The sequence below is a fragment of the Botrytis fragariae genome (genome assembly GCF_013461495.1).
Source record: "Botrytis fragariae strain BVB16 chromosome Unknown tig00000797, whole genome shotgun sequence".
Classification (NCBI taxonomy): Eukaryota; Fungi; Ascomycota; class Leotiomycetes; order Helotiales; family Sclerotiniaceae; genus Botrytis; species Botrytis fragariae.
Window position 1 is genome coordinate 1 of NW_023501013.1, and position 138,334 is coordinate 138,334.

Here is a 138,334-nt window from a genome sequence, read left to right on the forward strand (position 1 = left end):
TTCCCGAGAACTAGGAAAACTTTTTCGAATTGCGCGGTTTGCTTTGCAAGAAATGCTAGGTAGCCCTCATAATCAATAAGACGCCCAATATCTCCCGCCAAAATGAGATAGGGTGCCACAGGTGCGATCGAAAATGTGTAATATTGTGAGCACACTTCCAGATGTAGATCAGACAGAATCTGGAAATTTGGGGCAGACTGCTGTTTGGTAAAGAGAAATCGGATTTTATTGACGACGGAAGGTTGTACCATCATACTTCCACCGCTTGAACGGGCAAATCATCCACAGGAGCTTCTGCTTGAGCATTGAAGCAGTAAGCTTGGGGGCAGGATGGGTAATAAACGGCTAGATGGACAGGGAAGTTGTACGCATTGGCTTCTGGTGGTAATTGAGATTTCATGCTTACTAATCACAAAACATCATGAACCAGCGATTCAAACTTCTCATCATATCTTTTTTCTTACACAAGTAGTATATTTTGAAGTATCTGGCTTTCTATTTTCCTCCCCTTTGCTGTCCGAACTGAAATTTCCATTCAACCCCATCCGCCTCCCATCCCCTCCTCATCCTTGTCCACCGTCCCGAGTTAGCTGAGTCACTATCGGAGCATCGTATTTCATTTCTACATGCTCGAAATGTGAATATTAAGTGTGTCAAAAGCATTCGCTATGACCTGTTAGAACGAGTGAATTCAGCTGAAGATCATGTCGACATCTTCTGCTCCATTACTAACTTGTAGCAACACATCCTATCATGAAAAGAAGACACCAGAAGCATCGATATGGATGCAGAGAACAATGACTTGCATTCATTTAACATAGATCAGCCCATGAAGATTATATCACCAAGTATAAATAGCCTGTCCCAAATACTGGCCTAAACCTAATCCTCAAAGCATCTAAGCCATCATCGTTCGAAGCGATCTCTCTTTATTGCCCAAATACATAATGACGAATGCATATATATACATTGCTAGCAATACCCAATCAGGACTATATTGTACATGCATTTTCGACGCGAGCAATAAATGTAGCACAAGCAGCTACTGACCAAGCCAGCTCAGGAGATACATATCTATCCATAGGAGCTGTTCCCGCAAGGCTTATGGATCCTCAGGAAAACCTGCTGTTAACTCCTGTCTTCTTCATTATACTTTTCAACTTCGTTCTTTATCAATTATACGCAATCCTTCTTCATATAACCCCAGAATCCCTTTCTCCAGGATCATCATAGACTGTATGACTAAAAGCCTCGTAATCATCATTATCAACCAACCACTCTATATCCTCATCATCCGGGCCTAATTTGCTCATAAGCCCTGTTCCAGCTTTTGGATATGGTGGACTATTTGGGGTGGACTCTCTGCTTTCCTGAGACACTTCCTGTCCATTGCCCATCCCATTTGTATTTCCATTTGATTCCATGTTTGATGAGGCCTGTGGAGGAAGTGTTGGTGGAGCGGAAGAAGCATGAGTGAAAGCTGGAGCCGGAGGGAATGACGAGGTAAACATTGGCGAAGGAGTGATGTTAGAGGCTGTGGAATTGGGGGCTACTTTGCGAATAAAGTTCATTGGTGCGTTGGGGTTTGATTCTGCACGAGAGAAAAGACCCGCTGTGGAGGTGGCGGAGGGAGGAAATGGTTGTGTGATGTGATTGGTTGTGGAGCGAGATGAATTCTGTGATTGGCGGGGTTGAAGGGGCGGAGTATTGGCGGGGAATATAGGCATATCTGGGTGCAGAATAGAGGCTTTAATGAGAAGCTCTACTAGCTGGGGATGAGGCAGTAAGGCTAGGTATGTCCTTCTCTGCAAAGATTGTTAGCTAGTACACTTAGAGTATGAAAGCAATGTAAAATAAATACCTGGTCGAGTGTTTTGCCGGCCCAGCTAACACCGTCAGTCTTAGACGGTGCCGGTTTAATACCCCTCTTTCTTGCGCAATCATTACAATACCACGGTGCCTGTTCATCCTTCACTTCTTCTTCTGAAACTATAGGGTCATGGCACATTTGATGCCACCCTAAATTACACCCATCGCAAAAGACTATCATATTGTTCTGAGGACTATTGCCCCTACCGCATCTCTTGCATAATGCTTGTTCTTGATTTTGGGTTCGTTTATTTGTTGACGCAGACGATCGTTTCCGCGAGCTCGTCTCAGGCAAGGTAGGTACGAATTGAGTCGGCTTCACTATTTGTCTTCCGCTTTGTGTAATTTTTGGCATTTCCACCGCACTGCTCGAATCGTCCGAGTCTGAATCTCCGCCTAGACCACTCAAAGCTTCAGATTCGTCCGCACTCTCACTATCATCCTTGAGTCTTTTGCGCTTTTGTCCTGTCTTGAGTCCTTTTCGCTTCTTTTTGGTTCCTGCACTATTGGATGATACAGTCGGAGTCTCAATTTTGGGAGTTCTAGGTGTGACATTGGACTTGGGCGTCGACTTTTTGCTAGTTTGATATCTTGGTGGTGGTGTAGTTATTTCCATATTCTGCGTAGTTTTCATCCCCGACATGACGTTCCTACGCATTTCTTCATAGCCCGGTGGTGTCCCTGTAATGCCAATACTGGATAGCCCGCCAGATAATCCTGCTCTCATACGTTGAAGAATCATTTCGGTCGCGGCAGAGAATTGAGGGACATATTTAGGAGGCGACGATTCGCCCATGGTTGTATCATTTGATCCATTTGCAGAAGCTGGAGCATTATTTGGCGCGTCCATGTCTGTCGTGGTTGCTTGATATTCAGTAGAGGCAATGATATTTGCGCCGGCGAGAATCAACAAAGCTACCGTGCCGCAGCAAGCGTGATGAATATCTAGAATTAATGAGCTAGTTTGAAAGAGTATAGTATTGATTGACCGAAGTCAATTGACTAATTGAAGGCCGTGATATTATTAATGGTAAGGGCCAAAAACAATTGATGTACTGGACGTGTCAGCACGCGCATTGATAGATCCCAGCAAAATATAATTATGACGGAGCTTATGAACATACAGCTTCAGCCTGTCGAAGAGTGTAGGAGTTGATGCTCTAGGAAGTACTTGTAGATGTCGTTATGAGAGAGTACAAAAAGTGGTCTGGTGATGAATAAACTGGCAATCACATGTTTAATAATCATGTGATGAGATAAAATCACATTGGACTCCGTACAAATTAGCCTAATGCCTTGCGTGTTGAAGAGCAACAAGACCCAACGACATCTGTAGAGGCCAATTATAGCATTCGAATGTCCAAGATATCTATTTAATTCTATTTTACAGCTCCTTCGGCCTTCAATGCTTCAATATCAGATTCATCCATCCCTAAGATATCTCTAAGAATCTCATCTGTATGTTGTCCTAGCATAGGAGGTACTGTTCGTATACTTGGCTTGCTCTCACTGTATTTTACAGGAGTGTTGACCATCTTAATTGGACCACAATATTCGTGATCCATCTCTTTTACCATATCCCTTGCTAACACGTGCTCATGATTCAATGTTCCTTGGACATCATTGATAGCTGCATAAGGTAGCCCGGATCCCTCAAAAATATCCAGCCATTCTTTGGTAGTTTTGTCTTGAGTGATTTTCTCTATAGAGCTGTCTAAGTCTGCTCGATGAGCAACTCTTGCTGTGTTAACGACAAATCGTGGGTCCTCTTTCCACTCTGGGCGTCCAAGCCCATTGCATAGAAGTCCAAATAATCTATCATTTCCTCCACCGAACAAGATGTCACCATCTTTTGTTTTGTACGAACGATATGGTACGATAGATGCTAGCACTGTTATTAGGTAAAGTTCTCAACAAGAACTGGAGTCACTTACGATGAGCAGTCCCCCATCTCCCTTCATCCTTCTTCCCACTTATCAAGCACGAACTTGCCAGATTCGATAACGTGGCAACTTGACAATCTGATAGAGCAACATCAATGTGCTGTCCCCGTCCTGTTCTTCCTCTTGCCAGTAAAGCAGCCATAATACTGTTACTAGTATACAAGCCAGTCGTCAAATCCGTTACGGCAACCCCCACTTTCACGGGAGGTCCGTCCCTACTTCCAGTGATGTGCATCAATCCCATCTCAGCTTCAACCATAACATCATATCCGGCTCGGTTTCGATATGGACCAGTTTGACCATAGCCGGTGATAGAAGCGTATATCAATCGCGGATTTATTTCTCGCAGTGTTTCGTAGTCCATCCCATATTTCTTTAGTGAACCTGGTAGATAGTTCTCAACGAGAATATCACTCTCTGCAGCGAGTTTATGGAGGATTTTGACTGCCGATGGATGTTTAAACGACAATCCGAGGGACTTTTTGTTCCGGTTAACCTGGTAATTGGTGAGCAGTGAAACTTGCGGTGTATTGGAATATGAGGTCAAGCTACAGCAAAAAAGTATGCACTTTCTCCGGGCCCTTCCTTTCCTGATCCATCCAAGTATTTCGCATAAGGAGGTCCCCAGTGTCTAGTATCATCACCTTTCGTCGGATGCTCGACTTTTATTACTTCTGCACTAGATTCATGAGTTTAGATAATGACATAAGGGATAGCAAATCATACCCAAGATCTCCTAATATTTGTGTGCAGTATGGCTGTTAATGGTCAGGAAAGCCTTATGTAACTTTTAATTTTTGGACTTACACCTGCAAGCACTCGAGTCATATCCAATACTTTGTACCCTTTCAGAGGCAGTGTCATATCATTTGTCGAAGCATCTGCCAATCCTCTGCGCCTGGTGTGCCCAATCATTGGATTGAAGCCATTGGAACGCCATAACACACGGGAAGCTCTAAGGAGCGACCGTGAACAAAGCGAAGTGGTCATAATAACAATCAATGTACAATGGAGGATGATCAGAGCTTAATTCTGAGTGATGTTTACTGTTGTTTTGCCCCGCTACCCCAGATTTTTGGCGCATCTCGGCTCGGCGAACGCAATCACCGAGATGTACGCTCACGGAAACTTCACAATCTCGAGATATTGTAGGGCAAAGCAATATGCATGAACAATGGATGGCAAATACTTCAAAAGGCAGTCAAGAAATATAAAATACAGTGAATATTATATTAAGTATTGGACCTTTTATTTCCCCAGAATCACGTATATGTGCACCTCTAACCTTCTTCTCTATCCATTTCATCACGACCTCTTTTAGCACCATTCGCAGGTCTTCTTCCTTTCAATACTGCCCCCTTCTTACCTCTATCTTCGTGTAAATTCTTCATCTCATTCCTAGCATGTCTTTGAGCTTCTTCTACCCTAGGTTTGAAGACCATAACTTCATCCTTCACCGTCGGGTATTCGTCCTGCTTCTTTCCTAATGCTGCCTCGATACGCATCCAAATCTCCACATCGTATTGAGTCACAAAACTAATTGCGTGTCCGGATTTTCCTGCACGAGCAGTACGTCCAACTCTATGAATGTATGTTTTACTGTCCTGTGGCATGTCGTAGTTCAACACAACATCAACTGAGGGGATATCCAAACCACGAGCAGCGACATCTGTTGCGACAAGAATTTCTCTTGAACCTGCACGGAACTTATTTAAAGCACCCAAGCGAGAAGATTGTGAAAGTTGTCCATGTAGGGGAATGGCTCCGAACCCAAGGGTACGTAACAAGATTGCTATTCTCTGCGTCTCGTTGACTGTCCGTGTAAAAATGATGGCGGATTGACCTGCAAACTCGTTCAAAAGATAGATTAAGTACGTATCCTTGTGAACTAATGGTATGAAAATGTAATTTTGAATAAGAGTCGAGACAGTCTGATATTTGTTGCTGCTGATGCTTACTCGTAATGGGTCCTTCAAACTTGCTCGTTGAAGACTTTCGACTTTAGAACTGATAGTTGCGGAAAAGAGATATGTTCGTCGCTCTCGGGGTAAAACTTTCAGGATTTTATCGAGAATAGGTCCGAAATCTAGGTCGAGTAGTCGATCGGCTTCGTCCATAACCAAGTACTTGAGAGACCGTAATGAAAAGCCCTTTGTATTTTCTAGATGATCGAGAAGACGACCAGGAGTGGCAACTATAATGTGAGGTTTTTTACCCAAAGCGATGGATTGCGGTACCATGTCCATTCCTCCAACTATGACAGCACATTTTACTCTTATCACAGACCCAAGAGCCTCGAATTGTTGGGAAATTTGATATGCAAGTTCGCGAGTCGGTGCTAATACTAATCCAAAGAGGGGTTGTGGTTTATCGAGTAGAGCTTGAAGAATTGGTAAAGCAAATGCGGCAGTTTTTCCACTACCAGTTTCTGCCAGACCGATCAAATCTCTCCCTTGAAGTGCGAGTGGTATAGATTCCCTTTGAATGGGAGTTGGGGCCTTGTATCCTAAAGTGTCGCATGCTTCGCATAATGAGTCGACGATGCCCTGGAATTGTGAGTAAGAGATATAGCGATAGACAAGTAATTACGCACCAAATCTTTAAAAGACTTTGGGGCCTCATCCTCCTCAACTTCCTCATTCTCTTCGATAACTCTGTTATCTTCAGTATCCTCAATTGGCTCTGGGAAGGTGTGGGGGAGTCTTTTTTCGACTCTTTTGTCTTCTTCGATTTCACATCCTCCAAAGATGGATTTTTATCGGTCTTTCTCCGCTTCACGGAAGACATGATTGTTATCTCGTCCGACTGAATACTAATACGTAGAAGTGTATTGAACCAAGGCCTTCAATTAATAGGATTCTCAATGTTGGCGCAATCCTTTCGACGGTATTTATAGACTGAGTGTGAAGAGCTAGGGAAGATAAGAAGGCTAGAGAAAATAATTTTTAACGGCTTATCGGATCCGCTTATCTGATTGGCCGCGCAAAAAAGTTTCTACCTTTAAGAAAATGTTAGGAGAAAGTCCTAAAGAAATAACATCATACAATTCAGAACAACAAAAATGGCGAGAAGACGTACTAAGAAGCGCACCCATGTTGGTGCTAATAACCCAGCTGGAGCAAAGGGAACTCCTGCTTCTCAAGCTTCACGATCCCCAAAAAGCATGGTAATTCGAGCTGGTGCAGGAGAAGTCGGACCAAGTGTTAGTCAATTGGTGAGGGATGTTAGACGGATGATGGAACCAGATACGGCCTCAAGATTGAAGGAGAGAAGAGCAAACAAACTGAGAGATTATCTCACAATGGCAGGTCCTTTGGGTGTCAGTCATCTCATGTTGTTCTCGAGATCAGAGGCTGGGAATACAAACATGCGACTTGCTCTTACACCAAGAGGTCCAACATTACATTTCAATGTGGAGAAATACTCTCTATGTAAAGATGTGAGGAAGGCATTGAAGCATCCTAAAGGTGGTGGAAAAGAATATACAACACCTCCATTGGTACGTTTACAGTCTCTTGTATTGGTCAACTGGGTTGTAACTGACCAAATCAGCTTGTGATGAATAATTTCATATCTCCTGCGTCAGAATCGAGTTCCGAGAATAAGATACCCAAACACCTCGAATCGCTCACAACCACCATTTTCCAATCTCTTTTCCCACCGATCTCTCCTAATGTCACACCTTTAACATCCATTCGCAGAGTTATGCTTCTCAATCGAGAGCCGACTAAAGGTGAAGATGATGGCACATACACCATTAACCTTCGTCATTACGCAATCACAACCAAACGTATTGGTCTCTCGAAGCCATTGCGAAGATTGAACGCTGCCGAACAATATCTACATTCAAAAAATCCAAGAAAGGGAATACCAAACCTCGGAAAATTGGAAGATATTGCCGATTACATGATTGGAGAAGACGGGGCTGGATATATGACAGATAATACAAGTGGAAGTGAGGTTGACACCGACGCAGAGGTTGAAGTGGTTGAGACGCGCACTCGTAAGATTCTCAACAAGCGCCAAAAGGAAAAGACCCGTGATGGACAAGTCAAGGGTGCCAGGAGCGGTGCTGAAAAACGGGCTATCAAATTAGTGGAACTAGGACCAAGGATGAAGCTAAGAATGACAAAGGTCGAGGAAGGCGTATGTGACGGAAAAATTATGTGGCACGAATACATTCATAAATCTAAGGAAGAAGTCAAAGAAATGGACAAGGTCTGGGAGAAGAGAAGACAAGAAAAGGCAGTCCGTAAGAAGATTCAGAAGGAGAATGTCGAGAGAAAAAAGAAGGCCAAGGCTGGTAACAAGAAAGGTGGCGACGAGGACGAAGATGATGACGAAATGGACGTCGATGAGTGGGATAGTGAAGGTCTAGAAGGGGATGGAGAAATGGAGCTAAATGAGGAGATGGAAGAAAAGGGAGAATGGGAAGATGAAGAAGAGGAAATTGCTGCCGGTTGAGTATGGGTCGTACTCACACATTGTCAATACCTTGATGTATAAATTTTTCTGGCGCATTCAAAGGTTCCATGGTTATTCTGTCAATATGATATCTAATTTAAATCATGTCCTCCAATATCTTGACTGCCCTTTGACTAACAGGCCGTCCAATGGGCAAATAGCAGACGTCTCCGTTCTATAATTTTGATTGTTATACACAGAAACATGGCTCTTTCTTCTTCTTCTGCCCGACAAGTTATGTGTGTTAGAAAATCGAAGGCTCTTACGAGTCTCAAAACGTAATCTTGGCAAGTTGTCTGGGTCCGATATACACGGTTTCGGCGCTTGTTAACAGTGTCTCTTACATGACTATGAATTGTCTCGAGTCACATGCGGTCATAGTCACAAATATAAGATGAGTGCCATTTTAGCCAAGGAATACGATCTCATCCAATTGATATAAATTGTATGGTGAAAACATGGTTACCAACAGAAGCCCATCTAATCGACCAAATCCCTAATTGCCTACCGACACTACATACAACATTCTAAACAAATTGAGAGTTTCGATCCATAGAAGAACAACACTTTGACGTAAGACACAATGACAGCACTTCGTAACCTCATTTTATCTCTTTCCCTGAAGGATAGGGGCAACTCGGCTAATTAATAATCTACTCGTAGGAGCCAATGAGATACTATATCAACTTCATACTCAACTATCTACTACTTACTCTGCATGTCTATATTCTTCATATGTTATTTGGATTTTTTCTGAACCATATCGTCTAGTTCTGATTGCAGCCAGGATAGGATTTCTAATAAAACAAGTCCAACACTAAAGTAAAAGACATTCGTATGGTATTATCTCTGAAGACTACTGTTATGTATAGATGTCAGGCTACATTATTCGCTCTAACTCATGATGATAAGAATAAACTTCCTTTGTTATGCTATTTAAATGTTCAATAATTTCAAAGGTTTTCTTGAAAAATGTTGACTTTGAACCTGTTTGATAAAAAGTGCTTTAATTCCTTTGCCCTCTTCACCGTCTACATTCTCTCTACTTTCCAAAATCTAAGATTCTTTAGTCTCTATGTTCTTTTCACTTGTTGTGTTCTATTCGTTCTCTGTATACCTATTTTCTTTGTCTGCGTTCTTTCTGTCTTTTATGTTCTCTTTGCCCTTTGTACTACCCTCCATCAAAATATATAGAAACACTGTCCTCACCCCAAATTGAATACCAAAATACCATATCCTTCGTTCCACTTACGATCCCAGAGCAGTAAGCATGCTTCCCGCTACCAACACCAAAGCCCACACAGAACGCGATGTCATCGCCCAAGACATCGCAAGCGAGGCCGAAAAGGTCGGTTTTCACCGCTGGAAACCCGTAACCGCATATCCCGGTCCCTACACCCTTTACCGTTCTTCCTCTCCAAACTACGTTTCCCCACCAGGAGACCCTTCCCAATTTATCGACGCAAAGGGTATTGCATTCTTGCACAAACACAATATCGGCCACGTGATCTGTCTCAATGGCGACGAACCGAGTTGTCTCAAGATTGAAGCCGAATTGACCAATGCCAATCCGCGAATCATCTACACACATCTTCCTGTGGCAGATTACACTCCACCGTCTCTGGATCAGATGGAAATGGCCTATCAAGAGTATTTGAATGCAAAAGTACCTACACTCATTCATTGTGGATATGGGCATGGGAGAACAGGAACAATGATTACGGCATTGCAGTATAAGATTGAGAAGGCAAAAGGAAAGACGCCGGATTTTAAGGATATAGATTATGCTAAGAACCAAGTCGAGAAGACTTATTACGGGAGGTCCACGGGACAGTACGAAATGTTGAATTTGCTGCAAGGGAAGAAGTGAATTCGTTCAGGTGGAGAGCATGCTGGCGCTCAGGAAGTGGCAACGACGGGTTGGAATTGGGAGCACCTATCTTACTCGCAGGACGGAACAAATACTCTCGGCTAGTAATTTCAATATCATATCATTGACATTGTTACTTCTGGAATGTGCGGCTTCAATCCCTCAATTGTGATTGGATTTCAGCCTGAGTGGGTGCGTCTAAAAGCTGCGGAAATAAATCCCTTTCGGACTATATCTATTTAACTGGCCATCTAAATTTCAAATGGAAGTGCGTATGGTGATAATGTCAATCCACACATAAAAAATGCTTTCAGATCTAAAATCGAGGTTGAAACGATCTTGATGCCAATTCTATCAGTACAGCATAGTTTAGGAGTAAGTGTTGGCAAGAATACACCCAGACAGAAGTTTGCACCGATTGTACTCGCCAGTCTCTCCTGAATTTTAAATTTGGGCAAGTTGAAGTCCAGCAAGGGGTTTCAGTCAGTTACAAAGTTATTTCCACCGCCTCGGACTAATGAAATACTGGAAATCATTCATGCAACTATTGGCTTCTAAGCCCCATACTTTGGGCGATACAAGTGACTTTTCATTGCACTGGATCTTCTGATAGAGATTCGAGATTCTTTCTAAAGAGGTATGATGCGCATCCTAGAACTACCTAGGTATCTGAAATGCCGTGGTTCTAACATCACTCATCCTTCCGCCCACTTCACATGCATTTCACATTTCACATTTCACCTTTCACTTGAATCTTAGATCTGTGAAAATTGTAGCAGGAAATTTATATGCATTCCATTCCATTCGGTTGATCCAAAAGGCATCAGCCCACTGACTTGACCGAGTTCAAACACTGCGCCATACACCATCTGACTCTATCCAACCATGAGGATTCCAGGTCATGAATCCATCCTAACAATGCAACATGACATGTCTAATCCCTGGATCAAACTTTCCTTGAACGCCATCATGAATTTGTCCATCTTTTTGAACACTAAATATCCGTCAACTGATCCAAGCACGTTTTGCACGCTAAACTATACTGATGCATTGCTACAAAACTTCATCGTTGTCCCAGCTCCACCAGCTGCTTCCTCCTTTCCTTCCATCTTCTTTACCCGCGTGATCTTCCACAAGTTCGTCTACCACCTCATCATCTCCCAGCTCCACAACCTTAGGTATCGTCACTCCTTCCCTCTTCATCTTCTCCTTCCAAATCCTGATCTCCTCGTCATACCCCTCCCACCAATCCCACGCATCTCCTATCCCCTACTAACCACCTTCCCCGTCCATTGATCCATCTTGGTCGGAATAGCCCAGGGCCAAAACGGATCAGAAGGGTGCCAAACATCTTTATTTGAGTATTTGGGATGACAGTACGTTTCACACATAGCCCATTCAGCTACAAACCACGTTATGAAGATTGTAAATAGTAATCCGAACCAGGTAAGTTTTTTAGTTCCAGGGTAACGGAGGCGGGGAAGGGGTATCATGAGGTAGTGAACATTTGGGTTCAAGGCAGGGTTTAGAGGAGCATCTAGGAAAAAGGGATGAGATGATGTTTTGGGTGAGTGCGAATGTGGACCTGATGATGAGACTTGCTGTTCCAGTCTTTCAATGCCGTGTCTCGCATCTCGTATACTACTCGTAGTGTGTTTTAAACTCCGACTCATACGAAGGAACGCAAGTTCCTCCAACCTTTTTTCTTTCTCTTCGTGAGAAAGTGGTTGGCCATTTTCATCGAAATCGAGATTGATTTCTGCAGTTTCAGAATTTGGAGACGTAGGTTGATTCTTTAAAAACAGGGAGAAGTCTCGATCAATTGTAGTGGAATCATCAACTCGAGCTTCTTTTTCTATGCGTTGGAGGTCGGCAGCGGCGGAGATGGTAGGGGCACTGTTTATTGGAGTTGGACGGGATCGCGACTGTGACTGGGAAGGTTTGGAAGGCTCACTGTGGCTGCGAGGCGAGGAAGGTTCCTCTTTGATCTGAGGTTGTTCTTTGGGTGTTCTACCGTTGGTGCGCATTCGCGGTGGTGCAGGGGTCTCGATCCACCCGCCTGTGACTTTTGGGGTGGGCAACAGGAGGGGGTTGATAGGCGCTGATGGAGGTGGGGTGGGTGCGGAATCTGGAAGCCTCTCAGACACCTGTTCAAGCTCGTAGGGAGATCTTTCTGATAATACCGGAGTCTCAAAATCATCATCTAACCTATCGGAACTATTTCTCCCGCTTCCACTTGTACCCGTAATAGTTTTAGAAAGATTCCTTAAGATCTGAAGGGAATCTTCTTGTTTGGAAGTTGTTCCATTTGGACGTCTCTCATTTTCTGGGAATACTGTAATAGGCGCTCCACGTATCCTCTCTCCTTCTTCATCAGGTATTGTTTTTTCGTGCATCTTATCAGTTTTGTCGTTGGCTTTGAGTCGTTCCAAAGATCGTGGCTCAACATTTCCTAGTGCTCTACGACTATATTCGGCCCTTGCCCGTGGTTCAGCATTTTCTAGAACTCTATGGTTGGATTCATAATTCGCCTGTGGTTCGGTATTTTCTGGAACCTTCTGGTCGTAATCGGTCCTTGATCTGCTCTCACGGGCCCTCTGTATTGCTTTTAAGCCATCTTCCCCTTGGAACCTTCTTTCTAGTCGGGATAATGGTCTCTCTTCCTGCGGCATAACATTTTCTTTATCGTTACGCATGCTGCGTACATGATTGTCGACATGGAATGAATTGCTTTTCGAAAAGTCGCCGCTTTTTGATCTTCGTTCTCGGGGTAACCTATTCCGCAATGCTCCTTCCTGCCTTTCTTGTGGAATTTTATTATCTTCACTCTCGTACGTAGTAATTGGTCTCCGTTCCGCACGCCGTTTTTCCAATTCTCTCCGCACACGCTCTCTCCGTTCTTCCGATTTTGCGTGAATTGTCTTCTTTTTCGCATTCTCATCCTCTACTGGCCACGAAACTTTACGACTTTCAAGATTATCAACGGACTCTCCTCTCCTCGCCGGCCTCTCTTGAACCTTCACATAATTTGCCTCTCCATGTTCCTCTTCCTCCTCATCATCCTCAACAAAACTCCTCTCCTGCTCCATAATCTCCTCTATCCTGCTCGGTATACCATTCGTTTTCAGTCGTGGGCTACGATTAATATCCACGCTTCGAGCCGTAAACTCAAGCTCTGTGTCCCATCCTCTACCCGTCCCATTAGCTTCCTCCTCTCTCATCTTCCCAATATCTCTTGTAACACCTTCGATATCTACACTCGCATCTTCCCCATTGTTTTCATCGTCTTCCATTATTTTCTTTATCCAAGTATCTCCGGACCCTCCCCTCGCTCTGTTGCCCCATATATCAGTCCCATTATCATTATTATTCGCGCGGAAAGTTCCTCTCGTGCGCGGTGAAGGCGAGCTATCGTATCGAGGTTGTTTGCCAGGAGCCATCTGCGCGCATATTCATGAGATGTGTTGTGGCAATGCAATTGTGTTGTATCGATCGCGGTTGGGAGAATCTTGAAATTCGTGGAATGAAAACGCGAAGAGCGCGTTTTTCTATAGCTTGGAGGGGCGAGCGCGTGAACTCGGGTAATCTTTATAACTCGTAGCTGTATTAATATTGTATTTGTACGTTAATACGGGAAAATTCAAAACAGTAAAGAATTGATTCACGCGGAATGTATAAGCAATCGATTTTATTAAGCAAGTAGGTAATCTATTGCTTGGTTGTTCGAGAGTGGATTTGGTAGATCTGAGGGCGGTGAATCCAAAGATTTCGATGTTCGGTAACTACTCCATCTAGACGATTGATAACTACAAACTCTTTTTGGACGACTAATATGCTATTATCACAAGGGGTTTCAAAACAACTGATATTTCCCTGCGTTTGACTGGTTGTCATTTATGACATAGTCAAGTACTTTTGTAATGCAAATAATCGTATTACTCAGGATACATAGTATAATATCCCAGCGCTTGAAAGTATGTTTTCTCGCTGGGACTACCTAATGTTCATCCATTCAGTTCAGAACTGCTTCCGGTATCAAATACATATTCAATCAATATACAAAATATAACCCAAACCCCATGTTTTCATGCAACACACCCCTCCAAAATGCTTTTATGAATCTTCCTCTCCCCGCTCTAGCTCGTAAAACAACATATAAACCTCCTTTTGCATGCCCAAAACCTCACTAGTCTTGCTCTCTTTTATCTTTTCGTCACTAATTCTCCACCATCTTTCGACCGTCTTCTTTTTCCGCCTAGTACGAACTGTTTCTGTCAAAGATGTCCGGCTAATTTCTGGATTGGATGGAGATAGGTTCGGCGAAGATGAAGCCGGAGATGATCGACTGATTGTACTGGAAACTTTGGACAGAGTTTTTCGAGCCGAACGTCCTAAGGAGCGGATGCTACCAGTATCAGAATCTTGGGGAGCTGATGTGGGACCCGCTGTCTTGGACGACGAAGCAATGGAACTGGCTGATGTTGGATTAACGCCAGAGAGATGTTTATTATTAAGTGAAGAGTCCAACGAATGACGCCCATTTATATTTGAAAGAGACGTGGTAGAGGCTGTCTTTGAGGACAATAATTCTGGAGTCGATGAGAGGGTAGTGTTATCACCATCATCCCTTGGAGTAGCGGTTGTCTGAGGGGTTGAAGGTAATGAAGGGGTATGAGTTGAAGATCTGGCATACGCCACTGATGGCTGGAAAGTATTTGGGGTTGAAAATGGAGCAACAATATTTTGTCTTCGGAAAGATTCATAGTGTCCACTATGGTGACTCCCCTTGTGACAGACTAGACTAAGAAGCTTGTACTTCCGTCGGTCCAATAAACCTCCAAGTGGGAGCTGTTCAGGGAATGCCACCTTGGCAGAATTCTTCATTGTCGTTGATCTGGAGTCGAAGATTGACCTCGACAGATGAATCGCCATGACTTTTGGGAATTTGGTAATACGGACATGTTTGGCGATTTTTCGCTTGGGAGCAAATCTCGAATCTGGTAGTTCAACATCGAGAAGCTCCTCTTCTGGGTTTGTCTCTATAGCAGCCTTTAGTTTGTCGATTGATATTTGAGTCTTCTCCTTGAATTTTTGAGAATTCGATTGAGAATATTCTTGTTCGAAGGTTTCCAAGGCATGTAATAATCTACACTTCTCGCATTTGAAGTCCTCAATATATTCTGTTTTAAACATTCCATCAAAGCATGCATTTAATGTGGTAGATGTGGCCTGAGGGACAGTCAATGTAAGAGAACAGAACGTTGTCTGTGTAGGCCTTGGTTTAAAACCACAGGTTAAACATTCAATTTGCGACTCAGAACCACCTTCGAAAGGGAACCCATCTTCCTTATCAACTTCACTATTAAACTCTCCGCCTTGTTGGGGCAGCCTTGACAAAGTTGAGCTTGCCTTTTCTGAGCTATGGGAAGAATCTGATGGCGCTTTTGTCGCAGGAGAGCTGGTCTCCGGTGGGGCGCTCTCATTTAAACTAAGCTGGCCCAACTCTTCGTTCGCAGCTCCCTCTTTTGAAGTGTGCAATTCTGCAGTGGCAGCCTCCAAATCCCTTGCATGATTTCTCGCCCTGTGACCTGCATGATACTCATCGTTTAATCTCTCGGCCACTACTTGCAAAAACTCCTGTGCGTCCTGTTGTTGCCGGCTAATCCTCTGTTTGAAAGCAGCTTCCAGTGCAGTTACAAATGGCCCAGCAGATATCGTTTTCTTGTATAAAGGTCTTTCGTTCAATGCGTCCAGAATATCTTTCAATCCCGTGGTGACTAAGCCCTTTTGTAGACCTTCTATTTTCCATGCTGGTAAACCCTGCCGCGCCGGGTCATCCACAATTCGACTGTATACCTCTGAGTTATCCAAATCCCTTCTATGCGTTTCCCGAATCAGATATATGCGTAGATCGCCCAAACCAGCAAGGGCCTGGAGTACTGAATTTATAAAACAATCATTGGCAGTATTGACCAAGCCTACCACTCCTTTCTTCCTCGTATTGGATGTCGAGTTTTGTTCGTCCATTAGGAAGGTTGGCGCAAATACATAGACGAGTGTAATTGCAGCTAGAGAGGCGCCCGCGGCATATGTCAAAGTTGTGAATTGTTTATCTGGCATACTTTCGTCAAACTAAAGATCGTCGGGAATTTCGGGGGGAGGCCGGATAAGATGGTGGACGGGTTGAATCAAAGATGAGGTTGAGGAGAAGAGGTGATGAGGAAAGAGGTAATGTTGATATGCTAAGGAAGAAGTTTCAATGATCACTGTTCCATCACAAAACACACCTTCGAATTAAACCGTTTTGGCGACTTCTTTTTGTGTCCAAGAAAATAAGGAGTTGAAGCCTATGAGTTCTGTGTAGTAAGATCAAGTCCCCGCTGCCAAAGTTGTTCCAGATCTCAGTAAAAGCAATGGATTATGTATCAACTCCTTGAAATCCCTCCTCCGCAGACAGTACCAAATGCCCGACTATCATGAATGATCTGAGAAAAATACTTTTTGAAACGAAGGTATTCCGAAATCTCTTATCAATATCAACCGAACCAAATATTGGCAATGCAGACTTCATTTTGTCGTTACCCCAGTCTTTGTTCATGCCGATATTCCGACGCTAATGGAGGGGTGAATGAATTAAACTGAGGTGTCAAGTAAGCAAAACCAAATATTTTTGGCGATTCGAACTCACGACGATTGTTTGGAGGTCTCCTCAACTCATTGTCTTTCAATGGCTTCATTATTACAATCGCGGGTACCTTCATGCCTAGCATGCCTACGCCGGACAACCAGCAGTTTTGGCGATGGACTGCTATTCTCAGGCAGCCAGCAGATCCGAGGGAAGAAGAAGCTTGCGAAAGAAAAGGATCATAATGTCACAATTCAGTTACTGAAACCTGTCATAGGAATTGGCAGAAAGGGCAAGTTTGCATGTACCTGAAAGCCATGAAAAACTCCAGTGACTAATTTTGGTATAGGAAGAATTGTTCAAGTTCCTCCCGGATTGATGCGAAATAAACTGTATGGCAGAGGATTTGCTGTATATGTGACACCTACAGAATCTGAACAAGTTGGTTCGAGGAAAAATGTCTCTCTTCCTGATAGTACTTTTGGAAAGCGCAAAACCATCAGAATGGAGCCAGTGCAAGATCAGAAGAAGGCATTAAAATTCCTCAGCGGAGAACGTCGACTGAACATCAAGAAAGTGGTTGAGCTTGAATTGCTGAGCGTCCGTCTACCTTCAATTTTTCCACAAATTAAAAGACAAGAAATGCTGACTGATTGTGAATAGCCCGAACGCTCCACAGCTATCTTATCCGATTTGATACCACCTTATATAGACTTCTTCGAGACGGCCATTACTGTTGCTCCTCTACCGGTGAAGAAGGTCTCACCATCCCTAGCGTCATCTTCTTCAATATCCGCTGCAGCTTCGAAGAATAGTACAGGGAAATCAGAAAAGGTACCCATCTATGGATCGGTATCAACTGCGGATATAGCCGCAAAGATGAAGACCATCTTAGGTCAGGACTCGGAAGGAAAGCGGGTTGTATTTGGACCGGAAGATATCAAGTTTGTTCAAGAGACGGAAGAGAAAGACCGTGTCAAACATTTGGGTATTTATGAGATTGATATACAACTCAGGGGAGCTCCTGAGGCTGTTCGAAGGTCGATCAAAATCAATGCTCAAGATTAAAGTTTGAAGATGAATCAAAAGACGTTGATGAGGATTTGAGTGATACCTAGATGTAATAATATACACTTCTCAAAGGGGAAAGAGAATATACATGCATCATTGGATTCGATTGACTTGATGAGAAATTGTAAATATCAACAGAGTGCACCCATTTTTGTCATTCATTCATGAATTGAAGGGGAAAGGCCATCGGGAAGGCAGAATTGCTTCGCGTAAGCAGTCCAGCCGCAAACATTCGATGTGCAGTCGTAGAAAGAAGTTCATTGGTCGTAAAGCGTCGGTTCATTCATCAATTTATTCTACACATACAGCATCTACTCGTCTTACCCCTTTCTCCTGCTGAATCTGTGGCTTGCTTCTGAATATGCTCATTTACTCTGTAGACCTTCGAGCACAGCTACACCTTACGCTCTCCAGCGTTCTGCTATGACCGGAATAAAGTTTTCGCTTCCTCTGGCTGCATGCCCAGGATAGCGAATAATAAGCCCGAGGGAAAGATGTTCAAACAAAGACGAAGCATGATGAATCGGAGGATCTCGCCGTAGTTTCTTCGGTAATGCTACATTGATGATTATTGCCATGGCTATGAGGTCAATTTCGCCGGAACCCCACTTGCAAACACTTCATGAAGTGACCTACCGAGTACCTCCCCTCCACCTCTTCACGACCGACAGCCAGCTTGAATCGTAAACATTGGATCTACCTACTTCCTACTTCAGCTTATCTATACTTAACTTTGACCCATCGAAAAGTCAAAGATTCAGAATTCATTGGAAGGAAACAAGTGAAAAAGGTACGTCACATTGACTGAGGTTCAACTCGGGGTTCCATATCTTTTTGATTCAAGACCAATGAATGCCAACAAATTGATATGTTGAGGATTCCATTTGGAAACAGCCCCCCACCATTAGCGTCATTTACCAAGTGACGGTATCGGTCCTGAAAATCCAAAATACTCCACCCCTCTCTATGACCTTCTACTAAAGAAAACCTTTTCCATCTTGTTCACCCATTTTGATCATTTATTGATTCTTTTTTTCTCCAACTCTCAGATACCCCTTTTTGAAAGCTACAAACTACAAATTACAAACTACAAACCTCAAACTTCAACTACACATTCACAATCACAATCGAAAATATGGGTTGCACAGACGTTCTCAGCCGAAAGTCCGGAGTCATCGTTGGTGATGATGTCCTCAAGCTTTTCAACTATGCTCAAGAGCACAACTTTGCCATTCCAGCCATTGTATGTGACGACACCGTTGAAAGAATGTGTGTGCAAACATCAACTAACCGTGGCAGAACGTTACCTCTTCCTCAACTGTCGTAGCATCCCTCGAAGCTGCTCGCGATGCTAAGTCCCCAATTATCCTCCAAATGTCCCAAGGAGGTGCCGCTTACTTCGCCGGAAAGGTTAGAAAAGATCCTTACTCCATCAGAACTTACGATATCTAATCATCTTATAGGGTGTTTCCAACGGCAACCAAGAGGCCTCCATCGCTGGTGGTATCGCCGGTGCTCACTACATCCGTGCTCTCGCACCAGCATACGGTATCCCAGTTGTCCTCCACACTGATCACTGCGCCAAGAAGCTCTTGCCATGGTTGGATGGTCTTCTCGATGCCGATGAGAAATACTTCAAGGAGCACGGCGAGCCTTTGTTCTCCTCCCACATGATCGATTTGAGCGAGGAGGAAGTTGACTACAACATCAAGACCACTGCCGAATACTTGAAGAGAGCTGCACCAATGAAGCAATGGCTCGAGATGGTATGTCAAGCAATTTGGGAGGTTAGAGATGACATCTACTAATTCATTTTATAGGAGATCGGTATTACCGGTGGTGAAGAGGACGGTGTCGACAACGAGGATGTTGACAACAACTCCCTTTACACTCAACCAGAGGATATCCTTGCCATCTACCAAGCTCTTTCCCCAATCTCCCCATACTTCTCGATCGCCGCTGGTTTCGGTAACGTTCACGGTGTTTACAAGCCAGGTAACGTCAAGCTCCGTCCAGAGCTCCTCGGCAAGCACCAAGCCCATGTCAAGCAAGCTATTGGAGCTAAGGAAGACAAGCCAGTCTTCTTGGTCTTCCACGGTGGATCTGGATCTTCCAAGCAAGAGTTCTTGGATGCCATCTCATACGGTGTTGTCAAGGTCAACCTTGATACCGATATGCAATTCGCCTACCTCACTGGTATCCGTGACTACGTCCTTAAGAACAAGGACTATCTCATGACCCCAGTTGGTAACCCAGATGGGGCAGACAAGCCAAACAAGAAGAAGTTCGAGTAAGTATTCTTCAATCCCTAATTTCTTGACAATAAGGTATACTAATACTATGATAGTCCCCGTGTTTGGGTTCGTGAGGGAGAGAAAACCATGTCCCAACGTCTTGCCGAGGGTCTTAAGGATTTCAACACTGCAGGACAGCTATAAATTTATAATGACTAGCGAATATTCAGATTGCGTTTCAAAATTTACACGGTTTAGGACATTGTTATGAAATACATAACGAAGTGCGGAGAAATGGTGGTTGGGGTGGTGGAGTTTTGGTCAAACCTATAAATGCAACGAATTGCCATGAGAAAACTTTTTCCCATGATGGATAATTTCGATTGTTTATATTGCATGTGAAGTGTGGTGCTATTATGAATCTTTTCTCAAGATGACATCAACATGATTTTTTATAATAAGAGAACAACAAGAACAAATAGCCGGATCCTTCATCTAGATTAAGCGCTCTTATCAGGTTCAATAGTCAAATGTGCCAATCGATCCGTTTGGCCGTTAAACTCTCCCATTCAAGTTGGTTAAAGGGTAAGCCACGTACGAAACGCGGCCTGTTTTTTCTAAATACCTAGTAAAGTAATTAATACGAGATAACAGTTGTAGGAAGACGATATGAGTTTTGAAGGCGGTTGTGTGTGATCACCCAGTGAGTTTGAATTTCTAACATGACGAAAAAGGTTAAAGGAGATTCACAGATGGTTGGTTGGTTGAGCCAATCATAATATCTGGAGCAGGAGATGATTCGTGGCAGGAAGTAAAAGAAATGGAGACGTAAGTACTAAGAAGAACGATAGTTTGTGTCGTAGATTCATGGGTAATTTATGATTGATTTAGTTTGCTTGAGCTCTCCACTTCATATGTATGGGTGGCATGGATACTGAGATTTGAAGGACGTTGATGATATTGAAGACATCGATAGAATATAACATGTATTGTATTTGTAGTACTTTGTAAAGAGACGGTTGAAGAATGGATTTGTAGATGTACCTGTCTGTCCCTACCTGGCTCCTTGGGTAGCAACAGTTCGGATGGGCCGTTTCCTGGTTCTCATTCTCTTCCTTCTTTTCGAATCTGCAGGTACAATCAATCCAAATCAAAAGGGTTTGGTCAAGCAAAGTTCGTATGGTGAAATGGCTTGACCAGTAGAAATAATCTCTCCAATCTACGGAACTTCATCCCATCCCATCACGGAAGGAAAACGGGCAGTGCTGTTGTAGATGACGTTCTCCACAAGCGAACGGGACAAAATCTCAATTCGAGGGGCAAACGCCAAGCTTTTATAAAATACCCTGTCTATTAAAGTACTCCTTACCAAATACCCAATACCCTTAGAAAGATCCATCCATCCATACATCCATACATCCATACATACATACCAGGTATTCGTCTCCTCATCCATCACAAACCTCGTTGGTACTAATATCACAAGGACAATCCTTCCTTTTCCTTCTTCCTCTCAAATATTCTTGTTTCTTGTCATTCTTCTACAATTGTTATTCGTTGAATACCTTTTGTTTTCCATACATACTAATCGTCCATTTTAAGGCGCTGTTCTTCAAACAAATACTCATATCCCACAACTGAATCAGTGCCACTCAAATTCCTCCACAAAACTCCAGATTTCCATACCTCCAAATCAATAATCTCCTCCACAAACAACAAAACATACTATCAAAGATGTCCTCAAACGAAGCTGAAGGAGCTGGCGTATCTGCGCAAAATAAAGGATCTTGGAGTGCTTTTTTGAAATCCATCGCTTCATTCAATGGAGATTTATCATCGTTGACAGCTCCACCATTCATTCTGTCATCGACATCATTGACTGAGTTCTCTTCATATTGGGCAGAACATCCCAACATATTTGTCGCACCTGCTGCAGAGAAGGATCCTCAGAAACGAGCACTTTTGGTCTTGAAATGGTTCTTGAGCACATTGAAACAACAATATGCCAGTCGAAGTGACAAATATGGAAATGAGAAGAAACCATTGAACCCTTTCTTAGGGGAGTTGTTCCTTGGAAAGTGGGAAGATGCTTGTGGAACTACTGAGCTTATTTCTGAGCAAGTCAGGTAATGTGTTTCCAGATGTATCCAAAGTGCCTTCTCTAATGTTGCCTCCAGCCATCACCCACCTGTTACCGCTTACCAAATCTCCAACAAAAAACATGGCGTATACCTACAAGGATACAATGCTCAAAAGGCATCATTCTCTCGAACCATCAACGTTAAACAAATTGGGCATGCAGTCTTCAGTATCCCCGCTTACAACGAAACTTACCTCATTACTCTTCCAAATCTTCACATTGAAGGTTTGATCTTTGGCTCCCCATTCGTCGAACTCGAAGCCAAATCATACATCACAAGTAGCTCAGGATTTACGGCCAAGATTGACTATAGTGGCAAAGGATGGTTATCTGGCAAGAAGAACAGTTTCACCGCTACATTATACCCCACTGGTAAAGAAAAGGACACTTTATATACCGTAACTGGACAATGGACCAAACAATTTGAGATCAGAGAAGGTGGAAAGAAGAGTGGTCTGATAGATTCTTATGATGCGGATGCAGCACCTATCACTCCACTCATCGTTGCACCAATCGAGGAACAAGACCCATTAGAATCGCGGCGTGCGTGGTCCAAGGTCGCAGCTGGTATCGCAGTCGGCGACATGGATACAACTGGTAACGAGAAGACCAAAATCGAAGTTTCTCAACGAGAACTTAGATTAAAGGAAAAGAATGAGGGAAGAATTTGGGAGAGAAGATATTTCACCAAGATTGATAATTGTCCCATCCTACAAACATTGGCTCCTTGTATCCAACTAACAGCTGATGAGGATAAAACTGGTGGAATCTGGAGGTTTGACGAGGCCAAAGCGACCCAATATGTCAGATCGGAACAAACTCTACAGCCTCAACAAGTTAATGTACAAGCTCCAATTGTTTGATTACAGAATTTGATAGAGGGAGAACAATTGTGATGGGTTAAGCTATTGCGACACATTTCGAGATATTATGGGGTGGATAATGGCGTAATAGGGATTGGATTGATGGTAGAATGAATGACTCGAATTGAGAATTGGTATATGTGTTGCTGTGGATTTTTTGGATGATGCAATGGAGGGGGATGATTGCTGTGCTTGTGCTTCGTCATAGAATCAGGAAGGGAGGCGAGGCATACTTTTTATACTATCAAGACTAACGAATTGAGGACTTTTTACTAAGTTGATCATAGATGAGAAGATAGTTCATTAGGATTAGAAATGATAGCGGAATAAATGCATGAATGAAATATTGTCCTGTTGCAGGTGTTGGTTTTCGTGTTGGTGTGGGATGTTGAGGGTTATCAGGGGCAGAGTTGATGTGAGGGTGAGATATGTGAGTGATATCAATTCCGATGTCAATGTCAATGTCAATGGATGAATCGAGTTCACTCATGGTAATCATGTCTCAAGGTGAGAAGTTGGATCAACTCGCAATGGATTTACAATGTTTTCTCGACATTGGCTGAATTTGTTCTGGAGAGTATATATCGAAATGTCCTTTCGAAGTTTCGCTAAATTACTAGGCTGGCTACTGGTATTGGTGTCACCGGGTTTTCCTTTCTCTGGTAAGAAGTACTTGATCTTAGTATGTGGAAGGGAAACAAATACCTAGGTATTGGTGAATGGAGGATAGAGAGGGGTTGGGGGAGAAGTCAAAGAAGGGAAGATGGAAGTATAGATGGATGGAAAGAAAGATGTCTTTTTGTTCTTGGTTGTGTCTGAGAAGAGTGGTATTCTTGTTCGTCTGAATAGTAGGCATCTTTCGGGAAATGATTACTAGGTATGTATTTCAAGTTCCTGGATGGGATGTATAATATCGTTTTGGTGGGGTGGATAGAGGGTGGATGGATGGATGGATGGTTAGGTTCGGGTTTTGATGTCGATATATATCTTGCTTGTCCTTCATTATTCGGTAATGAATACCAAACTTTTCAGCAAGGAAGAGAAACCCAGGAAAGGCAAATGAGAATGAGAATTCCTTTCTGTAGGGACTTTCCAAACCTGCATGTAATATGTATATCTTGATTTGGAAGAATTGGAAGAAGTGGGAAATCGGTATGTAAGGTTGGAAGTGTAGATGTAGGAATTGGGAAGGGGTGTTGAAGATTTGGCTATGATTTGGTTTGTGTTTTTGGTTTTATAGTCTGCGTTTTGGTTTTTGGTTTTTGTTGCCTTGCTGTTGTGCAGTGGTTACGCGTGCTTTTGTTCTGTAATCTTCACTCCTGGTCCTATCTTTATGATTTTAGTGGTCGATCGTGCCTTTGCTCTGAAATCTTCACTTCTCCAATACCCACGTCCTTCTTTCAACTTTCTCCTCTTCATCTTCTCTCGGCCTTTTCAGTCCCAGAAATTGTAAAAATAGCAGGGGGAGTTGGTCTTAAATAGTAATAGTAAAGCTCTGGTATGTACAATTAGCGCTCTTTCTTTTGTATTTCCTTTCCTATTTTTTTGATCTGCCATGGTTTGGATGCCTTCAAGTCTGAGCCTCTTTCTTTCTATTATGCTCTGAGAAATCTATGCTATAAATACATAGACTACGTACATAGTAAGTAGTTTTCAAGAGACAACAGGAATATCTGGGTACGTGGATGTGGTGTTTTTGAGGGATGAGTTATGAATAACAGAGATTTTCACACAACACATCCTACGTAACTTCCACTATTACTACAGGGTATATTTAAGCAAAATGCGGAGACGGAAACGACATTTTGGCTGGCACCAATACAACGGAAGAGACTTGGCGCCGAGCTGTGCAAAGCACGGAACTGGGAACATGGTATGCATCAGCACAACATGTTATCTGCTTGGAACGTACAGAATCTACGTTCCATGCTGAGTTTTGATGGTTGAAGAGCCACACAGGTTCTGGAGCTTAATCATTGAAGATTCCTGGTTGGGTCTTGAAGCAGAGGCCAGAATGTATACAGTTATAGTATGCTCAATGCAAGTTAAAGAGTGTTTGTGAGGTAGATGGACTGTCAAGCTTTTATTTACACACCACCTTTAGTGGACCCAGTCCTTCAATCGATCATACACGTAGAAGTAACACTTGTGCTTCTACTATACCTCCGAATAGTGTAGTCTATCACAACTAAAGAACCTGTAAAATTGGAAAGTATACCGAAATATCAAGACAACAAAGATCCACAAATAACCGTTGATTGAAAACCAGCAGACTGATCACCTCGATTATTCTCATATCTGCAAACGTACATCCGTACGAGGGAGTAGTGGAATAATCCCAAGTCCCTCTCTTACCATTTTCTTTATCCAGCCAATCCTATTATCTAATCAAAGAGCTCTCTCAGGTATCATATCATCCAACTCGTATCTTCCCTACCAATACTCCTATCGTAATATCTAACATGTCAGGCCATCCTCCTGGCGTAGAACCACACGATATCCAACATTCGTCTCACGACGATCACAGAAATATCGACTTCAAGCCTTGGATGTAACATAAGCTGTTAAAAACGAATCATCAGCTGATCGTCCAGTTCGAAATATCTCTTCAGCAGATACCCAAAATTCTCTACGACGTACTTCGTTGCTATCTCCTGCAGCCTTGCTGGACGAAGGGGGAGCTGAGATGCCGCAGATCGACGAAAGTGAGATGGTGATATAATTAATTGGTGAGCAGAGCCGAAGCAGCAATACAGTGTTTGTGGCATGCCGATAGTCGTTGCAATTATGGATGGTAATCATGAGTAGATGGATATCTTCTCTTGATTTAGTTTGTCTGAGTAGGGATGGAGGGGTCTTTGATTGAGTGATAGAATGTGGGTTTCATAGCGAATGGCGCGGTGGTTACAACCACCACGCCCTGTGAGAGAAGTTTGTGAAAGAGGAATTTTTTATGGTGCGAAGGGTTGGAACGACGGACCTGGAATTTGTTGGCGATTGCGATTGCTTACAATTTGATTCCAAGGGGTGGAGATTCTTGCTATCTGGAGTATGGAGTTTGTAGGACTTAAAAAGCGATACGAATGTGCATCGTCATATTGTTGTCTCATATTGATAGTGCTATGTCGTATTACACATATACAGATGCATGAACACATGGGCTATGTGCAATGAATCCAGATCTTGCCCCTTTGAATTGACGATTCTTGAACATACTTTCCAAATTACATTGTCGGATGAGAACCCTGGAATGATATTGCCTTTGTCAAGTGGTGGGACTTATACGATTTCTTGAATTACGCTTGCGACTTAATCGTTGTTCGAAAAGCCGGTGGTGATGAGGTTGTTAGTTCTTTTGACAGCGAGGCTTTGCCAGATTCATTGTTCGAGTTCGCTCTAAATTTGTCTTTGCAGAAATGAGAGAGTAAGAAACGGGATTCTGATACCTACTCACAGGTTATGGAACTTGTTACAGAATTCATAGCGTCATCGTATGATTATTATACGGTAAGAGTAAAAGTTCAATAAGCTCCGTGTTAAACACTTTCCTTCCCTTTTCTCCGGATATCTGATGTGTAAAGATGTGCTTGGGCGCCAGTGATGTGTCACTTGGGTGATCTACTTTTGGTGGTCACTTTAGTCGATGGGCTTTAGAGTGTAGCCTTGCTATCTCGACCTAGCAATTTGACATTTCATTTCATACGGAGCTGAATAGTGTGATCAGAGTGTTTGACAGTTCGAGCTGCGTCATAATAATCTGAGGTTCTGATTTGAACTTGATTGGGCGACTGGAAGTTTTCGGAGTTTGAGAGGTTTTCAAGAATTAAGATGTTCTCAAGCGTGTAGATAAACGGTCTTACATTCCATTTTCTGGGCCAAATCATTGCATATCCGAGCATAGTAGTCGTTTTTTAAACCATTCTTTGAACAAGCTTCTACAGAGCCGGCGATTCATGGTCAGTATGTGTGGGCGGTGATAGGTCTTGAATGGTTGACTTAAGTAAGTGGATCGATGTAGAGATTGTTAGGACAAGGGCTGAGGCCCGAGTATATATAGTACAGATACATTATAAGAGAATCATGTTGTACTAGAAGCAGGTACTATCTATCTGGCTTCATTAGATATAGAAAGTCGAACTTTTCAGCGTACTGTGAAGCCTTTTGAGAATGACATATTTAAATCCCGGAAGGCCATGTGGTGGATAAGTAACGCGTTGCGAATGAATATAGAATGATGAAGTCGAAAGGTAGGATTAGATCCAATGAACACCCAAATGAAAACCAACCCAGCAATGTCAATCTTCTTTGTACGTCACCAAACTATCAGGTTGCACATACATGTAAGTCGGAAAATAAATCCGGACAGCACTGCCAACTTGATACCCGAGTATATCGGTGACTTTACAGATGCAAAACTAGGGTATAATGAATTCCCCGGACTCTTGTCCAGGAACCGGTAGACAATTCCTGATCGCATTTACTGTTGGAAAGAACCATCGGTCTATCATCGTCTATCTGTCTGTCAACCTGGGACTGACTGAACTTCCCGAAGACTTTGAGGCGTACCTAACATGTACAGCTGCAACTAGTCAGAGACGGTAGGATCCACTCTCGAGCGGACCGGATCTCACTGCGGGGCTGTGAAATCATCCACTGCATTCCACTTTACTGCAAATATAATGTAAAAAATTGAGTTCCAAACACAAATCATCCAAGGCCGGATGGTGTAGTTGGTTATCACATTCCCTTTACAATACGCCTCTCAGAGACGTATCTGAAATCGGGAAAGGTCCTGGGATCGTGCCCCAGTCTGGTCATTCAATCTTTTTGCTTGTGGTGGTATGCAAATGAAGGGGGAATCTTTTTTTTTCGCTTACGAACAAAGATTTTTTGTGTGTGATCCGTGCCCACTCACCAAGAACTGGGTACTTTGAATAGGACAACAATAATCAAAGTCCCCATGCCGTACACAAACCCAACAGTTGGTATAATCATCGCCTCATCGATGTTCTTCGAAATTCCTCACTGCTTTTTTTTCTCTCAGGTCAAGCCAGTCGGCAGTCACAAAACCCCCCGCATGCATTTCCAGTTCCCGTCGCGGATTTTCTCCTTCTGAGCTGCGTAATACCAGGGTCCCAAGTCATTATCGCGCGCCACAAGGAATTGGGTACACACGGGGCCTAGCGGAGAACAACATGTGCGCTGACGTGCATGAGCCCACTTATCGGTTAATAGACGCTCCGTCACATTCCATATCCGTTAGGTCTCAAATTTCTTGAACATTCATATATACAATTCGACGTGTATCCGGAAAGGTTAATAAAGTGCCGGGACTCCAAGTGGTCAGGCTAGCAAATATATGATGTGGCACATAATTTCTTTAGAGTTTGCAGGGCTGTCAAAAATATATTTTCGAACAGGAATAGCGATTGTAGACTAGCTTTTGTGATACAATATCAACATCATACTTGCATGTCTCGATTTGTATCAAATTAGAGCAACGAATGCTATTAGCCGGTAAGCTATTCCGATAATGAGTAGCATGCTACTGATTTTTAGTCTGAGTAAGGTGCAAAAATAAAACTTGAATGACCTACCTCACATCGAGCCGAAGTTGGTTAATCGCACATCCAGTCCATAAAGCAGCATAATTAATATCATAAAGATACTTCAACGGGGTGGTATGACAATAAAATTAGGTTTCTGAAAGCCATGTTTCGCTCAAAGTTAGTAAAAGCTTAAGCACATGAAGTATATATTACCCCAGAACAATCTTTATAACCATTCCAGGTGCCATAATTTTATCGTGGACAGTGGAGCACCATAACCCCCGACGACCCCAATAATCAAACTAGCAATCATTGCCATTGGAAGTCCATTTTCTTGACCTATAACTACAAAAACACATGAAGCAAGGCCGTAAATACCTACATCATTAGCCATTATATATGCTACACAATGCTCGGAAGTACGAATAGTAGGAATCAAGAGTATTTACGGCCAGCAAACTTCTGAATGGAATTCTCGGTATTGCAAAAACACTACAAAATGACATAAAGTGTAAAGCAGATAATGCTAGCCGAAATACGGTTGACAAAATCTTTCCAGTGAAGTATGCAGAAAGAATGTGTTCTGAGCTCGAATCACGCCGAGAGACAGATTCTTTCGTGAATCAGTAAAATGGCATACTCAAAGAATGGAATTCTCACTTTCTTCACCAAAAGTTTTGACTTCAAGTGCATTGCTACAAGTCCCTCGTCAGTTAGCCTTCAACAAGTCAAGAATAGCACAATTAAAATTCAACGCTCAAGGATGTTTGAAGTAACAAAAGAGGCTAAATTAGAGATACTGTAAGGTTCTAAAATTCATGGAATAGAGGAACATACCAATGGCGAGGAAGGGCAGTAAACCAGGTTGCGGGACCAAAATATAATCGGTAGCACTTGAGAGTAGTTGGAATAGAAGATGAAATATTCTCTGAAGAAATAACCCATCAATTCTATACACAGAAAATTATATTGAAAGCCCAGCAACAGCTAGTATTTCCTATCATCATCACTGCCTTTTTAGAACTTGCAAGTGTCAACTTTTCCCTCGTATGTTTGAGATGACTTTTTTGGACAGACGATTCAAGTATAAAGATCATAGTCAAAGAAACGTCAATGAAACCTATTGGGAATATTCCGAGGAATGGAAACGTCTGTGGACGTTTTGGGTGACATGAAGAGAGTACATCGCCTTGGATGAGCTTGAAAGATTTAAGAAAACAGTAATTACCCGGAGAGCATATAATCTGCTCTCGACCCCCATCAGGGCAGTAACATCCTGACTTACAGACCCTGACTTTGCTGGCAAGTATTCCACAAAGTTTCCAGATGTGTAATCTCGCTTTTTAGCGTTGGAGGACAGCACTAAAGCGGAATCTGATCCGTGTTATCTGGACCTGTGTAGTTAAAGAGAGAGAGTAGTTTTCAAGCACACTGAGACTTACAAAAGAAGCCAAGATTGCAAGAATTGTTATTGCTCAAAGCAACAGGTGTAACTCCGGTAAGACATGTGTACTGGATTGAAAATCATGGCTAGACTAATCTCAGGTCTGAGACTAAAGGCCAATACCATAGCTCGTAAACTGAGGAATGAACGAACGATGATGACGAGTGTGCCGGCATATAGAGTTGGAGCTAAAGCACGGAGGTACAGGAACGAATATGGTAATCATACTCGTAGGATTCGAAATTTCGGGCTGACAAGCACGGAATACCACCCTCTCCTTAACGTAAATTAATACAAACCCCCATGCTAATGGCGTTAAAAGTAGCATTGTGACAGGGCTTGTCGCCAGCGCTTACATGTACCAGGCACAAATATGAGGTTCTGAACAACGTCTTGCCCGAGTATTGCGGGACCAAATTATAAATGTACATAATGTCTTAATATTACCAAAGAAATCAAAACTTCTTCAGAAGCTGATCGAGAAAAATGGCCGCTCCCCAAGAAAAGCATATTCATGATATCAACGGATCTTGGTTACTTGTAAGTTGGCGACGATCTAATCACTCACATCAAAAGTTGCGTGTTTGTGCTGACTAAGTATTTCTTGGCCCTTTCTCAGAACAAACGCCTCTCAGACTCACTGAAACATGTTCTCCGACTCCAGAATGTAAATTGGTTTATACGGCGCGCGATATCTTTTGCAGATGTAACTATACATGCAACTCAATCAAAAGGTGAAAATGGGCTGGTCACAATCATGATGGATCATGTTGCGGGCGTGGGACTTGCGCTCACCACCGAGATGAGGCGATTAAATTGGGCTACGCGAGAACACAAAGATTTCATATGGGGCAACATACGGACACGAAGCAGATATATCCCCACTGCAAATATAGAAGAAGGGGAGAAGTTCCTGCAATCGGGATGGTTAGAGGAGACGGTTTCGGGTGATTGCATACAAGATAAAACTGAATCCTCGACTGGTTCTTGGACAAGTGTTACAGTAATTCTCCTCATTTCGCTGCTTAGTAAGGGGAATCATGACTGACTTGACCTACCACAGGTATGGGGGTTTGAACAGATCAAAGGCGAGCGAAGGTTGTCACGGCACATTCTTGTTCGAAAGGGATATGAGATTGCAACGGCTAGACTAGTCTATGACTATATAGGCCCTATAAACCACGTGCAGTAAATTCTAAGATGGATATGCCACTGATGAATTTACGGTACTGGAAGTCTCGGGTATTTCTTCACGGTGCTCACGGCGTATGGTCTCGGAAAGGATACGAGAAATAAGGTGCAGCCGGAACTGTCATCAAGTTCTCGATATCCGACATCAATACAATGACATTGTCCGTCATCGGAAGTAGAGTGTTGGGCTTCTTCGATGATCTAAAGGAATTCAATTCATGTAAAATAGCATAGCAGATTTTTAATGATTCACACTTTTATGACCATATCTAATATTGTCAGACGCCAATGCAATCTCAAATAATGTGACTGTCAAAACCACCAAAAAGTGACGTCTAATCTTACATATGCAGCTTATACATGTCAGAATCCCATTGCGACATGCATAATTCTACGCCGCTAAGCAGGGAATCAAAACCCTGTACTTCGCAAGACGCCAGGGGAGAGCTCGTTTTTTAAAAAAACATCTTGTGTAGCATTTTCTGCCCTACACTAGGAGCAATCTTCACTGGGTACTGGTTATACATACATGCTTCAACATACATGCCTCACTCACTCGGCCATGTCTTATCATAAATCCAAAATCAAATTCATTACTGCATCAATTGATTACTTTATGATTCTAGAATCATGACATAATGTAAGCAGAGAAGATATTAAAGATGACCATTGGATTATGGTAAACTTGGATAACCTATTATTGAATTGATGAATTACAGACTTACATAAACTTTGCACTCGCATGCGTATTGATATCTAAAGCCGCACATCGAAACTCTACAGAAGGCCCATCTCCCTCCGAAGAGGAAGCCTTTTAGATCCTTTCCACACGCCTTGTCCTTTAATACACCAAACACCCTATAGAAATAAACCGCCTAAAGACTGGCATTGCCACTCTCCAAATCCCCATCCTTCTTAGAAAACTCAACATGAGCCTTCGTCCCCTTTCTAGTAATATGCGTACTCTGCGCCTTCAAAATCTCCATGATCGCCACTCCGGGGTCTTCATCATCTACATTACTTGTCACACCGGTTGCGTTTCTGGCCTGGACCCTGAAATAAACCCTCTTGGCCCACTTCCAAGACTCTATTCCCACAAAGAACAAGAAAGACTCAACAAATACAATTCCCCATTCCCAGCTAATACCCTCGTGTTTGAATACCTTTCGGTTAATCACAGGGATATAAAGCGTGGGAAACACGGTTGCGAATCCAGCCACGACAGCCCAGAACAAGAGTTTGTTTGCCCAAATATCGTGGATCCATTGGGTGAAGTACTTTTTGCTTCCAGGTTGCATGCGGAAGAAGGATCTTCGCATATTGATCATTTCCCAAGCGAGGAAGAGAGAGAACCAGGTTAAACAGACGAATGTAGTTGCTCGAGCTCGGAAAACGGTATCGCATTGATCGGAATAACGATCATTGCATTCGAAACCGAGATCACCGTTACCCCAACCGAAGAGAACGAGGGAAAAAGCGGAGAGACAGAGAGCTGCCATCCAGAGGCCGTAGACTACCATGTCGATCATTATTTCTAAAGTGAATATACCGTTCTGAGGTGGTCGATTCATGATATCCGGTGCGGCGGCCTCGAAACCAAGACCCATGTCTGGCATACCTGAATTTTATTGTGTTAGTAAACGACTCTTGATATGTTCTTGGCGAGATCTTACCTGATGTGATCATAATGACCCATAGAATCTCTACGGGTGCCAGTGGAAACACTGAAGTTCTCATATTATCCTTGAAAGCGAGACCAATGAGAAGTGTGCAAGCTTGAGCGATATTCTGCGCCAGCAAATGTAATATGAATTTTTGAATATTGTCAGACATTCTTCTCCCTTCTTCAACAGCATTAAGGATCGAAGCAAAATTGTCGTCCGTAAGGATGATATCCGATGCATCCTTAGCTACATCCGACCCTGCTTGACCCATTGCAATACCAACATCTGCTCTCTTCAAGGAAGGAGAATCGTTGACACCATCACCTGTCATAGCAGCAAACTTCCCTTTTCTGTGAAGAGCTTCAATCATCCTAACTTTTGTCTGGGGTGAGCAACGTGCTATTACCAGAGGTAGCATTGGGAGGGCATCAATTTCTCCATCACTGAGCCTGTCGAAGTCGCTTGCTTTCATAACCATCGCATTCATGACAGCTTCTCCTATTGTAGAAGAACTTTGGGGCAAGATTCCTACCTGTCCTGCAATAGCACGAGCTGTTTCTGGATGGTCGCCAGTGAGCATGTGAACCTTGATACCAGCCTGGTGACATTTTTGCACCGACTCCAACGATTCCACTCGTGGAGGGTCATAAATTCCAATCAGTCCATGAAATATTAAATCTTTCTCTACATCTGCGCGATCATGCTTAGCATTGATTCCGGTATAATGGTCCCATGGTTTACCAGCCAAAGCTAAAACGCGGAGCCCGTCGGCGGCAATGGCTTCCATGTTGTTCAGAATGTCTTCGCGCATTCCTTCGTCCATTGCTACGACTTCTCCGTCTCGCGTTGTCATTTGTGAACATGATGATAGAATCCGCTCGACTGCGCCCTTTGTGAAAACCTGTGCGCTATCAGATTGTTCATGTTTGAAGATAACCGACATTTTTTTGACATCAGAATCGAAAGGAAATTCGGCGATTTGTTTCCATTGAGGCGCGTCTCCGGACGTCCATCGTTCCCTATTCCAGTTGAATCTAGAAGCAAAGACTTGAATTGCAATCTCCGTTGGGTCGCCTCTTGCTTTCCACTCGTTACCATTTTTATGAACATGCGCAAGATTTGCCATTGAAGCAATATTGAGGAAGGCTTGGAGATCGGGGTTGTTTTGTAGAAGATTTGAGAAGGAATCCGCTTTTTCTTCATCCTTTTCATTGCGCGCTTGATACGGAGGCTTTTTGCTGTAAAATATATCTCCATCTTCGGGGTCGAGTGCTTGACCGGAATCGCCAACCGAGTAAGTCCCCTTAGCGGGCAGCCATACCTTTTTCGCTATCATCTTGCCTTGGGTAAGAGTTCCAGTTTTATCCGAGCAAATGTCTGCAAAAGTCAACCATCGAGCATTGTTACGAGAAAAGAAAGGATCTTACCAGTAACGGCGCCTAGTGCTTCCAGGGCATTCATTTTGCGAACAACAACATGTTTTTCGTACATTACGTTAGCTCCTGCAGCCATAGTGATAGTCAAGACTACTATCAGCGAAGCCGGAATCATCGAAAGTCCTGTGGCTACAGCGTAAATGATGACTTCCTGGTTATTGGAAAATCCATTCGCAGCTAACACGATAATTGCACAGATAACGGCGACGACAAATAGCCCACAAGCGAGTTGGGCCAGCATCCTTTGCAATGGAGTACCGACATTCGTGCCAAGAAAATTGCCGATATAATCAAACACGGTAAGAAGCCCAGCCTGGGCATATCTGTGCGGCAAAGCTCTGCCATCCTCATTACGTTTGACCACGCGGACTTTACGCCTCTGCTGTCGAAGACTCACGGCAATTGATCCAACTTGTGATTTCATGCCCACTGCAAATATAATGCCGCGTGCTCGACCTTTAGTGACAGTAGTGGAGCTGAAAGCAACATTAAGACGATCACCCGCGCTGGCATTCTCAGGAAAAATTGCATCTGAATTCTTTTCAATGGGTAGCGATTCTCCTGTCAATATCATCTCATCGGTTTCAAAGTTCATACTTTCAACTAATCTGCATACGGTCTGTTAGCATATACTAAGGACGAAGGGGGTGTTACGGGCAAGTACCGCATATCTCCCGGAATTGTGTCACCGGTTTTGACCTCAACCATGTCACCAATAGTAATCGTAACGGTAGCTACTGATCGAATTCCCCCTTCTCTCACAGCATATGCCGTAGGCGAACTCAAGGAACGTAAAGAATCCATAGTCCTTTCCGCCTTGAACTCATTGTAAAAGCCAATCGCAATGTTGAGAAATATGACTGCCGAGATGACACCACCTTCAATGTATGAGCCGATACCGAAACTCACGGCCATGGCCAATATTAGGATCTAAAAACAAATCTGGGTGAGTAAAGGAAACGTGACTGTATGGATAGGAGTAAACAAACCAAGATCATTGCATTGCAAATTTGATGAATAAGAATCTGTACTGGTTGAACACCAGGTCCTTCATCAAGTTCATTTTTTCCATACAGTTCAAGACGTCTTGCTGCTTCAACCTCTGTGAGTCCATCCTCAAGATTTGCTTCCAATTCATGTGCAACCTGCACGTACTCTAAGGCATGAGCTGGCTTAGACAAAGGCTTGTTTGACTGTCCTGAAACTTCTTCGACGATATTAACTCTAGCCATGTCGTATTATATGATGGAGTAATGATAGGATGTGTCGAAATGAATATGAGATCATACAGGGCGAAATTGACCTGAAAGATATAGATAGAAACGTTGTTGGAAGGATATGGCAATATGTCTATTGAGAAAATAACTTTCACATTTGGGGAAATATGGTCTTCATATATAGTACAAATGTATCGTAATTGGCAAGGATTCCAACCCATACTTATCTATAGACTACAGTGACCAAGAGGTTAGATCTTGGTAGCACAAGGTTAATTCTAAAGGGCATGTATAAGGGTACCCCGCGACTGCGAATGAAAATATCATCATTGGATTCCGTATATTCTTATCTCTATAAAATGGCACCAAGCTAAGAAACAAATGGCTCCGCCACTAGAGCGTTGATGAAATGTTCTATTTCTTGGAGCCAAGCAAAAGTAGAAAGGCCAAGGTGGCAAGAGGGAAGAACAAGTCGCAGTCCATTGCCATTCACTTGATAGACAATAGAAATCAACCGAGAAAAAAATACTAAGACTCGGGGTTTGAACACAACTCTACAGACAATCGAGATTCGATGCGGCACTTCAGGTTGTTGATGGGTTGTAGTATTCGAGGTTGAAATAAAGTTCAACGATCTCGAAGGCGTCGCTTATTGCTGACTAATATCAGCAAGTCAAGCCTACTAAATACTGCCTAGAACATGTTAAGATAGCACCATATCTTGGAGTTACTTGGCCTACAAATTTAGTGGTCAATGTCTGGAAGAAGTTTCCAACCTATGACATATTAGTACTTAGGACCAATCGGGATTTTCAAAAACACCACATGGTCTGCAGGATACACAAAGCATGACTCTTGGCTCTCCTAACATCAACACTATAACGTGATCGGTCGCGTGACCTACTAAACTACATCGGCGTCATTGTTAATGAGCTCAATGCCTAGATAGGAACTAGATAACGAGAGGCAAAAATATTATCCGACAACCGGTCCTGTTCATACAATCGTTGAGTTCCTGTCGGACCCCTCCTCCTTTTTCGGAATTCCTCCCCATAACCTAGTACTGGTATCTCACACATTTTTCTCCATCTCCCCGCTCTCTTCTCCAGAATACTACTTCTTATTTTCCCTACCATGACCTCACCCAACTGTTTCAAGAGCCCGGACCCCAAGAGAGTAGAAGCTAAAGTTTACTATCACCATTAAGCTCCTCATACTACCTCAGTTCTGCTTAGACGATCTAGTGGCACAATTCTCACGATTTCCAAGACTCAAGGACGAAACTTCTCCAAGATTGGACCATGATTCTACCTACTGCCTACTCTTGCCCTTCGTATCTGCTTGGCATTGGTTGAAGCGATAGTTTGAGACTATTCACCTCCTCAAATTGCCCTTGACTTTTTGTTCCTGCTTTCCCAGTTTCCTACACACCCCGAGTGATCCATCTCTTCTACATCCCCGACACATTCCTCAAACCCCCAGACCGATGATTCGAGTCACGATGATGGAAACCAATTTATCATTAGGTATATAATCTCATCCTACTCAATTAATAAGTATATCAACATCAACATCAACATCATACCTCACCTATCCCTAACCACTGCACAATTCCTGCAATTCATATCCAAATTTAAGGACATCTAACCATCCAGATGCTGCCCTCTCCTTTCTCCTTTCTTCCAACATCCACGCGATTGTCCTTGGAACGAGGACCTTCATGTTTTACCTAGTATTACAATCATCATCTTCTCGAGCTGCATGTACATACATCTTTAATACATTCCATCGACCCAAAAATGGATGGGGCCGTGAGATCCTAGTGACGTAAATCTATGCTAGAATCTACCATAGCAAAGCTCCCATCAATGAATATCACATCACAAGCCATTCATTCACATCAAGTAGCCAGATATTCAAAGTTCGCAATTGAAATATTCATAACCATCAATTCGTGTCCCTCCATCCTTCCCATCCACCCGTTGATTCATCCATTACTATCCTTCCTATATACATACACTGATCTTTCACTAGTTACTTCCTCCCTTGTATTTATCTCTTCATTCTCAATCCATTCCCCAGTCCCCCCCCTCCTTACTTTCAAGCATCCCCACATCCAACTTTCCAACCAATATTCCCTCCCCATATTTTCATTCTTCAAGCAATTTCCAATGAGAAATTTTGAAAGCCAGGCTAAAACCAGAACCACCCTATTCAACGAAAACGAAAATACTTTTGAATTGTTTCGCTTTTCCGCCCATGATGCATACCAGCAGGAAAAAAAGACGCCCAGATATCAACTATGAGATACCCTCATTTATGTAAAAAGTTGTAGTAAAAAGTTATTTATGTAAAGAAAAGAGTTACACGAAGAGAAACAAGGTATTTATCCATGTAACCCACATGTTCTCTCTTTCATCATCTTTCTTCTTTCTTTGTCTTTCACTGTCGATATTATTAGTATAGGCTCAATTTGTAGCGAGATCAATAGGGATTGGGGTAAAATAAGGAGCACAAACCTGGATCGTAGACTAAGAAGTCATGTAAAGCATTTCCGGCTGGTACCATTGGTAAGACTGGTACCTTCTTGTCGGTAACAACCTCTAAGAGTGCTGGTCCATCACTATCAATCAACCATTTCAAAGAATCTCTTACGTCATCTGGCTTGATACATCTTCTGTGTTGTACACCCATTGCATCTGCCAATTTCATGAAATCTGGGTTGACACTGTGAGTATGAGCGTATCTGTCCTGATAGAAGATGTTTTGCCATTGAGTGACCATTCCCTGCTCTTCGTTGTTAAGGACAATGACCTTGACGCCGATGTTGAATTGAGCTGCAGTGGAGAGCTCAGTAAGTGTCATGTTGAACGATGCATCTCCATCGATATCGATGACAAGAGCATCGGGTTTGGCGACCTTTGCACCGATAGCCGCTGGAAGACCGTAACCCATGGTACCAAGACCACCAGATGTGATCATAGTTCTTGGATATCTCCATCTGAAATGTTGTGCAGTCCACATTTGATGTTGGCCGACACCTGTAGCGATGATGGTCTCTTGTTTTCTATCAGCGGTCAAATTTGAGAGTTCCTCGATCAAAGTTTGTGGCTTGATAAGACCATCACGTTCGGCCTTTTCGTAGTGAGAAAGAGGGAACTTCTCCTTCCAGAATCTAATTTGATCGAACCATTCTTTGCGTTCATCCATGGACTTTTTGTCAACGGCTGGAAGAAGTTGAGCAAGGTTGGTAACAACATCACCTTCAACAGCCTCGGTAGCCTGAACAACCTTGTTGATGTTCTTTGGCATAATTTCAAAGTGAACAATGCCACCACGACCTTCAGCTGCTGCTGCCTTTGCTGCTGGAGCAAACTTTGGAATGCTTCCAGTCACACGATCATCGAAACGTGCTCCAAGAGCAATGATGAGATCGGCTTCTTGCATGGAGAGGTTAGCGTATGCAGAACCGTGCATACCAAGCATATGTAAAGACTTCTCATCAAGCTCGTCGAACCCACCAAGACCTTGGAGAGTTGTTGTGACAGGGATGGATGCCTTTTCAGCAAGCTCCTTGAGCAATCTGGGACCCTCTGGAGTAGAGATAACACCTTGACCAGCATAAATGATTGGCTTTTTGGCGATGTTGATCAATTTTGCAACACGTTCAATTGAACCTGCAAGTTGTTTCTTTTGAACAGCCTGGGCCGCTCTCGAGGCTTGACTGGGTAAAGATGGCATAATGTGGTGGGAAGGGATGGCCTTTCGTAGAATACCAGCTGTGACATCCTTTGGTAAATCTACCAAAACTGGCCCAGGTCTTCCAGAAGTAGCGATTTCGAAAGCCTCCTTGATTCTTCTTGGGAGCTCGGCAATATTCTTGACCATAACGTTCCATTTTGTGCAAGCTCTCGAGATACCAATGATATCGGCCTCTTGGAAAGCATCACTTCCAATAGCAGTTGTAACGACTTGTCCGGTGAAAACAACCATTGGTGTTCCATCAGATAAAGCGTCCTGCATTGGAGTGATAACGTTGGTAGCACCAGGTCCAGATGTAACGAGAACAACACCAGGTTTACCACAAGCTCTGGCATACCCTTCCGCCATATGTCCAGCACCTTGTTCATGTTTTGGCAAGATAAATTCGAAGTGTTTTGAGTTGTAAATCGCATCGAAAACTGGTAAAATCGCTCCTCCTGCGTAACCGACTATCTCTCCATTAGCTCGAATCCTTGAGAAGTTAGGATACAAAACTCACAGATGTGTTTGACATCTTGCCGTAACATCATTTCATGGAAGATCTCTCCACCAGTCATGCCGATAAATCTATGCCATTATTAGGACCTTCTTGTGCCACCTCGCTGAAAATGGGTATAACATACGACTCATCCATCTCCGAGTATTTTTGTCCCTGCCCTGCCAATTCCTTGCCTGAATCCTTTTTCGAAGATGTGGTATTAAATGCTGGACTTGGACTTTCTCTAACTTGACTATATTCACATGTCAGTCAACTGTCTTCCATCCCAAAGTGACTCACCCCCAATTTTTGGATTGAGAGTGAAATCCGAACCCGCAGAAAACATCCATAGATGTAAACGAAAGAGAAAGTCATACCTAGCAGCTTGAGGAGCAGCAGTAGCTTGCGCCCTCGTACCCTTCTTCTCAACCATAATACCGCCCGCCGCCTTCACCCGGTTCGACAAACCCCTAGCACCAGCGACATCCATCCATTTCGCATTGCTACCAATTGTGCGAATAGCACGCCTAGCGGGTATTGAACGAAGCATCTTGACTTCTGTTCAATTTCAGGGCGGAGTTTCTGTAGATATGTTCCGATATCGAACCTCAAGAGGCAAAGGAATAAAGAGAAGAAATGAAAGTAATTACAATGGCTCAACTCAATCCGGAAGAAGAAATTGAGTATTTCTCAATTGAATCTTGCTCAGAGGAAGAGAGGTAATTGTCGCAAAAACTCTATGAGTAAGTAAGAGTTTGGAGGAAAGTTGAGAAAATATGACTTTAGAGTTGTGATTCACACCCTCCAACAATATTTATTGGAACCCTCAGTCCGCCCTTTTCCTAATTTTCTAGCGGTATCGGGGGCAAAATGTGGGGTAGCGAGTGGAAAGTTCTTTTTAGTCTTTTGGTCGATTTGATTGGTTGGGGAAGTGAAGAGTGCATAAATTGTGCATAAAGAGGCACTCCAATCAACAATCATCTTTTACTGTTTTATGATTTTTTATGACTTTCAATGTTCTAGATTGGGTGGATAAATCCAAGTGATGATGTTAATGCATCCAAAACGAGAGCCTACATATATTGCAACAGTTATTCTTGTCAACTAGGCTTGCTTTGCTTTCTAGGGGTGAGAAGTAATGAAATGTGTGAATTAATATTGGAAGTCTGCATTCGCCTTGTCCAATTCTATCCCGCAAAATCAATAAGGATATCAGACCTTAATCACAATTTAAAGTCCCCATTAACTTTCTCCCATCCTCTTACTACTCCCTCATTCTCCCCTATATCCACCATCCCAGCAACCTTCTCAGCCAACGCAACCTTCAACGTTTTTGATCTCTCTGTGCATAATTCATAGATAGTACTCAGGTTGAATGTTAAAGCGTGGAAAGAATTGTCTTCTGCAATGAGTGACTCGAGAATAGTTCTTGCCTGTTGGTCGAATTGTGAGTATGTGTGATGTAGCGGGCTCCATAGTGGAAGAAGTGGTGATCGTAGCAGGAAAAAAAGGTATTGGGGGAAGGGAATGATCCATACCTCATCACCACGACCCAAGTACAATAATGTGACACCAAGGTTTTGCCTCCACATAGCTTTTTCTCCTTTTCCAGCCATAGTTTCCTCGTTGGCAATGAGCTCTTCCCAGATGACAACTGCTTCCTCATATTTTCCTTCAGCAACAAAAGCAAGAGCTCTGATTGTTCCATCTATTTCATTCGCCTTGAATTCTCCTCCATTCGCCTTCTTCAGACACTCCCTTGCAGCATCAATGTCCCCCAAACATAACCAGAGTAATGCTTTTTTAGCCCTTAAGTCCTCATCTCCCTCTTCATTGACCTTCAAAGTCTTCAAATGCATCCCCGCTCCTACTAAATCTTCCATCTCAATCAGGGCACTCGCAACTCTGATACCCAAATCTGCCAATCTGCTTTCCCATAACACGATCTCACCATCTAAGACATCACCAGCTGCCTTACGTTTCTTTAATTTTGTCAACATACTTCTAGCATCTCTAGCTAGATCATAGTATCCCATAACACCTCTTCTCGCATCCCCTAATCCCATGCCTTGCAATCGAACTGCCAAAACCCTCAGCTCCCATCCTACCATATGAGTATCCGTTTCATCATCTCGATAGTAAGCAGCATTAAGGTCTTCGAGAGCTTTAACTTCTTGAGCCGCAAGTTGTGTCTGATTACAGAGCGTAAGACATGCTAGACGGATATAGAAGAGGTTGAAAATCTCATCATGTGATGAGGGTCCAGGATTCGATGTTAATAGCGTAGCACTCAAAATAGCCGCAGCTCGAAAATAACCCGCTGCCAGGAGTGACGAAAGAGTATTGACATCAGGGTTAGGTGGGAGTGATGAAGCTGGGGAAGAACGAAATGGTGGTGGAATTTCAAGAACGGGTAGAGGATGATAGATTTCTGGGCGTAAGAGATATGTAAAGTCTTTCTGAAGTGTTGAGACTGTTGATTGAAATGATGTGTTTTGTGATGGCGAGAGCGATGTGGGAGCTGTCATGAAAGTGTTGGTTGATAAATTCGAACCGGGACTCGGTGACGGAAGCCTAGGTGTTCGGCTTCTTGGTGCCGGGCCGCCTGGTGAAAGTGTTCGTGTTTGTGTGGCATTAATGTAATTTGTAGGCGACAAGGGACTATTCAGAGGTGAACTATCTAAACTTAGTACTTGTTCTTTCTTATACATGGGAGTGATACGCACTCGTTGATATCTAACGGGCCTCTTGTCGGTCGTCTGGGTAAAGCTGCTATGCGATTAGCCAAGTGCTGCTTGTTTCGATCCATTATTCAGTTGTTGTTCTGTGGATATAAATAAAATATCAAAGGTGTTTGGTTGCACACACAGATAACCTCTAAACAAGGCACCTTTCACGGGGAGCCACGTGCCAAGGTACCTCTACCGCATTCATGAAAGTCGCGCACTCGTGTGGCCTCCAAGATAACCAAAGATAGAAACGCGGTTCTCCAACTATCTCTGGATTCTTCTAGGTATAGCCACATCGTTTTATCCGAACTATTGACTGTGACTCTAGGAAGGTCTTCATGGTGAAGGAGGAGGTTGCTTCAAACACTGGCCCGTTGCATTACGACAAAGAAGAAATCTTACCTCTCCCCGAAGAAGCTTGCCTAACATGTTTTTTCCCTCCCGACCCGTCTGATGAAGTACCTTCCATTTTATGATCTGCTTTGATGATATCAGATATGAGGGAAGATGAGCGAATCAATCAACGTTCTAGGTTTATGCATTTCAATTGAGGTCTGCAACCGTGCACGTAGTTTTAGAGCCATTTTGCCCCTCTTTTTCCATCACCGACTTTGGAAAAGGACCTCATCATCTCCCTTATTGCTAAGGGATTTTTATGATTCGTTTATAAATTACCTAGGTAACTTACAAATTGTTCTTTCATTTCCTTTTTTTAACTGCTCTAGAGGCATTGTTGCTACACACGAACTTCCGCAAAGCTCCTCCCCTACTATATTACTTCCAGAACCATTATATATCCCTATGAGTATTGGACAAGAACTTATGCCACTTCACGCAACATGATCTTGATTTTATTGATTGTCCTTCGCACCTTTCAATAGGTAATGATACAATGTATGCACTCCTTTGATACTTCAATTTGGTCGCTGCGTCTTCTCGTTGTGTTACACGTGGTGAGGACTGTTTGCAGAACAGTTCCTGGGACCTATACCTCCATGGGAACAGCAATAGATCAGCCTATTTGATGGCATGGAAAGCGCACAGTCTGTTGCGATAGTGCTATTTTATTGTCAAGTGTCATCTTGTTCAAGTATTACGTCTACAAAGCATTGAAGAGTGTAGCAGCTTAGTTATGAAATGGAATACGTCTAGGGCGACTAATTTCTGTGCGTCAAATTCCAAATCACTTCCTAAAGACAGGTATGACCAAGTTGAATAACTATAAACCAAAAATACCTTTCCCATCACCTCATACACTTCAACAGGTCAACAACCTCCAGCTACTGGAACCAAGTACTTAGACAGGTGTGTGAAATACAGTTCACTTCGTTTCGCCACATTGTCAAGATCACTATCACTTTTCCTATATATCTACAGACTGATGCCCGATAATAATCAACCACTCCGAATGTATGTTTTGGAACTCCGAGCCTCCATCTCTACTAATCAGGTCAAGTGATTGTAAAGAGCCGTCCTGGAATCTATCAGACTAGTCTGGGATCACTTCGGAATTCCTTCGATAATGACCTACCTAGTAAGTAGACATACAATGCATTAGGTATAAGCCATCATTCACCTCACTTCCCCTTTTGTATAAATTATAATCGAACAAACACCTCACTCCTCATCGAGATATCTAGACTCTAGTAGACAATGTAAAAAAATCAAGTTTGATTTCAAATCCGACCATCAAATGACTTCTCAGGCTTATCTACACTTCTATGATTTCATCCTGTGAGACTCATTTCATCCATCACATAACGGCCATCGAAAATAAAATCTATAACAAAAATGGGAATACATTCTATGAAGGGTATTGGTACCGTAAGGCTTTTTATCATCTCTAATAGTTAACTTCCATCTAAGCAACATTTCCACCTTCAACAACGAATACTGCACTTCCGCTACCAGGTTTGCTAACCACAATTGCCGCTTCCCTCTGTTCCTTGGACAAATCCTTCTTGGAATAATATTCCTTCTCCCAAGCCTCTTTAACCGCATCGACCTTATTCGCAGGTACCAAATGTACACTGCATCCGCCCCATCCGGCGCCAGTTAATCTACTTCCATAACTACCTGCTTTCTTTGCTATTTCACAAAGCTCGTCTAGCTCGGGACAGCTACAGTCGAAGTCTTCTCTGCAGCTAGTTTGCGTTTCATTCATCAGATCACCAAGCTTTCGGTTGAAAGTTTCAGTGGAATCACCACCATCGGCATTGAGATAGGATTCGGGATGTTCGAGAACTTTCATAAACTTTAGAACTCGAAGGGCTTCGGTGAAAACGTGAAGGGTTCTTTGGCGAAGCTTGAAATGTTCAGCGCGGACGGGGAATGTGGAAGTGAAGCGCTCGTTCAACTCAGGGACTGTCATGTTTACGACGGATGCAATTTCTTCTCTAGTGTATCCCTCTTCTTTTGTAAATGTTTTCTTTGTGATTTCAATGAGTTCTGAAAGTTGTTCTTCGAGTGGTGCAGTGGAATCTCCAAGATATTTGCTGTGGAATCCGTGGAGAGAGACACCCAACGGTCCAGAGTCGGAAGGAAGGGGGTCTTTAGATTTGTTGATAGCTGCGTGAAGATAGGCAGCGGCAAGACTGCATTCTACGACTCTCAAGTTGTAGCATACTGGACCAGTGACATGCTTATCTGCTGCAACAAATGATTGTGCAATAACGAATGTGAGCTCGGAGTTTGTTTTTGGGAAGTGAACGGGCTTTGCAGTCAGGGTTGGATTGAAAGAGACATATAATGCTGAGCCGCGAATAGAGAAGACCGATGCAGATTGATCCATTCCGCCAGAGTTGACACCTACTGCTCTCTCACTGACAATTGCCAATTCTGTGAGTTGCGTCTTGTCAACAGATTGCTCACCATTAGCAAACATAACTGCAAGGGCAGAAGCTGTGGTGAAAGCAGCAGAACTACTCAATCCACCACCAGCAGGTACGGTTCCATCCATCAAAACTTCCATACTCTTGGGCTTGAAGCCGTCTCCATGTTTCTTTCTCAATAACTCTAAAGCGCCCCGGAGTCCAGACTTCAAGTAATTTGTCCACTCATGTACCTTGGAATCGATCTCTACTGCATCGAATGGTATATCGAATTCGTGTGCTGGGAACTTATCCGCTTGCACATTCGAAACTCGCACCTTGAATGTTGTACTAGTCGAAGCGGATTCATCGATTTGGGTGGAAACTGCGAGTAAGGCATCTGCAGTTATGGCCATAGGTAAGACAGAGTACAAAGAATAATCAATGTGCTCGCCGATGATGTTGACACGTCCTGGAGATCGTGAAACGAACTGCGCATCGTGTCCATAATTGCTCTTGAATTGCTTTAGAAGATTGTCCCATCTCTTGGTTTGTGCAGTCAAGGCATCTTCGGTGTAGATGTCTTTGAGAGACTTTGCGACAGGTACAATGCCAGCCATTATGAATGAAAGTTATCGAGAAGTAAGGGGTGTGCGGGTAGGATAGCTGTCGGTATGAATTGCTGCGAGTTTACGAGCTTGCGAGTCTGCGACTGTGTAGGTAGTAAATCTGCAAGGCCAAAGATAAATGCTCAAACAGGAAAAAAAATCGAGTTATAGAAAAGGACAACCACAAACCATCTGTCGGGGGATCATAGAGGGGCACGAGATCATAACATTCACCATCACATATCTAGTAGTACCATTTAGGGCAATACCTAGGTACAAGAGGAAGGACCCCGCCAAATTCCCCGCTGTGCCCCGAAGCCTTCTCCAGATTATTGGTGCGCCTCGTTCCGTCGTCCACTATTCATTTAGAGACGGAAAAACTTACCAGATTCCACTCGTATAAAGTGAATAAAAGCAAGCTTTAGAGTGGAACATCAATCTGGATGAAATTGTAACCTTACTTTAAGCCGCACATTCGGCTGGAACCGAGGAGAAAAGTTTGATAGGTGAGTGCGACCTAGGTACGAAGAAGATAAGTTGCCATTATTGAGTGAGTAAAGAAACATTTATATTGATGATGCTGGGTATTTATACGGTGACCGATGCGGTCCAACATGGCCAATCATATTTAAGTGCCTCGACTGCCCAGGCGACTATGATGAGCTGATGAAGGGGCTTACCCGATGGTTCAAAAAAATGCTGTATACTCACTGTTCAGTTTCCTTCATATTACATTATATATCAAGCCATATATCATAAATCTTCCCATATCTTATCCTTCAAAAAACCCATTTCATCTTGGATCATCCCCGTCCCATCTTTCCCTCCTCAAATTCTCATTCACCCCACTAACTAACCCCCACCACTCCATTTCTCATTTCTCATTTCCCAATTCCCCAGCTAGCCAAACCATCCGAATTCCCCAGACAAATCCGACCACACTCTCCGAACCTCCTTTCCCAATATTCTCGTCCTCTCGTGATCTGGAGAAAAGAAAACTAACATGAAGCAATCAAAGACTATTCAGTTATTGAGCCTGCATCTGTCAGAAGCACTTACTCGAGAACATAATCTAATCTTTAGATGTTGAAAATGTATCAATCTGATCGCCAAGTCTGAGAATCGGTGGGCATTCGACCTTAATGCTCTGCCATTTCCCAAACCATCCCTCCAGCCAACGCACCACCAATATGGCATCGCCACAATGGCCCTTTCGACCAAAATGAGCGATCCTCGTAGGAGCGGATAACTTCGGCATTTATAGACGTGCAACAAAAAAACGCAAGTATTGTTCTATTTGGTCCTTAAGGTTGCTATGCATGGCGAATAGCTATTTTAGGGATTGTTGGTTACCTCCCTTGTTGAAGAGTATGATGTATCTAAAGGACTCGGGGATTCTTTCTCGCATGGGAAATTCGACTGCAGTAAGTAATAACAATATTATATTTAGATCTATTTATGTTTTCATGAAAAGCTATATATGTGAAATTTGAATTATGTTTTAGTTTTCGATCCCTGATTTCTAGGTATCCAAAAGATATCCTAAACTCCTTCTTGATCTGTGTATGTCCATGTTGGTGAAGTAATATTTACATATACATTATGAAATCCTAAATCGTCGTTCGCATGATATACATTTTCTCTTGCAAAATTCCAATCGCGGTTAACCTGTCATCCCAAACGCCTATCGGCGCCGATTATATGCCCGATTATTGAGGGTATATCATGTAGTAAAAAATGGAAGCTCTGACTCCTACCTCTCCATCAAATTAATGTCTGATTTCTGTTCCTCCTGCACTGTGGCTTTTTCTCGCTTGTCTCCAATTTAAGACCAGAACTTCATCTCCACCTCCTTGAAGTCCCTTTTTCAAATACACCTGTCGAATCACATGTGTATCGACCAAAACGCTGTCCAGAAATTTCCAGCTAATCTTCTGTGCCTCGTTCAATTCTGGCCGTATTGGTGACAGACTATGTTCAACATCGAGATTCTTGTCATCCCAAGTCACTTCTGTTCTCCTCAAGTCGACACTTCCATCAATAATTGTCGAGTTATCTAAGTCGCTCTTTGCCCCTCGCTCTAACGACCCCTTGGGATATTTCGCGATGCTAAACCCATTGGTAAGGACGATATCGTTATCAAATTGCCAACGCTGTAGGAAGCACTCGTCACACACATCTGATACTAGATGCATCTTATCCATCTCATAGGGATATTTGGTCGCCGATCCTGCTTTCCAATGATGTAAAGATAATACCTTTCTTCCATTCTCATAGAATCCAGAATGATCTCCTATGAAATCGATTTGCGAAAGTCCAGCTACTGTTGTAAGTTGAGCTTTAGAATGTTGATATATACAGTCCATCACCAGTGTATCCCCGGAAGTAAATCGCATGTTATTTTTACACTCCTCATTGTTCTCATGAATAATCTTTGCCAGTGGCGTGGAGAGAAAGACGCCGGCCCCTCCAAATGCCATCAGTCCGTACATTCTCACCGCTGCCCAATTCTCGGACAATCCGCCGATGTATTGAGGCTGCGTGTGGTCGTGAAGAGCAAGCTCGTCTAGTAGCCCACGCATAGAAGGGAAGAATGTGTCGTCGTCCATAAGCACAGTCCATTTTGTTTTCTTATTGCGAGCCTTGTACATCAGATCTATCAGGGAAAAATATCGTTGATTGAAAAAGTCCTCTTTCTTGACGGGTGGTATTATTGTGATGTCCATGCCTGCTTTGCGATATTCTTTCTGGAGTCGAGCCATTTCAGATTTAGATGCCAACACCTCTTCGCTTTCTTTGACTATTGCGATCAAACGAGCTCCACTGTTGGGCAGCCATCGTGCTAGGTGCATCTTCGTGTCCCGAAGACGCTTTATTGTGGTCTGCAGACCGAATATCATATGCGAAGCGTCGATTTTCCGAATTGGAGGATAAGGAACTTCAAGAGTGAGTGGGGAACAATGATCGATGGTTCTATCGATAGAAAGCTCTGCGCGCTCGAAGATTTCTGGGCTGTCGAACAAAGACGCTTTCATCACAGTGACTGACGGTCTTTCTCCATGATTAGGTTTTGCGATAATATCTCGCTGGGCAACTTTCAGAGGGTATGATAAGTTGTACCTTCTCAACCACTCAAAATTTTCTGTGACATTACAATCAAATGGCGAATTGATTCCGGCTAAATCAACTGTCCAATCCTCCTCGGCCAATTCGTATCCAAACCCATCTCCAAGTATCGCTGGTGATCCAAAATATGATGTCACATTAGGTGTACCATGGCGGGCAAACAATATTAGTGCGGGAACGATTATCGAGGAGGCAGCCAAAAGAATAGCCAAGCGGATGGTTTTCCTGGATTTCATGGCTTGATTGACTGAGAATAAGTGCAAAGAGAGCAACGAAAAACCCCAGAGCGAAGGAAAACAATATACAAAAGAAAGAGTGGGCAAGAAATGAATGAGAATCAAGTAAAAGCTAGGTAAAAGCTAAAATCTCCACTAAGGCGATAGTAGATAGACTTGCAACCTTATCAACAATATATTTGGGGTAGATAAGGAAAAAAGATCTCGAGGGGCGTGGTGGTGGTGTGGCACACCTGCCAACATCCCAGAATGAGAGAAATTACAAGAAATTTCCAACCGATCTCCTACTCATTAAGACAGTTTGAGATAATCTTTGCAAACAGTTGGCAACGGTATCATGTGCGCCATAACACTGGAAGAAAATGCTACCGGTTGATGCCTATCAGTTACGGTAGCACATAAACACGATGGAACGTTTTCAACATCAATAAATCATGGTACACCGGTACATTTCACTTGAAAAGATCTCGATTCGAGGTGACCCTGTGAGCCTGCCTTGTTCTCATTTCACATTGGTGCTCCCGGTATTACCAAATTCATACACATACCGAGAAAGAGGACTTTACTGGTTCGCATTGATTAAAGATCCACCATGAAATTTCGAAATGCCTACCTACCTAGTAACTTTGGAGCTATAGTCAATAAAGATCTAAGCGATACTCTAGAGTGAGCCTCCCCCTGTTCTCTTTGATGAACCATATTATGCGTAGAAATAAGGAAGAGGCATAACGAATGTCAAATGTTATATTGATGGCTCTGAATATGATGTAAGAAGAATGAAAAAAAGTAAGATTGTAGTGAATAAAACGTGAAGTTGAATACGAGATAGCTAGCTAGTATATATACTCCGTAAAGAATATGCCGGCTCGCCGGGTGAGATCCTTCGGCTTTTGAACCTCCGAGACATATCAGAGAAAGGAAGGAAGGGGGTCTGGCCTTCTTATCTCATCGAATTGGTCTGAAGCGACAAGGCTGAGAATCTATTGTGGCTAGTAAAGGTCTACATGTGTGGCGTCATCAACAAACCGAGGATGCATCTTCATGCAACAGGAAGGCTACCTAATTTCACTCATTGTCACACAAACTTCTTTCCTCAGTACCGACACCTACGTTGATAGTATTCTTTAAGAATTTTCCGTTCATTTTTTGTCCCAGCAATGCGATAATACCCGTCCGTCTACTTTCCTTAATCACTGCGATCAGTAACTATTCCCGAATGTCCAAGATGGAATCAGCATATCCCAACCCCAGTCTTCAAAAGACGCAAGATAGAGGTGACCCAGAATGTCCTGAGCAATCGAGCCAGGAGTCTGTGGCAGCTCCAACGACCGCTAGCAATTCTCCTGAAACTCCCATGCCTATAGTCGAAGAATCAAACGAAGCTCATATATTAAATCAACCTCAATCTAACAACTCTACCCAGTCCAGCGATGCACGAGAAGATAAAGTGCCTTCTCCGGAGAGGGAAATACAGACCTGTTGGATATGCCAAATGGATGATACTGACGATGGGCCTCAAGCTTCACCGTGGCGATCACCGTGTCCTTGTTCTTTGCGAGCACACGAATCGTGTTTAATGGAATGGATTGCAGTATCTGCAGACAAGGAAATGGCACCCAAGATTGTCTGTCCAGTCTGCAAGTATCAACTCAAAATAGACCAGCCTAAAGATTATCTCGTCTTGACGGTCGACAAACTGCGACGTATGGCGGAGACAATGGTACTTCCTACGGCCGCCGGCGCATTGTTCAGTTGCTTTTACTCTGGATCTCTTCTGTTTGGCGTTAACAGCCTGGCGTTGGTATTTGGCGCAGATGAAGCCCGCGAGATGATTTTGACGCATTACGACGACTTCATAGATCGTCCTGTTCTTGGTGGTAGCATACACTTACCCATGAGACAGATGTTAACGAAATATTTATTTCCATTTCTCGGAGGTGGGTTCATGGCTGTACCAAGTTGGAGGGCAACAATAGGACTACCATTAATTGCACCAACCCTCCTATTATCACGGACAAGAATTGCGGATTCAGTTTTCAGTATAGTACCTGTTACTGTAGGTTAAGAATTCTTAGTTGCATTTAATGGGCAAAGTATGATTGAAGTCTCCGTTTGCTAACATGGCTCAAGTACTTTCTCTTTAGCCCCGATAGCAAGAGCATCACTTCTTGGCCTCCATCCCCGGGTCGCGCGTTCGTACTTGTTCCCTATGTCAGATTGGCATACAATACCCTCTACCGTCACATGTTTTCCGACTTGGAAAAGAAATGGGATTTGGCTGTTCAGCGTAAACCACGAGAAGGCGAAACTGCAGAACAAATCGCTGCGGAACAACGTAGAGGAGGAGAAGGCGATGGATTCTTAGCATTGGAAATGGAAATGGAGATCATTGATGAAGTTATGGACGAAGACGGAAACTTGGTTCCCCAAGATGGTGCACCTCTGGGTGATCGCAACCAGAATCAAAATGGCAATCAAGGTGGCCGACAAGGCGAAAACGGCAATCAAAATAATATGGGGGTCCGTCGAAATATTAGTACACACAGCTTGTCATTCCACTTTATGGGCGCAGTGCTATTTCCTGCAATATCAAGCATAATGGGCGATGCACTCAAATACGCATTGCCATCTATATGGGTGAAGGCGAGATGGGGAGGAAAGCCAGGGTTATTACAACAGAAATGGGCCAGAAGTTTAGTGGGAGGATGTCTATTCGTAGTTTTGAAAGACGTAGTCGTGTTGTATTGTAAGTGGAAGAAAGCGAGGAACTTTGGGAAGAAAAAAGTCCTAGAATTTGGAGGCAACAGAGGGAAGGGAAAGGCTGCGTGAAAATTAGGGGAGAGTGGTGTATGGATATGGTGTTAAGTGAACATAGTGGGGGATGCATCTCAATCGAGGACGGAACATCGTGGGTAGGAAAAACCTTATTTCCCCGCAGAAGAACGCATTGAGGCTGTTCAAAGTGTAATTTTATGACCATTGGATATACGTCCAACGAATGGATTTGGTTGGTTGCCAAATACAAATGGAGGCACTATTAAATCCATATCATATCATATACCCATTCCATCTAACTCGCCATTCCACTACTACCAAAAACAGTAGCTATCAAGTGTAGGCATTCTGGGGGGCTTTTGATTCCGAGACGATTGTATCACCTGCTTAAGCGACAGAATTATCCTCGCGATTCACGGGATTCTCAATTAGAGATCCTCTATTCCCAAATTCCCTGTCTGCATCCCTGATTTATCTCAATATCCATCCATCACCTCATGCGCCTCGAGTAATCGAAGATAAACACCTAAAACTCATCAACGCGAATTCCACGACATCACCCGAATTCGAAAGCAATCACCAGGGAAAAAAGGAAGAAGAAAAAACATACCAGCAACATTCCATCTCACATCTGCCTCCTCAAATCCCTTTCTCACGAGAACCACAATATCGTGGGAAGATGGATCTTTAGATCTTATCTGCTCAACACACATATGATAAGCGAAAAACAACCCCCATAGGGACATGCTCTTGGGATCGCGTCCCAAGAGAGAGTGTGGAGTGGACACATTTGCGATGATTCGTTGGGTTATGCGTTGGAGGAGTTGGGATTTACGTTCCGTGCGGTGCTGATGTAGAGGGGATGGAGGATTTGCTGGATGCGGAGAGAGAGATGATGTATGTAGGGCTAGAAGAGTGCTGGGTGGAGAGTTAGTCGGGGAGCATGGCTGGGACAGTGTGAAAGGATGGAAAAGAGAGATGAAAGTACCTGTAGATAAACGCAATGCGATTACAGTCAGGATTTTCCACATTCACCGAAGCCTCAAGCATAGAGGTTACCGTCCGATCTAATTGCATCCATAACTCATCATCATGAGATGAAGCACCAGAAACATGGTTGAGCACTTGACCCAATAATCTAGCAGCTTGACATATCAGAGCGAATTTACTCATGTGGCCTGTGGTTGGCGAGGATAAGGTAGAGTAACTGGAGGAATTGATGATCTGATAAAGCGGTGATAAGTAGGTTATGAAAATCGATGATTGTGTTTGAGGATAGACAACTCACACCTTGGTTCCATGCTTCGTCGTCGCATGGTAATGTATCGTCTAGGCTTGGATCGGAGGTTGCGAAGGGTCGCCCTGGTGATCCTATACTAACGAAACTGTGATGATGGTTAGTCCTGATTAGAAAGGGGTTCGAAGAATAAGACTGGATTTGTGGATTCTGAAAACGAAATCATGGGAGAGGATCACTAACCGATCCAGAATTACGATAGCCCACCAAACTCTTCTTCTGAAACATCGGAATGTCAGCAATCGTATATCAAGGAAAACAGATAGAGGAAATCAAAGAAATGAATGTGGATAGAATAAGTAGATCTAGGGTATAGATAAGATGAGATGCCCAAGCAAAGTTGAAGGTTGTGGAATGCAAAGCATGATAAGTGAGCCAACGATATTTACCTCTCCTCCAACTCCACCATTGTAAGAACCCTCATTACATTTAGCCTCTTATTACAATTTATCCCCAGAGCATATGCATACCGCGCACATGCTCCGATAGAAAGATACGCAGCAGGATAAATACCATGACCCATCTCATACAAGGCGATCAGGATTTCCGCTTGAAGAATGGGAAGAGAAGGAACATTTGAGGTTTCTACTTCAAGACAATAATGTTTTATGGCTTGATATAATGAAGTTTGAGGATTCCGTGGATTTGTGGGAGGCAATGTGGTGATTAGTTTGATAGAGAGAAGAAGGAGAATGGTTTCTGGACGGTTAGGAATGGTGGATTGACAGGGTAGATGGTAACTGTAGAAACGGGGCTTGGAAATAAAAGACATCCATGTGTGATCGTGGGAGAAGAACTCGGTAGCACACTGGTGGATAGAAGTGATGTCTCCTAGTAGATGGAGAATATGTCCCGGGATAGAATGACCAGGCTGAGGCATGTCGATTTGCCCTTGCTGTAAGATGTATGGATCCAGAAACAGCATTGCTGAGAAACTGATCGATTGAGCATCTACATGGTCATAATTTACTGGTATCTGAATATTATGCCATGGTTGCGTAGAGGTTAGCGTAGATGTAGGTACAAAATTGCAGGTCTGCTCTGGCGTGGAGTATTCGCATATTAGATCTCTCCTAATATACTACTGTTAACCGCAAAAAAGAACAATCGGAAAATAGGTACATGAATTTACCTCAAACATCCCGAACATTGTGGAAGTAATCTATCGCACTTCTTCTTCCGTATCCTGCATGAAATGCATACTTGGTCCGACGTCGGTGATTGGTCGGCGCTCGACCCATCACTGGGTGTTTGCATGGTGGGGAGGATATTTCAAGGAATACTAGTATCCTACAATAATTTCAGAGTACTAATGAGAGTGAATGAAGGAAACAATGTTTCGATAACCCAAGATGATGTGAAGGGGAGTGAGTGAAATGTGGAGTGGGTGCGCCGCCATTGTTGACCCACAATTCTGGTGAAGGAGCGTTCGGCTGGCGCCGCTTGTGCGCCGCCGCTTATGAATGCCACCCTGCGTCCTAGCGAACCCAATCGGCAAGAGCGGGACTCAGGGGCTCCATCGTGTAAATATGCCCGTGAAATTCATATATAAGTATAGAGCTATGGAGCATGTATTTTCTCTCATCTCATCATCAGTACCCTCCCTCTTTCCTCTTCTCCTACCAGCCATATTGTCAGATCCTCCACACTTTTCGCCATGAATCGTTACGTTGCATCTCATATCAATCCCCAGGGCCCTGGAGATGCTCGGCCAACCGCACTTCAGATTATTCAGGACGAATCAATGATCGGTAAACTGGCTGGAAAAGTCATCGTTCTCACTGGTTCAGCCTCCGGAATTGGTCTCGAAACGGCAAGAGCCTTGTCTGCCACGGGTGCTACTTTATTCCTTGCTGCCCGTGACATAAAGAAGGCTGAAACTTCTCTTGATGAAATCTTAGAGCCCGGTCGTGTTACACTTGTAGAGATGGACAATACTTCTTTTGCCAGTGTCAGAACTGCTGCAGCGTTTATTCTCGAGAAATCGAAAAATCGGGTCAATATACTCATAAACAACGCTGGTGTTATGGGCATTCAAGATCTCCAACTCACCGAAGACGGGCACGAAATTACCTTCGTCACCAATCATCTCAGTCATTTCCTTCTATTTCAACTTCTCAAGCCTGCCTTACTCCTTGGCTCCAGCCCAGGTTTTCATTCTCGCGTGGTGAATGTTTCCTCCGCCGGCCACCGAGTATGTGATCTTCCTGACAGCGACAACTATGACTTCCAAAAAGGAGGTTATGATTACGGAGTTGCATACGCCAATTCGAAACTCGCAAATATATACATGGCCAATGAAATAGATCGTCGTTATGGCCAACAGGGACTGCATGCAACAAGTCTCCACCCTGGTCCTATCGACACGAACATTAGTAAGCACCTGGGCAGTGAATGGGTGGCTCAAGTTATGGGTCATGAGAAAGTTCGTAATGTTCTGAAAAGTGCTGAGCAAGGAGCTGCAACAACTGTTATTGCGGCAGTTGGAAAAGACTGGGAGGGAAAGGGAGGAAAGTATTTGGAGAATTGTAGTGAAGCGGAACGGGGAAAGGATGACTATCAAACTTTCGGAAATGGATGGGTGAAGCAAACATATCATCCGGAAGATGAAGGGCGATTGTGGAGAGATTCATTGAAAATTGTCGGGGTCGAGGACGATATGTGAGGAGTGAATATTCCGGGTTTATTGTTGTCTAGTCATGTAAATTAGCCAAATGGATATCGTTGTTGAAGATATCACTTCTATTCAGCCGAACAGATCCAGATTCATATACCATCAACATAAAATAGGAAACTTGTTGTGAATAATTATATTGATTCAGATTGACTGATTCTTGTAATATTAGGACTAGTTACATGTAGATATCCAGAAGTCATTTCCTTGGGCTTGTATACATTAATAGTAAACATTAGACATTAGAAATTATTGGTATAACCCGATTTAGAACAATGCTTCTGTCGCAAAGATCGCTTTCAGAAGTTAGCATATGTTCTCCCCCCTTTCATAACTACTCCTTTAGCAATGAATCGTCCAATATCATCTCACACTCTAGTCCTACACGAATATATTCCTCTGAAGAAGCTAGAGAGGAGGCGACTGAAGCAACAGGATGTCCCCTAGCTACCGCCTCTGCCGCCTTAGCTACTCTTGCCGCCTCTGCCGCCTCTGCGTTTTTTACCCCCTGAATCTCAACAGCTTTCTCTATCTTGGCCTTCAACTCGAAACTCTCCTTCGACTTTGTCTCAAGTACAGTCTCGATGAACTCCACATTCAGCTCGGTACTATCATATTTCAAGCTGGGACAACACTGAACAAGGGCTGAAGTAGGAAAGTAGGTTTTGAAAGTGTAAGTCTGCTTCATCTTCTTTCGCTTTCGTTCGTCTGCAGGGATGGGGGTGTGGCGGTCTTTGATAAATTGAGACATGTATTGGACAGGCACACTATCCTGAACCCTAGTCCCATCGTATAGAGTTCTTTTCGTTTTTTCCAAAAAAGTTCCAAATGGGTCGCTAGTTCCTTCCCTATCCATCTTTTTGGCCTTGTCTCTGACACCTTTTGGTTGGCTCTGCAGCCATACGTACTGAGCATCGCCAACTGGAACCCTACGCTTCTGCTCCTTGGTGACCTGAAAACTCCAAGTGTTATTGTTCTTTTCTACTCTGGTCAAGGTATAGAGATGACGAGAGTTATATGGCTTAGGTTCGAATTTAGCACTGTAGTCACGTTCCTGTGCCTCAGTAGGAGATTGCAGTACCATAGCCTCCATCATCCTCAGGCGATCCTCAGATAGAACCTTCTCAGTGGTAGTCTTTTCCGTTGAAGTATTTTTGTTCCCAATTCTTGTGGTTGAACCTTTCTGAGGTAAAGGCAACGCAGCCAAATGCTTCACATTGGTCGCCTTTCTCTGACCCCCCGAAGTTATTCTTGTATTATTTTGGCTCGCAGCGGCGTCGATGGCTTTAGTGTTCGAGGATTGGGCTGTATGACTTCCGTTGACATTTTCGTTGGTTGTTTCAATCTTCTTTTCGACAGAACGTTTCTTTGCGCGGGTCATTTTCATTCCACACAAGTCGTCGGTATCTGGAATGATGTTGTTCTCATCTAAATCGTCATCGAATAGTCCGGCTTTCTTTTTGGGTCTCTTTGCCGAGTGTGAGGCTCCAGTTTGGTGAGATTCATCATTGCCCGACTCTCGTTTCTTGGACTTGGTGTTCGAGTTGGCGTTTTTTGCTGCGTGTGATGATCCGACTTGATGAGGTTCATCAAGATCCATCTTTTTCTTGAGTTTATTGGACTCATCATTTCTTGTAACCATTGGTGGTAAGGTATCAGGAATGCCCGAGCCTGCGGCTGCTGTAGATGATCCAGAAACCGGATCTATGGTTGTCAAAGTTTGATTGGAATCGGAGCCGTTTGTAGCTGGGTTGGATGAACCGAAAGTTGGTGATTCAGTTGGTGTACACATGCCCTGGGTGGTTTTTGAAAGGGATGATTGTGATAATGAGTGGATAGACTCGGAGTCTCCTGTGGTAGATTCTGCAGACGGACCTGGAGAAGCGCCTGGCGATGACAGCGGTGACAACATCTTGGAATGCTGTGAGACAGAGGTAATTGGTGGCGTAACTGGCAGAGTACGATATGTGTCTTGGTTATTCGTATTTGTTTTATACTTTTTACTATATTCGAGGTTGTTATGCTATTCGAGGTTGTTATGCTATTCGAAGTTGCTATGCGATTCGAAGTTGTTGTGTTATTCGTAGTTGATATTTTACTCGTAGCTATTGTGTCGTCACGGAGTTGATTCTGTATCGTTTCGGGGAAAAAAAGGGTAGCGGTGACGTAATTGCCGAATTAACAAACCACGAAGATGCTTCTGAATAGAAACACAACTTGCAGATAGATTGTAGTTCGGATCGTTAAATGGTAAACCGCGTACTGTTTGTATAGATGGGGACGAGTGAAGTAAGATGTGAAGGATTTTTCAGTGCAATGGAGTAGAAGCGGTGCTCCAAATTGGAGGCACCGCCTAGAAGGAAGTTGCACAAATTTGGGCTAGATATGATTGAGACTAGGCCCTCGTTGTTGTCCCGGTGTATGATCTGATATACATGAAAAGTCCTGCAAATTTTCAATGGAAGGCAGATTTTGATGCTGAGAGAAAGGTTTTTTGTGATTATTGCTGTGTGGAGGGGAATTTTTTTGGAATCGGGTCTTGCAATCCGCGCTGCGCTAATGATGAGCCGGTGAATACCTTGGTGTCAAATATGCCAGATTCGATAGTGCCCTTCGGATTCTGCAGAACTCCGGCTAACCTCGGAAAATCAAACATACTCACATTTTAGACGGCATTTGGGTTTTCACTGATCATACGTAGTGAGAGGGGGAGCTTGGATAGGTCATGGTCACGAAGGAGCAGATCACGAAGGAGCAGATCACGAGGTGGGGTTCTAAGGTAATAATATATAAAATATGTAGCATTATACTCACGATAAGATGAAGAGACCTTTGGTAGAATTGTTACAGTGCCCAGACATACGGAACAAGCAATAAGATACTGTAGAGGTACCATACGACGAATGAGTATAGTTCATTGATGGTACTCTGTGTTTTCCAAAGTGCTAAAAGTCCCTTCATCGACAATCTCGACAGGTGTTCATCTACATCATCATCCCCATCATCATTGTATTGATCGGCAAAAGGCCTGAGCTTCAAACCGAACAAAAAGTGGCATGCCCAACCATGCGAAGAGGACCATATATCAAAGACGCCGAGTTTTTGTTACTATGTAACAACATTAACATCATTGCAAATATAATTTTACATGCGACTTTCATTCAAGAGTTTGTAACAAATTCTGTGAAAAAAATCGGTTTAGAATACCCACTTCTTGATATTCCTATTAGATATTAAATATAGAAAAGAGCATACATCTCGAGTATTCCTTTTTCTTCTTCGCCAAGAGCTGATGTACGGGGCATGCATTAGCGAAACTGGCCTTGATGCCTCATCAATACTGTAATGAAGTTTGTTTCAAAAGTCAAGCATCTGTGAATCGCATGTTTGAAATGAATAAAAAGGGACCTTCTCTCTACCGTGGCTATTTTATTCAACGCTGTATAAAGTACAACAGATGGCGGGTGAACACCTGAATCATTGCCTTGAAAAATTCAGTGATCTATTAAAAGCCTGATCAGTGACGATCTTTAACAAGCAAGCATCGACGATAATATAAAATGTCAACGAGGACTAAGAACAATAGATCTAGTGTACAAACTAGATAACACACATATAAGAGGACTGCGCTCACTTTTTTAAAGAGCAATTCCTTCTTCGTCTCTCCACATCATTGATTGTTTTTATTCTCTACCAATAATTTAACACGTCAAAAATAGCGCCCTAAAGAGCATTTCAGTTCCGACATTGATATGGTCTGAGATGTAAACATTTTATGCACGGCAAGAGTGTCCGTAATCTCTTGACCATATGGCAACAGAATGTAATGCAATGAAATCATCCAGAACAGAGAACGAAACCATCAGTCATTGAGACAATATTTATCGATATGACAGATAACCAAATCACTTTGACGACAAAGTTTCGAAGAAAAACAAAACTATCATCGGCGAGGCAGGAGCTTCCTTGACCTTCGATCAAATAACTACCGGACGCTGCGCAATAAAATCTACAAAGACGCGAATAGAAGCCATCACTCATTGCGACGATATTAATGGCTTTTCTTTGCTAGGAGGAAGAGTTCATGGGATTTTCAAGTCGGTAATGAGAAAGGGAGAAAGGGGGAGAAAATCATGCGTGTGTATCGAGCACGCAGCCCTGCCAAGCATCTGGCACTTATGTACACTCTTAATCAAAGGTGTATAGTCTTACACAGATGCACCTAGTGTTCAACGGTTATCCAACTGATTTAAGACGCAAGGCACGCTTGAATTACCACGGTCGACTTATAACAACATAACATAACAAGAATTGCGACGCTTTCCCACTAGGGCTAAATCACATGCTCTCAACTTCATGCGAGCAATCCATACATGGTCCCATTTATTTGCGACGAGATGAATCTCGAGTCGGAGCGGAAAACCAGTCTTCAGTTATGCGCTGACTGCAGAAAGCATAAAGACGTTGTTCCCCAAGCATTGTTTCGGGTAACAAAGCCGGACTTCTGCAGTATTACCAGAGAACGAATCGGACACTTCGTCAGCTCATCGTCGATTGTTACTTTTTTTGGGTGTTAATAGTTTGACGTAGTGACTGCAATAAAGTTATTGTTGTTGCAGTATGGAGTATTCATGGGTGGGTGGTACGCGACGAATGCTTTGTTTTGATTACATACCGCTTTGCATGGATTACCAACAATATCGATAACCTTGCGAGAGTGAATGAACTCGAGTACCAGTACCTCGAGAACTCAGTGCTGCGGTTGCACCATACCCCTTTGGCCTGTATGACGGAGCACAACGCGTCAATAAAACAATCGCTATTGCAGTAGCAGTATGCGGACATTCCATGTTGTACGAGTATTGTATGGTTAGGAATCCTCGAAGATACTTCCGTTTGCATCCTCCCCACAATCCTCATGTCTCTTTAATGTCCTCACGATTCACGAATGATCGAATACGGAAAGAAATGCAGAATTGACAGCTATCAATTAATTGATGGCCAGCCAGTGTTTGTCGGTTGAACTTTTCCTTTCATTATCGATATCAACGTTTCGTGTTTCGTCGCGTTTTGGTCGCAAGGAGAACCGTGAGCGGCTACGGTTACCACTTTAAAAAAATCCCAGCACCCTTGACCATCATCCATCCACCATAACCACACATACACGATACACCACACACCGCACCTCCATCTTTTCTGCAAGAACACTTCATCTTTCTTTCATGGCTGCATGATATGCTTGCATCTATACCAGTCATCCATGGTACGTACTGTACTCACGACGCCAACGATTCGATGGTAATCTTCCACGGGACTCCCGGTTTCCGATACTGTGGGATGCTGTACGCTTCGACAAGCATTGCCTAATGGTCAGACGAGAGTCAATGTAAGATGTAAGATGCGAGTCCAGCTTGCAGCATCTCACGTTATTCCACAACCACATCAGTTTTCAGCCTAATGCGTGCGTCTCTATTGAATCTAGATTGTTAGTTCTGGCAAGCCGGTACAGCTCAAGTTGGAAGTCCACAAATGTGCTCGGGTAGGTATCAAAAGAACAGACTGGTGCGGATCTTGCATCCTTTGCCTGCTTCGTAGCAGACTAAAATACCGTGTTTACGCATGTGTAAGTTCGAAATTGCGGTGAAGATAATCCTCATTTCGAATCGCAGAATTGGCTACATCAGAACCTAAGATGGATACGCCAGAACTACCCTGCTTTCAAAATTCTGTAACAAATTGACCCTCAAATATTTCGAATCAATGCCTGGATACAAGATTTGGTTAGCTTATAATTAGTATTCAAAATTTATCATCTTGATAATATAATTTTGATTGCTATCGAAATCCAAATGAAGGCATCCTTGAAAGGGTTGTGATTTTAGCGATTTAGCAAAAGAACCAGTTCAATCTTGATGTCAAAACTGCTGGGCTTGGGAGTTTAATTTCTTTGATCTACAAGACAAGTGAATCTTTGATTATTGGGTGGGCATAGTTATTATGTTCTGCGTCAAAATATCTTCAAAAATGTAGTCACAAAGAAGTTTTTGGCACATTTGAGAATATTCAGAGGTATGTTTATATGCCATGATTTCGAATTGGGTAATATTGCTATATTAAACACGCTCCTAGGCGTGAAGTATGCTCTCCTGCGGCTTATTCAAGTCATAGCTGTCACTTCCAGCTCAATCTGCTGGCCTCTCGAGTTTGAGGTTAAAGAATATCCTTATGTGTGAGGTTTAGGATGCAGGCCCTCTAAACACCAGATAATCTAATGGAACTGAAGATATTGATTTCGTGGAGTGGTATCTTTATAAAGTGTTTTTATATACTCTGTACTTTAAGGTTCTCAATCTCGGCTTTTGACTATTTGAGCTTTTTCTTGCTTCTTCTGGTAAAGTTTTGAGTCCTGAACACATGGTATTTTTTGATTTGCAGAGATGGAGTTGGGCTTGCATTATTTATGGCCCGTTTCTTGGGTACCAGTAGTGTTATTGCCATGGAAACAAACAGACATATTCCCAATGCTTTTACTGAGACCTTCAAGAACAAAGACGTAAATAACATGCCTATCCTGCATGCTAAAGTGCTGGTACCTCCTAACGCTTCTTCTATTGGACAAGATCATGCATGTCTGACTTTTTCAAAGAGCCCCGGTCGTTGATCTAGGGGCCGTCAGAGAGATATGCTTAAAGTGAGAGACGGCTCAACTGATCAGCCTCTCCACTTTGGGAATCACTTTTGTGGTTAGTTGGAGAGACTGGGAGCCAATCAGGCTATTGCCAATTTCATTATCTAGTTTTGTTGCACATCTCAACAATTTCCACATGAACTGACCTGAGAAGAAGTATCTATTGAATCGGAGATTCAAATAAATACAGGTCATTTTCATTGGCAGCGGCGACCTCCGTCCGATCTGTGATGACTCCAGAAAAAATGGACTGCTTTGACCTACATGTTACATCATTGTAAAATTTTGAGTTCTCGAACAAAGCTCTGGCGTGTGAGGAAAGGTTCGTGCGATCGTCTTTGCACTATTAAGGTTTCGGTTTATCTAGCATTAGGGGATCCAGTCTCGGATATGTAGGGGTTTAGACACGCTGAGAGCGTGAGATTCATGCGTATCTACACCTCTCATACAAAATGCCTCAGGTGGACTCGAGAAGTGTGAATACTGAACTCGAGACCGCCCGGACTGTACAGAAATCCTGGACTTCTGTCCCATTTTACCCGATCCAACGATGAATGTAGTTTTTGCTACTGGTTGGTCGTATATGAGAAATCTATCCGTTCTTCCGTAGGGCTGGATCCACCCCAAATATTGACCGAGAGAGCGCTCTGAGCACTTAGAAGAATCTTGATGATGTGCACTACGCTTCATGATGTTACGAACAGCGACCAAACCTGGAATGGGTGGATCAATAATGATAAACTTGACTTTTCAAACTAAGCTTGCAGGCAAGCGTAGGAAAAGAGGCTGGAATTCTGTATAGTGCGTTCTCATACTCGGCAGTAATATGTATATGTCTGCCATGACATTGCCACACCGAGCATAAGTCCACACACAGTGTGATATTTATACTACGCGGAAGATAGAGCACTTCGATATAATGGAGAATTCGCGTGGTAACAGTGTATATCCTAGATCACAGATCAAAATTCAGTAGATTTGCCGATCTTAAGCGATATAATAGTTGAACTGTAGGCAACTAACTCATGGTAAATTACGCTCGTTCTACGGAATACATTCAATATTCCGTTTTCACTGATGAGTATGGGAGTAAAATAGCTTCGATAAACATGATACTAGAATAGTATGCTACTATATCAAAGCAATCTGAAATCCAAGAGTCTACTAAACGAGCTGATCTAGTACTGCTGCATTAAAAATGCAGATGAGCTAGTCTAGACTGTCCTCTGGACTTTGTAATTGAATGATGGTGCATGTAATACACATATTTCTATGAAAAAGGGTGAAAAAGGACGAAGAAAAAAGCGTCTCTTCGAGTTTCCAACTGGACCGCATCTCCTATAACATGAACGTATTGGTCAGTTTGGCTAAATATAGGGTTGTGAATACTCTTATGATCCAGAAGATTGAACTACCCCCGCTCGCTAAGATTTAAGAACACAAATTATGTCACATGCACAACTTCGCTTCTTGCTGTAGTCTTTCAACACATCAATCTAGAATTCTGGACTGCCCATCACATGACAGAAAACTCCGGCAACTGCTTGTTGACGGAGTATTCTAGACTTAACCAATTGTAGGTCGCGAAATTCGGAGGATATAAATTTGTTGCACATCTTCAAATGTCTCAAACTGAATAACTCATAATTCACTCCAAGATTGGCTCGTATTGTAACCCGTATCGCCTCCAATGGTCAATCACTAAGCTTTGGAGTTAGAAGATTGCTCAAAGTATGTTGGGAAAGTGTAAAAGGAATTAAGGCTTTTATGACTTCAGCCAAGAAATGCGCTCGGTCAAGTTTTGTCCTGGGTAAGTCTGTCTGAACTTCAATCAACATCTTGGATCACTTGTAATCAAGGAAATAATTATTCCTTCGTTGAAACGATACTTTCCGGCTATGTACACCATAGCCATGATCATTTCCTTGTATCGAGATGATAGAACAGACTTCTTTCAAGATTCTAATACTAGGAACCCTCGAAGCTACTCTGTGTATGTCCAAAGGTTAATCCTATATTTGCTCCCTCCACCCAGGATATGATTATTACGCTCGCTAGACTATTGTCATAACAACCAAGGGACCATCTCGAAGGTCTATTCGAATTCAAGACTATCTAGACACCATCGCAGACTCATCGACCATCCAAGCGCGCCTCAATTGGGAAATATCAAGTCTTGTCTAAGCAAATCACTGAAAATGGAAATCTGTATAACTTGCAGATTCAAGAAGCTGTCGAATATCAAAAGCGCAGATCCATATGATAGCGAGAAAAAATGCTGGTTTTTGTGGAGCCTTAGCACTGTTGATAGGAATATTTCGGTATGTCCTCGAATTTGCAAATATTGCCTGAAAAGTTGGAACTCATTGATGAAACCAAATATAGAAGGATTCAATTATATATTACCATCAAGTTGATCGTTGATGAGTTGTGGATTAAGGTTGTATCACTGCCATTCATCCGGATGTGGCGTCGCAGAATGACGGGCATGAACCCTAAGAAATTCCCAAGAACAAGAAGTAGCTAGCTCCGAGTCCAAACTTCCAGAGCTGGCTCGGTCATACGATCCAATCACATCGTTATCGCTCCTCGCTTATCAATTTTGGTCACAATGAGAATATCATTTCTCAATACTGTTAGAAGAATGATCGTCAGAAGAATCCAGACTCAGATTGGTGTCACACTGACAGACGGCATTTATTAACTTTCTATGTTTATGTCTTGGTAAAGCCGAGGAATATTCGTGACATTCACGGTATCCAATTCAAGATATGCAACAAGATTGGGTTGAATCACGTGAGTCAACACACTAGTTGCTTAGAGAGGCTTGGCATTCAACATAATTATGTCTTGGTTTTCAGCGCACGAGAGATTGCGTTCAATTTTTGAGTCTGATATTCATTGACAAGACTTCATATTAATATACATCTGATTAGTCGTAGTCTGGCTATAATGACTGATGGTTAGTTAGTGCACTGATACCAGTCTCGCGTCATCGTCCACGCTGCGGATATCTAATTATTAATCATCTTTCTCCTTATTCCCTAACTCCAAATGCATCGTCTTATTTCCATTCTCATTGTACCTGTCCTAGCTTTCCTTTCATGCTTCGGGGATAAAAGATCTCGATGCATCAAAAGGTCCGGTCCGATGATGTTAATGCAAGACGGTCGGATAAGGAGTTTTAACAAGCGTCAGATATGCTACAATAACATCTAAGCACTGCTGAACTGAACAATGCATCTTTCAATATAGCTACGACTACGTACTCGTAGCAGAGCACAGATGAATGCGGGGAATTTAGCGGCTTCGCTTCACTAAGAAAGGGGGCACTGACAGCACGTGCATTTTGGGGATAGTCGACAGATCAGCAAACGCCAGTGAGTGGCCGGGTGAAACTTACATGATAGTCCTCGCCACAAACAGAATACTCGTATCTTATTGGTCAGCCACCAAAGCATCATCTGACCCTCCCGAGCGCAGAAGCGTGCACCTCGAAGGAATCAAGGCGAACGGTGGCTTGGAATGAATCACCACACACTATCGTGATCCCAGTCACCGCATATCCATGCCCAGACACTTAATCTAGGCTCATGCATGTTCTCCCGTCTCTTTCGTATGTGATAGTCATTTCCATTGTGGTTCGTGAATTTGTAGGCGGGACGGGTAACTCTGGCTCTCAAGACAAGCATTTGGAGTGTTGTATTTCCACTTCTGATATTAATGCCGAGCATATCGAATGTCCGTTTTTATTTCGAGTGAGCACAGGTGCAAGATGCAATGTTAGAACCACACATGCAAGCAACAAATCTAATTTGTCAAAGATTGCTGTACTATTCTAACTATTGGTATAGCGATGACTCCGTCCGACGCATTGGATGCTGTTTCGATGTACATGTACATTATACCTATTCCTCTTTCCCAACCCCGTCTTATTCCTAAAACCCGACCGCTTATTTACAAGTGGTCTTTAACGTATTTTATTGCCATGGAAGCTTGTCTAGCCAAACAAACATGAAAATTCCATCCTTCTACCGTCCTATGCGTTGGAATGTTCCGCCCAAAGGGTATAAAGCGAAAGTACCATATAGGTCAAAAGAAAATCCTGTAACTCCAAAAAATGTATCATGACAAAAAGCACCACAACTCCCAGTGAATCGGTATGCTGCCGCCGCCATGCTTGTCCTGCCTGCCCTGAACGCCTGGTTGGCACCTGCACCAAAGACCCGAGGTCAAAATTCCAACATTTCTTCGTTTTAATCATGCAATGACCGGGTTCTGACCTCTAAGCAGCCCGGTCGAAAAAAAACTATACAATGAATTCCAAAATTAAGGTCGAAAAAAAATAAAATAAGAGACTTTTAAGAAAGAAAGAGAATTCCCAATGGATTCTGCGCATTGCACAGCCAATCCGTTCAAAACTTCCGTGGAAAAGGTGCTCCGATTTTTGGATAAGTTGAAGATGATTGAGAAGGCCCTTGAGAACCCGAAGGTGTTGGTAGTCCATCAAAATAAACATGCCCATCGGCAAGAACATCGTGATTTTCGTGACCACGGCTGTTAGAATCTAGAAAAGAATTGCCGGTGCTGCATAATGACCGAGTTGAATTAGTGACGCCATTGAGAGTGCTGGTACACCCATCGTCGGTATAAATAGCAGAGTCGCGAGACGAAGATGAGGATCGGAATGGACTTGCGACACACGGAGACGAGGTGGAGTACCCAGAGTCATTGGTTAAATTGCCAACGATTGGTGTTGGTGTACGACCAGATCCTTGGGAAGAGGAAGCGTAAAAACCTGGCAATTGTTGTATTCTTAATCTCAGCTCTGGAACTGTGATACGGAGATCCGGGTCCTGTTGAAAAATCATTTGTAAAATGAGATTAAGCTCGTCCGATGGGTTCAAGATAGTTTTCAGAAAATCTGGATTCTTGAGAAAAGCATTATACGTGGCATCATCCCATGAGGCTTGTCTCCAAGGATTTCTTCCAAAGGTGAGGTTGACTAAGATCACTCCGAGAGACCAGACATCGTTTGGGGCACATCTGTATGGCTTATATGATTGCTCTAGACACTCTGACAGTGGAACCAGTTAGTATGTGAAGGGTGATGGGGGATTGGGAAGTAGAATGAATAGTGCCTACCTGGAGACATGTAGAATGTAGATCCGCATGCGTGATCGCGAGATGTTGGTTCCTGAGTGGCCAATCCAAAGTCTGCTAGGCAGACGGTATGACCGGAATTGGCGACCAGAATGTTCTCAGGCTTGAGATCCCTATGGTATATTCCAAGGCGGTGGCAATGTTCCGTGGCATCCAAGATTTGGAGGAAGATGCTCCGGATTAGAGCATCATGACCTACATATCTACCACCCTCGGTAATATTTGAAAAAAGATCTCCTTCTTGGTAGTAGTCCAGGATAACATAGGTGCAGTCCGGGTCATCGAGAATCTTGTACATCGAGACTATGTTAGGATGCGCGGAAGCACTCCAGTGCAGGGCTATTTCTCTTGATTGATAAAGTCGTTGTCTTGCGTCCAAGGGCTGCCCATAGGCATTTCTTTTGTTGAGCGCCTTTACGGCATACTCTTTTCCAGTGGATAAATCCTGAGCATAATATACAGTTCCGTAGGCTCCTGAGCCTAACACTCGTGACAACAATAGAGTTTCTCCGAGTATTGTACCTATCCTATGATCCTGGGGCATCGCAAATGATAGTGGTGATGGAGGTGGGGTTGGATATGTATGGTGAGATGAGAATGGTGTATGATAAGGGTTGACCTGAGATGGTGGATATTGGTGATGAGGGTTGCCTTGAAAAGCAACTTTGGTTGGTGGGAAACATGGTGGTAACTCCCTATTATAATCCAACATGGCAGAAAGTGAAGAAGGAAAAAGGAAACGACCTGGATATCAATGGGCTCCTACTCCAATGGACCAAAAGTTGGGACAGATGAACAGTTGTAAAGGAAAAGGGATCCGGGGCGCAACTTCCGGTTCCAAATGGTTTCTTTGCGTTATGGCTAGGTTTATATGTAATTACGCATGTCGTCTTGGGAAAGGAAGGAGCTGAGCGACGACAAGTATATTGAGGAAATGAAGTGAAATCAATTATGAGTATCTTGATGATCATAATGAGGAGGAACCGATTGTATGTATATATTCAAAATACTAGCTTACTTCTTGCAATCTCGATAATCAAAAATAATATAAATGGTCTAAACTTAATCAAGTAATAGTAGATTGAAGTGCGAGCCCGAGAGAACTAAAAGCAAGGCTGTTCTAACTTCTAACACCAGGAAAAAAAAAAGATCTGAGACACTTTCTCTTGCCTCAAAATCGCCTCGTGGGTGATCTTTCGAGGCTTATTTATTTTATGACTAGTTTGAATGCATGTACACCTCGATGTACACTTTCTAGGACATGATAATTCTGCCACTATTTTGTTTTCGACCTACAATAATAATAGGCGACCCCTTCTAGTAACCACACCAGTAGTCATTCTGGATATCATCGTCCAAAAGGAAAGGATTATTCTGTTCAACCCATGGATTTCTTCTTCGAGTAATATATAGAGCTAATCATCATGCCACGTACCCAAGGATTATAATTATATCTATTTGTTCGATAGGGCTTCGAAGTTCCATTGGGGTACCCTCCCTCAGTCTTTGGTCATGGAACAAAACTTAGATACTCCCTTGCTCCCTTTTCCTTCCTATTCTTTCTGTCTGGGTTCTTTTTGCTGGTCATGCTGGTGAAGACCTCAATTATTCAATATTAGCATCGGCCGCAATCCCTGACGATCTCCAGTTAAAAATCGTCAATTCATGCAACATTACTGCGCCCTTGCCACGCATACGAGCCCAGCCCAGTAAAACATCACCCAATGAGTGATCTGAGCGGCATAAAGTGGAAACGACGATAGTGAGGCTGCAGCTACGGAAATGACTGATGTTTGTGGTTAAGATCGTATTGGATTGATTTGATCATGAGTAAAAGAGAAACGCTGTGGGCGTTGATATTCCTAGGTTTGTATAACTTGGAAGTTGGTGGTGATGTTTGTAAACAGAATTTTTAATTTATATAAGAACAGAACTGTGAAGCTAATACATGTTAGTCTACTTATCGTACCCACAGCGAATTGACCCCAAATTTGATACCTTAAATCGTGAATTGACCTTAACATTCGATAGACAAGCGTACTCATTAATGACTTGACAAATGATCCACAATAATACACATTTGTTGGCAGAATCTCATCCACACGAATTCATTGGCTCATCTAATTGGCATCGATTTTGGTGACAGACTCATATTTTCCCCACAGCCTCTTTGCACAAGCTGCACATCTTGCTCACTTACGGAATACTTCAATTATGCACAAGAATGGATAAAGCCGGCAGTAGTGACTGGGCGAAGGAGGGCGAGATGCCAAAATAGAGGCTGGACATCTCCGAATTACCTAGTCAGAGCATGGATATCATAGCCTACCAATGAAGGTTGTCTACAGACTCATCGAAAGTTGAAATCATCGCTACTTCGTACACATTAAGCCTTTCCGATGAAAATCCGCCTTAGTCAAACGCCCCGAGACTCCATCTCACCCAATGGTTGTGCTATTTACTCAGTCAGCTTTTGTACAGGACCCGACATCCTTCATATGGCAGGTTGTACCTAGACTGACAGTTGCTACAAATGCTACGCACAATCACTTCCAATCAAACCCATATAACCAAGCCCTCCTATTATGATTGCACAAGATTACATAGGCTACAGCTGCCTCTTCAAAATGACTTCTCTCTTACCGCCAACACCGCCATTATTCGCCCGAGAAAACAAAATTGAAGTTTACACCTAGTGATAGTGATAATTACCAATTAGCCATCTCCTTGCAATGTCGAACAGATGGTCCTGGCAAACTACTAGCTGGGCACCGTTTAACCTTCGTCAACCCCTGAAACTCACCGCTACCCAGTGCCAATGTCCACTCCAAACTTTGGAACTCCCGAACGCAGCAAATAAATGAGTGAACTTGTCTCGAAACCAAAATCTCCTTCATTATTAGTTTGATGTACCAATATCTCATATTGTCAACAAGTAATATTACCTGATTTACACCAGCGCCCGAACTGCTAATTTCAGGCAGGAAGGATTAGGATCTGATGTGCTTAATATGCTAGGTAAAATTCAATAGATTGAACATTCATTACTCCATACAATAATATGTGGTCTGTGGTCTTTGGTTGCAAGCCGTTGTGTATCCGTAATAGCACTCTGACCACCATCTGAATCCCTTCAATAACCCATACCCCCACAGGAAACGCTGTACAACCTTAAGGTCTTTTTAATCCCGGCTCCACGTAACGGAAATGGATGACAAGGCAGGAAAACAGGCAATCTCTCACACCTTTGTAGGTGTGGTTACAATACATAACCCCCCAATCTAAGCAGCCCTCACCAACCATCCAGTGAACGCACGCCGACAATATAGCCGATTCGCAAGAGGTGAGAATGAAAGGAAGACGCACGTCAGATGGTGGTCAGATGTGGAGTAAATAAAAATATCTGAGTGGAAGAAGAAAATGGTGTGTAAGGCGTAGGTAGAATTCGCCGTCTTACTGCAGCTTTCTTCAATTCTCGAGGTTACCCTGATACTGTGCCCTGACTATAGAGTACAAAGCGGAGATAATTCGCCATCGTCTTAGGTTGCAGGATTGGATGCGATTTTCGAATGGATGCGATTGTCACGATCATGAGATGTACAGCATTGTTGATCTTGGTTTCCATCCTCAGCTATCTCAGCTATTGAAAGTCCTGGCCAGACATTCCTGTCTACCCCATCTCTCACAGGACTGGCCGTGTAGTCCTGCTATTCCTTCTCTTCCTGGCCGATTCAAATAATGACGAGGTACGAAGACACCAACCGGAGTCCCGCATCCCAGCCTCATTCCTTCCCGTCAAACTTAGACACTCGGGTCCACCAAAGTTGAGATATGACAAACCTACGACTCTACAAGACGATAACAGAATGGTTGACAATGAAGAAGCAGCCGGATGTAACTGATCGAATGATATTCATTTGATGGTGTACCATTTTAGTGACACAATTCAAGCCCAGTGAGCTCATTATTAATCTTTACTGATGCCTCTTACCATCCCTACCAGATATAAGATAAATCACAATTGGAGGGCATTGAGTCATGTACGTTAATTCGGGAATACCGATTCAAACTTTTCTGGTCGGTGTGACCGTTGGATTGTGGAGGAATCAAATCCCATCATCCTTTATTGGTTACAAATACTTATCTGTGGCCGAAATTCCCATTTCAGCTTAATGTCGCTATATTCTCAAGGTCAAGCCAACCTTCTGTATTGAGCAAATTTTAATATATTTAATCAAGCGAAATCAATAATTAACAAGCAAATAACAAATCATTGCGCATCTCTCATCACAATTTGTCTATTAGCAAAAACGCCGGCATCATTTCTAAGCGTTACGAGATATGCACGTGTTTGAACCCCCGCTCCCACTACAATCCAACGCCAACCATCCAAAATGTATCATAACCGCCATGTGTGACGTTTGAGTGCAAACCTTTAATAATTCCCATGAACTGCTAAATGCACGTCATCTCCAGATCTGTACAGTGTACTATTCTGAGCACGTACCCGCACGGAATAAAGAAGTGGTCCTTCCTGGACCCTATATCAATCGTGGGAACATATCGACCGCTATGAAGACCTCCAGGCCGCAAAGTGAAGGCGCTAAAAGAAACATGCTTCTGTGTGCTTTCCATCTATAGTCAACACAATATATCATCCTCAATTTCTCGAAGTCTGTGGCCACGAGTGTGGAATCCATGTCGATTTTGTATTGAATCAAGTGAATTGCCTTTTTCGTATCTGCGTCGTGTAGATTGGTACCTGTACCCACCATCATTGCTTCTTGGGGGACGGGGGGTTAGTCTTTCCTCGGGCGGGTATTTAGTACGAATATTAGACTCAGCCAGATATACTGGCACAATAAAAAGATAATTAGATCCACAGCCTAAATGACACGACACCTGTAGGAGGAAAGTCTCTCCAAGATTGGTCAATTTAAAAATACATATAAACAGAATGTACGTATTTACAGTTCATATGATCAAGATTTGCATGATTCAGATGACATAAATTTTGACCCCAAGACAAAGACAACATTTCAGTTGCAATGACAGCTGCAGCCAATGCTGTGCCGCAGGGAGGGGTTCCTCTCTGTTGTGTGTGGTTGATTATATTTAGATCTTATCGCGAAAAATGCGATAAAACTTTCATATTATGTTTGATCTATTCATAACTAGCGAAGGAGATGCTCCGAGGAAAACATGCTGGTGGGATGAGAATAGCTCTTGGTTCCAACCAGCGTCAAGTATCATTGCTACGACTCTGAGACAGTCTGACGGGATAGCCCTTCAAGGCGCATGAGCTTGTTCTATACTTGACTCCACATCTAGTGTTGTTGGGATTTGATTCAAATGAACTCAGATCTACCATCAGCATGGAGGTCATGGTCTGAACTAGATAAGATGGCAATAAATTAAGCGAATAGAATAATCCCTACAACACAGCTTAACAATCTGAGAGTATCCAGTCAAAGTTCCGTCGGTTATGATGTATTTGTGGTGAATCTACTATTCTACTGTTGGAAGGATGAAACATATGGTTGAAATGGCCACGAAGTGAGTGCCTAGGTAATTAACCCCGCAATACTTCTATTCTAGAGTGCTAGAGAACATCAAAATATTCTCAAATCTTGTTTTCCATGTCTGTAATCAGTATATTGGGTCAGCATGTCTTGTCACAAGCGTAATCTACTTATCAACTACCAAAGTTATTGCATGATGTCTAATTTAAGACAAAAGCAGGTAACTTTCGTCTACTCTTTCTGCCTTCTTTAATGTTTGTTGATAATTTACTCCTCATTCAATCACCCCCCTAACCATCGCAATGCCAAGAATTCCAGACCATTGTAGGGTTTATAGCACTTTGCTATGCTCGCTACAGAATCTCAGTAGTCACGGCCGAATAGCAATTAGGTGATATATTCGCTTGGCTCTTTGGTAAATGTTTATTGCAATCTTGGGCGCGTCTCGTTTCAGATTTTTTACTCGTTCGGGTTAGTATGACGCTGGTTATATAGTTCTGGCTCCTCCATATACCAACACCTCTCAACTTTAGCTTGCTGCAGTTTCTACCCTTTATGGCATATTTATAAACTTTCTCGGCTTTCAAGAACAATTATTCTGATTGAAAAGTTCTACATGATTGAGAAGATATGAGATGACGATCTCAGTTGGGTTGTCAAATTATATCCAGATCGAGTGGAGTGAACCTGGACTACTGTAGAATTAACAGCCACATACAAGTTTGATTCTAGTGTACGTTCCTTTGTTCAGAACTGATAGACTTCATATAAGCTCTCGATATTCGAAAGAAGTACAAGATTCACGTCTAATTCACCACTTAAGATTACTTCGATCTCTTAGCTGGATTCAACAATCCCAAGCTTCTTGTCGTCTAAATGTAGTTCAGTCTTGCGGGAACCCCGGATCAATCAAGAACACCGTGCTTTCTGAATTTCTCGCAACAAATAATTCATGGGATAGATGGCGCACTGAACAAGTATTTGTTCAATTAATTTAGACTATTCACGAATACACAGGTATCTATGGCAACAGATTTCCTGATTGTGTCTTGGCTCAACTCAAATAATACCAATTTGATAATGCTTACCATATGCCCAAATGATAATCCATATCATCATGCGGAGGCTGACATTAATGAGTTCAACAACAATGCACGCCATGGCCACGCTATCCTTTCGTGCCTTGCACAATATTACGACGAATAGTCTTGCTCTTCTCCCTTGACTCTTGATCGTGATCTAAGAGGCCTTGAAATTGCACGAATAGTTCCAATTTAGTAGGAGCTATAATGCCCCGAAATCGGCGTCTTGGTCATCGTGGTTGAACAAAGCGCTAAATTTGGTTTTGGTGTTCCCCTTAGGTCATGCGAGGCTAGATTTGGCCGCTCCACTCACAGCTAAGAGGCAGTTGTCGTTCGGCAGTGGCTGGTCTAAAGACATGTTGGTAACGGGGTTCTTAAGTTTTAATGAAAACTAAAATGTCGGTAAGACTTAGAACATGTGAGATCTACATAGGCAGTTAATGACAATGCTTGGTCGTGTCAACAATGTAGATGTAATATTGAATCATTCTCTATTTTAGACTTCTCACTATTTGTTTACCATATCTATAAAGCCCCTTCCCCTTCAAGTTATCTTCATCCCAATCAACTCTTCAGTTTCAACACAGCATTCTTAACTTATCTTCACAAGATGTTCAAGTAAAGTTTGAAATTTCTCGGAGTTTCTTCCAGTGTTCTTGAACTCCTGTCGTACACTTTCTACTCCTCCTCTAGTCTATGCCGTTAGAAAGATTCTCTCCTCATGCTTTTTTTTCTTTTTGAAAGGAAGAGAGGATAAATCATATGATTCTCGATTCTCTTTTGAAGATAATCTGGTCTCAAAACATCATGATATCAATGTAATTCATCCTTCTTTCCTTTGATTCCTCTTTTGATCAGCTTAAAATTTATTCAGTGTTGCCAGTTTGAAATCTCTTTATCCTGTCCTCTTGTAAAGATTGGAAGAGCTGATCAACCCCTTGGGCCGAAGCGAGGAGGATAGGGGAGTTTGAATACGCTAATTTCTTTGAAGTTGCAATTCCTCGAATCTTTGTCCACATGAGTTATCCCTCATCAAAATTCAAAATGCCTCAAAGTTATAAGCCATGCTATATCCATAGAGGAAGAAATGTTGGCAATGACTCCAAAGAACATTCAACAATAACAGATATGGGTTCGCGTACCTTACCGAAACGTATGACCGCAGTATTCCATCTATCCTAAAGATGCAAAATGTGACCTAGAAGCTTGTTATTGGGATTCAAGATGTAGCAACAAATCACAGTGGCCATTAGACTATCTTATGGGACACCTCGTGTGGAAATAGAAGGTTATTAAACTATCACACGTCATTCGACATTGTCGTAATTGTCGCGCACCCTTTTTTTCTTCCCGTCTTGTATAGCTGAGTGAAGTCTGATGTTCGCTTACGGCTGTTTTGAATATCCCCTTGCCCCCTGTGCTACCAAGCCCATCCCCTGGCGAACACCCTTCATCCCAATCCTCAGAAATTTTGAAACCAAACTGCAGAAATTACAGAAACAACTTGAAATATGGAATGAAGACTAACAGAAAAAGGACACTATGGAGGGGCAGGTGAGGTTTCGACTCAGATAAAGTTCAAAAGTTGGCCAGGTCGACGGGACCTTGTGGTAATGAGTCCTACTGACATAAGCCAGAGGCAGATTGACCCCCACCTCAACTTTAGGGATTACTATGTCAGTCATACTCTGGAAATGTATAGCTCCACTTCATATCATAATAAACCCACTCCTTTCGTCCTACAGGAGCAATTCCATCATAGATAAATTACCCCACTCATTAGCTCAGCACATCTTATGTACTAACATCAATAGTCGCTGCTAGACAGTGATTATCTCTTGACAGATCTCATTATATGCGAGATCTCCTCTTGACAGATCTCATTATATGCGAGATGATCTCTTGACAGATCTCATTATCTGCGAGAATGTTTTGTGATTGGCCGATAAGCTTCATACTTCTAGTAAATGACCTATCTACTTTTCAAAATCCGGTATTAGATACTGACGGACTCAGTTAATACCAAATCTAGGCTAGAAATTTTCAAATAACAGGTGTCAATCTCACAATGAATGCGTTGTGATTGGTTCAATAGTGCTATGGCGCGAGTAAAGTCCTACATCATGTGGTAAATGTTAGCAAAAGACAAAGATTGCGTTATGTAATTCACAATCGGAAAATTTGTATAAAAGGCTCGAATGTCGCAGCCTTTCTGGAATTTACTTTTTTATCATTAACATTCATCTTTTCTTTCTTCAGATACCAAATTTCGGGGTTAATATCCATAGCGAATGTCCCTTAGCGATTTATATCCTTGATTATAAAACACTTCGTCATTTCATCAATTATACACAAGCCTTTCTATCAAGCTATTTAAAGATGCCAGTCTTCGAGCACACATTGAATATGTTACGGTCAGTACTGGAAGATATCTCTCAACAAATTCGTTCACTTCACATTTAATACAGGCTTGCAAGTGTCATTCGAATGCTAATGGAGTCTGTGTGGTCGTTAATGCAGCCGTTCGCTTACAGTCTACCGCGCCACCCTCCTTACCGACAAATGCAAACCCTTTGGAAATAAGTTAATTTATAACGACAATTAGCTTAGCAGTTCATCAATTACAGAGAACATAGACGAATCGATAGTCCAACATTTACGATCGATCTTTACCAGCATAGAATTCTAGAACCGACTTCAATAATCAATGTCACTCATTACCCTGCCACGTATCAAAGCTATCGCCATCACGTCCTCACCATCTATACATGAAACCTCGTAAGAGATCGCCTATTAGGTATGCCTCCGGCTAGGCCTTTTAGGTAGACTTGGGAGAAGCGATAAGAAAGCCCAAGTACTACATCATCGTCATCTACGTCGCTATTTACATTACTATATATCGACATCTCTTTCGACATCTACATCAACATCTACATCTACATTTATATAAACGCTTTATCACATATTTTATTATTATATTCACATCTATATCTACATCTATACTAACATCTATACCAACATCTTTTTATATATCTTATTATTTATATCTACATCTACTTCAACATCTAGATTAATATCTATATCAACATTTACATCAACATTTACATCGACATCTACATAAACATCTACATTAAAATCTACTTTGACACCTATACCAACATCTACATAAACATCTACATCAACATTCTATCACATATCTTGTTATTTACTATTTATATCTACATCTCTATCTACATCTCTATCTACATCAACATCTATACTAACATTTATACTAACATTTATATCTACATCTACATTAACATCAATAAATCATCTTTCTTAAATTTATTACAATATATCTCACATCTATGTCTCACATCTAGTTCAACATTTACATTAACATATATACCTTCTCAGCCATCTCATCATTTATATCACATCTGTATTACATCTATAACTAACATCTATAACTAACATCTATAACTAACATCTATAACTAACATCTATAACTAACATCTATAACTAACATCTATAACTAACATCTATAACTAACATCTATAACTAACATCTATATCAACATCAACATTAACAAATATACCACAAATCTACCTTCTCAGCTATCTCGTCATTTATATCACATTTATATCACATCTCTATTACATCTACATCAACATCTACACATCAACCCCGTCGCCAAATACATCGATAAACCTCATAAGAGATCGCCCGATAGGTACGCTCCGGTAAAGCCTATTGGGTAAACCTGGGAGAAGCGTTAAGAAAGCCCAAGTACCACCAAATCACCGCAAAAAATCTCGCCATATATCGACAACAGAAGTTTTTTCGACGAGCCAATCTAAAGACAAATACAACTCAAATACGCAAGATAAGCCGTATCGCTGCATGTGTATCACTGTCACTCGACTCGACGTACCAATCCAGAGGAGTTCGGACCGCATGCGGAAACAGCTGAGTATACATTATTCACATTTTCGAAATGTACTGTTCTTTCCTCCTCCATTTCTTATCCTCAAGTTAGTGTAGACCAACACTCTGAGAATCACGCAGTACAATCGACGCTCTCTTACCAGCCCCGATATTTCGTCCGTCTTAACAGATTCCATTTTAGCAAGAACAAGATTCGGCACATTCGATCCCATCGTCCGAATTTCAACCATCATCTAACAGACAAGAAAATGAAAATCTGTTATATCTAACACCCATGTCTTCTCAAAAATAATAAACGCCACCTAACCCCCACGACACAATTATTGATTCTAGTATTCATATAGAGTGCCAGTCAAACGCCAACAACTACAAGCAAGATCACCAAAAAACTCTTCCTCAAGCGCCAGCATAAAATCAACATCACAATGAAAAAATTGGAACGGTTCAAATCGATAGAGGAAGAAAAGAAAACGGAAAAGGCGTGAAAAAGAGGGTATAGCAATGGCATTTTAGAGTATAGCAAGTCGGAATGAACACGTGTTTAGTCTGAAGTGAGGACGAAAAGAAAGAGGAGGGAGGAAAGACAAAACAGTAAAAGTAAAAGTAAATTTAGATAGCACCGATAATGTAGATCTAGATAGCATCGATAGTTAGGTAGATCTAGATAGCATCGATTTCTCGGTACCTTCCAGATCCGAACTTCAATGTTGGATTGTGGCAGGTGCCTTCCTCTCAAGAGGGAAATCGTAGATGTATGTAGCTAATTGAAAATATTGTTTACTGTATTTCTGTGTAAATCATACTTGGATTGAGAAATCAATATTATGTGGCTCCTTGTTTGTGAACTGTTCAATGGGAACAAGTGATTCGATCAATCATGGTCATGAGAGGATTGGCGGGGGAGGGGGGGGGAGATCGACAATAGTATCTATGTTTAAGGTAGGAATGGTTCATAAAAATTACAACTAATTGAGGTTGATGGATGAATGAATAAAAATTGATCATTGTACCGAATCGTGGAGTCACGAGCAATGAGAGTGACATTACTACGAATGCAAAAGACTGCCGGAGAGATATGTATATGAGTATGACTGTTGTGAACGAGTAATTAAACAACCTTGATGGCCGGTTTTACTCATTACCAGGTGAGAGAGATCCATTTGCGGTACTGGTGAACAGGGAATAATTCGTGAATAGAAGCGAGAACGCAATGAGTAAAGATAAAGACACCAGTGAGTTATGATGTGACCGAAACAATTACTAAAGGCTTGAGTACATAATGGAACTAGAGGGGAATCCCAAAGTAACAGGACCGGAAAGTATTTGAGTTTAGCTAGTGTATTCTCAATTGTTCATGTAATTGTTGAATACCATTAGAATATTCGATGTACTTAACTTGAAAGCATTTAGCCAGTCAAGATTCACCCGCTTGAGGCATTCAAACAAGGGGAATCCAATGCATGCAAACAAAATAAGACTACAAGCACTAAACGATGGCCAATGCAAATTTTGGAGAAGCTATCATTGAGTTGATTCAATGCCAAGTTTGTACCAATATCCCCCTCTTGTACTCTGAGATGAGATACTGCTACACGATGAGCACAATGTATTATGCTAATATAATACTCTAATGATCAACACCAGCAATATTTGGAGTATGTATGTATTTCTGTTCATCTCGCTCGCTCTCATTTTCTCGATCGTAACAACCCAGCCCCATTAAATCATACCAAAATGTCTCCTCCACCCCTTGCAATTTATTTCATCAATTTTGCGATGAAAGGGTGCTTCAATGCTTCCGTGGGTGTTATTCGTTTCTCTGGGTTGAGCGCCAAACATCTTTCCAGTAAATCCCCAAACAATGTCAACTCCTTCTGCTCAACCTCTGTTAGCCCCTTTGATGCCGAAATTAGACGAGTTCGAAGATCTCTACTTGGCTTTGCGAATGCCATTGTCTTAACGACATCCTTGCCAGTCAATTTGTCTGGTTCAACGCTTCTGAAATTCAACATATCATCAAAATGAATTCCAGCAAAATCGGCTTTTTTTAACATCTTGACTGAAAACTTTCCGCGGCAATCCATGATGGAGCGTAACATTTGATTATTTGATCTACCAGTGAATAGGATTTTACCGGTATACAATTCATATAAGGTGCACCCAATAGACCAAATATCAATGGCGAAGTCGTATTTCATACCAAGAATAATTTCTGGTGCACGATAGAAACGAGAAACAAGATAGGGAGTGATCTCGTTATCCGTCGCGTCTGAAGCGGATCCCAAATCACAAATTTTGAGCATATTGCGAGTTTCATTCACCTAAGCAACGAGTTAGAAAAGAAGATTCGTGAGCTGAAGTAAAACTTACCAAAATATTATCAGGTTTTAGATCCGCGTGCAAGATATTGGCCTTCTTCATCAAGCTGAGCCCGAGAAACATTTGATGAGCATATGCTCGCACAGCCCTGAGATTGATACCAACATTGTTTCCGAATTTTTTCAGAACCTCACGCAAATTGATACTCAAATGTTCGAAAACCATACACAAATGACCTTTGTGCTCAAAGTATCGCTCTAGACGTATCATATGTTTTTTGTCCTCTGGATCTGCATCTTTGATCTTTTCCAGAATCTCAATCTCTTTCATTCCAGCCTTCCTCCTATGATACTGTTAGCATATGAGACTTTGGATTGGTGTGGATCAATTTACATAGTCTCGTTATTCCTAATAAGCTTAATTGCGACCAACTTTTTGGTAGTGATGTCCATAGCTCGAACCACGCCCGAGAACATACCCTTTCCAAGATTTGCTTGGACATGATATCTACCATTCAAGAGTTCACCAAGGATAATCTTGTAATAACCCTCAAGATCATCCCAGTTATCGAGCATGCCGATGTCGAGCTCTTTAGCCTGTGGAATAGGCACTGCTTTGGCAACATCACCATTCGTGATAGCTTGAGGCTTATCATCCGCGACTGAATCTTCGGCAAACATATCGTCGTCGTCATCGTCTGCAAACATATCAAATTCGTCCTTCGATTTTGGTGCTTTGACTTCAGCGGGTGCGATTTCGGCAGGAAGGAGGACATCTTGTTCAGATGTTGGCTTTGTTTCGTTGTATGCCCCAGAGGATATCTCATCAAAATGGCGTTGTCCGTCGCGCTGTCTATCTTCTCTCATATCCATAGTTGGATCATAATCTGCGGCTGAAGGTCCATCTTCCTCATCTGCTGTTGGGACTCCGTGTGAGTTGACAAGATCCTGATCATCCGTGATTGCGAAAGCGGATGGGGATCCTGGGTCCATAGGGGTCCCTGGAGTCGAGGCGGTAGGTGAAGCTGAGGCTAACGAATCAGAGAGGATTTTGCAATGCAGTGTAGTCTGCTTACCGGTTGGGCCTGAAGGGCTATCATCTTCGCCTTGTCCAGGAGTGGATCCTCCAGATTTGTCTCCTAAGTGCAAAGCTTGTACTAACAAGGGTGTACCAGAACCTCGATACTTAGCTTTAATTGCCTCGCGGCGCTTGCGTCGCTGTTCTATTAATGTAGCTTCATCAATTGGCTCTTCTTCAGGAATTTCATTAGAAGCTTCTTCAGCAGGGGTAGATCTAAGTTGCATCAGTAAATGCTCAACACGAAGGGATTGATCAATAGCATACATATCCATCTCACTTCCATCACGTTGATGTTTATGCTGTTGCAATTGCCCTTGAGTAGTTTTAGCCTCATGTCTCGAATTATCAGTAGGCAGCGGGCCCTTTCCCCGATTGCTCACTGACTGGTCTCTTGAACTTCGGTATGAACCTCCATACCCATAAGGCTTGTTTCTATCCGCATAGTCACTATACCGGTTGCCGTTGTTTACTGATTGCCCATTTCGTCCACTTCTATCTCCTTCACGATTAGCTCGGTAAGGCGAACGACTTCTGGTTCGAGGACGTTTTTCGGGATGCCTATCCCGATAATCATGATCGTCATATCGTAATTCGGATGAGTTCGTTGGCCCCTTGTCTATGTCTTCGTATGAAACCCGTGGGCGGCGTCTATTGTCTTGAGAATAATCTTCGTAATGAACCTTGAATCGTCTTGAATCGTTTCTACTACGGTCTGGGTAGTCGTCATCTCTAGGTCTCTTCGAACCTCGAGAGTGTCGGTCAGAATAAGGGGAACGACTTCTTTGATCTCTAGATCTATATAATTGTTCGGGGGAGCGTGGTGATAAAGAAGTCGTACTAGAACGGGTTCTGTCTTGACGGTCAACGGAAGTGCTACCGGGTGTACGCAGCGACGTAGTTGCCTTCTTCTCCACTACTCCATCACGAATCTCGCCCTCGTCAGAGCTTGCTAATGATGCCGTCATGTTCCTTGTTGTAATTGTAAGGACGAAAGCGCCCCCTGCCTTTAGATTTGGATAAATGTGTGTCAGCCAAAGATCACAAACAAGATCCCAAAGTGAGAAGAGCCCAACCGGTTATCTCTCAGCGCATAATTTTCTTCTTTGCTTTGGTTTGCTTTGGCAGTATGAAGGTGAAGGATGGGTCTTAGTATAATAGCAGAGAGTATAAGAGAGTGAAGTGTCAATTATTGGTTTGACGGCCAAGTTGTTGCTGTGTATGTGGTTGTCCAACTGAAACTGATAAATTCAACATCTTGCATGACGGTCAGTTGCAGCTGCCATATCGATAAACATACTAATCTAAATGAGGCTAGGTTGATTTTGCATCCACCTTGTCAGCATTCTTTAAAGAAAACCCGCAAAAATACCCTTCCCCCACCAAAAAGTGCCTCGAGAAGTCCAGAATAATTCCGCATTTCTTCCACCAAAAAAGACGATCAATTATTTCAAAAGGTCACCCAAAACACCGATAAATTTAATTCAAAATGGGAGGAAGTTCGTATAATCTTGTTCATCCTTTTCAGGCCACATGATACTGACCGGAATACCTAGACGGCACAAACCCTATCCACAACAAAGTGAAGAAGAAGGTCAAGGTTGAGGATGATGATGAGACCATCGCATTCAAGCAGAAGCAGAAGGAGGGTAAGTGACTCTGCGTTCCCACCATCTAGTATAACGTCTCATTGACAACCGCTACTTCAGAAAAGGCAAAGCAAGACAAATTAGCCAAGGAGATCGGTGGACAGAAGGGCCCCTTGAAGACCAAGTCGCACGGCATTTCCGGCAGCGGTGGTAAGGGAAAGAAATAAATGGTATTCAGTTCTATGCGCGATGGATTATTGAGTTTACGAGATATTTGAGCAAAGGCGTGGATAATACGGCGTATGGGTTTGATGAAGGATTTTCAGACTTGTATGACAAGGGCTTCGAGCTGAATATGGGGAACCATTCACCACGACGGAGTAATCTATTCAATATGCTTAGGCATATACTGGACAATATAAATTGATCCAGAAGTTATGGATAAATGCAGGCGTGTCGCAACTGTGAAAGTGTTTCTATTATTAACTGCCAAAGATGGCGACAACTTCGCCGCTTACAGGCCCCATGGAAACCTTCGCCGACTGTGCTGGTGTGATGAATTCATGGTATTAAGGCATTTGAAAAAATTTCCGTGCCAACCCCTTCCCCATTTCATACACGAAGATATAAAAATTAGAGGGTGGATCGTTGCGGATGATCATGGTCACCGGTCTGCCGCCCCATGGCCATCAAACCCCTCGGCCACAGCCGCTACCTTGGTATCAGCTCCAAAATCAACACCATTAGTACTTTTGTCCTTATTTAAGATACTCATTATTTAATCAGTATTGCCCATATCACACTACATCATGCAAATTAGAAACTCGCTCTACCTGTGCCTTCTTCTCAGCTTTGGCCTTCATGGCTTCCCTGGCTTTGGCTCGCTGCCTTGCCATTCCAATCTTCATCGCGTTCCTCCAGTTTTCGACCACGAAGAGTTTGACCAACTGAATGTTGTAGAATCCGTGTTCATCCCTGATTGCAGCTTCAGGAACAGCCCCCTCGTATAGTTCACCTTCCATGATGACACCTTTCAGAACCTTTGTAGCTGCCGACCTCGTTTGATTATCACCTCCGTCAACAGGAATATTAGCTTTGATACCGTCATTCATCACTTCCACTAGATGTCTTGCAAGATTCCAGTCGTGTCGTCTGGTTTCGTATTCCTCCTCGACACCAAATTTCTTGAAAACTTCATCGCGAATTTGTTCCCTCGTGATTTTAGTATCACTATACTTTCCTGCTTCTCGACACATAGGGATGAATTCATCAACCCAAGCTCTAAAAATAGGTCGTTTTGCTAGACGTTGACGATCATTGTGCTTTAGCTTTTTCTTCCCCTCTGCTCCGCCCTCTTGACCTCTCTCGGCAACAATGCCAGTGGCATCTCCCTCCGCTTCATCTTCGGCCACATCTCTGACCCAGAACATTCGACAAGTTGCGGCATATTCAAACATTTCCTGCTGAGTACTGAAACGTTTCCACCACTTTTCTTGATTCAGTCCCAAGAAGTCCAGTATCTCGGCCGGATTGTCAGTGAGAAAGACCATGCTCTTCTTCCTGTCTGCCGACTCGATTTCGGGGATTCGAATGAAAAAGGCGCAATTGTTGATAGTAAGTCCAAACCCTCTGATCGTGGTGCCAATGATGTTCCATAGGTCGCCATGAGCAGAATGAAACAGTTCCCAGTCAAATTCATGCTCGCTTTTACATATATGGACATCGACTTGAACGTACCAGCTCGCTGACGAAGTATCTGTAGATTCAGTCACATTCTTTCCATCCTTAGCACCAGTGATAGTGTACTTCGGCCAAGGAACAGCAAAATTGATGGTAGGATTGCCTTTTTCTTGCACCAAGGCTTTTGCATTCAAAGCTTTCTTGAGCTCAACCCCGACTCCATCTTCAGAAGAAAACGCGCCCTCCAAAGGCAGTGCAACAAGTATGTCGACATCCCCATACGTAGTCTTGCCAGGTCCCTCAATAGCACTCTCAACTTTGGAGTAAAATTTGCGTAGAACTGCTTGATTCTGTGTGAGAGCTTCGTTGTAGACTTCCTGAGTCATACGAGGCGTCTTGATGGGTGGAACCTGAGAAGAAAACGCGTGGCCTCCCATTGTCTCAAGAAACTGCAGTAGAAGGAAAGTAAAATTAAACAAGAGAATGTTCCTTGCTTAAACAAGTATTAGAGTTGTAAGGTTCATGTGCAAGTTCTATAAGCCACACCAAACGACGACAAGCATTGTGCTGTGCAAACATGATATGACTTGTGATGGAAGTAACATGTGCAAACCTAGAGAAGCAAAACCATAAAAGGAAATCAGGATGGGAACCGGAAAAAGAAACTCCAACCACAGCTCTCCCTTTCTTCTGTACGATGGCAGAAATGGCGATGTCGTTTACATGGTAATTACAGAATAATTGAAAACATTCAGACGTAGGAACGTTCTCAATTTCAACCAGATTTATGCCAATTTTAACATTTTTTGATCCGATTGTTCCGTAAGTCTTGGGAGAATCATCCTCGCTCTTCTCGCAATCCTCGTCTCTGCGGGGATTGACCAGGGAAAAAAGGAACGATCAAGAAAGTCATCGGTGGTCATCATCTCACAATTGTCTTTGCCATACTATTCAATTGGATAAGAGAACAGCAAAGTCGTCATTACTGCGCCTCTACGCCTCAACATTGTCAAAATGGTAGGCTTTATTTGTATGATGATTGAATTCTAAGCGCTATGTGACTGGCCACCCCTCATTTGACCTCTGCCATAGCCCCGCGAGGATTCTTGACCTTAAGGTTTGCCTTCTGCACAGCTTCGCGATAAATAACACTTGAATCCTTCTGCTCTTCCTACTTTTACTGGCTTACAACCACACTTTGAGTCGACTTACTATTACAGGCATAGATTTCTCACAGAACAATAAGAACGCAAGAATGTCTTATCAGAATTATCCCCCATATGGTGCACCGCCGGCTGGACGTGAGTAAAATCTACATTCTCATTTGCGACAATATCTGACTTGAGCGCAGTTGCCCCGCAATCTGGATACCCACCACAAATGCCCCCTCGTCGTATGTGAATTGACGTTTGCGACAATGCAGCACCTGTTGACTTTGAAATAGATTCTCCTCAGCCATATCAGCAATACCCTCCTACCCAAAACCCATATCCTCAAAACTCATATGGTGCTCCTCCACAACAACCTCCATATCCACCGCAGCAACAACCCAACCAACAATATCCTCCCCAACAAGCTTCCTACCCACAACAGCAACCATATGGTGCACCTCCGCCTGGTCCGCCGGGGCATTATCCTCCACCGCAATCATCGCCTTATCCTCCACCGCAAAGCGGATATCCTCAACCACCATATGGCGCTCCACCCCCAGGCGCACAACCTCAATATGGTGCGCCAATGGGCTACGGACAACCTACTCCACCTTCAGCCGGATATGATCTGAACTTACCAAGCCCTCCTCGCATACCCTACGATGGACGCGCAGATGCGCAGGCGTTGCGCAAAGCTATGAAAGGTTTCGGTACTGATGAAGCGACTCTTATCGAGGTATTGCATAACAAGGGACCTTTGCAAATAGAAGTTTTGCGACAAGCTTTCTTTGATACTTTCAAAAGGAAATTGTTGGCAGATGTGGAGAGTGAAACAAGCTCGTATTTCAGGGAGGGTCTCGCTGCGATAATTCGGGGTCCCTTGATACAAGATTGTCATTTACTTTATTCCGCCATGGACGGAGTAGGCACCAAGGAGAAATACCTGACTGAAGTTTTGATGGGCAGGTCAAATGCCGATATCAATGCGATCAAGTCAATGTATCAACGCCGATACAAGAGGAGTCTGGCGGGCGATATCAAAGGTGATTTGAGTATGAAGACAGAGGATCATTTCTTGATGGTATTAGAGGCCAATAGAAACGAGGAGAGTGCGCCAGTAATCCCTCGCGATGTTGATCGAGATGTGGCATCTATATGGAATGCGACAGAGGCTATACGTGGGCATGATGCAAAGACCGTTTGTGAGATATTCACGAAACGAAATGATGCTCAATTACGAGCAATCAATCACACATACCAGCAACAACATGGAAAGCCATTGGAATGGGTTATCAAAAAAGTAAGTAAATTCATTGCAAACATATTTAGAAATCTTACTGACTCCCTGGACAAGAAGTTCAGCGGCCACATGGAGGATGCCCTCCTCTATCAACTTCGCACAGCTTCGGATAAAGCCATGCGTGATGCAAACCTCATGGAGGAATCAATGAAAGGTTTTGGCACAAAAGATAAATTACTTGTTGCTCGAGTCGTTCGATGTCATTGGGATCCCAAACATATGGGCCAGGTCAAGGGTGCATATCAGCATGCCTACGGACGATCTTTGGCATCCAGAATTTCTGCGGATACAAGTGGTTTTTATGAGAAACTGATGGTGAAATGCGTCGAGGGCAGTAATTTTGTTCAGCCTGGTTACACATGGTTCTAGATCATTTGCATCAAGAAGGGTTTGGTTTCATTTAGGTTATGTATGATGTGTTTGGAGGTATGGTCTACAGTTCTGACAATTTTGGGATTTCGGTATTGGAAGGAAAGGCCATGCGATAAAGGGAATGGAGGGGTAATTGGGGATCGCCACCAGCGAGCAATCGCGATAGGTAGTACTTTTCGGTTATACGGCGTTTATTTAGGATGGGATTGGTGAGATGGTACCAGGACCAAGTATGTTACGAATTTATTTTGATTATCTTGATTATTTTGATTATTTTGCAAATATTTCAGTCTGATTTCCAATGAGTCTCAGTGCGTACAATATTTTGTTTGTGTTACCTGTTATACATGGCTTGAACACAAGTATGTACGCTAGCAATTGGCCACCCCGCCAGTCGAGGATAGAAGAAGGGGGGGGGAAAAACACAGTACCGTATCATACTTGGGTAAATCGCCAGTGATTATCAGTGCCTTGGGTTTGAATGCGAATGAATTGTTATGAGTGATTATCGTTTCTATCTTTTGAAAAGTATGAAAAATCAAGTAAAATGAGTATTGGATAATATCAGTCTACTGTACTAATAAAATCATGACTGGATGACTATAATATAGAATGACTATACTATATACACTCTACGGTATCATCGTAAGAGTTTCATTCGGCTGTTTCAGAGACTTGTCTTATGAATGATTGGGTTCGTGAATAAGGATTAACAACAAATTGATTGATATAGTAGGTAGATAGGTACCTAGATAGGAATTGTGCGTACGTACATACATAATACATACATACATGGGCGTGCCACAATTTCGGTAGCTAGGGAGAGATCCACCATTCATATACACCCATAGACACAGACAAGACAAGTCAAGCAAGTAGCTTTCCGTACATGAAACCCAAAGTGACGATATGGGGTTGTTCTATACATTCTTCTTTGGTTCTTCGAAGGGGGGAGTGGGTATGATTTATTGTAGGGAGATAGACAGATAGACAGATAGTAATCTGGTATGTAGGTACTTACTACGAGTACCTAGATAGTCTTGAATTAATGCTTACTCGTCGAGTTGTCTATACTCTATTATAGAATGCCAGGTCCTTATTCGTTTCATACTATTACCTGCCGGGCTGGTCGTGATCAAACCTATCTATCCTACTTAGGTAGGTAATAATACGAACCCTAATTAATTAAATATCTTATGTCATGAAGACAACTAATAACAATAACAAGCTATTATAGCGAGTACACTGCCTCCCAATGAGCGATGGAATTAAACATATAACTAAAGGCGACTGAATGAATGAAGTGTTATTGTTCGGATAGGTACTTTGTGAGCTGCAATATCAACGACTCCTTTCTACCGAGTGCACTTCTTCCTAGTATGATGCTATTATAGTAAGTGGTGTATTGAATTCTTCGGAAATTATAATCATCCTAAAGGGAAGAGAGAAAAGAGTCGTAGTATTCTTTGATCTCTTCCGATTTCATCCTTAAAGACAATCTTCATTCTTCATTCTTCATTCTTCATTCTTCATTTATTAGTTTTCTTATTTCATTAATTACTTATCATATTACTCACTATATTTGGAGCAAATAGGCAAGGGCCCCAACGCTAGCAAATTTTAGCTTCGTATAGTCTAGCTTTTATTAACTTTCTTTTGATTTCTTCATCATCAACATTTACTCTTCTCTCCATTTTATTATCATTCTTATTATTATACACTCACTCACTTCATCAACGTTAATCCTTTCTCTTGATCTTCTTGACAAACAAATAACGTTAGATTCACAATGGAAGCTCTCTGATTGATACGATTCACTGTGAGCACCGACCTAATCCCTTTTCTTCTGATTTTCTTGATACGAGAATACGTCTCAGGCTCTCGGCAATTTGTTCATTATATCCGTTTTGCATAATCTTCTGATTAGAAATGCCTGGGTACTAATAATAAGTACGTCTGAATATAGATCGATTATTCCACTCGAGGAACACTTGTTGCAGACTTGCGACATCTTACTTTTCTTCTGAACCCCTATTGACCCTACGTTATGGATGTCTAAAATTCTCACATTGCTCTTCACATAACTATCCAGGTACATTTTCTTTTCTCCTTGATTCACTCCCTTTCGACTCTCAACCAATTAAACGACTCTTTTATACCACAGTCACATGATACTTATAATAATAATTTATAGTGTCACTATTATAAAGTTGACAAAATTCACCTTTCCGCGTTTTACTATTACTATATTAGGCCCGAATAATTTCAGTCTATTCAAAACTACCCTCTCAATAACATAATTCTTGAAGGGTTCGTGGTTACTCCGATCAAATCAATCAATCATTCTTTTTTTTTTTTAAACACGTGGATCCCACGTGTGTGATAGATCAAATGCCTCCAATACGTCTTGACGAGAGTGATGACGACTCTGAGCTTTCGGACATTGATGTAGCTGAGATCGCCAGTGTAGCTCTCTCAGATACCCCAGGATCTATAGTAATTCCAACATCGACAGATTTACCTGAACATGATGCGATGAATAGGGATGGGTCCCCTCTCGAGTCTCAAACCATTGCTGCATCATCGAACCCGGACGAAGATGGTGGAACCATCGATCTTGATACCCGTCCACCACCCGAGGACAAAGGCGATCTAGGAAAGACTGCAAAGGCGGAATCTGAGTCTCCCAAGCAAACTAGATTGCCCATACAAAATTCTGGACGTCGAGGCAAGAAGGCATCCACCGAACAGGAGTCTGGAAATAACCCATCGGAACAACCATCGAACATTTTGAAGAGAAAATCATTTCCAAATGACTCTCCTAAGAATGCTTCTACGAGTCCTACAGCACACAGACAACTTCGTCGTCCAGATCTTGCTACGCCAACGCTAAGGCAACCCTCTATAGCGACCTCTGAGCGTCAGTCCACCCGTCACCACGAACCGCCATCCCTTGCAAAAATCCAAGAAGAAACTGCTCGTTTGCGGGAAGTTTTATTGCATGTGTCAACTGAAGCGACTCAAGAAATATTGAAGGAGCAGTGGAGAAATTTTCTTTTCACGAATGCAAAAGAGTCACACATCACATTCATTCTCCGAGCTGGATTGAAGAATGCCAGTCCTAGTGTTCTTGCACGAATCTATAACGACTCTGGTGTCATGAAAGATACCTTCTTGGAGACTATCACCTCTAAGCAACCCATTGTCGCTAGGGTTTTGAAGAGTGCTTCTGCAAACCAGCTTGCAGATCTCGTACCCAGCAAAGTTCTCGATCAGGCTCTATCTGAACGGTTAAAGAGTGTTCCGGCGAAAACACTCATACGATGGCTGGCTGAGGCTGATAGACTTGGTTACAGTCTTGATGACATTCTGGATGAGAACGATGAGACTGTCGTTCCAAATATGCCGAGTAGGGCGCAAAGTCACGATGATGATGATGATGCTAACGATGATGATGATGACACTGAAATGATAGATGATGGACCAAAGAAAACGGAAGCTCCGTCTTTGGATCCACTTGTTGCTGAACAAGAACGAATCAGCGCCCTGCAAAAGTCTCAAAACGATGCCCAAGCAAATACTCCACGCGAGTTGAGATGTCCCACTTGCACCTATAAGTTCGATACCATCAGAGGCCATAATTTCGTGAGTTTAGAATTGACATGATTCTACTTCAGAGCTAACAGTGACACAGCATCGACAAAAGAATATCTGCACTAGAAGTCAGCCTCCAGGATTAAAGTTCTATTGTGGTAATTGCGCTCAAGGGTTTACCACCAAGCAAGGAATGCTATATGTATGTTTTATCTGTGTGATTTGCGAATCTCGCTGACTTGCCAAAGCATGAAAAGAAGCGTGTTTGTCTTGGGGCAGAAGGAAGTCCAGACGACGAAACCGTTTATCAAGACTACCGAGACATAGTTTCTAATTCACCAAACCCTCAATACGGACAACACCCTGACCACCCACAAACTGCATCATTTGGAAATATCCCTCGTCCACCTCTCCACACTCCAGGATCGCGCTCCAAGCACATCGAAGCGATCATCGCTGCATCTCCCTGGGATGGAGAGGCTCGCCATTCACCATCTGAACTACCACCCGACAAGCGTGCCGCTTTAGAAGATGCTCTGCAGAAAATCGAAGAAAAATATATCGAGGATCAAAGCAAGATCCCGGAGGACTGGACCCCCGAAAGACGAGAGGCACGACTTATCTCTCTCAAGAATGGAAACGCATCCCGCAAATCTCAAATCCGCAAACAATTTGGTGTCACTCTTCGTATGCGCGACAGAGATAAGGAAGCAAAGAAAATACGTGAGGTTTTGGGTTCCAATTCTCCAATGGTGCCTACCGGCATGAACAGAATTGAATATCGTAATTCACCAACGGTTGCTGGCTATCCAGTAAATGCTCAGCAGCAAATCCATCCTAATCAAACACCAGCCGGTATGAGAATGGAGATGGTAGATATGAGGCCTGCTACAGGATTTTCGCCAATCAATGCTCCGCCGCAACATCAGCAAAACCAACAGCATCCTCAGCACCAGCAATATTCGCAAGCAGCACCAGGTCACCACCCAATGCCATATCCAGGTTCTCCTCAAGCTCAAGGTTTCCAACAAAATTTCCCACCTGTACCACAGCTTCTGTCGCAGCAACGACCTGGCCCAGACCATCGGATGAGCCCACTTGGGTATCAAGGAGCTTCGGAACAAGCGTACAGAGGACCAGAAGATCATGCAAACAAAAGACTCAAGCGCAATTCAAGTGCAGGAATGTCGCGAGCAGATGAAGAAAGAAGTAGACATTTTGCACCCGCTGATTCGGCTCCAATGGGTATGAATGAGAGAAGGGCTTCTGGGGGTAGAACTCAGGCTTATAATGGTCCCGGGATTCCCGGCATGGAAAATCAAAGATCGGGTTCTGCAGGAGCAAATGGTGCTATGATGGAGGGTGAGAGTAGACCAAATTCTGCAGGCTCAAGTAGTGTGCGAAAGAGGGTACCTGTTGGGGCGTTGCAGAGGCAATGGGAAGCGTTGAATGGGAAGGGACCGGGTAGGAAAACAGAGCTTGAGAATAGGGCTGGGAATGTATTAATGAGTAGCGTGGGCGGGGGTGAGAGAGCAAATGGACGGATTGAGAATAGAAATGTGGTTGTGGGTGCGAAAGGTAAAGAGCCAATGCATGAGGGAGGTAGAAATGTGGTCGATTTGGTTAGTGATGATAGTTCGAGCGAGCGTGAAGCTGCTGGACCTAGTGGGGGAGGAAAATAGATTTCTGAAGGTGCGGTGAGATTCAGGGAGGTTAGATATTTGTTCGATGGAAGCATGGATTTTCATTTTCATTCGTGGCTACTGGCCTTTTTTTATATACCTACCTTTGTCAAATATGCCACTTTTTTTTTCTCACTTGGAGAGAAAGTTAAGGAACCAGCGAAATAGGGATTTATTGGAATCTACATTACAGAAATGATAGGTGGGGAGTGTCAACAAATGTATTGTATTCTGAATATCTCGATCTGTCTTTCTTTTTGGGGTTTCAAGATAATTTCGATGCGACTTGATGCCGTACGACACGATACGACAAGATATTTAAATAATAACTTGCTTCTTCCAAACTCGTGGCGGTGGAAATCGTAGATTAAGAATAGAAATCAAGATGCTGATTAGTTAGTTAATACGTTACGATGAAATTACTGGATGTCCATTTTTGTGCGATAATGTCGGCGGCGTGATTGGATGGATAATGTAATTGTAGATTTAGTGATTGATTGATTACTTCTTCCACCATGCATTCCAACATTCACACAATCAATCGAGCCTCACCAAGCAGAATACAAGCCTAGGAAATTACGAAAATCAACAACGAAAGAAGCTTGGATGGAGATTTTCGTGGTTGTTTAATTGGTAGGTCGATAGGTCGATATGTATTTCGTGATCTTCAATTTGTGTCTTCATTCTATTATGGATTGTAGATTTGAGGAAGCTGGAAATTGGAAATTGGAAATTGTAAAGGGTGTGATGGGATGGGATGAGATGGGATGAGATGGGAAAGTTTTGATAGTTTTGGGGCAGGAATGTTAAGAAGGATAGCTGGAGCTGGAAAACTCTGTACCCCATCTCTGTGCTTACTACTAAGTAGATACCTATCAAAAATGGCAGCTTACATCTATCTAATCATCCATCTAATCAGATCAGATCATCTCCCCTCATTCTCCATTCTCCATTCCTCATTGTCTATTCTTCATCAATCACAATCACGATCACGATACCCACCCACAATCCAATAACCGCGCCCACACACCACAATCTCACTCCTCACACCAACTCACACGCACATACAACATACCTCCCCAACCTCATCCTAGCACCTATCTAGTACCAACGAGCCTACCTTCCACTGCCGGCGCGCCAAGCGCTTGCCAACCCCGGATAAATGCACGTCGGTAAGTGCTCCTTCCCAAACAGGCAATCGTAGTGAGTTTGGATAATAGCGGGGCCTTGGTATTTCTTGGGGATTTCTTGATGAGTGGTTTTGAGGGACGTCCAAGATTTGTCCAAGAGGTTTGAAGAGCTGGCTAAGAGGTGGCCAAGAGATAAAGAATTTGGGGTTTGGGTGCTGGGTTGGGTTGGGGAGGTGGTATGAGGCTTGGGAGGGGAGATTGTGAAGGGTGAGTGAGAGAGGGAAGGTAGACGGATGGTTTGGTTGGGTTTGTGGACTTTGAGTGGTGGGTTGTGTTGAGGAGGGGGTGAGCAGAGAGGATAGAGGGTAGAGGGTTAAGGTGAGAGGAGAGAGTTGGGGAACGCATGTGATAGTGTGTTTATGGAGGAAGTTGGGATGGAATGTTAGTTGAGATAATGGTAATGGGACATGTTTTCTGGCTGATTGGATGGGAGATAAATCGAGTTGGATTTGTTTGGGTTCTGGGCTGCAGTCTACAGAAGAGAGGGCAGATATGTAAGTATATCTAAGAATAACAAACCAGTCGTTCTGATCCCTTCCTATAGATAACCTTCTTATGAGCATCTTCATCCCCACATCTATCATTCTATAGGCTACAACTTACGCGCTCTTCCCAAGGCTACTTCGGGAGTTGAGTATGGAGATCTGATATATCCCGTCGCCTTCTTCTTTGGGGTGGTACGATGTGGTACTGACTTGAACCACGATATCAATCTCCTCCTCGCCGAGCCAACCCACCCCATGAATTAAGAAGGAGATAAGCTGTCTTCTTCATCTGACACCATGAAGCTATCGAGAACCCCAAAAAAGGAAAGTGATAATTCTCAAATCTTTGGATTTGGGGATCCACAAATCGAACTTCTCATGAATATAAATCTGAAGCCATCACCACATTCTCCGTCTCATCAGCACTTCCAATCCACTCCTCCAACTCCAGTATCCTCCTAACATTGTACGACTCTGTACCACCGCACCTTCGCAATGGCACCAATTCTCAACTTCGCGCTCGCTCTTGCGATGCCCATCCTTTCATTGGCTGCTGCCCTTCCAACCGGAGCTGAGCTTGAAAACCGTGCTACTACTCTCGGAGGAACTCCAGATATTGTCGGAGGAACCACCGCTGCTCTTGGTGAATTCCCCTACATTGTCAGCTTGTCCTACAGTGGCTCTCACTTCTGTGGTGGTGTCTTGCTCAACGCCTACACCGTTCTTACTGCAGCCCATTGCTCTGTCAGCTACTCAGCTTCCTCAGTTAAAGTTCGTGCTGGAACTTTGGTACGTCCTCATCTTTCATCTGTACTTTGTCAAACACGAGATTCAAAAGATCATCTATTCCAATTACTCCAATCCACATTTCGTAATTTTAGGTACATGTAAACTGACTTTTGTATAGACCTGGGCATCCGGCGGAACCCAAGTTGGTGTTAGCAAGGTTGTAGTCCACCCATCCTACAGTTCCTCCACCACCAACAACGACATTGCACTCTGGCATTTGTCGACTGCTCTCCCAGCCAGCTCCACCATCGGCTACGCCAAGTTGCCTGTTCAAGGCTCCGATCCCGTTGTTGGTTCTACCACCACCGTTGCAGGATGGTAAGTGTTTCCAAAGCTTCAGCAAATTTTCTCTGGAGAAAGAGCGCTAACCTGTAAATAGGGGTCTTTTGACTGAGAACGCGTCTACATTGCCATCAACTTTGAGAAAGGTCTCGGTTCCAGTTATCTCCCGTGCTTCCTGCCAAGCTGAGTATGGTACATCTGCCGTTACCACCAACATGTGGTGTGCAGGATATGCTGCAGGTGGCAAGGATTCCTGCTCTGGCGACTCTGGTGGACCAATCATCGATACTGCCACTGGTGTTTTGGAGGGTACTGTCTCCTGGGGTCAAGGTTGTGCTGAGGCTGGTTACGCTGGTGTCTACGCCAGAGTTGGTAACTATGTTACTTACATCAACTCCAACCTCTGGACCAGTTTGTAAATATGGAGAAGATGATAGAGTGGAAGGTTGAGAGTGGGAATATGGGCGGGCAAAAGTTGGTAGCAAGGGGGTAGAATAGGAGTGGGTGGTGGTGCAGCTATAGTATGATGAGTTAGGCGTAGTCTAAGGAATTTTATTGTGCTGTTCCATTTTTACATACTTTTAGTGAAACTCAGCCACCTTGGAATCATGATTGAAGTTTGGATGATGCCAAGAGGCCCTAACAGCACAACTTCTATGTATTAAGAGCCACTGGATATTAGTTCCAATCCTCGTTTACAACAAAGTGTAAATCTCGAGGCTCTTTAAGCATTGAGATCTGCAACCCATCAATATTCAAGAGGAATGATTGTGTAACTATTCATTATTAGCAAGAATGTACAGAATCATAATACTGCCGTGGGAATTTCTCACCAGTGACTCCTCACTCTCATAATCCGTTTGCGACTCTTCGTACAATTTGTATCGATACTGTAATCGACCTCGAGAAATCCAATCAATGCCAATGATACAAGCTAAGATGCAGTAAATGACACTGATGTAATTCATATCTATGATTATAAGCTCGAATCATCATGACGCTATTATGAATACTTACTGGATGCAGTCACCGGGAGATGTATTGGAAATGAGAACCTGCAAGATAGAATGTTAATATATTCCCAATAAGATGACATGAATGACTTACATGATGAGAGCAAATAGAGTCCAAATGATTGTCACTAGATTGGCAAAATAGCCAAACTTACCAAGCCAAAAGGGTCCATGTGAGATTTTATCGCGACCCTTATGAAGCAAGCATAGAAGAGGGATGCTGTAAGATATATACGGGAGGACAATACAACCAATGATCATGCTGTGGAACGTGTTAGAACTGAGTACTAATTATGCACGGGATCGTGTAGAACTCGCCTATTGAAAGCAGTTGTTGATACTAAATATAGACATCCAAGTATAGCAACGACTGTTGCGCTCATGGCGTGTGCTCGAAACGGGACATCTAAAGTAGTATTGATCTTGGCTAGAGATCGGTGAAATGGAACACCTCCATCTCGAGCAAAAGTCCAGCAAAGTCGGGATTGCAAAGTATGGCATGCAACCAGACAACCAATTCCAGTTGCCATAATAAGAGACTCGAGGAAAATTGCAGCGGATCGATTTCCGACTGACTGATAGAACAATTCCAGAATCGGTACTTTTGTAAGAGTTCCGACAACAGCATCAAAGTTATTGAGACTGAAGAACATCGCAATAACGAAGAACCACGCAGTCGTAAATCCAATCGCAATGGTAGCCATGATCGAGATTGGAATTACTACCTCTGGTTGATGAGCTTCTTCTGCTAGGTGTACAGCGCTATCAAGGCAAGAAAATGCCCAATTGGCGTTTACAAGACCGACAATGAAAGCAATGCCATTGTTTGACCAGCCCGTATTGTTAATGAAGGTTGCGAAGACGAATTTAATGTCTTGATGCGTTGGGGCTTGTGATGGCACACAAAAAATAATAATTCCAAAGGAAATTAAAGACATATAAAGAGTAATGGTTCCAAGTGTCGGTAAAATTCTACCGTAACAATTGAATAGAAAGGTTAGTAGATTGACTACTTGGTATGCAATAAAAATGTGCAATTCATGGATGATACTAACAATGAGTTAGTCTATGACTGTAACCTGAAGATAAACTGTACTTGGAGAACTCACAAATCCGGGTGATTCAATTGCCAACATCCAACTGCTGCTGACGCAACTGCCAATGATACACTGGCTGACGCAAATAGGGACCCAGCCCATGCACAGTATCCAGTCACAAATGACAAAAGTCTAGCATATTTCCTAGGAGCCAGTTCCATAACCCAAAAATGTTGTCCTGCAGCATTTGGCATTGCACTTGCCAATTCTGATAACGAACATCCTACAAAAACACTCACGAATGCAACAAGGGGTATTCCATACACAAACAGGGCAGGGCCACCAGAATCTATGCCTGTGATTAAAGCGCTCGAAATTCCAAACCATGAGTTTGTGAGAGAGAACCCCTCTCCCAGTATTGACCAGAGAGTGAATTTACGGCGCATATCCTGATTTTCACCATCGTCTTGATTCGTTGTTGCGTTGGGGACAATGTCCGACTCGTAGATGGTGACACTGGTCGACGAGATGTCGTCAATCTTTGGGATATTCATAGTCTCGTTTTGGAATCCAGTGTTCGCCCGACAGGTATCAGGGTTTGTGTGGGAAGTGATGTCACGAGGCTTTACAATAGTGAGTCCTCTTAGGGCGGCTGTCACCAACCAAAGTTCTCTGAGAGAGCGGTATCGCGTGTGTAATCCCAAGACCGATAATCTCCGAGAAATAGAGTTTTTGAAAGAGCTCTAATTGGCATCTAATTAGCATCCCTTGGATGTGAGCTTGCCGACAAATGTTGGGTCCAGAGAGAGAAACCCTTTATACTCCAGAGAGGATTTGACATTTATTCTGACTGGATTGTATGCAATGTCCTATTGTGGCAGTTTGTTCCATTAATCACCCACTCTTGACTGGAAGATGAGTGTGAAGATGCGCCAAAGATAAGAAGTTGAAACCACAAAACCTTATCAATATCATTGCTTCAACATGGAACTACATAATACTAGGGGTAGGGGGTCGTAGAGTTAAAGTTTGCACATGTAGGGATAAGACACAGAGCAACACGACAAGAACGTTTCAACCAAACTTTGTTCATATTGAGGTTGTCCGTGTGTTCCCCATTGGCCGGAGAATTAAAATATGCACGTGAAACATTTTAGCTAGTGTCATTCCTCACATGTCAGCCCCATGTCAATTTACCTAGTGTGTTCTGGTCATAATTCATCCTGGGATAAATAAGACATATTATATCCACGAGCAACCTGTCGATAAAGATGTCGGAATGATTGCGGAAGAAAGGAAGCCTCTAGGGAGTCCAACGATAACGTAGTATCGCAAGAAAGAAAATCGAACGACAGCCAACGACACATGATATCGATTCTGTCAGCTGAACCTGTCAGATTCGAAGCTCATGAAGAGTGAATCCGAGACTGTATCATATAAAAACCACGTTTTCGAAGGATTGGTGAGAAGAGATTCTGATATCAGATTGTCAACGAAGAAGTCGATATTCTCGATTAATTACTAATTCTTGTCTGGTTGCAACAAATGTGTCCTGTGATCACCGGTGAAACTGTCAGTGTGAAGCGAAGCTTTTCCGGATGCCTCGGGGAGTGAGTACAAGACCCAAGGAGCGGGATCACAGAACTAAGGTCCTCCCTCGACATGGAGTTCTTTCTTTTGAGAGGGAGCAATATGAATAAAAGTGTAGGAAAACCAGTTTTCACGATAAAAATAGAGAACTGGATTTCTTGGGCGCTTAATTGATTAAGAATACATGATGAATGAGAATAATTCTGTCAGATTCTTGAAGATATCAAAATAATTAGTACTTTAGAGGGCGTGTATTTAGACGCGTCTGCATGATCACTTTTTGTGTAGAAGGTGTGTTCTTAGTAAGAAAAAGACTAACATTATTACTATCCAAAGCGAACGTCGCTCCTCTGTTTGATTTTTGACACTTGTCTACACATGCAATGAGTAAGTGATAGAAAGCGTGCTAAAAGCATGAGGTGTATTAGGTAATCAGAATGATTGATATAGTCAACTCCATTGTACATAGCTTTCAAGAAGATACGCATTACACTTTACCTCAATTGACAGTCTATTCTTCACGTCCTTTCTGTGATAGAGTACGTGATACATACTGCACTAACCAACTCAGATCATCCATCCATCATTAATTTCAAGTATCAAAATTACAGGAAAGAGTGACTGACTTACTGCGATTGAAACATGCAAAAACAAACGACAAAACGACACCTGAGTGATTCGAACACTCGCTCCCGAAGGAAATGCCTGACTTTGTATTGATACAATAGCAGGGCATCGCGTTAACCACTCCGCCAAAGTGCCAACTTTAATGACGAAGGCAGTAGCATCAAATTATATATACCACATTATACCCCTGGAAATGAGTGCATTGGTGGGGCTGTGGGGTAGGTAACATCCACATATGTTTCTGATACCTCAGCCAATGTCAAATGAATGATTTCAAGAGACGTACTTATTAGTATTGGTGAAAAAGAAATTGAACATTCCAAAGTTTTGATTCTCTTTAGCTGAAACCTGCATGACCAACAATTGACGAAGGGCTATGTTTCGACGGCAGGATCCTTACATCATTGCTCCACATTTGCCACAACGAAGAAGAGTTCACAAGCAACATCACCAGTCTGGAACTTCTCCCCGAATCAACCAGAGAAAATGTCTCCCATTGTGATCGTAACTCTATCAAAGCAGTAGCTGCCTCGATATCACAATTTGCCTCGTTGAAGTCATCGATGCATAGGAGGTGTAAAATTACACAATGAAGACCGCGAATCTAACAGTGCCAAATACCCAAGGGACGAATCCAGGGAGTCCAATTATCAAGAATAAGTATGGGCGCCGACTCTGCAGTCAAGTTACAGTCAAGATTTCCATGATAATGAGAAAAATTAAGGGGAACGCAAGTCTGGTGAGACCGCAGTGGAGAATATATTACTTGAAGACTTTAGACAGACCTCTCGGGACAACACAGATTCATACTTGGTAAGTCACCAACAGTAAATCTCTGGCAATTTCAGTCATAAGAGCAGTTAGTAGAGCAAACTCAACACTGAGGAAGACTCTTACACCTCTAGTACGAACAAATTAGCCGCTCACGCGAAGATGATATCTACAACGAACAGCTATACCCTGAAGAGGAGAGTATAACGCCTGCAGTCAGATCAGGGATTACGATCGATTATGATCGATCATCCGTGTATATTCACAAAGACAGTCCTCATGATTGAGCTATTAGCTATGGCCAACCTTCCATGTCTGCATACCAAGTGAGTATAACCAAGGGCCAAACCAATAATTATGAGGAACCTTCCAGGGGCCAAGCCTACAGGAGCACGAATTCTCGCCTTTGCAATAATTGATACGACGGAACTTCAGAACCTACCTACAATTAAGATACTGGAGCTTCCAAGTAAAGCACTGAGGCTTCCTAGAGAAGATACCAACACCAGGCGTCTCATTCTCAACTGTGCAGGTATTCCTTCTGTACACAGAGACATGGTCTTATTGAAGTCTGCAAATAAGAGTTTCCGTTTGTGAATGTTGCAATTCCTTTCAGTCAGTACAACATCAGAAGAAGAAGAAGATGCTATACGTGTCTCATACTCTGTATCTTTCTTGGCAGACATTTGAGATGATTTTTTTGTTAGGCTGCTGTAGGATTCAAGGCTAGATTTCTATTCCATAGGTACAAGACGACATCTTTTCACTCTTTATGTTGTTTCAAAGGAAAACTTCATCAAGGTTGCTAGCTGTGAGCTTCAGATATCGGATTGTGTATATACATGTACATAGGCTCAGAAAATGCCAGTCATTATTCTGACCAAATAGCAAACAATCTCGGACAGATCAGAAACTGAACACTATACAGCATGTCAATATTATGCTAAAAAGGTTGCAATAGGTCAGACTAAATAAGAGAAAGTGACAAAGGCAGATTATCCGAGTTCATCTTTAAGATTGAGTGAGTGCTTTGGCAAGCTCTCAAACTTTGTTATCTATGGATGGACATAATGAGTCTGCTCGAGCGATTATTGAATGAAATTGTTGATCAAAAAGATCAGATTTTCCCTTCATTATTCACACAATTTGTACATTGAAAGGTTTAAAAGTGAATTCGAAGTCGATCAGATGGGAGGTCCTCAGCCGAAGACATTGCACTCGACCATCTCAACAACAAATGTCTCCGACTTGATTTGTACTCTGGTCGAATTGTAGTTTCTTCATATATACTCAGGTTAAATGACTCAAATACAACGATATCCAATAGTTTGATTGAACTATGGAACAAGATTGGGTCTAGCTGGAGTTGTATCCTAGGTACCTGGAAAGAAATTCTCAACAAAAAGCTCCATCCAATCTTCCATCTCTCAGATTTGTCGAAGAAAATTACAAAATATTCACTCTGCGCCTCAACGTGGAAAAACGCGGTATTAAGATTACAATTTACTCATGATTATCAACTATTTAGACACCGTACCAAGATCTCTACTCCACTTCAAGCCAAGAGGGATGGCTTCCTCTTCTTCTTCCTCTTTTTCTCCAGACCAAATCCTCACCGCCAGCATCTTCAAACTCTCTCTCCAAACCTACCACCCACAACCGTCTACAATCTCAACCATGAATCTCGCCCCATCAACCACACCAAACACCTCGCCCCCAAATCCAAACCCAACCCAAAACACGCACTACACCATCACCAACCCCCTCACCTTCACCACCTTTCTCGACCAAAACCCCCCCTCCACAGCCTTCAGCATCACCCACCTAACCCTCGCTCCCTCTCCCCACCTAGGCCGCATCACCTCTCTCCCCCACCTCAACGACACTCTTGGCGATTCCCTCGGCGACGCCTCCACCTTCGCCGAACTACACTCCTGGGTTACACTCCTGCAACGACTCTCCCACGCCACTCCTGGACTCCGCTCTTTAACCATAATTTTCGACGCCGATATGAGTGGACGTGATACCCATGGATATCGAAGGGGTGTAGGTGAATGTCTCGGGTTTATATGGGCGATCGCCAGATTTCGGGGACTGGAATGGGTGGATCTGCAGGGATATTTTCCGGCGCAGTGGCCGTGGTATTTGAGAGGGGTGTGGACTGCAAATGGGCAGGCGACGAGGATTTATAATAGGGTGGAGGCGCCGGAGCGGGTGTTGAGGGAGTGGAGGAGGGGGACCGAGAGGTTGGATCCGAGAGAGTTTGGGTGGGAGTGAGGAGGGAGGAGTCAGGTGGATGGGGATGGATGGATGAGAAAGGTATAGTGGTTTAAGAAAGAAACGACTATTGCGATTGCAACTTTCGGATTTGTGGTTCGGTTCGGCTTATTGTGGTTTGGGAAGTCATCTAAAAGGAATGGCGGTTGATCTCCACTCATACATGTGTGCAAATCTTGCAACGCGAATTGTCAAGTTTATAATTGATGGACGAGGTAAATTAATGGCACGGTAACAATAAAAGGTTTTGCTACTTTATCAAGCGATTTGTGTATATATGAGTACATGACGTGCATATTCCTCGCGTTCTCTCTAGTAAACTAGTCGGCAGCTTCTGCGTCCAGATGGCCTTGTGGTCTAGAAGAAATGAAACCCCAAGATCCCCTGCTAACTATGCGAAGTCGAAGATATCCTACTTTCATTGAGAATGTGAATATTTTCTGAGTGAGGATTCGAGATTTTCTCTGCCATACCCAGAACGCTGTAGCCAATATGCCCCATTTACCACAAATCCCGTTGTTCCTTTCCCATCTCCTAAACTCCTTTCCCTGTCCGTCTCCTTTCACCCTTCGCCCATATCCTCTCTTTCTCCCATTGTCCCTTCATTCCAGTTCTTCTACATCTTCTCTAGCCAATTATACATTCCGCCCAGATTGACGCAAATTCAACTTGAAACATTAACTTCACTTGTCTCCATCACCATAACTCCATTTGCTACCATAAATCGTATTTGACTGTCGCATTGATTTCAACCAGTGTAGACTCAATTGATGAATCGTACCACTAAATTTCCTCCAGCGAGTCTTTATAAACCAAGCAGAGCTGATTCGCCGTCCAGCATAGTGTTAAAAAGTTCGTCATCAGAAAGCTTGTGCCATTCATTGTCTCCAGCGCGAATATTTTGGACATTACCAACTTCGCGCAAAAATTTGAAGAAATTTGATACGGGTCCAAATTCAGCTGTAAATTCAGGCATTCTGCCGGCGCTAGTAGTGTTGGTATTTACCGAGTCCATTAATTTATGGATGATGATTATAGATTTACATAGGGAGCTGTAATCAATGGCAAGATTCTGTATCGATGTAGAATGATCCCATGTCCAGCCAGGCAATTCGTGTATTTTCCATAATTTGTTCAAGAGCTGAGCTAGTTGACAGGCTTCTAAGGACTTTTTGCGTTGTTTAAGGGGGTAAATATATTTCGTTTGCCGTTCTATCCACATGAGCTTTCTGACATGACGAAATTTTGGATGAAATTTCAAGAGTTCTCTAGCGGTGGGATGAGCAAAATATTGATACTCCAAATGAAGCATTAAACCCTTTCCAACCGTTGGGGTCATTTGGTGAGCGAGATAGTGAAAATTTCGTATGTGGATGATGTCTCTTTTTGGATCGAAACGAAGGATTCCGTTATCATTATATGGCACATAGAAAATAGGAACAGTTCCAGAAAATTTCTTTAGTGCAAGTGAACGAGAGAAGCTATTGATTCGCAGTAAGGTGCGAGCTCCAGTCATCTTAACTTTAAATCCTTCATCTAAATTGACTTTACTGGAATCATAATGATACACACTCGCCAACAGACTTGGCTTCATGTAATAACTTTGCTTCTCCCCGTCGTTTTTAATGACATAGGTCCACAAGAGTTCGATAATAGCTTGTGGAAGTCCATAAAACTCCTTGGAAGCCGATATGACAGGAGCATTGTCTGTCCAATGGTCCATCCAGGTCTTTGGTCCAAAAGTTACTTTTTCTCTCTTCACAAGTGTCTTGATCTTTGAAAACAATTTTGAGGATTTGACCTTCGAGACTATTTCCTTTGGTTTGATGTTGAGTTTCGACTCGCTTTTCTCGGAGGAGAAGCTAAGTTTCGAGTTGTGCACCTTGTATATGACCTTGAGGGGAGCCATTTTGGGGCATATGAAGAAGGTATTTGAGATATTTGTTAGACGAGAAGAATGCAGATTCGAGAGGGATGTTATTCTGTAAGAACTATGGTAGGAGAATGAAAAAATAGATGCGAAAAGGAGATGTGAAAGAGAAATATGGAAGAGAAGAATGGGAAATTGTCAGAAATTAGTATGTGTGGGTGCTATGAGAAAAGAAAACATTGAAGTATTAAGAAGGCATATATAAAATCATGAGAGACTCAAAATCAAGAAAAATTAGATGTAGAATTGAAAATTGATTTGTGTGGGAGATTTCAATAGTGTATATAGTGTTAGCACTAATTACTAGATTAGGTTATCTGATATCGTCATCGAGAGGTTTAGTCTATTACCCCCTTTGTGAGAATGACTAATCATTGCCACGCCTCAATTGGGTTTTGTATGTTCTGGTGCGTGGTTCTAGTGATCTGGCGTTTTTGAATGGCTTCATATATAGTATGTCATACTTAGACAATGATGCGGTAAAGCGACAAATGTGACTACCTACCTAGTATGCAAGCTTCACCTACCATGAGTCTCATTTTCGATTTAAAATCTACTTCAGCTGCGAATGCACACGTATCATACTAGTGACTCAACAAACATTGAAATTGTCAAAAATGCCCGTAATTTTCTTCGAGTGTCTCTTTTGATAACATCTACTACATGATTTGTCTAGTTGTAATGGGAGATTAGGGTCAAAAGAGCACGTATACACATTACTGTACTATCACTCAGATCATAGCTAAATGATGAAAAGTGCTCTTTTAATTTTGAAAGCTATGAGGCAAATGAATTAGAATAATACACTCCTTCAATACATATATCCTAGTAATAAACTCCCAAAATATTTACATCTATCTTATCACTTTTAGATATTAAAAGATACCTGTATATCTTAGTCATTCCGTGGACGTTAAGAATCCCAGAAGCAGCTACAGTTGACTACCGGAAGTCTGGTCCAAAAACATCTGGGTGCCGATAAAGTCGTATATTGAAAGGCTACACGCCGAGAATACTTCAAGATTCGACAACACGTGATATTTTTGACATCAATGCCTTGATAGATTCACCTCACCTGGATTGGATCTCTTGTGCTGCTCAAATGCATCTTCCATGAGCTCTAGAATCTCTCTGCCGTGTTTGGCATCCTCGATATTCGTGTTGGAATTGAAGTATTTCTCCATCCACCGAGTAACTAATCTGCGAAGAACGGCTCGAATTGCAGTTCGACCCCTCTCACTAAGGAGATTTTCCGGAAGTTCAGCCAATTGAGGTGATGAGTAACAGTATTTGTCGATGAAGGATTCTATGTCGAGGTGGGCAATTCTGGTGGCATTTTCCTTGTTAACCCGAAAATATACAAGAGTATCATTTTCAACCTGAGGAATGCTCAAAACCTTGTTGACACTGCTGCCCAAGGTAAAAACCATAACACGGCATGCTAGCTTTTTACTCCGATAACCGGTCATCGCTCGTTGCAAGTTGAGGAAATTGGCAAGAGATTCGAGGTTCCATCTGAGTAAAGAGGAGAATACCTTTGGAACGACTAGACTGCCCGGATAATTCAGTCCTTTGAGATGCCATTTCTCTGCTGTATTATGCTGAACAGCGGTTAAAGAACGCAAGTTGGAACAGGCAAAGATCAGTCTGCTCAAGAAACTAATGTTGTGAGCTACTGCAAGCTCTTGGATTCTTTCACCGCGACTACGCACATCAGCTGTAATGTTAAAGAAGGAAAGCAAGTGTAGGGGAACAGCAAGGTGCCGAATCTCACTGAAAGACGCTGGAATTCGCCCTTTGTAGCATATCCTAATGTTACTATGATCTGGCTCTTCCATCTTGAGAATGAGAGTCGTATCTTGGTGAATACATACTGGAATGTTCTTGTTGAGAGATGGTAGCACGATTGGCAGATGCTTTAGATAAATTCTACGAAATGCCCTTGAGACAAACAAAATCGATGTATGTTTTATGTCAAGGTCCTCATTAAGTAGTATTTGATTATTGGGATCCAGGCTAACAGAGACTAGACGGAAATGATTGCGTTCCGGGATACATTCTTTAATTATCATATATTGAATCTCTGCGGGCAAGTTGTCGAAATAAATCGAATTGGTGGGACCTAAAACCATGTTTCCAGCACCATACGGTGGCCCTTGGCGTTCTTGAACCGCAATAGAAGTTGAGTATAAAGCATTTTCGGTTGTATCCTCTGTTTCTAGATGTCTTTCTGTATAAGAAGCTTGTACAAGATTTGAAATACTGGAAGAAGCGGATAGTGATGCATCGCCGGATCTGGGTTCGGCTTCAGATTTTGCAAATGATCTTTGTACTTCTGATATTGTGGGTGAGATTTCTTTTGCGGCTAATTTCGCAGGGGACACCATTTTCTCATTTTTGTCTTCTCGTGGAGCGATACTTGACTGTTTGGCTTCATGGTGGGAGTATTCGATGATAATGCCTGTGGTTGTTGTTAGTAGTTGAATCATAGACATTATCAGAAATATTGCTTACCATCATGCTCCATTTTGTGATTGACTTTTTTGACGGGATTCATGTTATGGAAAATGTTAAGTGTGGAGTCAGAATCGAAATACCCAAAAATGGTTGAGTTTTAAATACCTAGTAAATGGCACTACGTTCGTGTCAAATGACATACCAAGAGTTGTGCTCAACACTAGAGCAGCTACCCAGATAAGTTCCTTGACGATCTCGAAGCTTATATCGACATCAAGTGGGGCAAGATTTTGATTAACTGGATAGCTATGAAAGGAACAGGATATGGAATAAAAAATTGAATACATAATCAGTCTGTAGCAAACGAGCCTAGGAAACTATTGAACTTGTACGGAATATTTTTGGCTTGAGTCTATTTTATGTATGTCAAAGTTGTTAAGCGATAGGAAACGAGCATCTCCATGTGGATGTGGTGGGAGGGTCGATGTGTTTTAGATAAACCTTCGATCTGGTGAATTGGATATTGAGTAGATGCTTAGAATATGTTTTATAGAAACTAAAACATGTGAATACATATATAGAAATGCAGGATATCAATGGGCGTATGCAGGGTCTCGTAATCCTCGAGGCTAGTAGTACTAGTAGGAGGGAAAAATATCTCTCACCCAGACGAAAAGGGTGGTGCAACAAAGCAGTAAAATCTAACGAAGAATCAATCGACATCTCTGGGTTTGATAGAGCATAGTCTTTATTTTGATCAAATGCTTGATCTAGGAAAATGGTTGGTTGATTTGATCTTGAATACCAAGGAGAGTATACATCGTAGTCATTGTTCAGACTGGCCTAGATTAGCTGACTAGGTAGTTATCTAGCACGTGCCTAGAAGGTTACAGAGTTGCGCGGGCAGGCTTCTGATTGGTCGTTGCTTTCTGAGCTTCAAGAATTGCTGACTAATAACTATCCATTGTCACCGTTATATCTACGTGCGTACCTACCTACCTTTATAAAATTACAACCACACTTTTCAATAATACTTCTATTAATTTGATTATTTGACACCTCGACCTATCCAAAGACTTAAATCTATCAAGTCAATGTACTGAATAATAATGAATCATGGTTTTAACCAGGAAGATGGCAAAAGAGGCTTGTGCAGCTGCTCAACCACCTGCGACTTTCCATTCCTTTTCCCTTCTTCCAATTGAATTGAGGACCATAATTTGGAATGCTGCTGAAGATTCGCGGCCCGGTCGCCTCATCGAAGTTTACAACATACCAAACCATTATACAACCACCGGTCGCCCCACTTCTTTTGAATGGCATGCGATACTATGCGGTTGCGAAAAGAGGTGCTTTGAGCCTCCCCTGGCGCGAGTAAACCTCGAATCCAGAAATATTGCCTTGCAAAGGAGATCGAAATGTTTTGGACAGTGGGTGGACTGGGACAAAGATATGATATTCATTGGCAGTAGAGTCGGACATTTGCACAATACTGGGTTTCTCCACGCATTGGAAGTACAGAATTGTCGCGAGAAGCTGAAATATCTTGCCATCGATTTTGATTGCTGGGAGAACTCTTCTGTCTTTCCCTGCGCACGAAAGGCGGAATGCACCCCAGCTGCGATGATTTCACGATTACCGGGACTCCAAAAAGTGGTGCTTGCTCAAGCTTCGGGTGCTTGGCGGGATGGCAATGAATTTGAGGCACATGATCCTGGCCATTACCACAATATTTGGAGAAGCTTTGACGGGGCCGAGGCTTTTATGAAAGAGGATTTCGATGATCTTGTCAGATCTGAGAAGCAAAAACACACAAAGTGGATATTACACAGTTACTACAAAGGAATTGATGTCCGGAAAGCTTTGCCTGAGAAGGTTGACAAGTGGAGATGTTATGACGATAGTCATGAGGAGATTGGCGAGGACCCGGGATCATTCAAACCTGAATATGTTGATGAGTATAATTACCACTATGGTGGAAGTCGTGGAACTGCATTGATACAATTTGAGAAGATCAAAAATGCCTACTGGTGGGGCACTGGCGATGACCAAAACGATTACCACTTTCTAAGGGATTGGATTCAAAAGGACATTGATAAACTGAAGTCGATTTCCGGGAAGAAATTTCACGGAGATCCTGATTATAATACGTGGAAGCAACCTGAAATCGATTATGCATTGATACGAAGAACGGCTCCTTCTTGTTTCACTGACGATTGGGAAGGTCTTGAGAGAGAGTGGATGTATTATGGAGAGGCAGCCTGGGCGAGGGACCACCCTAGAAGCTACAAAGCTCGAGATAAATCCAAAGACTATCCAGCAGGCCAACATGTGCAAAAGTATACAAAGCTTTATCCGGCGTCTCAAAGGTGGCGTCTCGATGGTTAGAAGCCATCAGTAGCGATGGTTATTTTCAGCCCGTGGTGTTCAAAAGTCCGGGCCGGAAGATTGCAGTTCAGCGCTCAATGTTTGAAACAATACAACACTGACAGACGATTAAGATTAAGTACTCGGAATGATCTGAATCCTTTTTTTTTTCGGGATTGAAAACTTCTAATTATTGGGTTTCAACCTGGAATATTGGAATCCTTGCCCTCAACGATATCTTCGATATTGATGACGATACGAATGTCTTCAATGCAACCCCAAAATTTTGCAACAGATAAATACTGGCACCACAATGAGAACATACTTTAGATGCCTGCGGCTAGAAATTACAGAACCTTAGGCTTGCGATAGCAAGTAGCGAGATCAGCTGCCCGACTATTCTTCGGCGACACATACATATTAGGCAGAAATGTATGCAGAAATGTATGCAGAAATTCATGAAACTCTTCCCGGCTTCCGAATACCACAACTGATAACGAATCACCTAATCGAGCCATAAGATGTGCGGAAGATAATCTAAAAATACGGTTGGTTCACATTTCACTTGGTTTCGTTAGTCTGTATAGGTCTTAAATATTGAGATAGTCAAGGTGCATTTTGTTCACTATGGATGATACTAATCTAAGTATAATTCAATAAAGAGATTTATACGAATGGTTCGAATGAAACACAATCCGCAACCATCTCTCTCGCCTCTAATTGGTTAGCAGTCGTGGAATCTTGGCTCGGATAGCAACAGTGATCGTAACGGATATTCAATCGATACAACAAGGGCTAGTGAAACCAGATTTAGATTGTGGGCGTGAATAAAAATATCTTAGCTTATTACAACAACATGCACAGGATCAAACGATGGGCGACGATCATGGAGAAACTCGATGAAGAAATTTGATTTCCAGACCAAGCGCTGAAAACTGAAACATTTTCTTGAGCTTAGATTCCCATTCCTTCATAAATTGAAAGAAACTTAAGGATTAATGTGTCCATCAGAATGACGATTTGAATTAGTCCCTAACTTCTTTTTAAACTAGATAATTTGATATTAGGAAGAGCATAACGAACAGAACCAGAAAAAAACTACCAGCGACTCTGCGTCAAGTCTGTTCCCACCCCTGTCTCCGTCATCTACCACTATCATGACCCATAAATGGAATATCGAACATTGATATCGAATTTGGTGTGCAAGAACTAGGTAAGTCACGAGATTGTAGCTTCGTGACTCGATATCAAGGCATGAAAACTATCAGTCACGGCTTACTAGCATTTATTCCCATCTCCTGCATGCGCAACTGCCACAACTGCGCGTATTTTTCAGTAATCTTCACAACCATCAACTGTACCTGATCATAAATCCACCGCGTCGTCGTCATCAACCTCGTTTCAAAATAACTTGGTGGATGCGAAAAAAGTATATGATCAAAAAATGGTTCAGTGAATTGTTTAGTACCCGCTTTGAGCTTCGTGAAAGCATCATTCGTCTTCGACACATCTATCCGCATCCTTACTTGAACCTCCTCCGGCTTTTCATACCATTTCCATCGTGGAATTTTCCGCTACCTGACCATGTTGACCCTTCAGTTATCGCACAGAGCGAAAAACTATACACAATTCGCAACGAATTTCATGGAACTCTCCGCAACGTTCCTGTCAGACAAGCTCGTGACACTCCTCTTCGTTGTGTTTACCGCATATATGAGATCTTAATGATGGGTGACTATGTTCCATTGGGTAGCGAGACGGAAAATTTTTGGTATCAGTCGACAGAGAAATGGTCTTAAGCTCAATACCAGATCCAAAAGCTCCTGATCCGATCCGCTATGCAATTGTTGCATGTATAGTGGAAGAATTGGTACGCGCTTTTCAACTGGAGGTTGGCTCTGGGAATGCGTCGAAATGGGAAACACATCCGACGGAAGAACGAAGGTGACCCATATCCCCCGTATACTCCTGTGGTCGAACCTGATTGGACACGATCGGTGCCTCCTATTGAGCCAGATATGCCAAGAGATTTACCGTCTGAAATGGTGACTGGGAGTGGAAAACTGGTTCTGGAAGAACGTGGATGTGACGAAAACTTTGAAAAACGGAATGTCATCACGAATGTGGGTTGGTTTTATACAGTGTGATTTGATTGGTGAAAGACTTTAGGATTGATGAAGCACGGCACACATCATATAATCAACATGACAGTAAATACCGAAAGGTGTTTGATATGAGCGATGCAGTGGCCATGTTGAAGAATTTGAAAGACGTAAAAGGTCCACTGGACAGAGTATATATTCAGACGCTTAGAACGAACGGATTTGATGTGGTACCCGATGATCACACCATAAATCGTGTGGCTGCGGAGTATGATAGGGCTTATGGAGAGTAGGCGTTCGCTTAATTAGGAGTTGACATCATCAAAGTATCGTTCGATCAAGAGGAATTGAGACACTATTTAAATTCGAAGGGTGATTTGATTGTCGAATCTGAGCTGAGATATTGAGGAGTACTACGAGTATGGACAGTCTTTCAATAACTTTAATAATGTAGTAAGTCTCTATGATAACTCAATACAGAGCCATGTGATTAACGCACTAGCAATAAAATTGCCTGACAGACTTGGCTCTTCATGTATCCATATTGTTCGCGAAATGTTCCTCCACCCGCCCAATATTTGTACACCTCATTTGCCCCTGTCCCACATCTGAACCAAACTCCACGAGAGGCTTTTCCCTCGATAAAAATTGTATATCCCATGAACTCCATATCTTTCCCTAGTCCAATAGTACAAGAAATGGCCCAAGAACACCAAAGTCGAGCCGAGTAGCGTGATTAGAATTGTTATTGCTCCACCTCTCCTTCTTCTTGCTGATCCTCTGTACCAGCTCCGGCCTCAGTTGCCGCCAGAGAGGTTTTGGACTCAAGCTGGGAGTCAAGTTCGTTGTCTTTGGGTGCATCATCTTTATCATTTTGTATAGTATCTCGACTCTCGTCCAGTAGTGTGTTCCCATCGTTCGAAGCTGCAAGAGTTTCTGAGCTAGTATCTTCTCTTCTTGCTCGCTTCGCTAACGGCACTTCTTCTATTTGTTCATCTGCCTTGCGTTTTGGGCTGACTATCATGTCAGGATCGATATTTGACGAAACGTCATTTGTAGATGTGGTTTGGTCATGACTGGAAAGATCATTGGCGGCTGCTTTTAAAGGAGCATCATCTGTTCCAGAGGTAGGCGAAGGTCGAGAGTTATCAGTCGTTGAGGTCTGTGGCTTGCTATCTGGCTGACTATTTTCAAGCTTTTCTTTGGGCTGACTGTCACGAGATTCAAGGTCTGACTGGGAATTGTGCTCCGAAGCATTTGTTCCATTCCCATGGGCATGACCGTTGCCATTCTGATTTTGAGTATGCTCAGACTTTATACTAGTATCGGCTCCATTTTGTTCTTCCTTCCCACTTGAAGCATGAAGATATTTGGCAGCCGTGTTTCCGGGTTGGTCCTGGTCCGTGATCTGAAAAGGACTGTTGCTTAGGAATTTATGCAATATTAGTCCAGCTTCAACAATTTGAGGTTCAGTACCCTCAAGATGTTCCCACCAGTCTTTACCCTCTATTCGGGGAATTTCGCATTTTTTAGCAGTCGCGGCGAATAGAAGAGTTGTGATTGCAATGATCCGAGGGCTTGTTATGAGACCTAGAGTTGAATGATGGGTATCGCAGATCAATGCCCATGTATAATTCCTGAGCTCTTTGATTATGGCAGACTCGACACCCACCTTTGTAAATTCCTCAAAGAAACCCACGAGATATTTCAGCGGAGATGTAGCAGAAAGGTCGAAACATAATAACTCCAACATAAGCTCCTCATACATTAGAATGCTATCACGCCATCGCCAATATTCTTTAGAGCTGGCATCAACTTCAAGCTTCGGATTCTTCTGGGCAATCTTGATACAGGAGAAAATGAACTGTTTGGTTCCCCGTATAGTCTCTTCGGTCTTTGTCGCGAGAAATAAAGCTGTCGCTGCAATTTCCTAATAAAATCAATTAGTATTCATTGCGCCGGAGATTGTATAACAGAGCTAGACAAGCAGAAATCAAGCAAGCAAAATTATAGTATATGGCCTTACGATTTCGATTCAAAACGTGGTAAAGTCTACATCGGAAATGTGACATTGAAGGACGATTCATTAAAGCCAAAAGAGTTAGATAATAAAATACTTACATAGTGATGAATCCCAGTGCAACCCTTTTTGTCTAAAACCATGCTTCTGCGCATATAGAATCGGTGAAAGTAAAGACTTGCGACGCTCACAGTGGTCATAGGGATATGTAGCATATTTCCGATTGATGACATGAAAGAAACACCTTTTGCTCTGCGAATACGCTCTTCTTCGGGCGAGAGACCTTCTAGAATAGACGGAGTGGCTTTGAGCTCTGCCTCTGTGAAGAGCCATTGATCGGGAACTTTAGTCGGCATTTCTGATATTAATGCGTGCTTTGTTTGACGGAAAGGTTGTTCGGGAGGTAGGTGATGATTTGACAATCGCGGAGGCGAAGGAACCGCCGGTGGTATGTACTTCTCAGTTATAGTTGAGGCGCAAGAAGATGGAGGTCGAGTGTGAGTGTGGTTTGAATGATCATCCGGGAATTCGAATTCGGCAGTAGGATGTGGACCGGCGGTGGTCATAGGAATGAGGAATTGATAGAATTTGATTTGCGATCGCGAGGCTGTTGTAGACGTAAAATCTTGCTTCGTCTACGGGAAGGCTGTTGGGTAACTTTAAACAAGTTTACAATGTCCTTTTAAAGTCGGATGGTGAAAACATGTACAACTCCAATTGTGCTATCGTTAAAATTCATTATGGATGGAATTCATGTCACAATACCAAAGAGAAGACAATTGAAATCAAAATCGCGATAGCTTGAATCGAGCTAGTCGTATCTTAGCGTCATTCACGCCGTACACGTGACTGCGTGAACACGCGCCAAAATTCTACCGCATCTTAACAGTTAAACCGTTTCTTGTCTACCGTAGAGGAGGCATGGTGTAGTATGGAGTAATCTCGTATCGGCTGTGTTATCTCTAACTCGGCTTACAGTCGATTATATACCGAATGACTGGATACATTCCGTGTGTATGGCGATGACTAGGCGCGTGTCTCTAAATCAGCATTCCTCAGGAATCAGCATATCGACAATCATGTCGCCATGTCACTTCAACACCGACTGTGGTTGTGCTATTTTAACTCAATCGAAGTGATGTCGTGGAAGTAAAAACTCACAGCGAAGTCCAAGTGGACATCTTTGGCTGTACCACAAGATTCTGAGTAGGTTGATTTCTTTTTAAATAGTAGAGTGTGATGCTTTGTGGAATTTTGTTCTATGGGGATGACTTCGAGCAGCTCATAGCGGAAGTGCCGCAATATGAGACATTCTTTCTAGACGTGAACCGCATTTCTGCTTAAGCATTCCAACTCTTCAGCGCGACAAGCCCCAAGCTATGCGTCTTAGTTATAGTCAGGAAACCCTCGCAGATATCATGAATCTATTGCTGTCATGTAGAATCAACAGCGGGACTTCAATATCCAACATTATGATTCTATCAAATCTGCTCATAGCTTCCCTAGGCATCATTTCAGTCACTTCGTCTCAATCATTCAGTGCCACCAATGTTTGCCTAGATGCACTCTCATCAGAGCCTAATGACGCCAAAAGTTTTTGCACACAATATTTAGTCTCGAGCACTATCCCTATTCCTTCATTTGCGTCACCGTGTTTGGCCACCGACCCATCTGATAATCAGTTATTTAAATCTTGTTACGAGCTGCTTCATCAATTGGAGAACGAAGTTTCACTACCTGAAGTGCCACATCTCGGCGTGATTGAGGAGCCTGTCAAGCGCGGAGAAACATTACCTCGTGACGGAGGCTTCTTTAATACAGGAAGTGTTCCATCAGTAACAACCAACATTGGGACATATGATAATTATGGATGTTTCGAAGATAGCACTCGGGGAAAACCTCTAGGCTCTCCGCTACTCAATTTAATTGGATCTGCCGCGGACACAATTCAGAGTTGTGTAAATGCATGTTCTATCTCGGGACAAAATGGAATACCATATCGCTATGCCGGCATAGAACCTGGATCTTGCTGGTGTTCTAATTATATCTCGATACTCGCCATCAAAAGCTCTTCGTTTTGTCAATCGACCTGCCCGTCTAATTATGGCAAATATTGTGGGGGTATCGTTGGTGGAATACTTCACATGCAGCTATATGAGTTGAAAAATGTGAATCCTACATCAACGATGTCTGTGAAAACGACATCTTCTTCGCTGAAATCTTCTGTTAAGCCATCTATCTCAACGTCACAGTCAGGGACTACATCTAAATTCTTGAGTTTGACGACGCAAACGAGCAGTCGAAAGTCTTCGTCGATTTCCAAATCTTCTTCTTCTGCTAGCCCAACCAACCCCATTTCGAGTATATCAACAGTTCCTGCTTTTCCCACAACGAGCAATATACCATCTACCTCTTTTTCGCCAATTATCGAAATATCATCCACCACCAAATCATTTGGGTTACCTCCCGACCCCCAACTATTCCTCCAATCGTTGGTCCTACAGGCTCAGAAAGTTACATCCTACCATCGGGCACTTTCGCTTATCCGAGTGAACTATCAACTCCTACCCAATCATTCGGCTTGCCTCCTGATCCTCCAACTATCCCTCCTATCGTTGGTCCCACTGGTACCGACAGTTACATTCAACCGTCGGGTACCTTTGCTTATCCGAGTGAAGTTTCTACCACAGGTAAACCTAATCCTTGGGCATCTTTAACACTTGAGGAGCCTAAATTTTGGACACAAGTACCTTCTGACGCAGTTCCAGGCTTTGTAGAACCAACGACTACTCTTCAATCCATATCCACAGCAACATCTCCCCCTCAAAAGGTTAAACGCGAGTATGATATCACCGCCCCTGATAGTCCATGGCTTGCTCTGCTTCCCCTGACCTCCCCAGAGATTTTTAAAGAAGTTCTTCCCGGCCAAGTTCCAGGATGGGATCAACACGCCATAGCTAAAGAGAAAAAACTCAAGTCTCGGGAATATGATATATATGCACCAGACAGTCCCTGGCTTCCTCTTCTCCCCTAACTTCTCCAGAAATCCTCAAAGAAGTCACTCCCGATCAAGTTCCGGGTTGGAAACATCAATCTATTGCTCAACCACCCGATAAAGTTAAACGTGAATACGATATCAACGCCCCCGACAGCCCTTGGCGACCCGTTCTTCCTCTCTACACCCCCTCCATCCTCAAATCCGTTCCCGAAGGCCAAGTCCCCGGTTGGCGAGGCCAAGCTTCAGCTCCTCTCATCCCGATTCCGACGTTCCTCCAAGGACCAAAACTAAACCCAAAACCAAACATCGTCGTCAACTTGGTCCTCTCCCAGAAAACTTCCTCGAACCTCCCGGTCGTCCAGATTTCATCAAAGCCTACCCAGAAAAAGACAACAACAAACGTCTCCCCGCACCCTTCAACAAAATGCCCGATGCCGTCGACCCCAAAACTGGCAAGAAATTACCCATCCCAAAGCCGAAACCCAGATACAGCCATTCGAAAATCAGCCTGCAGAAATTCCCCAGCTTGAAAGAAATAGGATTGGAACAAGATGGGAGAGAACATCAAAATGAAGAAGATACAGATGCAGATGTAGATGCAGATGAAGATGAAAATGAAAAAACCGAAAACGCAAAAAGGATCTCGGATCTGCAAAAAATCAGAGATAGACGCTACGCGCACAAACTCCATTTACAAGGAACACCCAAAGCGTATGCGGAGATGCGAGAGAAGAGCGAGAGAAGCGCGCACAAGGGACACAAACGAATAAAGATGGAAGAATGGGAGAAGAGGATTTTTAGGGGATTGGGAAAGGAGGAAAGGAAGGGAGAGGAGGAGGATTTGTTGTTGAGGGAAGACGCGATTATTAATCGTGTGTGGCTGGGAGAGGACGGGCAGGAACTGGAAGATGGGGAGGACGAAAGTTGGACATGGAGAAAATGGAGTGGAGGGGGAAAGAGGAAGGGGAGAAAAATTCGCTTGGAGAGGTGAGGTAAGGTGAAGGGAGTATTTACTTGATGCATGGAATGAGATGAGATGCATCGCATGTTAGCATGAGGAATCTTGGAATGCGAGGTTGGAGTTGGAAGCACTACGGTGGTTTGATTATTAAATTGGAAAACAGACACAGCATGAACAATCGACTAAATATTTCATCGCTGAACCCGAATGGAAATCCGAATGTTAAGAAGGCTCACTTATCACATCCAATGTTACCGCGCGATACATCTCTTCCATTGAATTTGAACGAGCGGCTGGAAGCTGCTGAGCTGATCACGAAGGGGTTCTCGGAAAGGCAGTTGAGAGCTGGTCTTACTTACTTATTTACCCGTTTGAAATTGATGTTGAAAATCACCGTTATATCTATTCGTATTCAAAAAATTTCAGATAATTTTATATTGTATCACTCAAGGACTCACTGCTTTATCCATCCACTCATCCCACTATATACAACAAAATAGGTACCACATTACCACATTACCATACACCCTCCTCTCTCCCTTCCTCTCACTTCTCATCCCAATCCCACAAATTCAAATTCAAATCTTCAAATCTTCAAATCAATAATCCACACCCACTCATCCACCCATCCACCCACCTATCACACACAAGACACAAGACACAAAACACAAAACACAAAACACAAGAATAACCCCATCAACCCCCATCAAACACCACACACACACACACACACACACACACACACACACACACACACACACACGCACGCACATACTAGCCTCAAGCTAAGCTTTCAACCCAAACAATCTCATCTCATTATCCCCTAAAATTGTATCCTCATCCCAATCCCCAATCCCCAATCCCCAATCCCAGATTCACACATATGTATATATATATATGTACATGTATAATTTCATACACATCACACTTTGAGAGAAACACTTTCCCCCTCCTCTCTCCCCCGGAAAAAACCACAGAGAGCGAAACTCAAAAAGACAAACAAACAAGTAAATAGTAGACTCAAGTCCATTCATTCATTTGATTCTCAAAAATCCATCCACATATCCACGCATACATGCATGTATTCCATATATTGCACTCCAACTATGCTATACTATACTATACTAACTATGCTATCCAACCCTACCCCATCCATTCCTAATCTATGATATCCTATACCCGATATATACCCTATGACCAAACCACCTTAAACATCCCTCTTTTAAATTTTCACCGCCCTCCTCTCCACCGTCCCCTCCTCACCACAAACAATCTCACCCCACAACCTCCATTCCCAATAAGATCCCCATCTATAATCATCCCTCCAATCCCCTCCCCTCCCACCTCCAAGTCTCCCTTTCACTTCTATCCCCACATCATACCATACCATACCATACCATACCCAACAAAAGAAACCAAGCAAACACACGCATATATGCCAATGAGCTAGCCAAACAAAACAAAACAGTCTCCTACGCTATGAAATATGAGTCAAGGAAAAAACAAGAAAAAAAGCGAACGGAATGCAATGAAACCACACCACCCAAAAGCCGTAAAAGGTAAGAAGAAGAAAAAAAGTGCCCAACACCATTTGCTATGCAGGTATCTAATATGTATTTCATATACGCTAAGAAGGAGTGTATCCATTCCAATCCTCCAATCCATGTCCAATCAATCAATCAAAAGTTCCTAATGCTCGAACCAAAAAATGTACTGGAGTATCTGTAACAATACTACTCATTATCCAACCATCTCATACTTTTTCATCCAACCCGATAATTACCACTTCACTCCTTTCGGATCAACAGTGTAGTTATATCCAATTCCACTACGTTCATCCTCTATACAAAATAATACCCCTCACATTATCTTCTGATCCCTCCATTTTAGTTAAAGTTAAATAGATTGCGCTTCATCATCACTGCATCATTTTTTATGCAGCGAATTTCCTAAATCCCTCTACACCCAAAGTAGGAACCTCAACCCATTTCAGGGTTGGTACTCCCTCCGACCTTCTCCTCTCAACAAAGTTATTGCACTCTCCAACGATCTGCATCCATTCCGCTAACGCCCTACCCGCATATTTCGATCTCGCGAATCTATCTCTCCCGGCAAGTTTTGGATCCAGCGGTGCTACCTCTTTACTCATTCCTGGAACTCGAGCGCCAAGCCATGCATGAGCTGGGGCAGGAAGACGAGGCGGTGTGAGTTTTCTTTCATTTGAAACATCAGATCCAGCAGGTCCTCTACCAGCTGCGCCACCTTGGAGGATCGAATGCGCTTTTTCAAAATTCTGAGCCCATTCCAAGGAGAACTTAAAGCTATAGGCACGATGAGACGCAGTAGCTGGAGGAGTTTCGCTGTCACTTGAATTTTTGGAACGAAGGGCGGGTCTAGTCCTTGCCACAGATGTAGCTTTCCTTGCTTCCTCGAGTGCTTTCTTTTCCGTTGCAGGTTTGACGGATGTGGAAGGAGAAGCAGCCGATTCTGGCGAAGAAGATAGAGATGGAATGATTTTCCCCATAAATGTCCACCTTTTCTTGTTTGGAGTAGTGGGTGCTTCGCTAGCAGGTTTGGGAGGTTCATTTTCATTTTCTTTGTTTTCTATTTGTGCCAGATCTCCTAGAAGTGACTGTCTTTTGTATGCATTAGACGGTTTTCGAGGTAGGTTTGAAGCGTTATTAGTTGTCATTAAGCCATCAAATCCTAGAAAGAGATTTGGCGCAGGCATTTGTGTATCATTACGGATGATCAGAAGTCGTCGGCCAGGTGCTGGATAACAAGGTGTTGTAGATGGAGGAAGGAGGTCGGAACTCTCAGCCGTTTGTTTGAGGAAAAGGTAGTTTGCCCAGGTACCCTTGATCCGCGAAGAAACAATACCAAATATTTTTCTATGTTTTGATTAGTTAACGTGCCTCACAGAAGGTGGATAAAGTATGACTCACGTATCAAGATCAGTAGCCTCCCCATCCTCGCGGCACAATCTCCAGCATAACAAACGCATATAATATGCGCGGACCATGGGACACCAATGATTGAAGAACTTGTCAAATGTCTCCTCGGTGAGCAACCACTCCAAACACAGAATCTCCTTTCGAGACTCATTGCTTGTGACAAGGTTCCAGGCAGAGTAGAGAAATGCGAATAGACGGATTTCCGACATACTGTTCTGGCTCTCCAGAATCTTTCTGCAAACATCCAGCCAGAAGTGCCATTCGATGAAATCATCTTCAAATGCATGAGCATGATGGAATCGAACAAATAGTGAGAGTGCTTCGTCCATGAAGTCGCACAAAACGAAACATGCATTATGATCATACAAGGACGTCCTTCGTGCTGAAGCTTGCATCATTTTGCTAAAAGCCTGGGCGAAAGTCATTCGGGCAGGCTCAAAGTCGGCAGGTCTTTCAGAAAGAAAGTCTCGAAGTAACATAATTAAGCGATTTTCGGCCATTAGCCTAGCGGAGTTGGTGGAGGGGAGAGGCAAAGCAGCAGCGGATGCATCGGCACCCGCAAGTACGTCGTCAAAGGTAATTGGAAGTGCTTCAACTGCTGGTTGACGATGGATTGTAGCATCCAGAGCAGTCAAAATCTGTGCTTGAACCAAAACAAAACCCGGCGCGCGTGCTTTGCTTGCAAACGGAAGATCTGAAGGCAGAAATTGCTCGGCCAGGATATGATAATGTTTCGAAAACACATAGAAAAGATCACTATCTCGTCCGCACCATCTAGCAGCCCACGGGCCGTACCATGGTATCTTGGAAACAAGAATTGATAATGTAGGATCTTTCCGGAGCTGATTAGACATTGTCATCACTGACGTCCAGCCCAATACTCGAACATGTGGCGGAAATGTAGCCGCGACTTCTTCAGTTTCCACTTTATTGGGTCGTTTTGGTAAACCCAACTCATCGGCAACACGTTTCAAAGTGTCAGCCGGTGTCTTCCATATTCGAACCAGTATTTCTGAAATTCCAGGCACAAAAAAGAAAGCATAAGCAGCAGCCTTTCCACAAAATGTGACCAGACTTGCAGGAGCATGTCTAAGTGACATTTTGGCAACCACAAAGTGCATCTGAGATGTTAAATTTTGAATAAACAAATTCCTGACATTGTGATAGACAGACTCGGCTAGAAATTGTGATCCTGACGAGTTCAGAGAGCTTGAAGATTTTCTCCCACGTATAGACATGCGCTCAGTGCGCTCAGGAGATCGGTTAGGAGATCTTTCCGATAGGGGCGAGAATTGCGATGGTCCGAGTCTCCATTCTGGCCGTGTCATGATCATCACAATGGCTTCAAGCAGTACAGGACGATCTACGCCAGATACTATTTGATTCGCCCGTCCATCTAGTACTTCCAGAAGCCCAAGCCACCATTTATTAAGTATGTTGATTCTTCTATCAATATCTTCCGGGCGAAGACATCTATTGGATGGGTGGTTGATATTATTTCGAAGAAATGGTAATAATGTAGAGCGAACGACGTTGGTTTTTAACGACAGTGATTTGGATTGAAATTTAGAGTAATCGTTTTCTAACCCTCGGAAAGCCTGCCAGAGTTCATCTCGTTTTCGTGGTGTCTCGACACTCAGAAGCTTTTCCGTGGAGAAATTTTTGGGTAGCGGAGGGACTTTGTCAATTGAAGTCCTCGGAGTAGATCTGTTGTCTATCGAGCTACCTGGTAGACTGCTGGTGGATGAATTGACGGAACCGAAGCTTGCGATACCCAGTATACTACTCGGTCTCTGCCTGATCTTTCGAAGAGTCGAATTCCTCTTCACTGGAGGTGGCTTGGATGGGCTATCGATATCCTCAACTGTGTGGTCGAATTTCGCGGGAATGACTGCCGGAGGGGCAAGTATGGTGGTCGCCATTTTTGATGGCCCTTCACCTCTCCCATCGCCCTCAATTTGTTTTCCTGCTTTTCGATTACTTGGGGACGGCGATCTTGACGATGACGAAATCCAAGACTTTCGTGCAAACGTAGCGAAAGATTCTGTTACAGATTTCGTCTTATCTCTGGAAGCCTTGGGAATTTGCGGCACTGGAGGTGCTTCATCAGGTGTTGAATTGGCATATTCAGGAGCGGGGTGTCTCTCGGGTGATCCCTTCACCTTTTGAATCCAAGACTTTGGACGTGCCACCAGTGATTGTCTCCTCCCAACTCTCTCATTCTTTGCCTTTTCTTCCTTTGTGAGTTGGTTGGTCGATTTTCCTTCTCGGATGGAATTTGATTTTGGTGAAGGTGTTTCTATTTGTGGGAAGGGAAAAGATGGGGTGCTCGCGGCAGAGTTCAGTCTATGTAATTCCCCTTCATTATAATCGGTACTCGCATCTTCAATGGTTGGTAAGGTGCTGAAGCTCGCAGATCGTGGAAGTTCGGTATCGCTATGAATGGAGGATCTCTTGTACTCAACATTAACTAAATCGGGGATATTGGAAGAAGAGTGAGAACGAGGGAAAGTAGTCTTCGATTCGAAGACCGAAGGCATTGTCAAGGTAGAACCATGCATGGCCGCAACAGACTGCGTAGAGCAGAGAAATGTAGCAGAATTTAGATGAACATTGCAATTCTTTTTTTCTACAAATGGAGATTCAAACAAGCAAACAAAACGAGTGACAGATTAGTCGCGCGTTCTCTGACCTGCAGAGATGTCGACTGATTTGATGAGGCTGAGTAAATTTCCAAGATTGAATTCCTTCTGGAATAGAATATGTTTTCAAAAGCTAGGGTGATAGGGTACGGAAGGCTGTTGGAGGATGGTGCCCGAGTCTTCCGTTTCACAATCTCTCGAATTTAAACGATTGTGGGTACTTTTTTCCTCTTCTTTCTTGTAGGAATTCAGAATTGTATAGAGGAAAGAAGTAATTGGATTGAAATTGAAATGAATCGATTCGACTTGAATGTACAAATAAGTAGGAGGTAGGTGTTGGGTTGGTAATTCTTTGGGAATCCGCGTAGTTGAGGTGAAAGCGAATGTGAATATGAATGTGGTGGGTAGTGGTAGTGGGTGGTAGTGGTAGTGGGTGGTGGTAGTAGTGGTGGTGGTGGTAGTGGTAGTGGTAGTGGTAAGATAGGCACTTCCGGGATTGTCGCAAATTAATTAACCACGATATAAAAATGTCGTATCTGATGGGGGAAGGTGGTATAGGATAGTATGGAGGAAGTTGTATGTAAGGAAGTATGTATGCACAAACGAATGTCGAATTTATGTAGATGTTTCCGTTAAAAGGAAGATTTTTGATGGAGAAGAAAAAGAGGAGAGCGTCAAAGGATGTACGACGATGATGGTGAGATGAAGATGCATGAGACAGAAAGAAGAAAGTGAGGAGAGCGAATGAGAAGGAAGAGAAGAAGGAGGAGGAGGAGGAGAAGGAGAAGGAGGAGAAAAAAGAAAAAGAAATTTGAAAATTCACGACCAAATCACGATAAAATCAACATGGTTCAATCAATTAAAAACGTGGATTTTGATAGCGATGAGGGATGAGTGATGGCTAGTAGTTGACCCTGAGTGAGCGATGAATGAAGGTGGAGTGTTTTTGGTTAACTCAATGAGGCTGGGCTTAGGATTAATTGATGGAAAAGGATAGTTCTATTGGGTGTGTCTTTCGTCTTTGCCTTGATATCGAGATTATTCCATTCTGTCTAGGTAGGGGATGATGGATTAATATCATTCCCAATACGTAGATTCATGGGAATTCACAAAAAGATAGGGATCGGAAGGATGCACCATATATACTACATACAACACAATACAACACCACATAACACAACATAACATCAGTCAGCATCGGTACAAGACCGAGTAGTATGTATATCTAGGAAGTGACAGTCAACATCGCCATCGAGTACATAGGGAGAGGGTATATTCCGGACAGAGAAATCTTGGGCTTCACGTATCAAATATCCAGGGTCCAAGAGAACAAACGTGCATTCATCAATTATACTAAAGTCCTTCATTCAGACCGGCACTTCGGAATCAGGATGAGTCCAAGCACACAATTGGATGGAAAAGAAAGACCAAGTGTTGAGTAGAGTAGAGCAGGGATCTGCCTGAGCTCCTGAGGTATCTTGAGAGATCTTTGGACACCTCAATAGACCCTTGATATATACGAGGCATCATATATACTTTGTACATACATATCTACAAAGTATAATTAATCCTGACATCGCCTTTTCTCAACATACCTACCTATTCGTGTACTACTAGGTATATACACAAGTGTACTTGTGCTCAATTCTATTACACATCCGTCGTCAGTAGCGAATGCTCATCACTTCATTGGACATACTGTGCGATTGATTGTGTGTATATATGTATGCAGGTTTCAAAAAACTGACTGTATCGGCTCGTACTTCTTTCCTCTTCATTCATTAACCCCCCTCCCCTTATCATGGCCGCCTCGCAATGGATTGATACCAAGCATCCAATTAACCAACAAAATTCTATTTTTAGCTGAACATGTCGTACGTATTACCTGACGTTCATTACCTTGATCTATCTATGATTCTGACATGTTGCATGTGTTATATGCAGGCCGCCATGCAGACCAGTACGAGGAAGCGCAGGCAGGCTGGCGTGAGGTCCGAACAGCGCAAATGGAAAGTGGGCGATAATTGTGCAATCGCACAGCTTTCAAAGAAATCCCTAGCCAAGGCGATAGATAATATGTTGTGCTCTTCCAAGCTTTCTGTTTGGCCCCTTAAACATCCCTTAGGCATAAGAACATGGGTCTGTCTATTCCCCTCTGCGCAATGCCTTTATCGCCCTTAAAACGTCTTTGCTTTCCGCTCGTGTTTCTGAGAAATTTCCAACTTGAAACCTTTGCAAAGGATACTCTACTTCACATAATCGTTCCTTTTGTGGGTACATGTTGTACCTCTTCGGGTCGGTCGGATTGATACGTTATGATTGAAGAGAAATCTCACCGAGATTCGATTTTCGAAAATCCTTAAATCCTTGAATGTTGTCATAACCGAAAGAGATCATTACGAATGTTCCGCGCTTGTTGAGATAGCATGTGGGTAGCTATGTGGCCTGGTGGAGACATCTATGCTGGTTGGATGTAACGATGTTTCGTAGATCTCAGCAGGGGAAGTCTCACATCCGAGATTTGATGCCAAGATATCGACAGATGTTGAAGAAATGATGATACCGTGAAAATGTACATGCCGACATAATAAGCAATGCTTAACTTCTCGTAGACTTTGGCAATGGTATTTTTGAAATTGCCAATCAGTGAAATAAGATAATTTTCCGAAGCCTTACTCGATATTTCAGAGTAAGGGGCTGTGGAGTCCGGAATTGTTGAATCGAAATACATCTACTTCTTCCAACCTGCTAAGCCTGCTGAGCCCTTTCCAAAAAGGAGCTCTTGCATACCGTGTTGTTGTAAGAGTACTCTGTACATAAGCTAGGCCGTATGCCTTTGAAGCCACCACCAGATTGTGCACAGTTCCTAAATTCCTGTCTGCATGTCAAATACTGCAATGCGTATCGGAAAAGGAACGTGGATATAACTGCTTGGTCTTCTTCATGCAATGATTCGTTGTCTTTTCCTGAGATTACTCAAGATGCATATGCTGTCGTTTCGAAAGCAAGTAAAAGAACACAATGAGATAAGGGGATAGTGTTGAAATGTGACGATACAGAGATATACCGAAATCGAGGGGATCCTTCTCCCAAGAACTCATTCGTCAATAACAGTGGTCCACCTTCCTCGTTTGGTCTCCATCGGTAGTGCTCAAAGTGGTGTAAAATACACGGTCTTCGTGGCTCTCACACGCAGAGTAGACACACATTATAATACACACAGCCTTATCAAAGAAGCCGTCTTGGCTTTCAGATGTGGCTGGCGGTTAGGCTCACCATTGGTTGAATATTCTCCGTTTATAGTTTGAGTGCCTAACTTCGGTCGAATTTCACGAGACCAATACAAGGTAGATAAAGCACACAGTAGCTAGTCTTGAGACCGCGTCGATCTACTTAATAATCATATCATCAACGGTGAAAATCGGATGCAAATTCCTCGATCTCATCTGAAAGCATTCGATATATGTATCCGTAGCTGTGTTAAGTACTAGGCACGTGCTAGGTAGGTAAAAGGGTGACAACAGTACTAAATCCATTCATAGGACGAACGAACTAGTTATTAGCTAATAATACCTTCAAATATTACCAGGTAGGTCGCTAGCCTCATCATTTAATTGGTCAGCCTTGCATGCACGGCTGTGATTGTTCGCCTTCCCCACAAAATTATTTAATTGTCAAAGTTCCAATCACATCACGAAACAATTCCAAGAACACCACATCACCACTCCAATTCAGTACCGCGACTCCATTAACAACTGTTACTCTACCACCTACAGTGATAATTGACTGGCTAAAATACGACTGCTTCACACCCAACCTTTCCTACTCATAACTACACAGATTTCAAATATACTATCATTTTCAAAATCTAAAATAAACGTCATCTCAATACTCCATCACATTCGGTGTAACGAGCATCCAACGACATCATGGATCAACTTCCGCCTGAGATTCTTGACTCGATTCTTCAGAAGAATATCGAGATGTGTCGCGATCATAAATCCCAACTTTTGGATTTGCGATTAGTATGTAAAGCGTTCGATCAGGGCTTAAAATCATCAATCTTTAAGACAACCTCGTTGGAATTCTCGCGATTCATCCGATTCCGAAATATCGATGACAATCCAGATGAATTGAAAACTCTCCAAGATCTAGCTTCATTGTCATCCTCCATCTACATCGATATGATGATAACTCGAGATACAGGTATGCATTGATACCTTTCCCCTCATCCCTCAATCGCATCACGTCACTTTATATGCGCATTGAGCAGTCTATATACTGTTCGCGCTGTATCATTTTATCTATCAGCGAGGCATTTCAGAGCTAACACATCTGTTAGATGAAATCGATCAACTTAAAGAGACCTTCAACGCTATCTATGCTGCAGTTCCTGAGATGGCAGACTTGATTGACTCCCTTCGATCATATTGCCTCAACAAGACAACATTTACAGAGGAGGATTACAGTCGTCTAGTTCGCAGAGTCATGCAGAACGGCCCAGATATCACTCGACTTAAGATCAACCTACCATTCCAGGTTGTCAGCAATTCTTTCATGACATCTACAAGATTATTCGCGAACACTCTAGCATGTGCGGCGAGTCGTCCAGAGGAACACCAGAAAATAGATACATTGGTTCTAGATCACATCACTGATGTCACGATCAATAGTCTATGCAACGTGCACATCGATGTCGAAAATGCTTTCAAAGTATTTGAAAATCTGAAAAGCTTAGTGATATCATTCAAGAGACAAGAAAGCAGAACATCACTACAAACAATTTTTGCTCGAAATTTCTGGTTGTTAATTGGGAAAGCCAAGGATTTGGAAACCTTGTGTATCATTGGATGGAACGTGGCGCAAACCACCAAACGTATAAGAAATAAAAGAGTCGCGTCCAGGATGACTAACGAACAGTGGACCATGCGGTGCCTCCCATACTATCCTAGCAAAAGACTTGTCCTTAGCAAGTTGAGGTGTTTGGAATTAAAACGGATGGACCTAGACCCTTTGATGCTGCTGCTTTTGATCAAGGAAACCAGTCATTCCTTGACAGAATTATACTTGAATGATATCGGTCTGAAAGTTAATGGTTCGACGGATCGAGAGAATACCAGTCTATGGATAGGTCACCAAAATATCGAGAAGCCTGAGGAATGCACATGGGTTGCTCCAGCCATTCGAGATACTGAAGGTCTCAATCTCAAGATTCTTCGAGTCAGTAAACTTGGTTATGATGATTACAGTCCAGACCTTGATTCGGAACATCCCAATTATGATCTTGACGACCCTACTGGACACAATCAATCTTTTGATCAAAGGTTTGTGGAAGCTGTCATGGGTACAAACGCCTCGCTACCCCTCGAGTTGGTATCCAAAACATCTTCTGAAATGGAGAATCCACATGAAAAGTCAACCTATGCTGAAGTTGATCCAAATACTTACGATGCTGAAATATATCAAAAGAATCACAACACAACATCAAACTACAAAAAATCTATTGATGGCGTCTTCCACAATAACAATGAACGGGCATTGAGGGAATTACAAAATATAGTCAGCGTTGCCGACAGAGGCATGGCATTACTTACTAGAGAAGTGGAAAGGGGCACTGACTTGACTGCCGATCCCATTTCTGGCGCAATTGTCGATCCTCCAGTTGGTACCTGAATAGTCTGACGATACGCTGGAGCCCCTCAATCATGACTACATGAGACCACATATCGACGATATGGGGATGTTGATACTGCATTTTGAAATAACTATTGCTCTATTTATGACCTTACTATTTAGGGACAGCGAAATTGCCTCTCCGCAATTTTCAAATGCTAATTGGAGGCAAACTAATCTCTAACTTGAGATTCTCTGTTCCGTTACATGAACTGGGGATATGACCAGAAAATATACTGGAACCTTCAACCCAAGAAGGATTATCTTTAACTAGGCACAGCTCCCATCAAGTCAGGTGATGACAGGAGTATAAATGGTTTCGTCGCAATTTTTACATTAAGCGCCTAGTCTGGGACACCAACAGGTGGCAGATTAATCGAGCACCCACTCTTGCCCCAAAAAGTTAGTTTCATTTCTTATACTATTGGTCAGATCAGTCTTCGACAATGTACCTTTTGTCTTACGCAAGTTCCAACAATCGTCTTCGTGACAATACATCACGATCATGAAAAATATTCTAGCATGCTTTCGTTCCCCTTTTCACACACGATATTAGCTACTCAGGTTTAGCAGGCAGATTTAATCTTGTCACTAAATGCACATGTTGCTTAGAGTGATATGAGAATTTAATTTTTTAAAAATCTTTAATTTGGTAGGATCTACCTGCTTACATGTCTTCGCAGGACCTCAAAATCGTTATCTTAGATATTTGAGGCCCATCATACGGTTTGGCGGAGCAAAACGGTGCTCGCAGGCTTGGGCTGTTGGGATAGAGGGATAGAAGGTCCATAGCAGATAGAGGAATGATTATACTTAATGATCTCTGGTCCACACTTGACTTTGTCCCGACCTGGGATTTTATTTCTTTTCACCAACCAGTGAGCCAACCTATCTGTTCTCCCCTTTTCTTTTCGAGATTCATTCTTGATTGAAAGATATCAATATTTGCATACACAAACAGTCCTAAGACAAGGTCTGGAATCCATAAATACTACACTCTCATTTTCGTCTTGCCAATCATTAAATAAAAATTCACCTGCTTACCCTCGTGTCACTTGTTCGCCCGGAGCTTCGAGAAAATCAAATCTAAGAACCTAAATAATAACAAAAATTGATGATTGATCTTTTGAAAATAGGTGGTGCTTCATTTTTTGTCAAGTTGAAGGATTGAAATCTTTCTCCCTCTCTTGTCCTTTTTTTCTCTTTCTTTTTCCTTGCTTTCTCTGCTTTTCATTCTCATATCTTTCCTAGCAAGGGAAAGAGGGATTTCAAATTCAAGAGGATATGTCAAATTCCTTGTCAGGGCAGGATGAGGGAAGATATGGATATGCAGGTGCATATCCTTTTTTCGCATCGGATTTAGAGAATGAGAGGTTGGATGAGGATGCGGATGCGGATGCGAAGAATGTCAATGTTCACGGAAATGGAAATGGTTATGCTGGCGAGAATGGGAATGGAGATGAAATTGTGAGTGGAAATCGGATGGGTAAGGCAAGACAACATGTAAGACATATTTCTTCGGCTACAACGTTGATTGTGACGAGAGAGGAGGGGGATGAGGGGGATAAGGTGCAAGTTCCGGAGAAGGCGTTGATTATTGGGAGGGGTAGGGTTGGGGGTGTGGGTTTGTATGGGGATGGGGATATGGAGGAGAGAGGGGAGAAAAATGATGATGCGGAGTTGGGGTTGAAGAGGAATGCGACGGGTTTGTCGATGGGGGGTTTGGAGGTGTTGGTTAGAGATGAGGATATAGAGTTAGAGGGTGGAGATGTGGGGAGATATGGGGATGGGAGTGGGAATGAAGGGGAGGAGAGGATGGGAAAGATTTTGAGGTGGGATGAAGTTTGTGAGTTTTTTTCTTCTTCTGATTTTCTTCTTTGGAGTTCATGTTGCGGGATATATCACGATGGTGCGAATCTGCTTGCGAAGGTTTATGGGAAGTGAAGAGTTGAGAAGTATTCCTACTGATGATTCCTCACAGCGGAATGGAGACAGGATAATGAATATATTCTTACTGGATATCGGTACGTTTTCTCGCATTCTCATTCTCATTTCCTGTCAAAATATTACATATACATATATGTACCCATCACCCCATCTTCGCACCAAACTAACCCCTTCTTTCATCTAGACCCGAAACCAAATCCTCACTCCGATCTTTCAGAAGTGTATTTCATCTGCACAATGAAACAAGTAATAAATCTTCTTCCTTCCCTCCCCTTTGCTCCCTTCCTTCCTCTCACATATCTATCTATCTCTCAAACTAATAAGAAAACCCAAACAGTAAATATACATTCCCATCTCATAGGCGCAGTACTATTCGCACTCCTACCCATTTATATATATCATACATTACTACCTCGCTACAACGATGCTGCGACAGCAGATCTTGTGGTTTTTGCATTGTTTTTCGGGGGCGTGGCGGTTTGTTTTGGGTTGAGCTTTGTGTATGTTTTTCGCATGGGGATTTCCATCACCCCCCTTTCTTTCGACTCATCCTTTACATTCTTTGTATCTTCATACCTTTCATATCCCTTTCTTCCTCATCTCTGGCCTCTGATATCGCCATATTCTCCATCAGATGTCACCTCTATCCTAGCTCCTCATTCTGAAACCTGATGCTGATTCTGGATTTGCACTTGCAGATATCATACCCTCAATAACCATAGTCACCAAACCGCAGCTTTCTGGATCGAGCTCGATTATCTCGGTATCGTGGCTCTGATGTGGGGAAGTACTGTTGCGACTATCTATCACGGATTTATATGTGATGTTAAACTACAAAGAATCTACTGGTCTATGGTACTTTCTCCCTTCTCTTCCATTGTCCCTCTCTCTTTCTCTTCGTCTCCCTTTTTCCTCATTTCCCCGCTAACCCCACCCCCAGATCACACTCCTCTCTCTCGCCCTAACCCTCTTCACCCTCGTTCCTCCCTTCCGCACCCCATTTTTCCGTCCCTACCGCACCCTCATGTATGCAGCCTTGGGTCTGTCGGCTGTAATTTTCATCGTTCATTCGATTATTATTTATGGCATTGCGTTGCAGTACAAACGATTGAGTTTGGGTTGGATAGTGGGTATGGCGGGACTTAATTTTGTGGGGGCGTTGGCTTATAGTTTGCGGGTGAGTTTTTTCTATTTTTTATCTTATTGCTAGTTCTGTGTTTCCCCGATGCAGCTGTACATCTGGGAACTGGAATCTTGCAAGGTTTCCCAGGTGTGAAGTGTTAGTGCGCAAGGCTCGATGTAGAATGCACTTGGAATTACAATCCGGATGCAGCAGGAAAAAGGAAGAGACATAAATTAACCACGCACAATAGATCCCAGAAAAATACTACCCAGGCCGTTTCGATATCTACGGGAATAGTCATCAAATCCTGCATTGCATGGTTGTACTTGCGGCGCTGGCGCATTTTGCGGGCTTGGTGCAGAGTTTTGATTATTTGCATTCGGGGATTGAAGAGTGTCCTGTGGGGTGAGGTGTGTTCTGTAGGGTGGGGATGGGATTCTGTTCGGGGGGTTAGGGAGTTGATGTTGGGGGTTGGGGGCTTGGAGAGTGTGGATTGATTGCTTTCGGGTTGCGTTGGGTTGGATGGAGGGAGGTGATGTGGTGGTATTGGGGGATGTGGATCGTGATGTTTGGGGGTTTGGGAAGGGAGATGGAAGTGAATGAAATGAATACTTACCTGTGGTTACTGTGAAAAGAACAGTACAAACACACACAGACACAAATAGATCAAGCCAAGTAATGTGGTACAATTATCATTATGATATCCCTAGTTTACTAAAGAACCAGGTATCTATCTCGTGTGCGAAACGAAAATGAGATGTACCAAAGACAACTACACAAAGTATCTGATCCCTTTTCCTTTCTCCTCGAATCTTCCAGCAGGATGAATCCGCAGTAAGTCTCTTCTTTTTTTATCTTATCTTATCATGTATTGTTCGTGAGGAGTATTGTACAAAAGTCGTCTTCATTTCTTCTTCCTTCTTTCCCCCGCCCATCGAACCGTATCATATTTTAATGTGCCATCAATCATCTTTCCAACAACGTAAGATGCAAACGAAACGATCGATGCAAGCTCAGAGTCGAAAGGTAAAAAGAGCAAGCAGAAACCGAAATCTGAAAAATCAAATAATCGTAGCCCAATCTAGTCGTATGCGTGTGTATGTATGTATGCAAGTAATCGATCAAAGTCCCTTGGACGCGCAGACACCCCATCACATCATATGAAACCACATCATTTCAAATCTTCCACTCCATCTTAAACTCATGTACAACGTCTTTTAAAGCCGCCTCTGTATCTCTCAACCAGCGCTCAGTATCCTTCATCTCCTCATCCATGTCTTGAAAAATCTCCCACAGACCGGACAATGCGCGATTAACTTTATCTTTACTCTTCTGAGCAATCTTCATTTTCTCCTCAGAATTTCCATCACTCTTCTCCCCTTGCATAAATTGTTCATTCGATCCAAACCCCTTCAAACTCTTCCGAACCATATTCAAAACTCCCTCCACATCATTCTTCTCCATGATTTCCTCCACCGACTTGCGGAACCTGGTAACTCGATCCTCCATGTATGAGATCTCGGCGCGGAATTGATTGTTTTCTGCAGCGGGATGTGCAGGATATTGCGCAAATTTGACGACCTCCCAATCTTCCTTGACACCATCTGTAGCCGCCTCTCCCTTTCGAAAAACGCGCTGAGCGCCAGAATTTCGAGCAGAGCTATCGTCACTCTTAGAAACCGCAGCCATTTCCTCAAGTGCGTAGATACCCTCGATAACTTCCCAAAGCCCTTTAATCAGAGAACTCTTTTTCTCCATCACAAAAGTTCGATGACATGTCATCCGATTACCGATGTCGATTTTAGTTCTCAGCAAATACTCCGAAACATCGATTCCTGGACCCATCTTGAAAGGCTTCATCATTTCGTCTTTTTTAAAGTTGCTACAGTCGACATTTCCACTGAGGTTCATTCCGTTCTTGTCATTCATCTGAGCCTCGCAATGTGCACCTTCGAAAGGGGGTGGAACGGTACGAAGAACTTCGGTGAAACCAACATTGTTAACACCTTGATTGGCCATCATCATCTGCAGCATCATGACGCCGATGATGAGTTGGGATGCGACCATGACGAGGAGAGCGGTGACTTCGCGAGGGCTGAGACCGCGCTTTGGGAGGAGTGGGAGAGACATCTTTGTTTTGGTCATGGAGAATGGTGTGAGAGGTTTGTGTGTAGGCCGAGGATTTATCGAAGTTCTGAGATAGATCGATCAGGTTGTTGAGGAGTGACTTTGATTTCCTGTTCGAGGTCGGGTTGGGTAGGGGTTGCTCGGGTTTGTTTGTAAATGTGCAAACAGAATTTATTGCGACAACTTGACAAGCGACAAGAAGAAACAAGACAAGATGAATCTGCAACAATTTCTATCTTATCAATCAAATCAAAATCTGTGAAAGAAAAAAGTGCAAGCTGGTGGAAGCCAGTACTTTAAATATTGTCGAAAGGATTGTCTTGTACTGTACAATTCGAATTTTGGTATGGTGGGCTGTGTATTGAAAGAAATTCGGAAAGCGAGAAAGGAGGTAGTAGAAAAGAAATCGGAAGATCTTTCAAGATCAGGCTGCTGCTAAGTTCGAGCCAGGCAGTGAGGGGGCTGAGCTGTGAAAGTGAATGTCAAGAGAAAGGGGTGTAGTTCGGATGAGAGTTGAGAACTGTCATTCATGTCAATCTTATAACGCTGTTAACACAAGCTCAAGATATGCCTGGTGTGAAAAATGAAAGACCAAAGGAAAAGTAGTACAGATAAGTCTGATAAGATATCAAAAAATGAATTGAAAGACAATAATTAATATTAAATTTACAGTATATAATACCCAATAGTAATAAGTTCCCAACTTCCAAAATATGATAGACATAAAACTTTTCGACATAAACACCATACCCTGGGTATCATAAGAATCAACATTAAAAGAAAGTAGCCAGTTTTGTCTCTCTCCATCTTTCCCTCTCAGTATGCCACCACCAATCTCTCTTCTTTCTATCTTTCGATTTTGAGTCTAGATCTATATTCCAACTTCCCGTACAACCATCACTAGACTTTGACTCTACTCCTTTCTCTAAAAGTGTTTCGACACTCATGATAGATTCATCACTGCCTTCAATATCTGGCTTCAAGTTGTATACAATCTTACTCTCCACTTTTCCAATGAAAGTTCCTAACTTGAACCTCTCGAGGAATTGTCCATCATCATCCCAAATTATTATATCAAACTGTGGTGTTGTAGCAGTATCGATCCGAAGTTGAGCAGCATGTCGAGCACTCAACAAACTCATCATCTCATGTTTGCCGCTCCCGTCTATATGAGTTTCATATGCAAGAGACAGCGAAGACGAATTGGAGGATTTTCCAGTCATCACACTATCGCGGCGCTCACTCTGTCGAGAGAATATCGATTGGCGATTGGGTGGAGGTATTACGGGTATAGTGGCAGGCATAGTCGCCGCTCGATTCTGAGGGTTACCAACCCCCATGTTTCGATACTTGTCTCCTGGTAATTCAATTCTTGACCTTGGTTTGCAAAGCCTTTGAAGCATACCATTGAAGTCAGTTGGGGCACGAATAGACTTTAGATTGGGAAATCCGGAGAAAGTGATAGATTTAGCAAGGATCTCAGAAGCCTTGTCGTCATCAGGATTCGTAATTTCCCAGTGAAGGTGTTCGAGAGTGGACGAGGCAAGATAAGGGTGTAAAAAGATATCATTCTGGTCATTGAGCATAGGAGAAGGACCCTGAGATAAAGAGAATGATTTGAGGTTCTTCAGATGAGTGAAAAATCGAGCGAGGATGGCGAGCGACCGGAGTGGCAATGATATTAAAGACAGTGAGGTAAGACTAGCTGAAGTAGGTAATGATGCATAGGCTGCTAATCCATTTGAGGTTATGCCTGGAAGTGAATCGAGTCGAAGTTTTTTGAGAGCTGGAAGAGAAAGCAAGTTTTCATCATTGAAAGAAGTACGTGGGAAGTTCGATATATATAGATCCTGAAGCGATGGAAGACGTCCAAATATATCAGTGAATAAAGGTGAATCAATCATGCCACCGGGACTACAATGAAGAACGAGTGTTTGCAAATGTGGCCAATTCGAATTGAGACCCAAGAAATCGAGATATTGTTCAGAGCGTAAGGGGCCTGGTACAATCACAGGGTTTTCGATTTCATCAGATGCATTGTAAAGACGACGTATTGGACTTGGTTCGATAATCCAAACTTTCTCGACGAGTTTCGATCGTGTCCCTAATGCATGGAAGAATTTCGTAAATTCATGGTCGTATGGCTGATAGACTCCTGGGACGCGTTCCAAGTTTGGACATGCCATGATCACTGAAGCCACCAAATCCATGTATTCATCCTGGTCTTGTTTCGTTTTGGCCGAGTCTGGCATTGAAGGAACTTTCAATGATTTGACATATTTGGCGAGTTCTGGTTGACTTCGAAGAGTTCGACGAAGGAGTCTCAACCTGATTCCATGTTTCGACTTGTATTTTTTCTTCATATGCAAACTCGAATCGCTTCCAACAAGCTGTATGTCTTCATATAGAATAACTCTTGCAGCACTCCACCATTTCTTGTTGCTCAATCCAAGACTGTGCAGATCCCTCATCCAACATGTTGCACAACTTAGGCTCCCCGCTTTTAGATGTGATTTCTTGAGCTCCCGCAGAATGACCAAAAGTATTTCTTCGGGAAGTTTGAGCAAGCCCTCTCCTAAAGATGGCTGCGAGACAAAATTCGTCCAAGATACAGGTTCCTGCATCAACCGTTGAGGCTCGAGGAGGGTTGTTCGAACTGGTGGTCTGGGCTCAAATTCATATCGATTGGAGATTGGATCTGTTTGGGACCTTGTGGGTCCTACCTGAATCGTACTTCTTGATGCCGATTTGATTGAGTAATTGTTCGACACCGACGACATATCACTGGCCAAGCTGGATAAATCGTCAATTGAGGCACTGGTGCTCAATGGACTTCGAGGTCTTGAATCAAAGGTACTCGTACTTCCTGCCGATGCCGGTCGAGTGGTTTGTCGTGGTGATTGCATTTCCCATATAATTCCTTCCCAAATGATAAGATCGTTTTCAGGAAGTTTGAGAGTATTATATGTAGGATAAGAGATTGAGGTTGTATCGTGTTGGCTGGATCTTCGCCGCTTCTTTAAGATGTCTCGATCCTTTCGGTTGTTTCTAACCTTAATGTGAGATGTCTGATCCTTTCGCAGACTACTGAGTGAATGTGGTGTTTGATCCTTTCGCAAACAATTAAATGAATCTGTGTACGTTGTGTGAGATGGGTAGGAAGAGGAAGAGGAAGAGGATGAAGAAAAAGTCGTGGTTCTAAAGGAGAAAATGTAGTGTCAGCCATAACTAGCCATATCGTTGCAAATGATAAACCCAAGAACACGACCCTGATGTGCTCGAGTCTTTTCCGTTTCCGTATGCCCTACCCCATTCCGACGCCGTAAAAGAGTACTGATCGCGCGCCTAGGTAGTAGGAGATGCAGAATAAGATTAGGGTGGAGCGTTTATGTGCAGGGAGGTGATCCCAGACAATGGCTAAAGCGCAGAAACAGTGGAGGGACGGACGTAGAATTCCCCATTCGATACAAACGAACCACTGATAGAGCATAGAGGAATCATACTATTTTAAGGCACAGCCGCCTTTATTGCCTCCAAGTTCCAAGTGTAAGCTCCATCCCTCTCACGCAATGGATGGTGGATGAAATAAATAGCACACCAAGATTAAATGCTACTATCGATGAGTAACAAAAGCACCCTGAACCTAAACGGATGTTTCTGTGGAATCCGAATTGGAACACTGAACAGTGCTACGAGGCCTGGTTATATATCATCTTGATCTTGACGTACTATTCCATTCGTCCACCAACTT

The 138,334-nt window shown here is 42.9% G+C and overlaps 42 protein-coding genes across 42 annotated transcripts; 19 read left to right on the plus strand and 23 right to left on the minus strand.

Annotated features, from left to right (window-relative positions):
• On the minus strand, positions 1-400 carry Bfra_010373 (putative ser thr protein phosphatase superfamily protein; the record flags this gene model as incomplete). Its single annotated transcript, XM_037340706.1, has 2 exons — positions 1-200; positions 257-400. Coding segments are annotated over 2 exons (344 nt in total), but the record flags the coding sequence as incomplete, so codon positions are not given.
• A 793-nt stretch (positions 401-1,193) lies between these two features.
• Bfra_010374 (putative phd finger containing protein phf1 protein) lies at positions 1,194-2,946 on the minus strand (the record flags this gene model as incomplete). The annotated part of the gene is made up of 3 exons (XM_037340707.1): positions 1,194-1,805; positions 1,862-2,828; positions 2,915-2,946. 3 exons carry the CDS (start codon positions 2,944-2,946, stop codon positions 1,194-1,196), a joined length of 1,611 nt encoding a protein of 536 aa, XP_037186350.1.
• Positions 2,947-3,157: 211 nt separating this feature from the next.
• On the minus strand, positions 3,158-6,599 carry Bfra_010375 (putative atp-dependent rrna helicase rrp3 protein; the record flags this gene model as incomplete). The annotated part of the gene is given in 9 exon segments (XM_037340708.1): positions 3,158-3,199; positions 3,258-3,754; positions 3,804-4,308; positions 4,365-4,491; positions 4,539-4,570; positions 4,620-4,765; positions 5,098-6,358; positions 6,406-6,514; positions 6,526-6,599. 9 exon segments carry the CDS (start codon positions 6,597-6,599, stop codon positions 3,158-3,160), a joined length of 2,793 nt encoding a protein of 930 aa, XP_037186351.1.
• A 274-nt stretch (positions 6,600-6,873) lies between these two features.
• Positions 6,874-8,276, plus strand: Bfra_010376 (putative ribosome biogenesis protein ssf1 protein; the record flags this gene model as incomplete). The annotated part of the gene is made up of 2 exons (XM_037340709.1): positions 6,874-7,311; positions 7,365-8,276. The coding sequence occupies 2 exons, from the start codon at positions 6,874-6,876 to the stop codon at positions 8,274-8,276; spliced, it is 1,350 nt and encodes a 449-aa protein (XP_037186352.1).
• Positions 8,277-9,546: 1,270 nt separating this feature from the next.
• Positions 9,547-10,146, plus strand: Bfra_010377 (uncharacterized protein; the record flags this gene model as incomplete). The annotated part of the gene is made up of 1 exon (XM_037340710.1): positions 9,547-10,146. The coding sequence occupies one exon, from the start codon at positions 9,547-9,549 to the stop codon at positions 10,144-10,146; it is 600 nt and encodes a 199-aa protein (XP_037186353.1).
• A 1,262-nt stretch (positions 10,147-11,408) lies between these two features.
• Positions 11,409-13,586, minus strand: Bfra_010378 (uncharacterized protein; the record flags this gene model as incomplete). The annotated part of the gene is made up of 1 exon (XM_037340711.1): positions 11,409-13,586. The coding sequence occupies one exon, from the start codon at positions 13,584-13,586 to the stop codon at positions 11,409-11,411; it is 2,178 nt and encodes a 725-aa protein (XP_037186354.1).
• Positions 13,587-14,259: 673 nt separating this feature from the next.
• Bfra_010379 (putative ubiquitin carboxyl-terminal hydrolase protein) lies at positions 14,260-16,266 on the minus strand (the record flags this gene model as incomplete). The annotated part of the gene is made up of 1 exon (XM_037340712.1): positions 14,260-16,266. One exon carries the CDS (start codon positions 16,264-16,266, stop codon positions 14,260-14,262), a length of 2,007 nt encoding a protein of 668 aa, XP_037186355.1.
• Positions 16,267-16,873: 607 nt separating this feature from the next.
• On the plus strand, positions 16,874-17,839 carry Bfra_010380 (putative fba1; the record flags this gene model as incomplete). The annotated part of the gene is made up of 3 exons (XM_037340713.1): positions 16,874-17,063; positions 17,121-17,371; positions 17,435-17,839. 3 exons carry the CDS (start codon positions 16,874-16,876, stop codon positions 17,837-17,839), a joined length of 846 nt encoding a protein of 281 aa, XP_037186356.1.
• A 1,086-nt stretch (positions 17,840-18,925) lies between these two features.
• Bfra_010381 (putative fructose-bisphosphate class ii protein) lies at positions 18,926-20,446 on the plus strand. Its single transcript, XM_037340714.1, has 5 exons — positions 18,926-19,085; positions 19,142-19,252; positions 19,306-19,608; positions 19,663-20,132; positions 20,190-20,446. Exons 1-5 carry the CDS (start codon positions 18,978-18,980, stop codon positions 20,278-20,280), a joined length of 1,083 nt encoding a protein of 360 aa, XP_037186357.1. The 5' UTR covers positions 18,926-18,977; the 3' UTR covers positions 20,281-20,446.
• A 1,364-nt stretch (positions 20,447-21,810) lies between these two features.
• Bfra_010382 (putative oxysterol-binding protein) lies at positions 21,811-23,079 on the plus strand (the record flags this gene model as incomplete). The annotated part of the gene is made up of 2 exons (XM_037340715.1): positions 21,811-22,202; positions 22,254-23,079. 2 exons carry the CDS (start codon positions 21,811-21,813, stop codon positions 23,077-23,079), a joined length of 1,218 nt encoding a protein of 405 aa, XP_037186358.1.
• A 6,911-nt stretch (positions 23,080-29,990) lies between these two features.
• On the minus strand, positions 29,991-30,400 carry Bfra_010383 (uncharacterized protein; the record flags this gene model as incomplete). Its single annotated transcript, XM_037340716.1, has 4 exons — positions 29,991-30,022; positions 30,071-30,140; positions 30,196-30,260; positions 30,301-30,400. The coding sequence occupies 4 exons, from the start codon at positions 30,398-30,400 to the stop codon at positions 29,991-29,993; spliced, it is 267 nt and encodes an 88-aa protein (XP_037186359.1).
• A 158-nt stretch (positions 30,401-30,558) lies between these two features.
• Bfra_010384 (putative lccl domain-containing protein) lies at positions 30,559-31,264 on the plus strand (the record flags this gene model as incomplete). The annotated part of the gene is made up of 3 exons (XM_037340717.1): positions 30,559-30,612; positions 30,692-31,075; positions 31,136-31,264. 3 exons carry the CDS (start codon positions 30,559-30,561, stop codon positions 31,262-31,264), a joined length of 567 nt encoding a protein of 188 aa, XP_037186360.1.
• An 874-nt stretch (positions 31,265-32,138) lies between these two features.
• Bfra_010385 (putative sodium p-type atpase protein) lies at positions 32,139-35,595 on the minus strand (the record flags this gene model as incomplete). The annotated part of the gene is made up of 5 exons (XM_037340718.1): positions 32,139-32,881; positions 32,937-34,304; positions 34,355-34,971; positions 35,028-35,293; positions 35,353-35,595. 5 exons carry the CDS (start codon positions 35,593-35,595, stop codon positions 32,139-32,141), a joined length of 3,237 nt encoding a protein of 1,078 aa, XP_037186361.1.
• Positions 35,596-37,689: 2,094 nt separating this feature from the next.
• On the minus strand, positions 37,690-40,370 carry Bfra_010386 (putative acetolactate synthase protein; the record flags this gene model as incomplete). The annotated part of the gene is made up of 5 exons (XM_037340719.1): positions 37,690-38,025; positions 38,100-39,791; positions 39,842-39,909; positions 39,966-40,073; positions 40,198-40,370. 5 exons carry the CDS (start codon positions 40,368-40,370, stop codon positions 37,967-37,969), a joined length of 2,100 nt encoding a protein of 699 aa, XP_037186362.1. The 3' UTR covers positions 37,690-37,966.
• A 673-nt stretch (positions 40,371-41,043) lies between these two features.
• On the minus strand, positions 41,044-42,629 carry Bfra_010387 (putative tetratricopeptide repeat protein 15 protein; the record flags this gene model as incomplete). Its single annotated transcript, XM_037340720.1, has 2 exons — positions 41,044-42,496; positions 42,547-42,629. 2 exons carry the CDS (start codon positions 42,627-42,629, stop codon positions 41,044-41,046), a joined length of 1,536 nt encoding a protein of 511 aa, XP_037186363.1.
• A 1,781-nt stretch (positions 42,630-44,410) lies between these two features.
• Bfra_010388 (putative galactokinase protein) lies at positions 44,411-45,979 on the minus strand (the record flags this gene model as incomplete). Its single annotated transcript, XM_037340721.1, has 1 exon — positions 44,411-45,979. The coding sequence occupies one exon, from the start codon at positions 45,977-45,979 to the stop codon at positions 44,411-44,413; it is 1,569 nt and encodes a 522-aa protein (XP_037186364.1).
• A 1,757-nt stretch (positions 45,980-47,736) lies between these two features.
• Bfra_010389 (putative glycosyltransferase family 31 protein) lies at positions 47,737-49,329 on the minus strand (the record flags this gene model as incomplete). The annotated part of the gene is made up of 1 exon (XM_037340722.1): positions 47,737-49,329. The coding sequence occupies one exon, from the start codon at positions 49,327-49,329 to the stop codon at positions 47,737-47,739; it is 1,593 nt and encodes a 530-aa protein (XP_037186365.1).
• Positions 49,330-50,545: 1,216 nt separating this feature from the next.
• Bfra_010390 (putative ring finger domain protein) lies at positions 50,546-52,158 on the plus strand (the record flags this gene model as incomplete). The annotated part of the gene is made up of 2 exons (XM_037340723.1): positions 50,546-51,385; positions 51,460-52,158. 2 exons carry the CDS (start codon positions 50,546-50,548, stop codon positions 52,156-52,158), a joined length of 1,539 nt encoding a protein of 512 aa, XP_037186366.1.
• A 422-nt stretch (positions 52,159-52,580) lies between these two features.
• On the minus strand, positions 52,581-54,658 carry Bfra_010391 (putative fungal specific transcription protein; the record flags this gene model as incomplete). The annotated part of the gene is made up of 7 exons (XM_037340724.1): positions 52,581-52,630; positions 52,715-53,022; positions 53,093-53,328; positions 53,393-53,489; positions 53,585-53,620; positions 53,872-54,474; positions 54,534-54,658. 7 exons carry the CDS (start codon positions 54,656-54,658, stop codon positions 52,581-52,583), a joined length of 1,455 nt encoding a protein of 484 aa, XP_037186367.1.
• Positions 54,659-55,058: 400 nt separating this feature from the next.
• On the plus strand, positions 55,059-56,066 carry Bfra_010392 (putative short-chain dehydrogenase protein; the record flags this gene model as incomplete). Its single annotated transcript, XM_037340725.1, has 1 exon — positions 55,059-56,066. One exon carries the CDS (start codon positions 55,059-55,061, stop codon positions 56,064-56,066), a length of 1,008 nt encoding a protein of 335 aa, XP_037186368.1.
• Positions 56,067-56,409: 343 nt separating this feature from the next.
• On the minus strand, positions 56,410-57,987 carry Bfra_010393 (uncharacterized protein; the record flags this gene model as incomplete). The annotated part of the gene is made up of 1 exon (XM_037340726.1): positions 56,410-57,987. One exon carries the CDS (start codon positions 57,985-57,987, stop codon positions 56,410-56,412), a length of 1,578 nt encoding a protein of 525 aa, XP_037186369.1.
• Positions 57,988-67,178: 9,191 nt separating this feature from the next.
• Bfra_010394 (putative ran1-like protein kinase protein) lies at positions 67,179-68,638 on the minus strand (the record flags this gene model as incomplete). The annotated part of the gene is made up of 2 exons (XM_037340727.1): positions 67,179-67,840; positions 67,909-68,638. The coding sequence occupies 2 exons, from the start codon at positions 68,636-68,638 to the stop codon at positions 67,179-67,181; spliced, it is 1,392 nt and encodes a 463-aa protein (XP_037186370.1).
• Positions 68,639-80,214: 11,576 nt separating this feature from the next.
• Bfra_010395 (putative serine threonine-protein kinase prp4 protein) lies at positions 80,215-82,821 on the minus strand (the record flags this gene model as incomplete). Its single annotated transcript, XM_037340728.1, has 3 exons — positions 80,215-80,778; positions 80,828-81,119; positions 81,170-82,821. The coding sequence occupies 3 exons, from the start codon at positions 82,819-82,821 to the stop codon at positions 80,215-80,217; spliced, it is 2,508 nt and encodes an 835-aa protein (XP_037186371.1).
• A 427-nt stretch (positions 82,822-83,248) lies between these two features.
• Positions 83,249-83,888, plus strand: Bfra_010396 (uncharacterized protein). Its single transcript, XM_037340729.1, has 3 exons — positions 83,249-83,352; positions 83,410-83,502; positions 83,563-83,888. Exons 1-3 carry the CDS (start codon positions 83,343-83,345, stop codon positions 83,667-83,669), a joined length of 210 nt encoding a protein of 69 aa, XP_037186372.1. The 5' UTR covers positions 83,249-83,342; the 3' UTR covers positions 83,670-83,888.
• A 351-nt stretch (positions 83,889-84,239) lies between these two features.
• On the minus strand, positions 84,240-85,559 carry Bfra_010397 (uncharacterized protein; the record flags this gene model as incomplete). The annotated part of the gene is made up of 1 exon (XM_037340730.1): positions 84,240-85,559. The coding sequence occupies one exon, from the start codon at positions 85,557-85,559 to the stop codon at positions 84,240-84,242; it is 1,320 nt and encodes a 439-aa protein (XP_037186373.1).
• Positions 85,560-86,377: 818 nt separating this feature from the next.
• On the plus strand, positions 86,378-87,942 carry Bfra_010398 (putative annexin-like protein; the record flags this gene model as incomplete). The annotated part of the gene is made up of 4 exons (XM_037340731.1): positions 86,378-86,423; positions 86,474-86,515; positions 86,567-87,573; positions 87,628-87,942. The coding sequence occupies 4 exons, from the start codon at positions 86,378-86,380 to the stop codon at positions 87,940-87,942; spliced, it is 1,410 nt and encodes a 469-aa protein (XP_037186374.1).
• Positions 87,943-90,336: 2,394 nt separating this feature from the next.
• Positions 90,337-93,221, plus strand: Bfra_010399 (uncharacterized protein; the record flags this gene model as incomplete). The annotated part of the gene is made up of 3 exons (XM_037340732.1): positions 90,337-91,590; positions 91,640-91,741; positions 91,788-93,221. The coding sequence occupies 3 exons, from the start codon at positions 90,337-90,339 to the stop codon at positions 93,219-93,221; spliced, it is 2,790 nt and encodes a 929-aa protein (XP_037186375.1).
• Positions 93,222-95,391: 2,170 nt separating this feature from the next.
• Positions 95,392-96,386, plus strand: Bfra_010400 (putative trypsin-like protease protein; the record flags this gene model as incomplete). Its single annotated transcript, XM_037340733.1, has 3 exons — positions 95,392-95,685; positions 95,804-96,003; positions 96,065-96,386. 3 exons carry the CDS (start codon positions 95,392-95,394, stop codon positions 96,384-96,386), a joined length of 816 nt encoding a protein of 271 aa, XP_037186376.1.
• Positions 96,387-96,722: 336 nt separating this feature from the next.
• Bfra_010402 (putative choline transporter protein) lies at positions 96,723-98,571 on the minus strand (the record flags this gene model as incomplete). The annotated part of the gene is made up of 6 exons (XM_037340734.1): positions 96,723-96,743; positions 96,801-96,937; positions 96,985-97,022; positions 97,075-97,242; positions 97,299-98,030; positions 98,090-98,571. The coding sequence occupies 6 exons, from the start codon at positions 98,569-98,571 to the stop codon at positions 96,723-96,725; spliced, it is 1,578 nt and encodes a 525-aa protein (XP_037186377.1).
• A 2,252-nt stretch (positions 98,572-100,823) lies between these two features.
• On the plus strand, positions 100,824-101,292 carry Bfra_010403 (uncharacterized protein; the record flags this gene model as incomplete). Its single annotated transcript, XM_037340735.1, is given in 3 exon segments — positions 100,824-101,047; positions 101,063-101,093; positions 101,140-101,292. The coding sequence occupies 3 exon segments, from the start codon at positions 100,824-100,826 to the stop codon at positions 101,290-101,292; spliced, it is 408 nt and encodes a 135-aa protein (XP_037186378.1).
• Positions 101,293-102,682: 1,390 nt separating this feature from the next.
• Bfra_010404 (uncharacterized protein) lies at positions 102,683-103,282 on the plus strand (the record flags this gene model as incomplete). The annotated part of the gene is made up of 1 exon (XM_037340736.1): positions 102,683-103,282. One exon carries the CDS (start codon positions 102,683-102,685, stop codon positions 103,280-103,282), a length of 600 nt encoding a protein of 199 aa, XP_037186379.1.
• Positions 103,283-104,087: 805 nt separating this feature from the next.
• On the minus strand, positions 104,088-105,191 carry Bfra_010405 (uncharacterized protein; the record flags this gene model as incomplete). Its single annotated transcript, XM_037340737.1, has 1 exon — positions 104,088-105,191. One exon carries the CDS (start codon positions 105,189-105,191, stop codon positions 104,088-104,090), a length of 1,104 nt encoding a protein of 367 aa, XP_037186380.1.
• Positions 105,192-106,261: 1,070 nt separating this feature from the next.
• Positions 106,262-107,769, minus strand: Bfra_010406 (uncharacterized protein; the record flags this gene model as incomplete). Its single annotated transcript, XM_037340738.1, has 2 exons — positions 106,262-107,673; positions 107,727-107,769. The coding sequence occupies 2 exons, from the start codon at positions 107,767-107,769 to the stop codon at positions 106,262-106,264; spliced, it is 1,455 nt and encodes a 484-aa protein (XP_037186381.1).
• Positions 107,770-108,785: 1,016 nt separating this feature from the next.
• Bfra_010407 (uncharacterized protein) lies at positions 108,786-110,057 on the plus strand (the record flags this gene model as incomplete). Its single annotated transcript, XM_037340739.1, has 1 exon — positions 108,786-110,057. The coding sequence occupies one exon, from the start codon at positions 108,786-108,788 to the stop codon at positions 110,055-110,057; it is 1,272 nt and encodes a 423-aa protein (XP_037186382.1).
• Positions 110,058-111,940: 1,883 nt separating this feature from the next.
• On the plus strand, positions 111,941-112,183 carry Bfra_010408 (uncharacterized protein; the record flags this gene model as incomplete). The annotated part of the gene is made up of 1 exon (XM_037340740.1): positions 111,941-112,183. The coding sequence occupies one exon, from the start codon at positions 111,941-111,943 to the stop codon at positions 112,181-112,183; it is 243 nt and encodes an 80-aa protein (XP_037186383.1).
• Positions 112,184-112,883: 700 nt separating this feature from the next.
• Positions 112,884-114,724, minus strand: Bfra_010409 (putative cyclin-k protein; the record flags this gene model as incomplete). The annotated part of the gene is made up of 2 exons (XM_037340741.1): positions 112,884-114,068; positions 114,260-114,724. The coding sequence occupies 2 exons, from the start codon at positions 114,722-114,724 to the stop codon at positions 112,884-112,886; spliced, it is 1,650 nt and encodes a 549-aa protein (XP_037186384.1).
• Positions 114,725-115,630: 906 nt separating this feature from the next.
• On the plus strand, positions 115,631-118,147 carry Bfra_010410 (putative wsc domain-containing protein; the record flags this gene model as incomplete). Its single annotated transcript, XM_037340742.1, has 4 exons — positions 115,631-116,519; positions 116,663-117,166; positions 117,214-117,381; positions 117,489-118,147. 4 exons carry the CDS (start codon positions 115,631-115,633, stop codon positions 118,145-118,147), a joined length of 2,220 nt encoding a protein of 739 aa, XP_037186385.1.
• Positions 118,148-120,050: 1,903 nt separating this feature from the next.
• Bfra_010411 (putative protein family upf0592 protein) lies at positions 120,051-123,632 on the minus strand (the record flags this gene model as incomplete). The annotated part of the gene is made up of 2 exons (XM_037340743.1): positions 120,051-121,008; positions 121,063-123,632. The coding sequence occupies 2 exons, from the start codon at positions 123,630-123,632 to the stop codon at positions 120,051-120,053; spliced, it is 3,528 nt and encodes a 1,175-aa protein (XP_037186386.1).
• A 4,010-nt stretch (positions 123,633-127,642) lies between these two features.
• Bfra_010412 (uncharacterized protein) lies at positions 127,643-129,386 on the plus strand (the record flags this gene model as incomplete). The annotated part of the gene is made up of 2 exons (XM_037340744.1): positions 127,643-127,919; positions 128,056-129,386. 2 exons carry the CDS (start codon positions 127,643-127,645, stop codon positions 129,384-129,386), a joined length of 1,608 nt encoding a protein of 535 aa, XP_037186387.1.
• A 1,284-nt stretch (positions 129,387-130,670) lies between these two features.
• On the plus strand, positions 130,671-132,865 carry Bfra_010413 (putative hemolysin-iii channel protein; the record flags this gene model as incomplete). The annotated part of the gene is made up of 5 exons (XM_037340745.1): positions 130,671-131,232; positions 131,368-131,410; positions 132,032-132,188; positions 132,274-132,510; positions 132,707-132,865. 5 exons carry the CDS (start codon positions 130,671-130,673, stop codon positions 132,863-132,865), a joined length of 1,158 nt encoding a protein of 385 aa, XP_037186388.1.
• Positions 132,866-133,632: 767 nt separating this feature from the next.
• Bfra_010414 (uncharacterized protein) lies at positions 133,633-134,586 on the minus strand (the record flags this gene model as incomplete). Its single annotated transcript, XM_037340746.1, has 1 exon — positions 133,633-134,586. The coding sequence occupies one exon, from the start codon at positions 134,584-134,586 to the stop codon at positions 133,633-133,635; it is 954 nt and encodes a 317-aa protein (XP_037186389.1).
• A 770-nt stretch (positions 134,587-135,356) lies between these two features.
• Positions 135,357-137,489, minus strand: Bfra_010415ca (uncharacterized protein; the record flags this gene model as incomplete). The annotated part of the gene is made up of 1 exon (XM_037340747.1): positions 135,357-137,489. One exon carries the CDS (start codon positions 137,487-137,489, stop codon positions 135,357-135,359), a length of 2,133 nt encoding a protein of 710 aa, XP_037186390.1.
• Between the last annotated feature and the right edge of the window lie 845 nt (positions 137,490-138,334).

Bases quoted from the DNA above. Each gene is read 5' to 3' on its own strand.
- Bfra_010381 (XM_037340714.1), top strand. From the start codon at position 18,978: ATGGGTTGCACAGACGTTCTCAGCCGAAAGTCCGGAGTCATCGTTGGT. The intron at 19,253-19,305 runs GTTAGAAAAGAT...ATCATCTTATAG, and splicing joins CCGCTTACTTCGCCGGAAAG to GGTGTTTCCAACGGCAACCA. The intron at 20,133-20,189 runs GTAAGTATTCTT...ATACTATGATAG, and splicing joins CCAAACAAGAAGAAGTTCGA to TCCCCGTGTTTGGGTTCGTG.
- Bfra_010396 (XM_037340729.1), top strand. The intron at 83,503-83,562 runs GTAAGTGACTCT...CCGCTACTTCAG, and splicing joins CAAGCAGAAGCAGAAGGAGG to AAAAGGCAAAGCAAGACAAA.